The sequence below is a fragment of the Lepisma saccharinum genome, chromosome 19, assembly GCF_977018435.1.
Source record: "Lepisma saccharinum chromosome 19, izLepSacc3.1, whole genome shotgun sequence".
In the NCBI taxonomy this organism is placed as follows: domain Eukaryota; kingdom Metazoa; phylum Arthropoda; class Insecta; order Zygentoma; family Lepismatidae; genus Lepisma; species Lepisma saccharinum.
The window spans coordinates 4,376,711-4,520,889 of record NC_139247.1 but is presented as its reverse complement, the minus strand read 5'-3'; the positions used below and the strand labels follow the sequence as shown (position 1 = coordinate 4,520,889).

Genomic DNA, 144,179 nt, shown 5'->3' with positions numbered 1-144,179 from the left:
TAAAGTTGGGTTGAAAAAGCCTCAGAAAATATAGTAACATAAGGTTTTAATACTTGACAATTACAAAGTATGACAATTGAAAATCGGTGAAAACTCATTGCAAAATGTTTGATTTATTAGTTACCCATTACTAGGGTTACCAGACGTCCGGTTTTTCCCGGACATGTCCTACATTTTAGCCTTATGTTTGGCATCTGGGAGGAATTTGAAAAATATCATAAATATCCTACATTTTGAGCATCACATAATATTAATTAGGATAATACATGTTTTAGTTACACAAGATAAATCATGCAAGTTACAAGTCTATGTACTGCACTTCCAAACCCAATAATGAAATTTATTTTGATTGAATCATTATCCAAAAAGAAATTAAAAGTTCCTGCTAGAACAAAAATGGAAGCAATTAATAAACAAAGTTTTGGGACCACATTCTGATGATGTTACTGTTCAGTGCCTGATTGAAATATCTTGCCTTGGGGTTTATACTGATGGAACAAGGCGTTTCCAATTCTTAAAGCAGGGTGTATAGAGAACAAAACTATTGAACTAAAAACTATCCTAGTTGAAACTTCTGGAACCATTTCAAGTTATGGTAATTAATGAACGTTTGTTTGGCATTCCAGGTCATAATGAGAGAGTACTCTTATTACCAGCAGCATAACGAAGTCTTAAGAGAAATATCTTTTTCAAAAAGTCTGTAAAGTGTGTGGTACTGGGGTTCAGTATAATTTCAGATAGTTTACTGTTCAGTGTCTCATAAATATATTTGGACTAAACCTGAAATTTTAATAAAAATTGGCTTCTTCGAGAAGAGATAAAACATGGTTACAAGTTTGGAAATTTTGCATTTAAGAATTCATTAAGAAATCATTTTTTAAAAATCTGAAGACTGTAAATTTTAAATTACTTTCTAACAGGTTCTGGAAATGTGTATTACTTATTGTGAATGTTTTGTGTCCTACATTTCCTTTATAGTGATCTGGTAACCCTACCCATTACCAGTTGGTATTGTTAGCACCAGTTTCCTATTCATTCTCTTTGTCAAATCAGGCAAATTTCTTTGTTCTTTCACTGAGTTCCTAATTAAATTATCAGAAACCTTCAGTTCATCATATATGTTTTTTTCTCGACCATGTGGTAGCAATGAAACTGATGATTCTGACCTTTTCAACATTAGTTTTCACTAATTTACATTTTTCTTCTTATAATTTCAATTATATGATTGTACTGGCAACGCAAGGGATTGTCACACTGACTTCCTTTTTTTTTAGTTCTAAAACTTTGTGAAAAGCAACTTTTAAAAATGAAAAAATTGTCGTGCAACCACCGTTGGATGTTTTTTTTATGGAAAGTTTCTGAAAGTTATTCAAACGGAAGAACGTCCATATTATCATTCCCCTTTTATTATTAATTCCCAGTATACACACACGAGAATATCCCCTCTGAAAGAGAACAATTCACAATTATCATACAGACAATAAATGGAAAACTCAGGGTGTTGTAAGTTAAGCACTTAAATAGATGAACATAAGTGTATATATGTACTTTTGTGGCTCTATGGTCCAGGATGGGCCTTGGCCTTCCTCAAGGGAGTCTGCCATTCATCTCGTCTGCCGGCAACAACTTTTCATTTATTACACCCAGCTCTTGCAGCATCCTCTTCAACTTGCTCCTCCCATCTCAACTTTGGTCTTCTTTAGGTCTTCTGCCTCCAGGTTCTGACACAAGCACTTTTCTTGCTGGATCTTTTTTATTGAGACTCATAATATGACCTGCCCACCTTAGGCTACTTAATTTTATAAATTTAATAATGCCATCATCTTGGTATAGCTGATAGAGCTCTTGATTTGTTCTTCTTCAGAATTCACTTCTCTGATATAAGAGTCCATAGATTTGACATGGGATTTTTCTCTTAAAGCAGCCTAGCTGTGATTCATCCTGCTTTGTGAGGACCCATGTTTCAGCTCCATATGTGAGCACCAGTATTATAATTGTTTTGTAGAGCATCACCTTCATGTGTCTAGGAAGGAGTTTCGTTTCCATATGCCTCATGAGTCCATAGTAGCTTCTGATGGCTGTGGTTAGACGCTTCTTTACTTCCACTGTTCTGTCATTACTTTTATTAACATTGGAACCCAGATACTTAAAATTATCAACTCTTTGGAAAACATATTTTCCCACAGTCAGATTTTCGGAGAGGTTCTCCTTCCTTCCACTATACATATATACCGTTTTCTCGTGGTTGATTTTTAATCCAATTTCTTGTTCTGCCTTTTCAAACATGGAGGTTTCCTTGAGCCCAGTCATAGTATGTGACATGATGTCAGTGCCATCCGCATATGCCAATATCTCAGTGGTGTTTTAAAATACAGTGCCTCTAGTTTGTATCTGAATCCTGGATTGCTTTCTCAAGAGCTATATTGAATAGGAGACAGGCCAGGGCATCACTCTTTCTCAATCCGTTCCTGGTCTGGAAGGGTTCTGATAAGCTAATCTGTATTCTAACCAAGCACTCAACCTTTGCCATTGTCATTTTGACTATTTTTTATTAACTTCCTCTTCTTCTCATGGCGCCACAGCTCTGAATCAGGCCTTAGCCTCCGTAATCATCTGCATCCAATTCTCTCGATTTGCTGCTGCTGCTTCCAATCTTCTTGTTCCTAATATTATTGCAGCATCTCTATTTACCACCTCCTGCAAGCGATCCCTGGGTCTCCCTACAGGTCTTCTTTCTTCAATTCTTGCTTGCATTATTCTTTTGGGTATGCTTTGATCTTCCACCCGGATTATGTCCTGCCCATTCTAGTATTTTTATTCTAATGGTGGTCGCCAGATCTATTTCATTATATAACCTATAAATTTCTTGATTATATCTTATTCTCCACCTTCCAATTTCATTCACAGGACCTAAAATCCTTCTTAATACTTTTCTTTCGAAGGAGTTGATGGTGTTTGCAGCTTGTATATTTAGGGTCCAGGTTTCACTGCCATACCATATTACTGGTCTTATCATTACTTTATAGAGAGTTATTTTCCTTTTATAATGTATCTCTTTTGATTTTAAAAATGATATCAAGGCATAATATACTTTATTGGCTTGATGGATTTTCTTCCTTATATCTTCCATTTCCTCACTGTTTTCTGTAATGCAGGCCCTTAAATATTTAAATTGTGTGACCACTTCTATTTTTTGAGAATTACTTGTTAGTTCTTTCGGCTTCCTTCTCTGCCTTTTTGTTGTTATCATTGCTTTGGTTTTATTGTTCTTTTCTAATTCTTGGAATATTTCTATTGCTTCTTTTTGTGTTCGACTCATGATGTCCAGGTCGTCTGCATATCCTACTATTGTACCATTTTGTGCTCCAATGTTGTATTTGCATTTACTGATATTTTCCTTATTACGTTCTCCAATACCATGTTGAAGAGAATAGGTGCCAGTCCATCTCCTTGTTTTAGCCCTACTTTAACTGCAAAATCGTCTGTTGTTCCAGGCAATAATTTTACTTGGGCCTTTGTGTGTATCATCGCCATTCTCGTAAGTCTTATGAGCTTTTGTGGTATTTTAAAGTGTGACATGATTTCGTAGATCTTGTTCCTGTATATGCTATCATGTGCTTTCTGAAAGTCAGTGAATATTTGTGTTATTCTCCCAGAAGGCTTCTATTATTTGTCTCACTGTATATATCTGGTCTATTGCAGTTCTTCCTTTCCTGAATCCTCCTTCATATTCTCCCAGTATATTCTCTATAAGTGGGTTTAGTTTGTCTTTTAACTGGCAAGTAAATATCTTGTATACTGTACACAGTAAAGATATTCCTCTATAGTTGTTACATTCCAGTTTACTTCCTTTTTGTGTATGGGTACTATCCAGCTGCTATTCCATTCCTCTGGCATATATTCTTCTTATACCTTTACTATGAGTTTATGTTAACTTCTTGCAAGTTCCTCTCCTCCTTGCTTTATTACTTCATTTGTTATTCTATCCACACCTGGGGCTTTCCCATTTTTTAGTCCCCTTATAACTTCTTTAGTTTCTTCTAGTGTAGGTGTGTCTATATTGATGTTGATATTTTCCTCACTCTCATAGTCATCTACGTCTCTATCATCTTCTTTTCCTTCATTGTCCTCTTTTTTTCCTTTTTCTTCTACGTTCAACATTTCCTCAAAATATTCCTTCCATCTCTTGATTATTCCTTCTTATTTTCTTCCCAGTCTTTTTGTATTTGTGTTATCTTCTCACTCAGGTATTTTCTCTTTTTGTTCCGGCATATTTTATCTGCTCTTCTTCTTGCTTCATCATATTCTGATTTCCTCTGTCTAGTTGGTCTACTAATGTACTGTTTATACTGTTTGTTCCTGTTTTTAATTGCTTGTTAGCGTTGTTCATCAAACCATGGGTTTCTGCTTTCTTTTGGTTTTTCTCCCATTATTTCTGTGACTGCTTCTTGGATTCTGTTTCTTATATACTTCCAGTTTTCTTCAATATCTTCTGTCGCACTATCCTATCCTTGTTCATTCTTCCCCAATTTTTTTATTTTCCTTTTTAATTCTTGATTTATTTGATCTTCTTTTAATTTTCCTAAATTTAGTTTTATGTCTTTCTGTTTCTGAGATTTACTGATCTTCCTTATCTTTGCTCTAAATTTTGTTTTTACTAGGAAATGATCCATCGAGCAACTAGCTCCTCTGTATGCCCTCACATCTATTATACTGGATGCAGCTCTATTTTATATTAATACATGATCTATTTGGTTAACCGTTTTCTTGTCCAGTGACATCCATGTCCCCAAATGTATGTTTTTAGGTGGGAAACATGTTAATACAAATTTCATGTTTTTGCTGGCTGCAAAATCTATCAGTCGGTTTCCATTATCATTCGATTCTTCATGTATGCTCCATTCTCCTATTGTTCCTCCGTACATTTCCTATTTTCCAATTTTTGCATTAGCATCACCTATGACCATTTTGATATCATTTGCATTCTTCTCTTCTGTTGGTGCATGAACGTTAATTATAGATATGTTGAAGAAAGTTGTATTTAGTCTTAGTACACATATACTATTATTTAACGGTTCAAAACCTAATATCTGTTTTAGTTTTTTGTTTACCGACTGCTAGGAGATTGCCTTCACCATGGCTTAAGTGATTCTCCTTCCCTCGCAGTAGGTATCCTCACTGTACATTGGACGCTGCCGTTATTCTATTTGAGATTTCCGCCGCCTACCCAGATGTGAATCCTGCTGCTGATTCACACCATGTTGACAGGTTTGTTCAAGGTTTCCCTTGTACCTGCCATCAGTTTGCTGACCCAGTCTGCCAACGGGATTGGTTACCTCAACCTTGGGCTGGGTTCCTCAGCTTAACAGGGTCCACCAGCTTGAAGGTGAGAGTGGAGTTGGAGTGGAGAGCCTACGTGCTCCCTCTTGTAGGGTAGCATACACTCGCTTCACACTCCCTTGGACCCCTTTGTTAACTTCCTCAGTATGCCAAATTCTTCCAAGCATTGTAAAGTTTTTACGGTTTATATTGCCGTATGCTTTAAAGTCTATGAATAGACTCTATTATCTGATTCAAAGTATATATTTCATTCATGGTTGATTTCCCTGGATGAAAGCCACACTGATGGCTGCCCAGTATGTGTTCTGTAATGCCAAAGAGTCTCTCATACAGTACGCTGGACAGGGTTTTTATAAGCTATGTTAAGATATGTTGTGCTTATTGCAGTTAATGGGTTGCCTTTCTTTAGGATTGGGCATAGTATTCCATGATTCCAGTCTTCTTCCATCTTCTCATCTATCTATATTGTCTGTATGATCTAGGGCCTCCCCGATGGCATAGTGGTAGTGTTGTTGCCTTGTAATCAAGGGGTCCCACGTTCGATAACCGGTGGAGGCACATAGTGGTTTGGATCCCACTTAAACTATAGATCCAGTCCTGATTAGCCTTACTGTGCATAAAGTGGATTTAAAACACCAAATCAATCAATGTTTGTATGATCTGATGTATTCTTGCTTTTAATTCCACTCCTCCATACTTGAACAGTTCAGCTGGAATGCAATCACAGCCTGGTGCTTTATTCTTCACTTTTTTGATGGCCTTATTTATTTCTTCATAGCTGGGAGGTTCTGAATTACCTTCAGTGTGCTGTGCATCCTCGTTCTCCTCACATACCTGCTCTGTATCCTTATTTAGAAGCTCACCAAAATGCTCATTCAATCTTCATAGTATATCCTGTTGGTTAGTTATCAATGTTCCATCTTTATTCTTACATAGTGTAAGCCTTGGTTTAAATCCCTTTCTTGACTGGTTTACTCTTTGATAAAACTTTCTCACTTCTCTAGATGCCTAATAGCTGTTCGTTGCTTCTTCTCACATTGTCTTTTTTTCTTTTGATGTATTTTCTTTTCATACCTCATTTTCTCTTGGTATTTCAGTTATGCTTCTGATGCATCTGCCGATATACTTCATTTTTTTCTTTGAAAATCATACCATGGGTTCCTAGAGTTTCTTTTCCAATTACTTCATCTGATACACTGTGTATTATTTCTTTACAAACTTTCCACTCTTCATCAATTCTGGTAATGGGTGAGATAGTTTCTAATTATAATCTAATTTAATATAATGCATGTTATGTAATAAGAACCTCTCTTTATATGCAAACTGACATGAGAATTCAAGGGTTCTTGGTTTGATCATGTTGTGAGGATTTTCTAAATGCGAAAGTCTGCAAGGAAATACACACCACGCAGCGTTCATTACATCTGTGAGAACTATATGTTTGTTGTTAGTAATGTGTAAAATGTAGATTAACAATGCATACAATTAATGACAGTGTTGTGTCCTCTGCAAATAGCTGTAATTCTTTACGCAGTCTACAGAAAAAGATATGAAGAAAAAGTGAAATTGTTTTGCAACGTAGATCCATGTGAACTGGCCGATAACGTAATGAAAAGGGGTGTAAAACTTTCGCCACCTATTTTTTTAAGTTTGTTTATTTACTTGACCCAACTACCTGGAACCAATTTGTTTTCGTATTTATTAGTGGTTCAGATTCTGCTTGAAATATTAAATCCAGTACAGAAAAACTGTAATTTAGACGCTTCTGCCATTATCATTATTGTTTCCTTTTAACATATGTTGAAGTACTGTAATTTAAAATCTTGAGTTGCTTGAAAGCAGTAATTTCACTCCTCGTTATAACAATTCAGGAAATGATGGCCTCCATCACAGAGTGATTAGTACAGAGAGCTACGATGTCAGGAGTCTTGGGTTCGAAACCCAGCCTGGGTGTGTGTTTTCTTTGTGGGTGTCCCTTCATCAATTTCATCATATCATCTCTCATCCTCATCTTTGCAATTAGCCAAAAGTGGCAGAAAAGTGCATTAAAAAAATAAAATCAATGAATTTGGGATATGTTTTAACCTAGCTTTCGTGTACCGACTGAACATATATGCCAGACCTGGTTATTGAGTGTTGTTTGTCATCAGTCCAGGTTATAGCTTTCATCGTGTACGCCTCAAAGTCATAGCCATCCTTCGTGACGAGGCTTCTTGCATTTATACCATAGTGTAAGTTGTACTAATTCTGTTGTTGTGTTCGTGAATTATACACTTTTGTTTGTGTCCGCAATCATGTCGTATTCTTTACTCCATTTCCTGGTTTACCGAAGAACAGAAAGAACCCAAAACTCAACAGTGGCGACGAGGATGTTGGGAACTTCATTTCATACTTATTTCTCGTAATTCTGCATATTTCTTGTGATTGTTCTTTAACTTGTCTGGGATGTAAGGGGTGATTTTCCACATAGTACACCCAACTGTCAACCTAACTTCCACGTAGTACACCCTGGACTGCATTTTGCACACAAACGAGGCTCTGGCGACTGGCACTATGGCCAGTATAATTTTGTGTGTGTTGTCCTGTTTTTGTCCTTGTGTGTGCTGAGTGCCTCTTTACAGCCTCAGCTTTTAACAGAAGTCAGAAAATTTTAAGATTTTACTTATGCAACGTTAGAGTTGTTCTTTGTAACGGTAAGGGGCTGGACCCCGTATAATGTGACGGGTGCAAAATAGCTAAGTGCTGACGCACCCACAATTTTAAAATCAAATCAAATCAAATTTAACCTGTCTGTTGGAGGTAAGAATTTCTCTACACAATGCAAAAGTTGTCACAATTTTCTGAATTCTGCAGAGAGCAAGAAAGTATTAAACAATACTTCGATAGTCGAAGTATTGTATTCCTCCGTAGTCGAGCGGGTTAAGGCGTTCACTCGTCTTGAGATCGTTCGCTGCGGGACGGCGTAGGTTCGAATCCGGCTCTGGTCGGAATTTATTCGGCCTACGTATAGGGCCGGTGGCAACCCACCATCGTGAGGAAACTGGGAAGCTCCGAGTGAGTGAGCGTAACCCGATCGAGAAGACCTGCAACGGCTGGGGGCTCGTCGGGCTGATCCCCCGACACTCCAATACTGGTCTAAGATCTCCACGCTACAACAGGTGACGGAGGAACAGTGTGGGAGGGAGACCAGCAGTCGGTAGGTAAGCCAAGGCCCTCACGGGCTGTAGAGCTATGGGTTTGGGTTTACTTCGATAGATTCGACCATTTCTGCGAAGTTTCAGACATTCCCGACAATAAGGCTAAACATGTTCTATTAGCAGCAATCGGGCACAGAACGTATGCTGATTTGTATAATCTTATACAGCCTAAATCAAAATCAGAGCTCAGTCTCGCTAAATTCAACAAACATTGATCCGCCATTATGAGCCCAAGAAGAATCTCCTACTTGAAAGGCATAAGTTTTATCTCATTAAACAGAAATGTAATCAAAGCATTCCTGATTTGATTGTGCAAATAAAGAGCAAGCCTCAAAATGTGATTTTGGTGATCGCATTGATTCCATGTGCCGTGACGTATTTATTCTTGGTATGAGAAGTGTGTACGTTAGAAATAGACTATTGTCAGATCCTGAATTGACCTTGAATAATGCAATAGATACGGCCATGTATCTTAACGAGCTAGAATTGAATGAAGGCATTGTTAACCAAAGTTTCTCGAAGAATGCTGTGGAACATTCTGAAACTCCGACTGAGTTCACTTCGCTAGTCCAAAACAGGTACAAGGGCAATCTTCGAATGAACATCAGACAAAATAAAACTGATTCAAGGAATATTGGTAACAAATCAAACAAATATTCTGGTAAACCGTGATTTTCGGATCCGGAACCCTGGGATCTGGATCCAGATCCGAAACTTTCAGACCCAAATCCGCGGATCTGGAACTCTCAGATCCGGAACTTTCGGATCCGGAACTTTCGGATCCGGATCCAGATCCGAAACTTTCATATCTGGATCAGCGGATCCGGAACTCTCGGATCCGGATCCGTTTGGCCATCCCTACATTGGACATCATTTTGCTGTGTGTATGTCGAGGTATGCTTTAGTCTTAAATACGTTTCCACAGAAGTCGCACTGCTGGGGTCTCTCCTTAGTATGTACACACATGGGAGTTACAAGGTAACTTTTGGTAGAGAAGGATTTCCTGCACCTACACATTCATAGGTTGATTTCTTCTCATCATGAGTTTTTTCATGTTCTCTGAGGCAAGGTTTTATCCTGAAGCATTTACCGCACTAGTTGCAAGAATATGTAGTTGTAGCAAAATGATTGTTCATATGCACTCCTAAGTATTGTTTTTTGGAAAAGGTTTTACAACAAACCTCACCCTAGTATATTTTTTGTGAACTTACATGTATTCGCAAATGACTCTTCAGATAAGGTTTATTTCCAAGTTTTTTTTGTTTTTTTTTACAGGGCATTTTCCTTGTGGCATTTTACATACAGCTCCGTTTTGAAAGATTTACCACAGGTGTTACAGCAATGTTTCTTTGATTTCTGTGCACACATTATAGATGTACAAGCATAGAACGATTTTCCATAAAATGTTTTTTACACTTCAAACACTCGTGCAATTTCTCTTCCTGATAATGAATTGTATCTTTATGTATTTTCCTTTCACATCTCTGTGTGAAATGCTACTTACAAAATCTGCATGAATAAGGTATCTCGCGTGTGATAATGCATGTGAATTTCAAGATATGGTTTCCGCTTGTTTTTTTTACAAACATCACAACAGAACTCTCTCATGCACTCATGAACACCTAAATGTTTCTTGAGACCAAATTCTGCTCTAAATTTTCTACTACATATTTTACATTCAAATTTCTTTTCTGCACATAGCAAATGATAGTGAAGATAGCACTTCTTAACAAATGACCTCTTGCATTTATCACATCTGTACTACTTCTCACCTATGTGCCTCCACGTGTTCATCATATGAAATCTTATGTTGAAAAGACTTTTCACACAGAGAACATGAAAAAGGTTTCCATCCAAGTAAATGAGATCGCAATGCAAATTTGTAAAAGAATGTTCGACTGCAGATATCACAAGAAAGTGGCTTCCGATCTGTGTGAATGTCCATATGTCTCTAAAAAGCACGTTCACAAGACAATATATCGTTACAAATTGTGCAAGGAAATGGCTTTCGTTCTGTGTGAATCTCCTTCATATGAGTCTTCCAACTACTTCTAGAACACAAGGTTTTGTTACAGATTGTACAAGAAAATGGCTTCCGATCTGTGTGAATGTCCAGCATATGTTTCTTCAAAGCATTTCTATGAGACAAAGTTTTATTACAAATTGTGCAGGTGAGGGAAGTGTCAGTGGCACCATGCTGAAGTTGGTGAACTGTGGATGTCAATTTCTCCATGTGCATCGCTTCCATTAAATACCTACAATCAGAAAGATAGAAAAATAAGTAACAACTTCTACAATCATAAGCTGCAATATAAGTTTATCATTCCTACATTTGGAAACAAGTTCAAACAAATTAGCGACATTGGAAATTTTATTTCACATACAAACTAATAATTTCCAATTTTTTTATGTATAAACATAGATATTGATTTATATGAAGTGTTCTTACATATTTCAAAAAGTAGATGTCCTCAATATTTCATTATAAAAGTACTTAAGTGAGTTAGTATAGCAACTTATTGAACCAGAGGGTCTAAATCTGAATCTCATGAAGGACATCGATGTTTCACCATTCATCCCTTTCACAAATTTACTCATTGCCATCATTATCCTACATGTTGGAAATTGTTGTAAAGTAATTACAATATAACAATATATACCTAGGTATATCTTACCATTTTTGCAAATTTTTTATGGATTTATTGGAAAGAGAATAAATCTTTATTTTTATATTGTGTCATTTTAGTTGTTTCAGAGAGAGAGAATGATTTCATTCCCTCACAAATAACTAGTTGTAATCTAGATCACCTCATGTTGTATCACCATCTTACACACCAGAGCAATAGTATGTAGATTTTTTTCCATTGTTGAGGAATTCCCTCTGGTGGATTAAATCAACCAGGTTCTTCGTTATTTTTAACTTTTTAGTGGAATATTTAACTTCAGCAATAAAGTAAAGGTTTTGCCATGTGAATATCAATTACTTCTGATTTGTCTCCTGCATGTGCATTTAACAATACATTAAAATAATTTCTCAACCTGTTCAATATATTATTTGGAATATTAAATTTAACATTCTCAGGATGGGTGATATCTATATTTACCATCACAACGTGACAGTAATTATTGTCTGTATTAATTTGTACACACATGAAGGTATGGCATACTTGAATTACAAAACAATATACTTATTGTTACTATATTAACAAGCCCAAATTGAAAATGTCTTTGTTTTCCATATGAACACTAGGGGATAGATCTTATAAAATGGGTTCTAACTCTTCAACAGCAGTTTTTTTTACTAAAAAATTTAGGATTCAAAATATTCAAAATTTTCCTAAAATCACAACTTTCGAAAAAGTTGTGTACAGTACGTGGTTGGAAATTGAATAGTGACAACACTGCTGTATATATGCCATGAAACGGAACAGGTGCTTCTCACGTATACCACATGTTAGTTTGATACCTAAGCTACTCTTCCTTCCTTCCAGCACTAGGTGCATGCACAGTGACGAGAGGAATAGAGTATTATTGGAGTTGGTGGTCTAAAGCATTTAATTGTGATAAGTGAGGGTTGTTGACTTACTCAAGGGTTAAAAAGTACTTCCTGCCACAATATACAATAATATGCAGCGCCACATGAGGCAGATCAGAAATGCTTTTGCTGGGTGTGGTTTCTTCTCTGGAGTCAGCTAAGATTTGGTAGAAAATGTTTTACCACAGTAGTCCCATATAATAGGTTTCTCATATAGTGGTACACACATGTGAATTTCAAGATAAAATTTACTCTTGTGTGACTTTCTACACGTACAACAATTATAGGCACCCTTGCTTTCACCATGATGTGTGTGGGTTTTTTTCACGTTGCTGCAGGACAAACATTCTTGAGGCATTTGCCACAATGATTGCAAGTATATGTGTAGTGGTGGCAACACGGGTGGAAAGATTCTTATTACTTTGTCAATTCTACAATTTACAATAAACTTTTACTGTGATTTTTCCTTTCAAAGTAAATAAAAAAAAAATATTTAGTAAAATCTGCTACAGTATAAATCAGATTTATTTTTTTCAAATGTGTGTATTAACTAACATCGAAATTTAAAGACTTTTAACAAAGTTTCCTTCGATTGTATCTACAACCCTTTGGTTGTGAAAAAATTTGCTCACTGTAAACTGGTATGTCTACATGTTTCTACACATGTAACGCATTATTACATAATTCCAAGACACACACTTGTTACATGATAAAGAAAAATCAACTACATAAATCATTACCAGATATATTGTCACAAAACAATACAGGACACAACATAAAGTAGGATGCCAAATGGTGGTTACAAGTTTTCTTTCCACATAACAGCAAGATACATATTTACCTTTTAAGTTTTGGTAGGGAAATGTGTTGATATCATTTGTCAAATTCCTTCACATAAACTTGCACTTTTTCAAATGCATTATAAGGTTTAATCTATGCAAATAGACAGCCCCACATGAAGCACACTGAAGCTCCTTCTGCTAAGTCTGGATTCTGCTCTGGACCTTCAAGTAACCTTTTTGAAGAAATGCTTTTTTTTTCTTCAGAATTTACACTCGTAAGGTGTCTCATTGAAGTGCACATGCATGTGAGATACAAGGTAATATTTAGACCTAAACAAATGGCCACATATATCACATTTATAGACTTGCTTGTTTTCATCTAGAGTTTTCTCATGTCTCCAGAGGTTAGATTTTCTTGTGAAGCATTTACGGCACTTGACTGCAAGAATATGTAATGGTGGCAAAATGGGTTTTCAGATGAATGGACAAGGAGTCTTTGTTGGAAAGTGTTTTACAACAAACCTCACGTGAGTATTTGTTCCTTGATTTGGTATGTTTTCGCAAATATTTGTAGTGATAACATCTATTTTTAAAAGGTTTATTGCAAATATTACCTGGAAGCTTCAAATTTTCAGCATGGACATCTTCTCTGTGCTGTTGTCTAAGAGTGACTCTGTTGTGAAAGATTTCCCGCACATGCTGCAGTAGTATTTTCTTTCCTCTGCATGTACAGTTTGTAGATGCCTAACCATTTTATGCATATCTGAAAACCTTTTTGCACACTTTAGACATTGGAGCTTTTTCTCATCTTTACAATGGGACTTCTTGTCGTGTGTTCTGAATATGTGTTGCTTGTTACAAATACTGCACGAGTATGGTCTAATGCCAAGATGATATCGCATGTGTATTGAAAGTACTTCTTTCAGTCTGAAAAACTTTCCGCATATAACACCGAAAAAAGAATTTTTTCAGTCCTATGAATGCTTACATGGCTGATTAGACTAACTTTTGTTCTAAATTTTTACCACATGTTTCACAGTTGTATTTCATTTCTGCACATGGAGAATGATGGTGTAGATTCCACCTACTACTAAATGACTTCTTGCATTTATCACAACTGTATTTCTACACACCTGCATGAGTGATTATCAAACCAAACCTTACTTTGAAATGATTTTGCACACAATGAGCAAGTATATGGCTTTACATTCGAGTGCATCACTAAATGCAATTTCAATCCCGAGTTATTAAGAAACTTTTCACTACAGATATCAAAGAAAACAACTTCTGATCTGCGTGAATGTCTATATGTCTCTTCCAAGACATTTTACAAAAGAAGGTTTTATTGCAAATGAGGCAACTATGTACATTATCACTGTTACCATGGTGAAGATGCTTATTTGTGGATGTGGATTTGTTCACATGAATTGGTTTCATGATTCCCCTGGGATAAAAAAGAAATAAAAAATATAAGGAACTACATTTTCCACATAAACTAGAATATAAAAGTTTTATAATCCTGGACTTGTAGCTAAATAACTTCTGCATTTGCAGTAGACTTCAAAGTAGAGTTAGAAGTTAGAATGAATTCAACTTTTATTTCACATAGGATACGTCTTTTCCAATTCTTTCTCTGTAAATACATACTGATTTGAATTAAGTAAGAGCAGCTCCTAGATTTGATTTCAACATAAAGGATGAATGCTTCATTGTGTTTCTTCCTTCATCTCTTTTGTCAATTTATAATTCATTTTTATTAACCTACAGCCTGTCTTGGCTATCTCTGGACCAAGCAAACAAAAACATGTCTTTGCGCAAGTAGTGATGTGAGATGGCTCCAACAATGAACACATGATAGGGCACGGGATTGCATGGAGAGGGAGGCAACTGCAGTTACCAGCCTTCGAGGAGCGTGTACTGCTTTGCTTTGCTCTACCTACTCGATCTGCCTGTCTCTGCCACTACACGTCCTTGCTCCAGAGTGTGCTGGAACAGGGTATAAAGCAGAGCTTGCCAAACTCTCCGATAGATGGAGTTACTTCAAACATTTTGGAAATTTGTGGAGAGCTAGCAATTGCTTGGTTCATGAAATCTTCAAGTTGTAATGAAGTTTTTTTAAAATAGACAAGAGATATAACTGAACTGATTTGAATCAGATTAAACTTGTATTTGAAAGATCTCTAACTTCAAAAACTTTTATCTTCTATTTACTACTTTATGAGATATAGACAAATTACTAAGGAATGGATTCTCATGTGACAAAAAAGAGGAATTTAGGATTCTATGAAATTCAAGTAAGGACTTTTAGGTACTTATAATAAATTAATAGCTACAAATATCCATTAATTATAATTTTATGACATAATTAGTTTTAGATGCAATTTGTGTACAAAAAGGCACCATTCGCAGTGCAATTAATTCTATTTTTTTTTGATTATAACAAGTTACAGTTTGTCCAATACAAAAACTTCATCATATTTTGAAACACTTCATCAACCTATGCTTTTCAATGTTCTCTGTGCTGAATTTTCTCTGGTCATCTTGTAATAAAGGAGTCCTATGTTCGATACCCAGTGCAGGCATATAGTGCTTCGGATTCCACTTTAAACTGAAAGTTCAGTCCTGATTAGTTTATCTGTGCATACAGTGGACTTAACAACTGAAACTCAACTCAAACCGAAGGTAGGTTTGCAATGGTCTTCTCTTCTTAATGAGCAGCCACTACCTAGGTATATTAGGGCAGCTGTAGTTTCTGGTGCAAAACCCTCCCCTATGCATAGACTGTTGTGTCAATGAGGGAAAAGGCGATGTGATTGGTCACTTGCAGGACTGCCTTCCATCACAGCCAATCAGACGAGCGTATTATTGGAATTTCCCTGCGTTCTTACATTTCTGGAGGCCAGGAAAAAAGCCGTGCTCAGTGATTTAACAACTGAATGATATTGTAGCATTCCATCCCAAAACAGCATTCATCTTTTTTTGGTGTTGCATACCTATGGTTCCTTTAATTGCCTGAGAAGTGCGACATTGAACAATGCAGAATGCTACATCCAGTCATTGTCATTCCGCATTTCTCCAGTTTTGTAATACAGACTGGAAGATGGTGGAAATTTGCACAGAGGAGATGCCGACACCCCTTGCAGTTGTGTTGCTTCTTTGCTGCTTGGATTTGTTCAAGGGCCTCAAACTTTTGTGGTGGAAATTAAGGGTCGTTCTGAATAAAAGTTATTTTTAAACGTATGTGAAACGTTTAAAAGGCATTTTTTCAGGTACAAACAGGGCTTTTAGGCATTTATACAAATTGATGATTCATTTAAGAGTCATTCCATATGAAATCAACACAGCCCACAACTTGACCATCTCCAATTTTCATGAAATTTGGGGAGTTGAAACTATGCTTGGAACATATTAACTATGAAAATTTTAGTCTTGTAATTGTAAAATTATTCAAGGTCAAAGATCACAGAAATTGCCCTCTCTGAGCTTGTTTAGCTATACTAAATGAGGTGTAACTCTGCTCCTATATGGCCTAGCAAGCTGAACTAAAGTATTTTTGTGCAGGGAATGGAACAAGCTTTCCAATGATATTTAATATGCCTGTCTTTGTTTGGATAAAAATAAAATATTGTCACGTGACCTTGACCTTGAATATCTCATATCATGTCATCAAAAATCGTGAAAAAATGTATTTTGCACAACATGATATACTCTAAAACATCAAAAATTCAAGCTTGAACTGCAATGAGATTAGAAGATACAATCTCTAATTACAGTGGACTCTTTTTAATTCGAACTCCAAGGTGCTATGAAAAAAATTCGAATTAACCAATATAATAAACAAAAACACCAGTGAAATAACACACTGCATTAAACATAAAAATGCATTAATACTCAAACAGTACACCTTACCTTAAAACTGCTATGTTTTATCCATATCTCCATCCAGGAACAGAACACTTATTGGAATATCCGCATCACGTGATTGATTTTTTTTTTTATTTAAATTCCTCTTTCTACCTCTCTAAGCACTTCAACTTTCTTATCTAATGTTAAGCTACTGTACGCACCACGTTTCAACATTGTGACTCCACTAAAACACACACAAATGACCCCTTCTGTCTGGCTATCCACTCCCCTCTCAACTTATTTCTGATAGGGTGAAGGTCACATTCCTACAAACAAAAGCTCTGGGAATTCCCCCTGCCCTCTCTTATCTGCCGTCGGCACCTCTGTTAACCATAAAAACAACCTTTTCAAAAAGAAAAGGGGGACGAATCATCTGTTGGAATTTCTTATGTAGCAACCACTTTGGTCTTTCTTGGAATGATTTATGTTAAATTATTGGAAACCTGACTTCGAATTATCCAAATTTAACCTTCAAAATTCGAATTAAGTAGATATTTTTAACATTGTTTTAGATAGGGGTTTTAAGGGGAATGTGCTTTTGTTCAAATTATCCAATAATTCGAATTAAAGAGCACTGTATTTACAAAACACAATATTTCTTGTGTTGTTGAAGCCACAGGTCACATACAACTCTTATTTTTTCACATGCTTCTCATCCTTTGGTGAGAGTGGGTAAGATTGGACGGAGCTACTCTAGCTGGGGTTTCCTCCACCTCACCAGTTTCAGGTAGAAACGGCCACCAGAAGGGAAAGGGAAGATTTCTGCCTCTACCTCCCTTGCCCCTTCGCTGCAATGGTTGAAAACTCGTGGTTTATGGTACCCCCGTCCATCTGCTATACGAACAGATAGGGGATTGGTTTCCCTTTGACTCCTTTATAAAAACCATCTCACGAAAATTTCCCCCCAAATTCCTCTGAAGAACTGAGGGGAGAAATTTCTGCAGTACTTATGTTCTCTGTATTTACACCTAAAATTTATACACATTTTATAATATGTATTTATAATGTGGGATGTAAAAATATAGTTTTATTGTTTATGAAATGGGAACGTATTATGTGCAGACAAATACAGTCTGTAACAAAATAACTGCACCACTTAACACAATGGAACGCAAACTGTGTTTTAGGTGATATGTAGACAATTATGCCGCTCATATTTTACTTTAGATTAATTCTGGGCCTTGTTTTATATGTCTGTTAATAATTAAAGCCTGAATATTGAACTTTTGTCTTTTTTTTTATTATTATTGGGGTGGCCACCACAATCAGTTAATACCCATGTCAGAACACCCCTCATTCACTGCACGGGCTCTGTGGCAGGGAGCATTGTCATCCTGGAAGATGAAAAAATCTAAATTCTCATTTGAGAAGTAATCTCTTAACAGTTGGTAACAATCAATTACACAGATTTTCCACCCACTATTCACATGCTTTCCACCAGTAAACACGGCTGCACATCAGGAACAGGCAGCAGCCATTTGCACACAGACGTCAGAGACACCTGTTGGCAGAGAGTGGAATGAAAGACAGCAGTGCAAAAATGACAAAAAGGAATCAAGATGCACCAAGGAACAATCCCAGGTGCAATTTGCCATTGTTTTGCACATTATTACAATGGCAATTTACATTTAAACACATTTCAATATTCCTCTCATTTTTAGCGGTGGTGCAGTTATTTTGTTACAGACTGTATACTTGGAAATGTTATGCTTTCTTTTATTTTTTTCAAATACGGAAGATATAACAAATATTTGCTCACGCTCTCTCTCGTCTTAGTAGTGTTTTATTTAAATATACTAATCTCTTGGCCTCCAATAATAAAAAAAAAAGAGTTAGCTAAAAGGTCATAAATACAGATGCATCTATTTGAGCAAGAGAACACGCGTTCTTATTGTTGGTTTGGTTTATTTTACTTCACTTTTCTGCCACATTTGGTTATCGCGGAAATGAGAATGAGTGATTTCACAAAGAACATCCATGTCCAGGCCGGGATTCGAACCCATGATGAGCGTGAATTCTTGTTCCTATGTGTTGTACTCTGCAGTGAATAATGAAATAATTTAGAATGAAAAATGTATCCCAGAACTTAAGAGACCAAATGAATATTATTGAAGAAACTACAAAAAAGTGTATTTTGTTACCAGTTTATCCCCCTTTTATATATTGAATTTTTGTCACCTCCCATCACTTTATTCTAGCTCTATATATTTAATCGTGATAAGTAACTATTGAGCTTATGGAGGGACAATCGTGAAGAGAGAACTCTGGACTCCTGATTTTGCAGTGCCCTGCACATGCACTGGGAAGAAATTATTTGCATTTTTTTAACGTTGCTCTTCCATAATATAAGTTACACAAACGCTTTATCCAAAATAAAAGAACTGTGAGGGGATCAACATGTAATCCACAAGTATATTTGTCAAATGTCTTTGTCCTTCTCTTCAAGGGTATAAAACTTCACAGACTACATTCAAAAAGCAAATTGTCATCTACAATTACGAACCAGCTTTTAAAGTGTAATAGAAGGCCTTGTTGGTTTGAAGGACAATCAATGTAAGCTATTTAAGATATAAAAACAATAAACAAGTTTGAAACTGATATGCTCCATGGGCGCAACGTAGCCTGCACTGAGAGGTCAATCTGGCATTTAAGTGTTAAACTGTGGTATATACTTTCTTGAAGTCAAGCTTGGTTACTCTTACATTCATTTCCCGAATTTACAAGACTTCCAAATGCTTCTATAAAACTTGCAAAAGTTATTAAACATTCTTAACTTTTATCTCTTGGTGCCTGCCTAAAAAAATCACCACCAACAGGGGATAAAAACTAAAAAGTAAACAAAACAAGAACTCAAATCATTAAAATCATATGAAACTCAATTCAGTGATTCATCCCTCCCCCCCCAAAAAATCCTCAATGTTCTCCTAAAATTTTTCGCAAAGCCACAAGTTGTGGTCATTCTGGCCCTAAACTTTACACTTACACCCATCAGATGTAAAATTCTGGATAAACCCCGTCTCAGTTGAGCAATGAAGAATGGTACCCTTTACTCTCTGTAATCCCCTCCCCTGAAAAATTGGAATATTTCACATGGTTTAGGAAGATTACATTGTTTATGAACATTTTCAGTTGTTTTTAGCCTGAGGATATGTGTTATTGTAAAGTAAACTAAGTCTGTTACTTTACCGTGAAGCAGAACAACCTGAAGGCTTCAAGAAAATGAATATAACACCGAACACGTCATTCCACAACAGCAGCCATGATATTAAGAACCATTAGGTTAGGAGTGTTAGGTTTGAAGGTGACAGCAATTTCCAACATTCTTTCGCTAACTTAGTGTGCATACAAACGGTTTTTACTAATCAAAAGTTTTTGTAAAACATCGAAATTTATCGACTTTCGAAAATTAAATATAATTCAACAGAATTTCAGAGATGACAGCACTAGTCCATTGCTTAGACATCTGATGAATAGACACTTTGTATAAAACAAGCTGGAAGTATATGGCACAAGAAAAATCATAGTGCAAGAAAGATGAAGAATTAGGGTTACCAGACGTCCGGATGTTCCCTGACATGTCCTACATTTTAGCCTTATGTCCGGCATCTGGGAGGAATTTGAAAAATATCATAAAATGTTCTAAATTTTGAGCGTCACATAATATTAGTTAGGAAAGTAGGTAACAGAAAAAAATCATGCAAGTTACAAGTCTATGGACTGCGCTTCCAATTTATTTTGATTCACTCATTGCCCAAAAAGAAAAAAGTTTGTCCTGCTATTAAAAATACGGAAAAACGGAAGCACTTAATGAACAAAGTTTTGGGACCACTTTCTGATAACGTCACTGTTCAATGCCTGAGCAGAATCTCTTGCCTTAGGGATTATACTGATGGAACAAGGTGTTGCCATTCTTATTCAATATAATTTGATTGTAAAGCAGGGGTATAGAGAACAAAATTATTGATGGTGTCTGTCAGTCAAGAAAGTCATGGTAGTCAAGAAAAAGTAAAGAAATTAACAATTAGGTCAAGAAGTCAATAAAAAGGCAATAAATTATTCTTGTGGTCAAGAATTTTTGTTATCATAATAACTGATTGGTTGATTTAAACTTTTTTCTGTCCCTTTGGTTAATCGCGAAAATGATAATGAATGGCGGTAAGGTAAGATGGATAAAGGGAGTCACAAACATATAGGGACAACTGACACAAGCCCCAGATAAGATTATACTGGCTTGAGTCTAGATGCCAAAGCCTTGCTCGTCTGTCAAAGACAGTTCAGGATGCATTAATACGAGAAAGCAGATCTAATTCTCTTCTTAAATTCAGCTTCAGTTTTCATCTTAACTGGCCCTTTGGTAGGTTTTCAATAAATAAATATTTATTTTCTTAATTACTAACTTCCAATTTTACCTAAGTAGGGGAAAAGAAGGGTGCTCAGCCTGAAGGAACGTGCTACAGGGGGAGTTACCAACTAAGTGACAAGCGACAGCCTTGAAGCGGCACTTCAGTCTATTAGCAAGCGTTTGCTGCTAATTGTGCGAACACCAGATTTAGGCGACACGATAAGCCACATGTATCGCTTTGTCGCTTGTGTGTCGCTCAAACTGGGCCATTTCCTCAATAGCTTGCAACGTGTTGCAGTGGTTTGTTGTTCGCGCATGCACGATGCAATGAGTGTCTTGCTTTAGGATATTGCGCACCAAAGCGGCACGCAACACTTATCGCTTGAGGATTTCACCAACCGAACGCTGGCCTGTGCTGCCTGTCATGCCTTTACAATGTGAAATGTTGCTCTTGATTGGCTCGTTTCTAAGCAACATGTGTCGCGTCTTGCTTCGGTATGAAAGTTGCCTTGGACCGAAGGACCCGCGTCGCTTTGTTGTGAAATCCTCGTATCGTTTGTCGCGTGTCGCTTGGTGTAAAATCTCCTTGAGGAAACAGTGCAGTCAGAGCTTGTGTCCCTACGGTTTGAAAGGCTGCATTGATTACGGACTGCTCGCTTTCAAGCGACACTAGTGGTTTGTCGCCTCGGTATGAAATATCTCTCAGGATACTATTTATATTCTAATAACATAGAAAAATAAAACTATAGTACACAATCCAACATCTGACGTCCGGAATCACATTGCAATGTTTCTTCTTGTGTTACACATGCTATTTATTTATTAATTTTATTTTACTTTTCTTTCCAAATTAATGTCATTTCGTGACTGCACATCGCTCCACAAATATAACTGTTTCAATCAATTCACTTACCGCCTTTCTAGACAAACAAATCTACACAATATATTCCAAAAACTAAGCCGCATTACTTTCATAACAAAATTAGCACCTGGTCCGATCCCTCTGCCATCTATGTTTGTCATTCCTCTGGGGAACTAGTTTCTTGGGTCGTTTTCCACACTACGTTATTCAAGGTGCTGTAGTGTAAACATATCAATATTTTAGAACTCTTACCCATACACCGAGGCACCCTTTCATTTTATTCAGTATATGTATTTCGTGTTCTTCTGCCTCGAGTATATTTACACTTGGCTGCTTCAGAACAAAAAACACCTACCTATTTCAACCCAGCCATTATTAAACTTATTCGCAATTAACTTGGTTAACTTGCGCCGCACAAAAATTATACACTTTGTATTAAGAACTTTAAGGTAGCACTAACATCCAGAAATTATAACTTTTGAATGATATGAAAGCAATCCGAAACTTTTCAAATAAATATGAATTTTTGTTTGTAAACAATAGAGTTCAGTGTTGCAACGCTGTAGCAAAAAAAAAAAAAAAAATGTGTCCACTTGCGAGAGTGCGACGAGAAATATTTTAGTTTTCGTCCATTACTTGAAGAGTTCTTTAATATATCAAATACGTTAGCAAGAATGTTCGCTATTCATCAAATTAGTTGTGTGCTTGCTCCTCATATCATCCAATCATATCTATTTTTAATTTATTAGTAGGAAATTTCAAATACGGGTTAATTAAGTTAAACCTTTATTGTCGAAATGTGCAAAAGGTATCAGAAATTATCCCTCGTCGGAAAAGGGCAGAGATTGAGAAAATTATTTTTTATTAGCAGTATTTTTATTTAGCGAGGAGCTTTCACAAAGATCGCTGATACAGATCATATGATCTAGGTCAAATATAATAAAGTTTGAACTGTTGGAACATATGCAGCCCCTTATTTTGCTGCTGTCATTGTGATGGAGGACTAATTGCGAAATTTCAATGAAATCAAGTGGTTCTTTCAGAAGTTATATTCTTCTTTTAACATTTGGTTTTTAGTTTCCTATATTCCAACAACAATGGAAGTTTTAAAATGCATATTTTGCTGTCAGTCTGTCAATTCCAATTCCGGCGTGAATATTAAGAATGCTAATAGAAATGGAACATCAGTTCTTAACAAAATTAAAGGTTGCCTTGGAACTACGGTAAGATATAATTTTTCGTTGATGTATGGTAAATATTCGGACAGATAAGTTGTAGATATTAAGGCTTGTGGAACGACTGAAGATGACCGGACCCCTTTCCGATTTTCTTCATATTTGGCATACTCACTAATTGAGGCCTCCTAATCATGAATCTGTAGTAAAAAGTTGTCGGAAACTTCTAGAAATGGCAAAAGAAGCGAAAATAAGGCGTTAGTTTTCGGAATGGAAACAGTCGATTTTCGCGATTTTTTTTATTTCAAATATTGGAAAGAATTGACAATATAAAGAAAGTCTCCAATTTTGTTAATTTTTGGTATACTAAGTAATTTTGCCCTCCAAATCACGAATCTGTTGTAAAAAACCAGGGGTCACATCTGGAAATTGTACATTTTGATGAAACATTGTTCGTTAACCCCAAAAACCATCCACGGGTAGCCATGGCCGTAGGCAGGAAAAGATTTCGGGGGGGGGGGGTTCACTCATAATTGTTCCCATGCGCATCGCAAGAAATTTGAATAATAGAAATAACAATAATAATTATTAATTAATAATAATTAAAATTTCATTATAAATAACTAATTGATACAAACGTATTATTATTATTATTATTATTATTATTATTATTATTATTACTGTCCTTATATCCTTGAGGAGACTTTTCTACTCTATCCATCAGAAGTGTGAATATGCAGCACAAATGTTTTTATTATTATTTTTACATTTCATGCAGTGTGTACTGAGATGCACAGTTATTATATTTTGTTATTAAGTTTTAGGTACCTCAAGAAAAAGCTTTAGGAACGAGTTTACAATACCGGACCACTCTCCAATTGCTATGAAATTTCGTCTACTCACTAATTGAGACCTCCTAATCACGAATCTGCATGTAATAATTGGCGGTCGAGTATGGAAATCGAGAAAAAAACGAAATAAACTATGTTTTCTTAACGTAACGTAACCCTACCATAAGAACACTAGCTCCACGGAACACGCCATTTCCCCCGAATGGGTGTCCCTTATCGCACAACACTTTAGCAACATTGTGTTCTGACGTCACGGAAGAGAGCTTTTTCAAGTTAGGTAAGGCAAGGTATATTTCTCTTAGCCAAAATATTAATTTTTCTTTGTATTTATGCTAATGAAACCTAACCTAACAGGCCTAACCTAACCTCGTAGGCATTCCTCGTCTGACTTCAATATTCAAGGTTGCAAGATTGTTGTGCGTAAAGGAAGACCATTAAGATGGTACCGAATTGCTGTGTATGGACAACCACCGTGGTAAATCGCAAGGTTATTTTACGAGTTCTATACGTAAATGTACAATTTTAACAAGTGACCGCCAAATATGAACTACAGATACGTCATCAGGACACCAAAATTAGTAAGTAGGCGAAATTTTATAGAAATTGGAGAGTGGTCCGGTATTGTAAACTCATGCCAAGCTTTAAAAGTAAGAGAAATTTTAGTCATAAAGTTCACATAAAACTTAATTTTTGGATTTTTGAAAACTGTGGAACCAGTTATTCTTTGGATTAAATGGTAAAACATAACATGGTACCTGTATTGTAACCAAAATTTTTCGATCTAACATCATTTTTCTTTGGTTATTCTGTTCGAATACTAACTGGACATTATTTTCGTTATTAACAATAAAACTAACAAACGTTCTGCTATTTTGTAACTTGCAATAAACGATGTCAATTCGGGGCGAGGGGGTTCTATGGACCAGTTCGATCCCACTTTCCGACGCCCATATTGTTCCTATATTTACCAAACAACATTATATACAACCACTACACACTATACAAGTATGTCCTTTATAGGACCGCATATAGGTTAAATGTATGTACTATATCGACCGCTGGGTGAAGAGTAGTGAATGTAATGCGCTACGAAGCTGGATATTCTAGGTTTGAACTCTTATAAAGGGTTTTTTAAACCCTTATCGAACAGGGAATTTAAAAGTTAGGACGGGAATTTTGGGACAATCACAAGGGAACTTTCAGTCTGATATAGGAACAGCACTGGAAAGAGGACAACAGAAGTGAAAATGAAGGGGTCGCGGGTGAGCTGCGATTCTGAGAATTAAACCCGTTTCGCTCAAATTGAAGAATTCAAAATGTTTGAAAATTCTAGCTCGATCATTTCAGAATTGTCTCGCTGTTGTATTTTTGTGAAACTGCAAATATTTTTTTGAAAATGTGTCAAATTTTGGTTTCTAAACTTCCATTAATCCAATATGCCAGAAGTTTCGGGGGGGGGGGGGTTTGAACCCTAAAAACCCCCCCTCTAAATACGGCCATGCGGGTAGCCCCACAAACCATTGACGTTAGCCCCAAAAAACCATCCACGGGTAGTCCTACATACCATTAACATTAGCCCCAAAAACCATCCACGGGTAGCCCCACGAACCATTCACATGAGGTTAGGTTAGGTTCCATTAGCACTTATTTCACCCCTAAATTCATCGAAAAAATAGGGCGTATTGGAATTGAACATCATAAATCATTTTCTTGTAAAACAACGGCGTGGTTGGAAACAATGACAGGAGATTACATTTTCGTTCGTAAAACTACGCATATGCAGCTTTATATATAAAAAAAATATATTTTTTTTTTCAAATTTCCAGACATGACCCCTGGTTTTTTACAACAGATTCTTGATTAGGAGGCCAAAATTAGTTAGTATACCGAAAATTAACAAAATTTGACACTTTGTCAATTCCCTCGCAAATATATATATTCCTGATACTACCACGACACCAAATTTTAACTACCTTTGCCGGTACTAATCTGATATTCCCCGGACAGATTTCTTCATTTTTACAGAAGAAACTTCTTACGGTAATAAGTTCCTGTAGCATTGTCTAACATCTGGAAGGTGTTTTGTGTGATGTGGGAATGTTTCATAGTGGAAATTCAACCATTGACGCATAGCCCCACGAACCATTTCCGGTAAGGATAGGTTACGTAGGGTCATGTATAGGTTACAATAGTTAAAAATTGGTTTCGAAAAAAATATGCGTAGCCCCACACACCATTCTCGCATAGCCCCACGAACCATTGACACACAGCCCCACAAACCATTTGCGGAAACGTACATTCTTCAGTTACAAAAACACTTTTTTATTTTTTTAGAAAAAAAAATGCAATTGCTTTCATCAAGAAAACATGAATGCACCTTCAAGAATGTTCCGCGAAGCAGATGGGTAAGTACGAATGTCAAAAATTCACAAAACAAAAAAATTATAAGTGTCTGGGGACTATCAGATTTTTACCATTTTGCAATTTCTAGACGTTTTCGACAAATTTTAACTTCAGATTAGTCATTAACAGGCCTCAATTAGTATGCCAAATATGAAGAAAATCGGAGAGGTGTCCGGTCATCTTCAGTCATACCAGGCTGGTTTCACACATAAGTTATGACTAGAGCCCGGAAGTTTGGCAAAATGCCTCTTTTTATCTACTGCATATATTGATAAAAATTTTCCGGATATACATTTTTTATGTTGTTTCGAATGTTTTAGAAGCATTTTCATTTTGCCTATTTGGGACCCCACTGCCTGTTTTTAATTATAATGCCTTTTTCAATGAAATTTGACCATTTTCTTAAAAAAATATGTTGGCATTTATTTTTCTTCCGTTTATTATGTGAATAATTTTTGCTTTATTTAAGTAATATTGAACTCACGCATGTTTCAACATTGCTGAAGGAGAAAAGTGTGAGAAAAAAGTATTTCATGCTGAGTTAGGATATTGCCTTTCGGTTAACATTTCCTTGTGCATGATTGACTGCTGAAGTGGAGAGGTTGATTTCGAACACAAAGAAGATATTTCTGAAATCTCCCTCTCGAACCCGAAAATTTCAGGAAGTTGCGCCTGAGCTTTGTTTACATCCGCAACCAGTCTTGACGAGATGGGGAACCTGGATATCAGCAGCAATATATTATGCTAACAACCTTGAAAAAATCAGTGAGGTGATCGATGCTCTTCCAGAAAATGAAGCGGCTTCAATTCGTGAAGTGAGAAACTTCTGTGCTATTCAGAACTGAAGAATGAACTTTCGTTTATTTTTGCACATTATTGTGCATTGCCAGAGACAATTACAAAGCTAGAAAAAAGAGGTGAGACTCTTGTAGCATCCATGAAAATCTTCGAGGAATCTATGCAGCAGATGATGGAAGTGCCACGAGAAAAGGGGTCAGCTGTTGCGGAAAGTGCAAACGTGTAGTGAGTGCAAATAAGGACTTGAAACAATTGAAAATAATTTGTGATATTGTAAAAGGTGAAAATGCTGTTACCAAAATGAGTCCAGCTACATTAGCTTGTTATATGTATGCTCCAATAACTTCTGTAGAAGTAGAAAGATCAGTTTCTATTATGAAAAACATTCTCTCTGACAGACGACTATCAATGAATGTTGAGAACTTAAAAAAACAGCTTGTAGTTATGTGTAATCAAGACGGAGAAAATTGAAATGCTCTTCCCAATGTAGATTTTAACATTTTGCCAGAGATTATAGATAAAAGTAAGTGACTTCCAAATGTGCCTTTCTTCGCTTTATTTTGCCTTTTATTTTTATTTTTTCTGCCTATTTTCCACATTATAAATGCCTTTTTGCCTACCTTTTTTAACGAAAATAAATGCCTGAACTTCCGGGCTCTAGTTATGACACATTAAACACCGTGAAGAAAATATTTTTGGTGCCATTAACCCACTGTACACCCTCTTAGAGTTTTTTTTATGTGTCTCTGATATATGAAAGGTGTACTTTTTTTTTGGTACCAGTTTGATATAGGGAAAACACATTTCACTCGTTCATTTCGTCATGTTTTACATTCATACTTATCTATTATGCATTCCGAGACATTCTTTAAGGTGGGATTTATCTTTTTGTTTAACGAAAATAGTTTCATCGAGTATTTATTGTTCGTTCCTCTTTCGCTTGTGTTAACCTTTTGTGTCCACCTTTTGTGTCCCAAGCATTTCGATCGAGATACCCAAATTTAACCCTCACGGTCCGAAGCATCTCGATCGAGACACTGTGTCAAGGTCGTAGTTTTTACGTTATAAGGTTTCTATTTTTGTCTAGAATTTCGATTTTTTTTTAATATTGTTCCTAACACACGTATTTAACAGAAATGTTTTTTAGCATTTTTCTTTGTATTCATGAAAATGGAGGGGGAAAGGCGGGAAAAGGTACTTCTCTTTTGCATCTCTTTTCAAGGTCAAATTTTTGCCGACAAAGGAAGACCGGCTTTGTTGTTCTAAAGCAATGCTTTTCACTCCCTCCTGTTAACTGCATTCGAAGGAAGCTTGTTTATCAGTATCCGATGTCAAAATGGAAGTTGTCCGTGAGGGCGCAAGCAGGGGGAGGGGAAAGACTGGTTGTTGAATCTGCATTGTGAGAATGGAATTTCGAAGCGCGCTAAAGGAAACCTTTGTTTTTTTAGCACAAGTTGCAACAGGGGTTACCCTGCATTGTCTAAAAATAGAATTTCAAGCAGCTGCAAGAATTGGCGCTCATTTTTCACTGCGTTCTAGCTTTTCGTCCCTGAATGTTGTGTGTAGGTGTCGTTTTGTGCCCAAGTGTGAGGACATTTTTTTCGTGAAGTAACAATTTTTTAAAATAATTTTTGGGGTTTTTCTCCCTTCCCCCTCCATATATACGCCAAATTTGCATAAATTTTGCATTTTGACATTTTTCGGGGGGCGGGGGGAAACACCATTTTTTTAAAGAAAAGTATTTTTAGGGGATTTTCCCCCTTTACCCCTCCATATGTACGCCGAATGTGCATAAATTATATATCGTCTGAATCTGTGATTCATTCTGCGTACAACGGTATATCTTTCATATCTCTAGGGCATTTAGTTTCTGAACTATAGTCATTTCAATGTAACTCTGCATTTTGAAGCTTGAATCAGTGGCATGCCGACCATTCCTTTTGGAGGTACAACTCAAGTTACATTGGTCATATGATAATAATGGAAATATTTTTGTGTTCCTTACATGTCAGCGATAATTTCTATGTGCATTTTGAACTTTTTTTCATATTTTTTTTTTTTTGGGGGGGAGAAACCCCATTTTTAAAAAAAGTATTTTCAGGGGATTTCCCCCCTTTCCCCCTCCATATATACGCTGAATGTGCATAAATTATACATCTTCTGAATCTGTGATTCATTCTGCGTAGAACGGTATATCGTTCATATATCCAGGGCAAATAGTCTCTGAGCTAAAGTCATTTCAAGGTACCGCTGCATTTTGAAGCTTGAATCAGTGGCGTGCCGACCATTCCTTTTTGGGGTACAACTCAAGTTACATTGGTCATATGATAATAATGCAAATATTTTTGTGTTCCTTACATGTCAGCGATCATTTCCATGTGCATGTCGACACTGTCACGTACTTTTTTCTTGAGGGGAGGGTGGGGGAACCAAATTTTTTTTCCCGAAATTTTGGAATTTTGAGAGTTAGCCCCCTCCCCCCGCCACATATACGCCGAATTTGCATAAATTTCATATACTCTGAATCTGGTTCATTCCGCGAACAACGGAATATCATTCATCTCTCTAGGGCAATTAGTGTCTGATCTACACTCATTTAATCGAAACTCTGCATTTTGCTCAAAATCGGCTCGGGACAGAGGATTACATGTGAAAATGGCCTTGGGACTCAAAAGGTTAAACACAATATGGCGGGCAGATCTTGACTAGCGTTGTCTATCATCAGTGCATATGCAGTGTTTCCAAGTCTTCACCGAAAAATTCCTACTTTCGTGTTACAGATTTTGTATTTTTTTCCGGGTTCGAAAACCCCACTAACCATGCATGCGTAGCCCCACACACCATTTATGGATAGTCCCACAAACCATTCATAAATAGCCCCACGAATCATGCCCGTCAAGGTTAGGTTAGACAAACATAGTTAAAATTGTCATGTTCTGGCAAAACAATGGCGTGGTTGGAAACACTGACCGGGGGTTACATCATTGAACGCACGGAACATTTGGTTCACGTAGTCGAAGGTAATGGAGGCAAGAGCTTTTGTGCATCGGAGAGACATTAATGTCGAAAAATACATGATTTACCCACCAAATAAATTGAACGAAGGGAGAAAACATTTCCACGACCTTTCCAAAGTCTACAAAAACTCAGTTCCGGAAGTACTTTCTCCTGTAAAATTGAAGAAATGTGTTTTCCCTATATCAAATTGTTACCTTTTTTTAATCGAGAGATTTTTGTGTTTTACGCAGGGGCAGAAAAAGGTAACGGTTCTGATTGTTGTTTTTTTTCTCAAATTCTCCTAGCAGGAAGACTAATTATCGTATAATTTTGGCAATCATTTCACACGAAATTTCAACCTTCCTTAAAGTAATTAGCACTGTTTGGATTTCGAAAAAAGAGTTATTTACGTTGATTGATTTGCTTTATTTTACTTCACTTTACATGTCACTTTTGGCTAATTTGCGAAGATGGGGATGAGTGATGATACTATTAAGAAATGTATGAATGACACTCACAAATTTCCATCCCCAGACCAGGATTCAAACCCGGTAGCCCTGGCATCGTAGCGCGATGTTCGTTTTTACGGTGAAAAATAAAACTTTTTAATTACATTACACAACCATGCGTGCTTCCCACGGACAATGTATATTCCATTAACAAGAGACTATTGTAGACTAGCTAGTGGGAATTAATGTAGAAGTAAATCAGAACCTTAGTAGAATACATTGAGGGACTTTATTTTAGGAGCGAATGCAGAATATAGAGAATGTCTCCAATTTCGTTAATATTTGGTATACTAACTAAATTTGGCCTTCTAATCACGAATCTCTTGTTAAAATGCGGGTGTCACGTGTGGAAATTGGGAAAAAATGCGATAAAAGTTGAATTTTTTTTTTTTTAGAGTTGTATTGCATTGTTTTACGAACAAAATTTTAACAAAGCTTGCCTAAGCTAACCTAACCTTACCGGAAATGTTTCGAGGAGTTATCCGTGAATGGTTTGTGGGGCTACCCGTGCATAAAGTTAAAGGTAACAGTTAGATATAGTGAAAACACATTTCTTCAAATTTACAGTAGAAATGACTGGAAAGAATTTACGGACTGTGGACTTTTGGAAGCTGGGAATAGTGTTTTTTCCATTCGTGCAACTTATTCAGCTGGTAAATAATGTCATTTTCGACATTAATGTATCTCCGTTGCACGATAGCTTGTGCCACCATTACCGTCGACTACGTGAATGAAATGTTCCGTGGATTCGAATATGTAACCCCCTGTGAGTGTAGCAACCACGCATTTGTTTTCCCAGATGACATTTGAGTGGTTTTTTTTCAATTTAGTTTTCTATGTTTGCTTCACCTAACCGAACCTAACCTTCCGTGAATGGTTTTTCGATCAATGTTATCCTAAAAACCATCATTTTTCGGTTAATAAGTGTTAGTGTAGCAACCATACGGTAGTTTTACAAGATGACGTGTGAGCGTTTTTTTTTCCCAATTTAATTTTCTATGTTTGCCTAACCTAACTGAACCTAACCTAACCTTCCGTGAATGGTTCGTGGATCAATTTTCGCTTAAAAACCTTTTGTGAATAGTTCGTGCAGCATTTTTCGGTTCATAAGTTTGGAAACACTGCATATCAGCTGACGATAGACAATGGGAGTCAAGATTTGCCCGCCATATAGCAACGACCAATAAATACTTGTAATTTGAAAAATTTCTTTGCTTGTGTGTACCACAATAACATCATTAATATCGTCAGTAATGAACAATGAAAATATGTAACATCTTCTTTTGTAAGCTCTTTGGTTCTCTGCTATATTCAGTTGCACGAAGCCTTCGAGCTGTTCTGCTTCACAGCAAGTTAACATGCAAAGAGAACAAACATACTTTTTACTTCAGAATAACACATTTCTGCAAGGTAAAAACAACTGAAAACATTCATAACGAACATAATCTTCATAAACCATGCCAAATATTTTTCTTTCAAGAGGGCTAAATACAGTCAGCAGTACCCAATTAAAATTAAAACTTAAGAAGCAATTTAGCTTTTGATTGTGGGTATGTTTCACCCAGTACTTGTCCATATGTCCTAGCGGGAGTGCTTGTCCTACCAGGTTAAAGCTCGTTTCACACATAAATGATTACACACTAGAAACTGTAAACAAAATACTATCTGTTCTGAATGTTTGATGAATTTTCACAAGTTGTACAGGCTAGGGATGGCCAAACGGATCCGGATCCGAAAAATCCGGATCCATTCAGATCCGGATCCGAAAGTTCCGGATCAGGATCCGGATCCGAGATTTCCGGATCTGGATCCGGATCCGAGAATTCCGGATCTGGATCCGGATCCGAGAATTCCGGATCCGAGAATTCCGGATCTGTGGATCCGGATCCGGGTCTGAAAGTTTCTGATCTGGATCCGGATCCAAAAGTTCCGGATCTGGATCCGGATCCGAGATTTCCGGATCTGGATCCGGATCCGAAAATTTTGGATCCGGATTCGGTCCGAAAGATTCGGATCTGGATCCGGATCCGAAAATCCAAATCCGGATCCGAGAGTTTCGTATCTCAATCCCATTATAATATTACCACACCTTAAAAGGTATTATGATATTCGATTACAAAGGAATTTTTCGTTAGTCCTACAAGAATTTTTTTCAAGTGTTGTTCTTAAAATACTTTGCTACACATCGGCTAACACACTCGTGCACACATGTCAGAGGTGCAGTAGCGTACGCAGGATTTCATCAAGGGGGGTGTTATTTCTAAAACTTTTTTCCAAATTCACATTACTACTGTTTTATTATACTTTAATTAAATAATAATAATCACAATTAATTAATAATACTTATAATTATTGGCCGCGGTGGCTCAGTCGGTAACGCGTCTGACTACCATGCTAAAGGTCCCGGGTTCGATCCCCGGCCGGTTCAAATCCGGGAACTTTTCTAACGATGGAAGCGGCCCCGACGCCCACCCAGCGTCGAATAACATGGGTACCTGGGGGAAACCCAGGGGAGTAAAGGCGGTCAGGGGCGTGATGCTGATCACATCACCCCCACTCACGACCGGATCAAGAAAGTGTGGGGCGTTACCCCCACACCCCCTATATGCCTTCATGGCGTGGTGCTAAGCACAGGGGTGCACTTTAATTTTTTTTTACTTTTATAATTAATTAATTAGCTGAATTAATACTAAAATACTACTAATACCACTACTACTACTATTAAGTAGTAGAGATCTACATAAATATAGTATTTATGAAAACAATAGAACGAAATTACTTTCTAGTCATTCGATTTTTATCAAATCCTGGGAGCATTATTTGTTTCTTTGTTACGAAATAATTGTCTGGTCAACGAGGTGAGACATTTCAAGGGTGAAGAAGATCCATAAATACAAGAAAATATATTAAAATAAATTGAAATAATCAAAGTATGGGACTCATCGAAGGAGCTGCGGTGATCTGGTCGGTAGAGCGTCTGACAAGTGACAATCCAGATTCGATTCCCGAAATTGGTTGGAATTTTTCCGGCTTTTTCCCCGCATAAATGTCCCCGATAATTCACATCTAGATTATCTCGCTGTTCTTACCAACAAAACATTCTACAATAGTTAAACTTATTGTCGTTTGAATAATTGTCTAGTCAACAAGGTGAGACATTTTAAAGAGAGACATTCAAACGTGCTGCGGTAAATATAGAATGGGAAGGCGGACTGGTGACTGTATTCTTGTCCGCCTAGCCTTTGTATATACATTTGCCTCTTACAACGTACCATTAACTTTATTTAGTTAATTCTCATTATTCACACAAAACAAAATACATGTTCGCTGAACACTGGCGTACATAGAGGGATGGCCGATGGTGTTCCAGCCCCTACCAAAATTTTGAGAAAATCAGAATTTTCAAATAAAAATCCGTTAAGAACTTTAAAAAATCAAAATGTGTAGATGCGAAACCTCTTTTAAAGTGAATCCCGATTACCATTTTTGTCTTTGAATACAATTTTAATACGAAATATTTTATTATGCATCCTGCCCTCCAAAACGAAGCCATGTGCTATCCACATTTACTATTTCAGCCCCTCCCGAAAAAAAATCCTGCGTACGCCACTGAGATACAAAACAACTTTTTTCTCTTTTAAATCATAGTTACCCTAACCTAACCTCATAAACTCGTGGTTATTTTCAAGGCATCACTCTGAAAGACGCGTGTGTTTGGAATGCTGTGCTTTTCTCCATGCTGCATGGAAATAATAATTCAAATTATTATTATTGTTGTTAGTAGTAGTACTAGTAGAAGTAGTAATAGTAATATTATTGTCCCAGATCTTTGACTGTAAAAAATTGGCCATTTAATTTTTTTTCCACAGCATTTTTCATAATATTTCACAAGCTCAAGGGGGGGTTTAAACCCCGTAACCCCCCCCCCCTTGCGTACGCCACTGCAGAGGTGATTTTGTAAATGCCATTGAAACGAATATGTATTCATTCGAATGTATTGGTAATGAAAACACACATAAATGTGAGACATTCCATTCCAGGATGAAACCTTTAACACATATAACAAGATAGAAATGTTATACAAAAATTATACAATTGTTCTACAGTTACAGTTCTACAAATTAAAATAAAACATTATAATAAATGCAGTGTTAAATAATTACAAAGTGTAAGACTAACAAGGGAGGTTATCTAAGTATCCCCCTCCGATTTCCATGAAACTTGGCAGTATAGTGGGGCCCAAAGGAAGAATTACGTGTTTTTTTTTGTTTCAGCTAAAAAACGGTTTTAGGGGGCAAAACCCCCTCAAATGTCAAGATGAAGACAAATTGAAGTGAGTATATGACCCCTGTGTCCCCCTCACATTTCCATGATACTTGGCAGGTGTATAGTGGGGCCCAATGGAAGAAATACGTGTTTTTTTTGTTTCAGCTAAAAAACAGTTTTAGGGGGCAAAACCCCCTCAAATGTCAAGATGAGGACAAATTTAAGTGAGGATCTGACCCCTGTGTCCCCCTCCGATTTCCATCATACTTGGCAGGTGTATGTATAAACGGGCCCAAATGAAGAAATACGTGTTTTTTTTGTTTCGGCAAAAAAATTGTTCTAGGTGGCAACCTCCTCTCAAATGTCAAGATGATGACAAATTGAAGTGGGGATCTGACCCCTGTGTTACCCTCCGATTTCCATGAAACGTGGCAGGTGTATAGAGGGACCCAAAGGAAGAATTACGTGTTTTTTTGTTTCAGCTAAAAACTGTTTTAGGTTGCAAAATCCCCTCAAATGTCAAGAGGAGGACAAATTGAAGTAAGGATCTGACCCCTGTGTCCCCCTCCGATTCTCATGAAATTTGACAGGTGTATAGAGAGGCCCTATCCTCCCTGTTTCTTCCTATGCCATATTTACGTGGTTTCGGGGTCAGATCCCCACTTCAATTTCTCCTCATCTTGACATTTGAGAGAGGGGGAATGAAAACACACATAAATGTGAGACATTCCATTCCAGGATGAAACCTTTAACACATATAACGAGATAGAAATGTTATACAAAAATTATACTATTGTTCTGCAGTTACAGTTCTACAAATTAAAATAAAAAAGTTCTGGATCTGGATTTCGGATCCGCTAGGATCCGGATCTGGCCATCCCTACTATACACCTGCCACGTTTCATGGAAATCGGAGGGGAACACAGGGGTCACATCCCCACTTCAATTTGTCCTCATCTTGACATTTGAGAGGTGGTTGCCCCCTAGAACAATTTTTTTGCCGAAACAAAAAAACACGTATTTCTTCATTTGGGCCCTGCAAGTTTCATGGAAATCGGAGGGGGAGTGTATTAACTAATTACAAATCGCGCACGCGCGCGTGTGTGTGTGTGTGTGTGTGTGTGTGTGTGTGTGTGTGTGTGTGTGTGTGTGTGTGTGTGTGTGTGTGTGTGTGTGTTTGTGTGTGTGTATGTATATTATATATATACGTATATTAGCAGGTAACAATATGTTATAAGCACATTCTTACTTTCCAAAGAAGCGCATGTGGGATGGCAAAACGGATCAGGATCCGAAAATTCAGGATCCGGATCTGAAAGTTCTGGATCCGGATCCGAAAATTCTGGATCCGGATCCGAAAATTCTGGATCCGGATCCGAAAGTTCTGGATCCGGATCCGAAAGTTCTGGATCCGGATCCGGATCTGAAAATTCCGGATACGCGGATCCGGATCCGAAAAATTTTAGGATCCGGAACCAACCGGATCCGGATTTCGGATCCGCTAGGATCCGGATCTGGCCATCCCTAGTACAGGCATGTTAGAAAGTACTTTAGAATGCTGGAAATGTTTGCGGAAGTAAGGTCAAAGCATGGAGAAACTAATTAGCACTATTAAAGGCTAGTTACTTGAGGGAAAACAAACAATTCCATCATTAATTTCCTAACTCACCTTGTACTCACAATGAACATTACCACGAGATCCAAGACACAGACATGGGTGAAAGAATGTCACCATCCTATGCAAACCTTTTCATGGACAAATTCAAACATAAGTGGATACCCAATCCTAGAACCAGGGTATTCATTTTGCCTGTTTTTTTTTTTTTTAAAGAAACCAACCCAGGTGGTTTTTTTTTTTCAGATAAAACCCAGGCCATACTGAGTTTTATTGGGTTTTTTCATGTTATGTTTATAAATATATATATTTTAAAAATGAAATAATTTTTCCCTGATAGTAATATATTGGAACATTCAATTTGTATTATTTTAGTTCACTGAATCAAAAATTATTTAATATTCTCTGTTAACATACTTAATAATTGACAATCAAGGTCTCACACCTTGAAATGAATAAACTAAAAGCATACATAACCCGTGCCGCAGGCCATTGAAAGCCCAGGCCTACCTACTGACAGTCGGCCGCACTCCCACCTGATCCTACTCTGAGGTGGGAGATCATACAACCAATTACGGGGTGATGTGGGATTAGCAAAGCATGCTGCAATGCCAGAGGTCCTGGGTTCGAATCCTGGTTCAGATGTGGATGTTTGTCCCAATGATAATACAGAGAAAATATAGGAAATTGAGAGAAAAGAGGGGATTCTACTGCTTAGCGGTATTACTTTTATTACGTAAAAAAAGTAGACAGGGTGGCTGACTTTCATGCAGAAGACCTGGGTTCAAATCTTGGGGTGTGTGATCTAAGGTCGAAATTTTTCCGGTCTTGTCCCTGCATAAAGCAGATGTGGAACTCACCCAGCCTCAAATCAATGGGTTCTGGGGGGTAAAGGCAGCTGGAGTTTGGTTGTGATCACATCACCTCCAAAATGACTGAGATCAAGAATATGTCGGGCCATATCCCCATATCCAATGAATGTGCCTTCATGGTGCAGTGCTATATCAGGGTGGCCACTCTAGGACCATGATATAATTCAAGTATAATTCCCAGTTTTCAAGGTGAACTTTCCAAAAATTGAAGGTCACCAGAAGATGTTTTCTCTTTTTCAACCTTATGTATTACAGCTTCTCACTACCCACACACAAATATATTAACAATATAAATGGTCTGGGTGATTCCAGTGTATCGAAAAATTCAAAATCGATTCAAATAAACGGCACGTATGCATATTTCAAATATTAAGTTTAAGGTGCGGAGTTTACATTTGGATTTCACATATTCAGACTCAAAATACATCTATAAGCACAAGTTACTAATGTTACGGGATATACTAATGTATGAAAAATTGTTAATTGTATAAGAATTTTAAGCTGAAATTTACCTATTCAACTGCAGGATATATTATCTTGCAATAATCTTCCATCTATCACATAGATTGTTCTACAAAGGACACAAGAAAATAAACGGATCAAGAGAATTCAATGTTATTTTTCATGTAGCTTTCTTTTCCTTCCTCGATAAAAATAAAATTGATAAGTTAAAAGCTTGCCTCGGAGCATTTATAAATTCAATGGGATATGGTTTGATTGATTGAGTTGGTGTTTTAAGTCCACTTTATGAACAGAAAGGCTAATTAGGACTGGAGCTTCAGTTAAAAGTGGGATCCAAACCACTATGTGGCTCCACCGGTATCGAACTCAGGACCCCTTGATTAAAAGGCGACGATGCTAGCACTGTACCATCGGGGATGCCCTCAGTGGGATATGGATGTGATATTTGATCTAGGAATTAATTTGTGCACCTGGACAAGAGATGGCCTAACAAGTGTGTCGTCCCACAGTTCTGTGTATCCACACATGCGTTGAAAACTCCTGTCAGCGCGCATCGTTCGTAGTATAGGGCAGTTGATTGACGCGTCAACAACAGCATTTTGTAGTCAACTGAACATGGCGCAGTTCGTGCCAGATAAAGTGTTTTTGCGGGGTGTTCTGCTTCATTACTTTAACATGCAGAAAAGTGCTACCGAAAGTCATCGTATTTTGGTGGAAGTGTATGGTGACCATGCGCTAGCTGAGCGAACGTGTCAGAAGTGGTTTGCACAGTTTAGAAGTGGTGATTTCGGCCTGGAAGACCAAGAGCGACCTGGACAGCCAAAAAAAAATTGAAGATGAAGAATTGAGAGCATTGCTCGATCAGGATTCGTGTCAAACGAAGGAAGAACTTGCAGAAGCATTAGGCGTTGATCAAACAACAGTTTCCAAACGCCTCAAGGCCATGGGAATGATTCAAAAGATGTCACATTGGGTTTCACATGCATTGAAAAACAGAGACGTTGAAAGACGAAAAACCATTTGCGAATTGCTGCTTCAAAGACAGAAAAGAAAGGGGTTTTTGCATCGCATTGTTACTGGCGATGAGAAGTGGATCCATTACGAGAACCCGAAACGAAAAAAGGCCTGGGTGAAGCCAGGTGAACCAGGTCCATCGCAACCGAAACAAGATATTCACTGTGCAAAGGTTATGCTGTGGATATGGTGTGATATGAAAGGTGTGGTGTACTATGAGCTGCTGCAACCGTGTGAAACTATTAATGGAGAACGTTATCGACGACAATTAATGCGTTTGAAGCAATCTCTGGCCAGGAAACGACCAGAATGGGAGAACAGACATGATAAACTTATTTTTCAACATGATAACGCTCGCCCACATGCCGCAAAACCTATTTAGAAAATGTCAGATGGGAAGTTTTACCCCACCCGCCGTATTCACCAGACGTTGCTCCTTCGGACTACTACTTGTTCGATTGCATGAATAACGATTTGATTGGACAGCGGTTCACTTCTTCAGAAGATATTGAAAGATGGGTCTCTGTCTGGATCGCTTCAAAGGATGAGGACTTCTTTCGCCACGGAATCCGTAACTTGCCTGACAGATGGGCGAAAGTGGTGGCTCGCGATGGACAATATTTTTCTTAAGGTATTTATGTATTTTGTGTTTGAACTACAGCTTCAATGTGTGCGTAACAACCGCACAAATTAATTCCTAGACCAAATAAATGTTGCAATTTTTCACGTCTACAGAGAAAAAATCACGAAGAATTCATGTACAATTCCCAGAGCCAATTATTCACACATAATTCCCAGAATTCAAGAAATTCCTGGTGAGTAGCCACCTAGGATATGCAAGGGGAACTTTACCTTTACCTGCACACACACTTTTAAATCTGCTTCAATACAGTTTGTTCACAGTTGTGTTTTCCCATTATTTTTGTGGATGTGTCAAGTTTAAATATCTCCTCTATGTATTAACCATGCCGAAATTATAAGGCTGACATATTTAATTGTCTTGACTGATTTAATCCAAATGGAATACCGTATCCATCCTCCAAAATATCTGGTTGCTATGAAACTAACAGTTCCCATGGACAAAACATTAGTGGCCCCCATTTGGATCCCAACATACATATATACACTATATTATTAAATAAATTATTTGTCAAGCCATAGCTTAAGAAATGCCATGGAATATTTAAGTATCTTTTCTTAATGTTCAAAAAGGTAGTTTAGGCAGATATTTGAAAGTGGCATCAGAATTAGGAGCTACCTCAGAATATGAAAAATCAATTTTTCATTCACCATCTTGAAATGCTTTCAACAAATGCAAATGCAAAATAAAATCATTCCCTGGGTGTATCTATTTGTGACATGAATTTCAGCTTAAAAACTATAAAATTGCTAACGATATCGTGGTCTCAAAATTGGTGACCATTCCGAAACCACACACTATATTACAGTTTTTTTTATTAAAAACTTCAAGCTCAAGTAATGTCCTGACATAGCTGAGACTTGGTTTTCTTAATCTACGAAAATCTAACCTCAAATAGTTGCATAACTTAACCTTTTGCTGCCCAAGGCCTTTTTCACAAGTAAACCTCTATTGCCCGAGCCGATTTTGAGTAAAATGCAGAGTTTCAATTAAATGAGTGTAGATCGGAGGCTAATTGCCCTAGAGAGATGAGTGATATACCGTTGTACGCGGAATGAACAAGAGATTCGGACTATAAGAAATTTTTGAAAATTCGGTGTATATGTGGCGGGGGGGGGGGAGGGGGCTAACTCTCAAAATTCCAAAATTTCGGAAAAAAAATTTGGTTCCCCCACCATCCCCCCAAGAAAAAAGTACATGACAGTGTCGACATGCACATGAAAATGATCGCTGACATGTAAGGAACACAAAAATATTTGCATTATTATCATATGACCAATGTAACTTGAGTTGTACCCCCAAAAGGATGATTCAAGCTTCAAAATGCAGCGGTACCTTGAAATGACTATAGCTCAGAAACTAAATGTCCTAGAGATATGAAAGATATACCGTTGTACGCAGAATGAATCACAGATTTAGACGATATATAATTTATGCACATTCGGCGTATATATGGAGGGGTAAAGGGGGGGAAATCCTCTGAAAATACTTTTTTAAAAAATGGGGTTTCGCCCCCCCCCCCCCCAAAAAAAAAGGATATGAAAAGTTCAAAATGCACATAGAAATTATCGCTGGCATGTAAGAAACAGAAAAATATTTGCATCATTGCCGTATGACCAATGTAACTTGAGTTGTACCCCCAAAAGGAATGGCCACTGATTCAAGCTTCAAAATGCAGTGGTACCTTGAAATGACTATAGCTCAGAAACTAAATGCCCTAGAGATATGAAAGATATACCGTTGTACGCAGAATGAATCACAGATTCAAACGATATATAATTTAAGTACCGAAAAGGTGTAAAAAATTAAGTAAAATAGTTTTGTACCCTTTTTTATTTGTAATGCATTTTTCAGACCTTAAACTACTTTTCTATGTAGTTTCCACCATTGTTCAAGCATTTGTCGTAGCATGGCACTAGTTTTTGTATCCCATCATCATAGAATGTTCCCACCTGTGACGAAAGCCATCCATGCATTGCTGCTTCGACGTTGTCATCCTCGTTGAAATGCTGACCAGCGAGAAACTTCTTCTTCAAATGAAGAAAGAGATGGTAGTCACTTGCTGCCAAGTCAGGGCTGTTGGTGGATGAACAAATTGTTCCCAGCCGAATGACTTCATGAAATTGTGAGTTTGTAGGCCCGTATGGGAACGAGCATTGTCGTGAAGCAACACAATGCCTTCACTGAGCATTCCGCGTCTTTTGTGTTGAATTGCACGATGCAGCCGGATTAATGTGTCACAGCAGGCATCTTTGTTGGTGGTCTGTCCTCTAGGCAAGAATTCAACCATTCTTGCATTGAGAAAACAAATCACAGACTGGACATCACAATCGGCTGGCCGATTGATTTTCTTGAACATTTCAAAACTTCAGAAAACTAAGAAGAAAAAGCATGACCTGCTCCCACGTGTGCCTGTGGCTAACTAACGGATGAAGGACGTCAGCGAGAACTTACACGGTCGCGACTGCATCGTTACAGCGGCAATATTTGCAAACTGTACTTACTTTACTAATACGCCTCGTATATGTATGCATTGTATTTAATTGAATAACCCACCTCCCACATATTTAAGATAAAAAGAAATTGTGGTAGATTATGAGAGTGCTCGACTTCTTGTACATAGAGCTCCTAACCACAAATAACATTTATCCTACATGGGCAAGCAACTCATTATGTTCAATCAATGCACTGAACTGGAGGGATGGAATGGTTACTGTCTCGGTGGAAGGCATTGGAAAGATAACAGAACATTTGCACACATACTAAATTTTGAGAAATGAAATGAATCATTTGAAAAATGTTTGGTTTAGTTATACCACAATTAACTTTATTCTACTATCATGACATTTCAATAACATGTACTCAATTCTTCTTTGTAATGTTTTATTCATGGAAAAAATTAATGTAAAAGTTGATCATCACAAGCACACTATGTGGCTTGTGCACATACGAAAGTGACTCATATCTAAAGTGCTACCACATTTCAAAATTATAAGCTTTGTTCGTTCAAATGTTTTATCTAAATATTTCAGTCCCTCTTGATTTTACTTTCTTTGATATATGTTCGTATTATTTCTGTTAAAAGTCTATTTACAGCATGATTTGAGTAAGGTATCCTGGAAAAAACCACTGTGACTTGTACCCCATTAATTATTTTGAGTATTACAAGCTTGGCTAAGCTTTTATTTTACAAGTTTTCTCAAATTGTTGACAATTCTAGAACCTTACAATTATTTAAAGCAATAATTTACAACATTTTCTGAAAAACCCAATTTTTTTTTCAAGGTGGGGTTTTCTGGGAAAAAAACATGTGGGGAAAACTAGGCTGGGTCCACCCAGGCCAACCCTGCCTAGAACCACTCCTCAGGGTCCACTTTCCTGGGCCCACCCCACTAATCAAATGGTAGCATCATTGCCTTGTAATCGAGGGGTCCTGGGTTGGATACCCGTTGGAGGCATATAGTGGTTCGGATCCCACTTTAAACTGTAGGTTCAGTCTCGATTAGCCTTACTGTGCATAAAGTAGACTTAAAACACTAAATCAAATCAAAGCATCATAATTTAGTTTATTCAATTCTGTTAATCTATGCTAACAATTTTTTTTTTCGAGTAGCCTATGCCTTCTATATTTTATCATCGTGAGAATAAAGTGCCGGCTAGAGTTAAGAATACAGAGAATGTCTCCAATTTCATTAATTTTTGGTATACTAACTACATTTGGCCTTCTAATCACAAATCTGTTGTTAAAATGGGGGGTCACATGAAAAAATTTTACACTTATGTATATATATGATGTTGCCACGAACCATGCACAGGTAGCCCCACAAACCATTCACAGATAGCCCCAAAAACCATTCACGGATAGCCCCATGAACCATTTCCGGTAAGGAAATTTAAAGAGGTTAGGCAAGCTTAGTTAAAATTTTGTTCCTAAGACAATGCGAAACAGCTGTAAAAAAATCCACTTATATTGGCTTTTTTCCCTATTTTCACACGTGACCCCCACATTTTAACAACAGATTCGTGATTAGAAGGCCAAATTTAGTTAGTATACCAAAAATTTACGAAATTGGAGACATTTTCTGTATTCTTAACTCGCTCCAAAGTGCCTTTTCTAAGTTTTTTAAACAATTGCTCTCTTGGAAATTCTATAAATAAAAAATTGGTTTACAATATCAATATTCAATATACATCAATGTTAATATTATCGATGTCGATATTTTAACATTTGTTGTTTCTTTTGTGAATTAAGATCACAACAGCTATACCTATAGGCTACATGGTGTGAAAGAATGACGTAGGCACCAAAAAGTCACATTTACGAAACTGTGGTTGTGAGGTAGTGCATATCTGGTGAAAGAAACACAATACCAACAATCAAAGTAAACAAAGTTGAATCTGAAAGACATGAAGGATGTTATCTGGAAAGAAGCTGTTGATGGGAATGGTGTGAATGAAATAAGAAAGAGGATAACAAAATGATGGCTTATTTAAAGAGAGCTGTCGGATTAGAACCACACTAAAATTCGTAAATACGTCATTGGAACAGGGTGTTTTCTTGTTGAGTTAGACTGATCTGCTATGTATTCACTACTGTTCATAAATCGAGATGAGAACAAGCCAAGATTCTTTGAGATGAGACTGTGGTGAGGTAGGCCTCTGTAAAGTCTAGACGAGACCACAACTTTGGTATGAAATTTGAAAATTTTGCCTAAGACAAATTTAGCTTACTATGCTGTTTCTTCAGCCATAGCAAACATATGTCTACCTGAGTATTTGTAGATAAATCTATATTTTGTTTATAGAAATTACGTGAATCCATAGTGACCAATTAAAGCTATGTCTCTTGGATGCACATACGAATTTTCAAGGTATGATTGTGTTCTTCAAGGGTTCCTAGACAGTAGTGAAACCAGAATAATGAGTAAGGAGGCAGAGCGACGGGAATGTTTTCAGGGTAAGATTACATTTATAAAACTTCTAAACACCACACAACAATTCATATTTATGCGAAGAGAAAAATATGTATCTAGTTTTTGGTTTTTGCTTGAAGGAGAGAGACTGGCCAACTGGGGGCATTCACCCCTGTCCTTTTCCGGAGCTGTCACTGGTCATAGCATTAAAACTATGCATCGGACAGAAAATGTGCTGTCACACATTGTATACATAGTTTATACTAAATCAAGGTGAGACCAAGAATGAAACAGTCATTTACAACTCGAGACCGAATCTTTGCCAAATGCTGTCTCGTATTGTAGAGATACCATTCCTATACTTGCAGTGGCGGTTGCTTAACATGTGCTACCGTGCTATAGCACGTCACTCAATTTACTAAAATGAAAACAAAGAAAGGGACACATTTCATAGATTGAAGAAGTTTAATAAAACACTGCAGTGAAATGAAACTTCTCACGTTAAGAGACTCAAAAATTTGCAGCGCACTATGTATTTTCCACATGCTGTTAAGCAACAACGAATACCGTGCTATTGGCTTCATAGCATGTTTTCGCCACCTCGCGGCACGCCGAATCTGGCCGAATGCCCCTCGGTTCTTTGGGAGAGGTAGGGTCGGAGCCAATGAGGTCGCGAAATCCGACTGCTAGCATGCTACACAGATCCACAGCACGGTAAGTGTTGTCATCTCAGTATAAGAAGAAAGTCTGCGGATAGCTTTACAGAATCAGACACAATTTTTTTTTCTTGTGGTTCATGGTCATGCACGTGGCATATGGAGCAGTCATTGTAAAGGACAGTTCTGCACTGTTGTTCCAAGCAGTGGCGTACGTGAGGCTGGGGCTAGGAAATTGAAGGGGGCTACATCCCATCTCCAAATTTTGAGTTTCGGATGAAAGCAGCAAAGAACTTCGAAACAAAAAAACAGTGTTAAATACAAGCACCCCTTAAAATAATCTCCGATTACCATTTTTGTCTTTGAATAACTTTTGAAATGAAGGTTTAAATCGGTGATTGCAAAATATTTTATAGTTTATTCCGGCTGTACTTAGAAAGCAGCTATGTGATACAGACCTTTACAATTCCAGACCCATCAGGAAAAAAGCCCTGTGTATGCTCCAAGTGAGTGTGTAAATGGGTATGTGTTTGGGGGGGAGGGGGATAATTGTAAATGCAAGAAACAACATCTACCTGTAACATGCATCTGTGAAAAGTCACGAGCTGCCGCTGTATACTTGGGTAGAGAAGAGTAATCAGCAAGTTCTATAAAGTAGATGGCTGGCCCCTGTGGGCCATTCAAAGTGTAAAAAAAGAAAAACACAGATGCACATACATAAGTTGTTGGTAATATAAACATTGGCGTATCTCTTACCGACTTTTCAGATCAGTTATTACGTTACTGCTTTGAGAAACTTACTTAAAATGCAAGATTCACTTATCGAACTTTATCATTGTTCTCACTGTTATGAAGAAATTATTTGTACTCATTTGTGAAGAGGATAAAGGATAAAATTCTATCCTTCTTATTAAACTTGAAAATTGCAATATTGTGTGGTGCAATGACTCACAATCTTCAAAGTAGTTGTTAGAAATGGAAATATGAGGCATGCTCGCCACCATGATACCATCCCCCAGCTTCGAAATTTTTGGCATCAAGTTGACCCTTGTTAAAAGGTCCACATTTCCGGTTTGGTACTTAGGTCTGTGGCTGAAAATTACCTAAAATTTAGGTCGGATACCGTAAAAATTCAATGTCTTTCCCTACTTGCAATTTTAATATATCTGGCAATCATTGCTTGACCTGAAAATAATGAGGGTGGTGCTAACCCCATAGTTAAGAAGAATTACATAAACTTACCCCCATTAGGCTAATGCCATAAATACTCCAACCTATTGCATTTTCTCCATGTTGAATTATACAAGCATCCCCCATTTACCTATCCTCAAATTCGATAAAGCACCTCCGCCTCCAACTTGAATTTTCCTCTTTGAGCACTGCTGGCAAGTCTGAGGGCCAGACACAGATTTAGTTGCATAATGGTTCTCTTACATTGTTACTTTTTAAAGCATTATGGGGTGGTTGTTCAATTTATCATCTGTACCATGAAGGTCACTCGGTTATAGCTAATGAACTTGTCCTTGTTTAGAGTGGCCACAATAGAATGATGCCTTCAAGGCCTCTTTAAAAAATGGCGAAGTAAGAAGGTGCACGAAAGCAGGGAGAGTAATTAAAAGGAAGAGAGGAAAAACACATATGGTAGATACCCGGTGGAGGAACAAGTGGTTCGGATCCCACTTTAAACTGTAGGTCCAGTCGCGATTAGCCTTACTGTGCATAAAGTGGACTTAAAACACCAACTCAAACTATCAAGTTTGTCCCATCAGTTTCTCTAAACTTCTAATTCTTGAATGTAACATTACTCATAACATGCGAAATAAAATATAATTGATAGCAGTTGGCTATATAATGCAATTATAGCACTACTTTCATAGGGTTACCAGATCGCTGTAAAGGAAATGTAAGACATTAAGTCAAAATGTAGGACACAAAACATTCTCCATAAATAATACATATTTCTATAGAACACGTTAGAAAATAGTTGAAAAATGGCACTTTTCAGTTTTAAAAAAATGAATTCTTAATGCATTTTTAAATGCAAAATTTCAAAACTTGCAATCATACTAATCAATGCACCTCTTACTACATGATTTAAGTGATACTTCTCAGAGAAGACATTTTTTATCAAAATTTCAGGTTTAGTCAAACTATATTTATGTTAGGGTGGACATTCAAACTCTTTGAAATTATAGGGACCAGTACCAAACAAACATTTTACAGACTTCATGAAAAAATAATTTCTCTCGTGAGTCTGTTGTGCGGATGGTAATGAAAGTACTGTCTCAACGTTTGAATTATGACCTGTAATGGCAAACAAATATTCAACAATTACCGTAATTTAAAATGGTTCCAGAAGTTTCATCTTGGGTAGTTTTTAGTTCAATAACAGTGTCTACCAAAATAACGCATCCAGAATTCTTGACTTCTGAACTTTTCTAGACCTTTTTTTTCATTTTTTTTAATGTTTATTTATTCGACCTCTACTTACATAGGTAAAGTTGGAAATTAGCAATTAAGAAAATAATTTAATTTATTTAACAAAGACCCCTACCAAAGGGCTAGTTAAGATGAAAACTGAAGCTGAATTTAAGAAGAGAATAGATCTGCTTTCTCGTATTACTGCATCCTGAACTGTTTGGCAGATAAGCGAGGCTGTGGCATCTACTCACAGCCAGTATAAACTTATGTGGGGCTTGTGTCGGTTGTCCCTGTATGTTTGTGACTGTCCCTTCATCCATCTTATCTTACCATCATTCATCCTCATCTACGCGATTAGCCAAAGGGACAGAAAAAAGTGAAGTAAAATAAACTAATTTAACCAATCAGTCATTATGATAGCAAAAATTCTTGACCACAAGAATAATTTATTGCCTTTTTATTGACTTCTTGACCTACTTGTTAATTTCTTTACTTTTTCTTGACTACCATGACTTTCTTGACTGGCAGACACCCTGAATAACGTTGTTCACTATACCCCTGCTTTACAATCAAATTATATTGAATAAGAATGGACAACACCTTGTGCCATCAGTATAAACCCTAAGGCAAGAAATTCTGCTCAGGCATTGAACAGTGGCGTTATCAGAAAGTGGTCCCAAATCTTTGTTCATTAAGTGCTTCCGTTTTCCCGTTTGTTTAATAGCAGGACAAACTTTTTTTCTCTTTGGGCAATGACTGAATCAAAATAGATTTCACTATTGAGTTTAGTAGCACAGTACATAGTCTTGTAACTGGCATGATTTTTTTCTGTTATGTATTTTCCTAATTAATATTATGCGACGCTCAAAATTTAGAACATTTTATGATATTTTTCAAATTCCTCCTAGACGCCAGACATAAGGCTTAAATGTAGGACATGTCCGGGAAAAACCAGACGTCTGGTAACCCTATACTTTCATGTAAATTTGCTTGCTTGAATAATAATTACATAATTATATAATCATATACCACATTCATCATAGTTTCTTTACTTAATGTAACTTTCTTTCCTTCCAGGCATCTAGTGGTATAGGTTCTTCAGATTTGATGTGTCCCAAGTGCCTAAAGAATTTTGAAACATTCAATAGTTTCATTCAAACTTGTGTCAAGTCGGAGGCAATTCTGAAAGCAGATTCACAGAACAGGGAATCAGCCACAACCAAACAGGTAAGGAACCATGGAATGAATTAGTACATCCTTAGTACACGTGTTCTTTTCTATGTCTTCACCGTAATAATGTAGTACAACCCTGAAACTGCTTCTTGCAGGCCAACTAGGCTGCCTGGACCACGGCCAGGATAATCCTTTGTGGGTCGTGATGTCCTGTGTTTGTCCTTGTGTGTCCTGATTGTCTCTACACAGCCTCAGCTTTTAACCTAGGTAGGGAGGTTTTAGTCCTCAGACATAGTTTTAGTTCTTGTTTTGCAAGAAAGAACACAGTGCATACAGACATGGCATCAACTCCAATAAAGTAATTAACCCAAGTACCTTTATTTGTGTAGTGTGTAATTGTTGCAGCCCTACTATTACCGGTACTACTATTATTATCACTCCCAGTTTTGTCAGTAGTAATTACTTTATTACAGATCCACCAAGCTTTCTGAAACCTTGGAAAATATGTGAACTACAGGCTTCCCTGTAACTTTAACTAGCGCCACTGCTTCTACGCCAGGGTTTCAGATGGGTTGGTGTATCTATATTAACAGATCAAAATTTAAATACTTCCTTCTTTGAGCCATCTGGAGGATGCGATCAAATTTTACATCAACAGCAGTCAATCTTCTTAGGCAGTGGATGTATATCCTGTACATAGCTGAATAGTTAGCTTTGTTGTGAGCAGCCCTGGGTTTGAACCTTGGTGGGACCTTCAAAATTTCTGTCTTGGCCCAGCATTGTAAGAAAAATTTTAAAGCTACTTCGCGACTCCAGTCACAATAGCCAGGAAATAGCAACTTCCTGAGTCTATACTGTCCATGCATTACCCATTGAAAAGCCACGTGGCAGGCCTTCACCCTCAAAGAGCTATTTTCATGGCCTAGCAAATGAATACACTCATGACTCAGATGAGCTTTGCGTAGTACGTACTTTCATGCTGCCAGAGGTGTAGCGTTAACGTCGCCTTGTAACCAAGAGGTCCCAGGTTCAGTACCTGGTGGAGACACATAGTGGCTCAGAACACAATTTTAAATATAGGCCCAGTTCCGATTAGCCTGTCTGTGCATAAGGTGGACTTAAAACAATAATACAATCAATCTGGCTTTCATGACCAAAGCCCCCAATTTGCCTCCCAGCAGGGTTCGAGCCTGTAACCACTGGCACTAAAGAAAGGAGCTCTAACTACATTGACTACCCAGGAACTATTTTTAGTTACTTCTAAACTATAATTTACTACAATAGGTGCCCACACGCAGAAGATATATACTTAAAAATGTAATTTCTGTTGTAACTAGAGTAAATGCATTGATATTTCCACTCTAATAATATTCTGCAAACAGAGCAAAAGTAAGTTAAAAACTTCAATTTTGCTTTTTTATTGATTGATTTTTATGTTTTTTACATTGCTTTTTTCCCACTTACGGCTAATCACAAAGAAAACAATGAGTGATGATATGATGAAATTGATGAAAAAACATTAAAAAAACACATGCCCAGCCATGGATTCAACCCTGGTACCCTTGGTTGATTGATTGATTTGGTGTTTTAAGTCCACTTTATGCACAGTAAGGATAATTGGGACTGGACCTACAGTTTAAAGTGGGATCCAAACCACTTGTGCCTCCACCGGGTATCGAACCCGGGACCCCTTGATTACAAGGCGACGACACTATCACTGCACCATCGGGGTACCCTTGGGTATTGTTGCATGCAGTGGTAACCACTCTGCCATGAAGGCTGGCAGATTGGATATTGCAGAATGAGTATGAACCATTAGGGTGACCTGCCGTCAATTTCCACAGTGAGTACCAGACTGGGGCTCTCCTAGTCTAAGCAATGGACACCTAGAGATTAAAGTTTGCTGGAACATGATGCAGATCACATCACATCGCCTCCAGTATGATGGTGAGAACAAGAATGTGGCTTTCAACATTTCTACAAATTAGAACTTTTCTAGATAATGAAAGGCTTTATTACAACATTATTAATACAAACATCACTCAGTTTGATATGTACTTGTGTATATATTAGCCTCAAGCCTTTTCAACATTTGCGAGCCAAACAGGAAGAAGAAAATACCTTGACAGGGCATCCTAATTTTAACATACCCTTTTTACCAATTTTTACCTGTTTCATATCATTTAACAAGGTGTCTACCAGTCAAGAAATCAACAGATAGGCCAAGAAAGTCGAGAAATTATGCTTGTGTTCAGGAATTTTTGCAATTCTTTTTACAGTATAGTGAATTTACATTGTTATATACCAGTACTGAGATTTGATAAAATTGAAAATTTGGAAATCTAAAATTGTATTGAGTTGTGGTTAAGATTTGTCCAATTTATTTCTTAAGAATTGCATTCTAGTATATGGGAAGTTTTGTAGAAAATTTTGAAGTAAGTATTGTGGCCATTCCCCATCCAGAATGACGTCTGGTACATTAATACTTAAATCAAGTCTAAATCTCTTCTTAAAGTACAGCTTCCGTTTTCTTCTCAACTAGCCTTGTGAAAGGGATTTTTCATTGAATAAAATATACGAGGGTAAGTCAATTTATAAATTGCAAAATTGAATAGAAAGAAAAGTTGAAATAGTTACCTGATGAAATGTGGTTTATTTTTCAACGTAATCTCCATGAACATTTAGGCACTTGTCCCAATGTTTCATGAGTCCCTCAAAGCCAGCAGCAAAGAAGGTTTGTGATTGGTGTCATAGCCAGCTGGTAACCTCCCGATGGACCTCCTCCACATTCTGGAACCGGTGACCACCCAGGTGATTCTTCAGTGGGCCAAAGAGATGAAAGTCGAATGGTGCCAAATCCAGACTGTAGGCTGGATGTAACAGACGTTCCCAACCTAGGGACCGTATGTGAGCCACTGTGGTATTGGCACTGTGTGGACGAGCGTTGTCATTCAACAGAAGAATTCCATCTCTGGATGACCTGGACGAACGGTGTTACTGATGCTGGTTCGACCACAATTGAAATGTTCCACCCAGTTGTAAATGGCTTTCCTGGATAAACATTTCTTACCATAAACAGGTAACATTTCCTTGTGCACTTGCTCAGCAGATATGCCCTGTGCCCACAGAAATCAAATTATGCCCCTTTGCTCATCACACGTACACTCACCTAACACACCTGCCATCTTACCTACTTGACACTCGAATGACTCACCGCTGCATGAGAACGTGACTACTAGCGCCGTATACAATACACGGTGGTGCTGCCACCTACACCGACACTTGCGGAAAGGATCAGTGCAACGACTGATCTTCATAAAACAATTTCACATTGCAGCAATTCGAAGATATTTCATTTTGAGACTTATATATTGGCTTCTAGTCATATATTTCCTTAATTACAAACTTTACCTAAATTTGAATTAATTTCACATATTGTAACCGAAGAAAGAGGTAAAAAAGAAACATTTGGAGTTCAGTGGAAAAGCAATAAAAATAAATCACAAATAATGTTGAAAAATATTAAATGAAAGTAAATTATAACCACCAATTAAAATAATAAAAGATAATAAGATTAAGACCAATCTAACCAATTGAATAAATGTTCAAGAGAAAGGAAGGAAGGTCAATAAAAAGTCAAGAATTTTGTATTTGTTGTTTTGGTAGACACCCTGTTTAACCAAAAAATGAGCTAAGTTTTAATCTTGTTCATTCCTCCTGGAAAAGCCACATGATGTGGTGAAAGCCTTCATGTTAATAAATACACAGGTACATGTATTCTCTCAAAGTGAGTGAAATTTATAGAACTTCTTTATTTACTTGACATTTCTACTGCCAACCTCAGCAACAGAGTGGTTACAGTTACAGTACATGCTTCAATTTGACTCCCAGTTGCGTAAGTTGTCTGCAACTTATTTGAGGTGGTCCAAGTTCTTAATTTTCCTAGCATACATAATGGAGTTACATGACCCCCCCCCAAAAAAAAAAAAAAACAAGGGTGTTAGGTCTGGTGTCTGTGGTGCCCTTTGAACAGGACCTTGAACAATATCATCTATGGAACGTGACTTGCCTCGCCCACACTGTCACTAAGGAACAAAACACATGATGTTCCCTATAAGACTGCAATTTTATAAACTTCATTATTAATAATCCACCAAAATTTAGCACAACATATCAACACAAAAGCAGATCTTCTGATCTGAAACTAGTTTATCTTTGACCCACAACGAGCTCTAGTTGCCAATTCTTTCCTGACTTACCTGCACCCACATTCATAAACCTCCACTACAGCAACAATCAACAAAATACTGCACTGAAGATGACCCCACAACTAACAGACTTTTGATAGTGATGGATTTGCCCAGTATTGCACAATCTGCCTCACCTGAGAGAGGATATCTTGCTTTGATTGATTGATAGATTGAGTTGGTGTTTTAAGTTCACTTTATGGACATTAAGGCTAATTGGGACTGGACCTACAGTTTAAAGTTGGATCCGAACCACCATGTGCCTCCACTGGGTATCGAACCCGGTGAGATGGTACTTCAGAGGTGAGGGTTACCTGCCACAATCACGTCACGAGAACCCCAACAACCAATCTACTATATCTCAATCTACCACTACATTAACCATGAACCTTTCCAAGATGGCTCTCGAGTGTCCTGCCCGAAACGCTGGTAGCACTGATTGGAGTGTGTTGTTGCAAGGGAAAGTCCAACCACAAAGAGAATAAGCTATTTTATATATATATATATATATATATATATATATATAAATCAAAGAATCGGTACCGATGATGCTATGAAATTAGCGAAAATTTTGAATTTTTCTACTGTCCGGTGAGTGTTTCCTTTTACCTTCTTTGATTTTTACTTAGCCCTTTTGGCCCTCCTTGCTTTTATCTTGCTATATATATATATATATATATATATATATATATATATAGAGAGAGAGAGAGAGAGAGAGAGAGAAACAAAGTGCTAACAGAAAATAGCCAATTAACTAAAATATTAATTTATTTCTGTTTACAAAACTCAGGAGCACCCTATGGATATTTAGAACATCTATCTGTAATACCACAATGCATTCCCATATCCCTCTGGAGTGATATTTTAATTCCAAGCTTGCACCCAATTCTTAATATTCAAACACGCCTTTGTGTATATTCATTTCCCAGAAACACGAATAATTTTGCATGTTCTATTAAACCCAACAGAACGAAATTCTTAATACTGGTAAATGTCAAGGAAGAACACAAAACAGAAATACCTCCTTGTATATTCCCAAACATTTGGTGAGATTGTTTAGTATGTGTGATTATACTGGATACATCAATAGCACACCCAAACTTCCCCCTGCTGAAAGAGAATACACATATGGTAGAACATGGATTCATGCAGAAGTTCTGAATAAATCTCATAGGTAAATTCCGAGTGAAACAGAATTCATAAACTATTGTACTTATTTATTAGTATGATAATTTTACATGACTGTCTCTTATGAGCATTAAGTGACTTCTGATATTTCCTCAAACAAAATACTGTTGCTTATCTCAGCATGAACAGCTGAATGATTTACCTAGAAAGATGCATATACTAACAATATGTATTTGCAGGTAATTAGGCAACACCACCTCAAACTGACATATTACTACCTATTTATTAGTATGTTATTTTACCTAACTATCACTTATGAACATTAAGTGACTACTGATATTTCTTCAAACAAAATACTGTTCCCTATCTCTGCATGAACAGCTGAATGATTTACCTAGAAAGATGCATATACTAACAATATGTATTTGCTGGTAAATTAGGCTACATCCCCTCAAGCTGTCAAATTACTACTTATTAAATGATGGTTGTATCTAAATACACCCATTTTTAAAAGGTTTAACACAACCTATTCATGGATTTTCAAGCAACACAACTGATTCGACATGACGTCTTTGTGTGCTACAAGCATGCCCATATACGGACAAGTGACTTCGAAAATCAAAATAAATGTTGATAATATACTTTGTCAATAATTGTAACCTAGATGCAAACCTTAATAGTTTACATCCAACCTTAGTTCCACCTTTTCTGGAAGGTTTATTTTAGCTTTATGCTAGTTTCACCATAAAATTCAATTTTTAGTGACATTGGCGTCGCCTGCCATTTCCTTTGACCACGAGATTTAGCACGAACGATCTACCATCTTCTTCGCTACACACGCAAGCATGCTTTTAAATATGAACGTATATCAGGCAGATCTACCGATAATGTACGTAGACATGAGCTCATGCATTAAATTATGACGAACATCTGCTTACCTCATTGCAGGTTGGGTGGCGGAACATTAATCACATCCCCTACCTTTTTGTTTTCCATCATACACAATGTCCTATTGACGCATCATGTTTAACATATATGTCCAACTGATCAATCATTCATCCTTAAAAATCAATTTGTCATAGCCCTCCTCTTGCTATGTGAATGAATGCCATAATCACATCATTATTTCTTCCCGCGTTCCTTTTTTCAGCACTTCAACGATCATCCATCAATGTACTACTTTTCCCTCTCGGCCCTCTTCCTTCCGGGGCCCTAACTACCTTTTTACATAGCACGTTTTACCACGTCAACGCAACAATTTTTTCAAATACAATTTTGAGTAATATAAGCATATGTATAGGTGTCAATGATTTTATTGTAATAAACCTTTAATAATCATAATTGTTTTATTTATGCAGAAAAATGGAGAATACCGCGCTGTATGAATTATAACTTAGTAACAAGTGTGCAAATTGCAGGAACCGATAAAATCACCATCTGGTCAAAAGGTCCCTGTTCATAAGCGACACCAAACTTTCCACTGTATTTCTTATGAAAATAAAAGATCTTATAGCATAAGGTCAAAATGCATTACCCAAATGTTTAAATACAACTAAAAATTGAAGTTATCATTATATTGATATCCAAGCAAGATGCAATTCAAGAATTTACGGTTTATTCATAAAATTCCGATTGGTGTCATCATTCACTACCTTCAAGAATTAACATGAGTAAAAATGAATTCTAATGGCAATTATACTCCATTTTTCGTGAATTCTCTAAACATTATATTTTTTGTGTATATGGACGTGAGCTAATAATCTTAAATTATTTATCATGCGCATAGGTATAGTTAATATAACAAGCCATATGACAGTACTGTCATACCGGGACCCCTTGATTACAAGGTGACGACGCTACTACTGTGCCATCGGGGAGGCCACATCATTTAGTTATTATAAAATATAAGATTTAGAAATATCATACAAATACTACAGTTTTTTCTATATCTTCTAAAACATCTTGCCTGGGCTGGGCATGGATGTTTGTGAGTGTCCATTCATCAATTTCATCATGTCATTACTCATCCCCATCTTTACAAATTAGCCGAAAGTGGCAGTAAAATAAAGCAAATCAATCAATCAATCAATCAAAACATCTTGGCCAAAGTGTTGTGATAACAATGCAGTCAGTGACTATTGCATCTATGTGAACACATACACATTTAACTCAGTGGAAATATTAATTTGCCAAAACAACTTATGATCTCACCACCCAGTTCCTGGTTTTGAGTCCTGGTCTGGGTATGAGTGTTTCTTGCCAGTGTTCCTTCATCGATTTCATCTAATCTTGACACTCATCCTCATCACAGCCAAATTTGCCAGAAATGCAATGCTAAATAACAAAAATTCAAATACAAACATTACTTGCCTCCTTGGCAAGCATGGTGAGCACAGCACACTATGAAAACAAGAGGCTCAGATTTGAATCCCAGCCTGGACATCGGTGTTGTTTGTGACTGTTCCTTCATCAGTTTCACATATCATCACTCATCCCGATCTTCATGATTAGCCAAAAGTGGCAGAAAAGAAAAGTAAAGTAAACCCAATCAAACGATGCAAAGCTGATTTGTTGTATACTGTAACACATTGGCACTATTCCATTTCTTGTCTGTCTGGTATAGTCTTAAAGAAGTTCTATCTATGAGAAGTACATTTTTTAAGATATATTTATTTAATGTAAAATTCTTAATTTTAGTCTGCAAATATTTATGTCTGGTATTTGTGTCTATTTTCATTCATAGGTTAAAAAGAAATGTGAAAGTACGTTGGATGACCAAGACTCTGATCATTGTGCAGAGAACAATATTACTGGTGAAGATTCTTCCGCTGGTGAAGTTTCGTCTCGCAGATCTCCTCACAAGAAAGAGAAGACCACAGCAGAAAGGTAGGTGCATTGATTACTGACATATCCAGGGAACAGATTTATTTGTAAATACATATCATTTGAATGTGGATTTTAAGTCCACTTTATGCACAGAACACTAATCAGGACCGGAAGTACAGTTTAAAGTGGGTTCTGAACCACTATTTGCCTCCACTGGGTATTCAACCTGGGACTCCTTGATTACAAGGATACGACATTACCACTACACCATCAGGGAGACAAAATACATGTAGCAAAAATACGATTATATTGACTTATTGACACTTAAAAATGTCAACCGTATAATGCGGTACCCACCGGTATGTTCTAGAGTATGTGCTGGGTGTGGTTACCATCATACTGAACACACTCTTTGAGGCATGAGATCAACTCTGCATGGAAGTGCATGAACATCTGTGGGGGTATTTGATCACAGGACCGCCCACATGTTGCGGTAGCGAAGGTGGTGTGCGTTACAGATTGATTTTCTCTTGATTACACAAGCTGTTTCAAGTAACCCACCCCATAGAAAGAAGTCCAGGGGAGTGATGTGAGTTGATCTTGGTGGCCATTCAACGGGACCATGCTAGCCAATCCAGTGACTGGGGCATTGCAAACCAACCAATGGCGAACCACTCATCCGTAGTGGGGTGCTGCCCCATCTTGCTGGAAACAACAGGGGAAGGTGCCGTGTTTTGTGAAAAGTACAGCAACACTGTATCCTCAAGCAGTTCAAGGTAGGGATGGGCGAGGTGTCTAGGAATATGTGACCAATGATACACATGTCCCATATGCCACATTACACCAACAGCTTTACACCGACAATTCCCTTGGACATGTCGAACCAGTGAAGGTTTGTATTACTCCAGTACCGGTGGTTCTGACGGTTTACATCGCCATTGACATGAAAATACGTCTCATCGGAAAACACTATGCTCTGTGCGAACGAGGGATCTTGTTGGTGTTGGAGCAAGGCCCAGGTACAGAATTCGACCCATCTATCTGGGTTATCCTCTGCTAGTTTCTGATGCATTTCTGTCTTATATGGATGTCACTTGTTAGTGTGCAGAATCCACACAATGGACGGCTAACTGGCATCATGCTCTGCTGATAAATGTCAGGTGCTCATCGTTAGACTTTTTGCTACGTCTGCGAGGACCATTGTAGATGTTACCTCGTCACTCACTGTTTTCGGACGGCCACTGCGGGGCTTGTCTGCCACACTTCCTGTTCCACGAAACTTGGCAATCAAAGATGCGATGCTGCTGTGAGACATTGCAACCCTTTCAGGGTGTCTTGTTGAAGTCAGCAGCTATGACGTGGCTGCTGCGTTCCCCAGCTATCAGGGTCACCTCAATCCTCTCTTGCAGTGTTAGTGCCATCGTTTATTGAACAAATGGAAGATGTGGCAACTTTCATTGTCAATAACTTTTGTACCGTTACAGCTATCACAAAACACATTTCTTGGAAAATTCTAATGTGTTTTGATGATCCACATGGCTGCCTAGCCATTTGAAAAATCTGACCTCGATCCAATATGGTGAACTTCAAACTTCAAGGAGCAGTCATGTCCTGGAAGCACCCTCACTCGTGGGCTCCTTACCCCAATATACCCAGGTGAAGTTGGATCTGCCATTACCGCATTTGTTTCAGAGAAAAAAGGGTATCGTGAGACTTCTGAATTACCCTTTGTAACATGTAGGAATGCAAGTAAAACAGAAAACGGGAAGTCCGACAACTTGAAATTTTGCAGCAATTTGTATTTATATGAAGGAAAGTTGGTTTACCAGCAGTATACCACGTTACATGCAAGAATACGCCACTGATGATTGGTAATTGTCATTTCACCTGAGTGTCTCAAAATTGTTGCCCGTAGAAGATTCAAATTATCCATACGGAACTAACATCGTCAACATAAGTCAGGTTCTGCTTTATTGTGGAGAAGTAGGTACAGGGGAGTCTCTGTTTAAAGAGGCAGAGATGGTGATATGATAATCTTAATGAGCATCTTCCGACAACCATATTTATTGATGTCGTCGCCTTGTAATCAAGGGGTCCAGAGTTCAATATCCGGTGGAGGCACATAGTATTTCGGATCCCACTTTAAACTGTAGGTCCAGTCCCGTTAGCCTTACTGTGCATAAAGTGGACTTAAAATGCCAACTCGATCAATCAATATTTATTGATGACTATATTACATAAGAGATTACTGCTATTGTCACCAGACGAAAAGTTAGTTAATTCCTAATGCCGCAGGATATACCAGTGTCAATAAACTAGGAATATAGTGTTACACAGGGCATGACATAATCATGCAGAAAGAAAAACTTCCATTGCTTCGGCAATAATCAAGTAGGAATTGTAGCTTTTCTGGCGATGTGATTTGACCAAATGTTCTTGGGTTACTAACCAGATTAAATTGGCGTTAGCTTCCAATGATCATGATGATGAGAGCAATGTGAGCGCTCAAAATGTTGGAAGCTAATGCCAATTTAATCTGGCCAGTAACCCAAGAACACTTGTTCGAATGATCAAGTATGTATATAATTGCCTGAATTAGGTCTGTAGGCAATGCTGCAAAGAGGCCACCATCCTTTTCTCCTGTACTTAACACTTTAACTGCCATGGTGGTTTCACCAATTTTACCTCCTGTGCCAAGGGGTTATATAGACTTTATTTCGCAAATTCGAAAGTTTCGCTTTCTTTCCTGTACAAAATAGAACAGTCAAAAAACTTTTAATGTGCACTCAACTCCCATGCCTTGTTGCATCATTGTTATACTCATGCCCGATGGCACTCTAGGAACAACTAAGTCAAGCCATATGTTTCAGTCTTAATTACCAACATGGTGTGATTGGTATGTGACAGTTTTGGTCATTATGGTCGACATGGCATTAACGTGTTAATGCAGCATCAACACTAGTATCAGGACTATATCCAGCAATTTTATGCTAATTAGACATTGATAGCAATACCATCTCGTAATGAACTAATAAAAGGTCCTTGTAAGTAGCTTCCTTGTTTGATGGGCCTAACGATCAGTTTTGTGTGCATTGCGCAAAATGTATAAATAACCTCAGTTACACTTACAGATTTAGATGAATATTATAGCATTCTGCTAATATGTTCAGATATAGTCATATTTGGCTCACCTGGTGAAAATGCCAATGATTGATATTTGAATAGAAGAATCTGGTCATCTCTGTTCTTGGGTGTGAGTCTGGCTTGAGCATAGATATCCTTTATAATATATCTTCATCAATTTTATCTGCGTGTGTTTTTGCAATTCACTAAAACTGACAGACAAAGGACATAACAACAATACAAGAGAAAAATTAATAAAAAGTGTTTGTGTGTGTACTGACTACACCTTTATTACTTGATGTTTCAACACATGTCACATGTGTCTTTGTCAAGAGTTATGAACATTTAATGTCAAGTACAACAAATAACACAGGCCTGCGAAGAAAAAAATACAAGGGAAGTGATAGGTGAACTTTATGTATTTTGTCGTGCTGAGTTCAAAAAAAATAAAGAAAAATGTCTATCACGTCACGTTTTCTTGAAAAATTTAATTGTACTTGGATTTGTATGAACATTTACCATTAATGTGTTGTTTAGGCATGGAATATCTTTCCTCCCTGCCTGACCATCATTCTACCGTGGTGAAACGTTACTCCTCGGTGACTCCCCCCATCAACGTCCCTCCCTCCCTGTCGCAATCGCTCTCGACCAATAGCGTCGTGCAAATCCTTATCTTGGTTCGCCGACTGTGCAGGAACGCTCGCTAAGCCAGCGTAATCGGCAGTCACCTTCCAGTTGTGTCGAGCTTTATCTGGATTGATCCTGAACGTGTTATTCGTAAGACTGAATTCTCGCGACTTGTCTGGAGGCAGCAGAAACGATATAAAACATATGTCCTCATGAGGGGCTCAGTTTATCGCTCTTTAACCCAGCAGATCATGTACTTACCATGTTCATAGTAAGATAAAAGACGTGGAAATTTGTAGGTTCGTCTCAATTTGTCTTTCATGTGTAGTGTCGTGTGTGCGCTGATACAGTGACAAGTGGAAACTGCATCACAAAAACAATTGTAACTGGTGTTTTCCTCTGTGCGTTTCGTGAACCATGGCTTCGAGTTCGAGACGTTGTGAAAATGTGCCAGATGACTTTTGTTACATATGCGGCGAATATAGTGCTCTTAAACATCACATGAGGAGCATTACAAACTATGTATTTTGGCATGAAACTCTGAGACCAGGACAAATCGTGGGCTCCTCATAAAGTGTGTGTGCAGTGTCTCAATGATCTACGCTTATGGCTCAACGGAAAGAAGACTGCTTTACGCTTTGGAATTCCTATGACATGGAGGGAGCCGAGGAACCACTGTGATGACTGTTACTTTTGTGCCTGCCATGTCCGTGGGTATAACCGAAAAAATCACAAGCTAATCTCTTATCCTGAGAACATTCTATCGGCCATACGCCCCGTTCCTCATGGACCTGATGTGCCAGTGCCTTTGCCTCCAACTGAATTACCAGTCATCTCTTCAGAGTCTTCAGACTCGGAACATCCAGACGCCCAAGGCTCCGATACCGAATATAAGCCCTCTGGAGGTGATTCACCTCAGCCCTTCTCTCAGGTTGAACTTAATGATCTGACTAGAGATCTGGGTCTTTCGAAAGAGGCAGCTGAATTGTTGGGCTCCAGATTGAAAGAAAAACATTTATTGGCCAAAGGAACCACGTTTTATTGGTACAGGAATCGAGAAAAGGACTTTGTTCAGTACTTTGAGGAAGCGGAGAACCTGGTCTATTGTTCTGATGTTCCCGGATTGATGAGTAAATTTAATATCACCTACGATAAAGATCAATGGAGGCTGTTTATAGATTCATCGACAAGGAGCCTGAAAGCTGTCCTTCTTCATCACGGAAGCCAGTATACATCTGTACCAGTTGCACACTTGGTACATTTACAAGAACGCTATGAAAACCTGGCTCTCGTCCTCAACAAAATAAAATATGCCGACCACGGTTGGACCATTTGCGGTGATTTGAAAGTTATCTCCATGCTTCTTGGTCAACAAGGTGGATATACAAAGTTCCCATGCTTCATTTGTGAGTGGGACAGCCATGCAAAGACTCAACATTGGGTCAAGAAAGAATGGGCTAAAAGACAAAATCTTGAACCAGGCACGAAGAATGTGATTCGGAACAGCTTAGTTGACCCAAAAAAAGTATTGTTACCCCCGTTGCATATCAAATTAGGTGTAATGAAGCAATTTGTCAAGGCTATTCCAAAAGATGGCAATTGTTTCAAATACCTGTGCAAAAAGTTTCCAGGTTTATCCACAGCCAAGTTGACAGAGGGAATCTTTGTTGGTTCAGATATCCGCAAGCTCATGAAGGATAAAGACTTTGAGACTAGCATGACAACAAAGGAGAGAGAAGCTTGGGTTGCCTTCAAAGATGTGGTCAGTAAATTTCTGGGGAATTACAAGGATCCTGACTATAAAGCAATTGTTTTGAATATGCTGGACAAATTTCAAGCATTGGGTTGCTCCATGAGTGTCAAACTACATTTCCTTCACTCACATGTGGACTATTTCCCCGAAAATTTAGGAGCAGTCAGCGAAGAACAGGGTAAAAGGTTCCACCAAGATATTAAAGATATGGAGCGCAAATATCAAGGATGATGGGACAAGAACATGCTCGCCGACTACTGTTGGATGTTAACACGAGAGAGGCCTGAGATTGCATATAAAAGAAGAACGTCAAAAAGAAGTTTCAAAGGCAAAAGGGTACGTATGTAAATATAAACTTTGTTTGTGTTTGGTTTTGTTGTTTGTTCAGTTTACAATTTGTGTCAAACATTCATGTACACATACATTGCTCCTCGTGGTCAATCGTGTATTTTATGTACGTTACCTTAATAAACACAAATGAACATAATACGTTGGTGCTTTTTTTCTAGAAACTTCACCATAATGGGATGTAAAAAGTGTAAATGCAAGGGAAGTTTGTGTTTTTCTCTCGACCAGAGGTGGCTCGTGCGATCTGGCAACAGTGGTTTTCTTCCATTTAAACCTATAAAAAATAAAATCAATTGCCAATAAATCAATTTGCATCACCAAGCATCGATTTTACATAGATGTAAATAGATCAAAACCACTGTTGCCAGATAGTGCATGCAAAATTGTTCGCGAAAATTCCTTTTCACATAGGATTTTAGCAAAAATATTGATATTGATTTTACAAAAAATCCTGACGTGATGGAAAAAAATGGAGGCCATTTTCAAAATCAGCACACCCAATAACATAAAACTCAGCGAACACGTCTCTTGTATTTTTCAACAACTTCAATTTCGCAGGCCTGTGTAATCAATCAATTTATTAAACAATTGAATACAAAACAGTTACATTTTTACTAGGGATGGGACCGATTAATCGGTACTCTATCGGTATCGGCCGATATAGGCATATCGGTGTATCGGTAAAATTACCGATTATTTTACCGATCTGATATATCGATAAATATCTGATAGTTTAGTACAAAATTCTGCCATTTTTGTTGTAATTTTTATGGATGATCTCCATGCCCTACTTTTTTTAAAAAGTAAATGTCTAAATATGCAATATCTCTTGCACTGCAGTCACTTTGAAACACACATTTTTTTAAGGTCAATGAACCTTTCAGGTTCTTCCGGGACCATTTGTAATTTTATATCGGATCGGTAGAATATCGGTTATCGATATCGGTAAATTTTATATCTGTACTTTATCGGTATCGGCCAAAATTTCATATCGCCCCATCCCTAATTTTTACAATCTAACAGTTACAGTGAATCCTTCACCTTTGAATCTACTTGTATTGAATTACACTAGCCAATGCACTTTTGGTAGAAATTTGGGCAATGGCTGATTCTTATTGTGTTACAAGCCCTGATGCTTGAATATAGTGGAAACCATTTTATGAATATGCACAATTTTATTTTTATTACTAAAAAATGCTACCCTTTTATGTAGCATACGCAAGCATATTGCATGTTTTTTTCTTTTTGTTTGTTTTTTGTTTTTTTTACAAGTAAGCTGTTCAAAGAAATGCATTGTCTCCAGGAATTCTGTCTGAATTATTGACTCTGGGAATTCTGCATGAATTTTTCTCCATAGACATGAAAAATTGCAAATTTTGATTCTTATTTTTATCGAAGAAGGAAAAGAAAGCTGCGTGGAAAATAAAACAGAATTCTCTAAATCTGTTCACTTTGTTAGTCTCCCCTGCAGAACAGTCTATCTGATAGACGGATGATTATTGCGTAAGATATTGTGAAGTTGATTAGTTAAATGTGAGTTTGAAATTCTTATACAGTTAACAATATTTTGTAGATTTGTATGTCCCGTATCATTTTTGACTTCTGTTTGTAGATGCATTTTGAAGTCTTGAGTGTGCGAAATGTAAATGTAAACTACACACCTTTAAGTGAATATTTTACACCGTTTAATAGAATTGAATTAGAAATTTTGGATACATTGGATACAATTGGCACACAGACCCTTTATATTGTTAATATATTTGTGTGTGTGTATGTGTGGCTTGAAATAGAGAAAACTTCTGCTTGTACCCTTGGTACGTTCACCTTGAAAACTGGGAATTATACTTGAATTTTATCATGGTCCTAGAGTAGCCACCCTGGTGTACCTTCTACTTTAGTTTCCTTTATATTTATTTATTCAATTTGACCATTACTCAAATGAGATTGTTATGGTCAAATACTTACGGTTTCATATGTTCGGGAACATAATGTTGAAAATGGGAGAGCGTGTGAATACTTGAAGTGCTTCAGCATATAATAATTTTGTAGAAATCTTCATAATGTGTAAAGTTATTTTCTGCAGAACTTTTGGTAATTTCATTGGTCCCTTTGGTCAATTTTGTACAACTTCTAAGGTCAATGAGCTGCCTTTTGTTATCAAAACCATTCTTGACTAAGGGTCCTGGGTTTGAATCCCAGCCTGGGCACGGATGATCTTAGTGAGCATTTGTTCATCAATTGCATTTTCATTACTCGTCACGATTAGCTAAGAGTGACAGAAAAGTGATGTAATTTAATCAAAATCCAATGTAGAGGTTTGACTTTACATGACTTGAGATTTCGGCATATCAAGTCTCAACAATCAATGTGCTTGTCTCTTTCCCACAACAATTGGCAGTGGACAATGAAGGCTCTTATCGTTAAAGGCGATCATTTGGTGTCTGTTGTATTTAAATTTTGAAACACAGAGAGATGGAAAGAAACAGAGAATTATTGCTTTTTCTGTAAACTTTCCCAAATTTTCATTTATACATATTGTAATTAACAGCAGTATTAAAATTATCAGTATGCAAACCGATAATTCACAAAAGCAACCAAGGTTGGCATTTTGCCCAGGTTTTCTCAAAAAAAACAACAACTTGGATGTTTTGGGGTGGTTTCAGATAAAACCCAGTAAAACCTGGGCAAAACTGGGTTTTATTGTTTTTTTTCAGGTTATGTTTAATAATATGTATTTTAAAAATTAAATACATGTTCCCCCTAGTAGTAATGTATCGTAACATTCAATTTGTATTGCTTTATACCCTGTCCCAACTATCTCTGGAGCAGGCAAACAAAAACAAGTCTTTGCACAAGTAGCGATGCGAAAGAGCTCCATCAATGAACACATGAGGGGAAATGTATTTTGTGAAGGGGGGGATAAGCAACTTGCAGTTACCAGCCTTTGCAGCAGCTTGTACTGCTTCGTTCTGCCCACTCGATTTCCTCCCCTTCTCTGACATTATGCATTGCCTTGCTCCAGAGATAACTGAGAGAGGGAATACTTGACTGAATCAAAAGCTATTTAACATATTCTGTTCCAAAATATTTCTCCAACAGTTTGATCCTGATCTTCCTGAAGGGTGTAAAAGTTAATACTGTTGCTTTGTGATCGGTTTTCAGGGTTGCATTCCCTGAGGAGGCTCATACTTTGATGTGTCCAACAATCAGATGGGGAGGGGGTGTGCAATATTGCAGAAGAGTGCAATAAAGGAAGGTGGGGCAAGTGCCACTAGCATTGTTTTTTTTAAAACAATATTGATATCTTAAGTTCATTATTTTCAATGCCTTTATACACCTCGGAATGGAATTTATCTACTTTTAACATATTTACATCTGCAGACTTTTCAATTCCCCCATTTCCGTCGTATTGGCTGCGAACAGAGCAGCTTGCAGCCTTCACGAGGCTCGGCAACGCAGCACAGCTGATCCGCGTTAGAAGTAAGAGGACTGCTCATCTTTCTCCCCACTTATAGAGTGACTTATGCAATTCTTGCATGGTCACTGTCCTTTCTCCTTCATGAAAAAAAAGCTCAACGGCAAGCGACCCCCAGCCCGCTTCATCTTTGGCAAGGGTGTTCGAAACACCTCATCCACGCTGGTCACAAGTGTTGCTAACTTCCAGAATTTTCTATTCATCCATAGCACCACCTAACTTGGTACAATTATTCATGTGTGAAACTTAATAGTAATGAGCAAGTTAGTCAATGAGTACCGGTCGTATGGTTTTATTAGAAACAAAATCACAAGTCAATACTTGGACATATCTGTCATGTGGTCAGTAACTCCGAAATATAGAGGGTATGTAAACAGGGTGAGGAAGAGGGAGCATTTGGAAGCATGGGAGTTGCGGTAGACAAACCATCGATTTGGAGTGGTGCAGGTAAGGACTCAATTAGGGATCTTCTTTCATTCAGTTGAAGAACTTCTACCAAAAAGTTGGAGATGGTAAATTATGAGAGACCGTGTCCTGAACAATGCATAACCAAAAGAAGTAAGGAAAACGGGAAAGTTTTCATTAAGCAGTTAAAAGTGTCTCAGCAAAAAACATGTTTGAATTTGTTTGAGTACACTTTATGCACAGAAAGGCTAATTGGGACTTGACTTTTTAAAGTAGGATCTGAACCACTCGACCGAGTATCGAATCTGGGGCCCCTTCATTACAAGGCAACAATGTTACGTATTGTGTGGTTATGCAGTAGCAATGTTATTAATAAATAATTTTGTTCGAACATGGAACGATGCAGGCCACAATGACTTCAGTAATTTCCATAGTGCAATGGAAAGACGTGAACATTTCCAAAATCACAATCGTGCAGTGATGTACAAAAGGAGGGATTGATGGGGCTCATAATCCTTCTCTTGGCATAGTATTCATAAAAAAGGGGCTGAAGGCAGGGAAAATATGACAAAGGGCTGGGTTAGTTGGGGGAGCAAGAACCCACTTTACAATTCCAGCCCCTCCTGTGTGTATACCAGTGATTTATCCACACACAGCCAACAACTCTCCCTCCCCAAATTTCCTCAACACCCTTCTAAAAGTTTTCACCAACGCCATATTTTTGGTAATTTTGGCTCCAAATTTACCCTTACACCCTCCTATATTACATTTGAAAATGTAATTGGTGGAAAAGAAAAACTGACCCATTGCTTGCCTATCACGAAAATTCACAGCACACCCCTAAATATATGCTATAACCAGTGCTTTTTTTTTTCTGGCAGTCTAAATCAGTACTCCATATATTATAGGTGAGGACTAATAACAATTTATGCTAACAAGAGAAATGTCTATGGTGCCAGAGGTCCTGGGTTCGAATCCTGGCCTGGGCATGGCATTCCTTGTATGTCCCTTCATCAATTTCATCATATCATAACTCATTCTCACCTTCGCAATTAGCCAAATTTGGCAGAAAGGAGAAGTAAAATAAACCAAATCAATCAATGAAACAAACAAGAGAAATGCATTCGCTCGTGTGTGTGTGTGTGTGTGTGTGTGTGTGTATATATATATATATATATATATATATATATATATATATGTGTGTGTGTGTGTGTGTATATATATGTGTGTGTGTGTGTGTATATATATATATATATATATATATATATATATATATATATATATATATACAGTAGAGCGTCGATTATCCGAACGTCGGTCAACCGAACGACCGCTTAACCGAACTGTGTACTCGCTCGCACCTGTTACTCTCCCACCCTACCGTCCATCATCCCCCTCACTCCCAAAAAAAGTTTCCCACAGTAGTCGCCGCACTGAGCCACCGCTGGTGGAACATTGCTTCTAATGGGGCCTTCATAAGGCGCTGCTGACCGGCCAAGCCGTCAGTCGCTGTGTTTCAACAATCAGCACACTTCTGTCGGTTTGGCACTGGCTGTAGAAGTAGCGGCAGTATCAAAGCTGTTCACAGCAACAGCTGCGCCAGCTTAGAGTTGAGGCGTGCCGCTCCGCGCAGTTTGAAGGATTGCGCGCCCCCAAGAAGAGCTTCTCACGGTGCAAACAGTAACCTTCTGTTCTCTGTTCATGAACGTCTTCTTCATCACATTTATTTTTGTTTAATAAACTGTACCACATACTATATATTCCTACTAAAGTTGCCTTTGTACGTTACTTTGTAATACTTAAAGAGATGCCTCTTTTTATGAATAAATTTACTGTACAGTACTTCTTTTTGGCAAATAAACATGTACAGTTCGATTATCCGAACAAACCAGTTTTCCGAACACCCATGTCCCCCAATTACTTCGGATAATCGACGCTCTACTGTATATATATATATATATATATATACATATATATATATACACACACTTGGATGCATCATAGTTTATGAACATAACACAATTTTCAGTAGTTGTTATGATGAACACATTAACAAGCAACACAGAAACATAAGAAATCAAATTGAATAGTGCCCGGAACCATTCTTTCCAGGAAAAAAAATAATAACTGTAACTTTTTACAGTGAGACTTCTAATTTTATCAATCAGGTTTGTTACTTTCTTCCCCCTGCAACGATACTCACATTTAAGCATGTTAAAGTATATGTTTTTCAAGATGCAGTACATTTTTAGTAAATACTATTAGTGAATATTTCATTCTCAACTTCAATTTATGAAACAAATTATATTATGAATGCAGTGCTGTGCCTATGTTGGAATGAATTATGGTACAAACACATTTTTTATCTCATTTATTTCATATGTCATAAACCATTAAGTAATCCAAAAATACTATGCAACACAAGGTTTTAAATCTGCTTCAATATAGTTTGTCCACAGTTTATCACAGTTGTGTTTTCCCATTATTTTTCTGGATGTTTCAAGCATAAATACCTCCTCCGTGTATAAACCATGCCAAATTATATACCTTATCCCCTATACACCTTCATGGCATGGTGCATAGCACAGGGGTGCACTTTACCTGATTTTATCTTATAAGGAATACTTTATACATCCTGCAAAATATCTGCCTGTTACGAAAATGGCGATTCCCATGGTCAAAACATTGGTGACCCTCAATTTTGTCCCCAACCCTCCCCAAACATGCACTATAATTCAAAACATTTTATTCTTAAAATAGTGTATTTTCCTAATCTTCAAAAATGTAGTTTAGGCATTTCAAAGTGTCATCAGAATTTGGAATCTACCTCAGCATATGAAAAATCCATTCTTTTTATCTACAATCTTGAAATCCATTGAACAAATGCAAATGAAAAACAGAATCATTCCCGAGGTGTATCTTTTTGTGATTAATTTAAGCTAAAAATCTCTACATTTGCTGCAGTTATCATGGTCTTAAAATTGGTGACTTACCTCCAACCTTCCTGAAACACACACTATATTACAGAGTTTATATTAAAAACTTAAAACTCAACTGATGCCATAACAATGCTGAGAGTTGTGTTTTTTCTACAAAAATATAACCTAGTCTTATATGAGCATAATTTAAATTCTCGCAAGAGATGTTAAACAGGTCTGTCGTCTACTATCTTTAAACATGTTGACCATTTTTTCTCAAATACAATGTGAGACGAATCCTTCAAGTTGTCTTGCAACTATAAAAATTGCAATTCAAATGCTTTGCATTTATGGCAGATATCATACATATAACGTTTTGATTTTACCACCACTCCTCTCCTAAGCTATGAAATATTACTTTAAAACTTTAACTGCAAATTTGCAGACCAATCAAATCTCTAAAATGACTCGGTTTAATTCCTTATGCTCTGAAAATGTATTCTAGATTATTTTGAAAAAGTAAAAAAAAACATTGTAGAGCATAGCATAGACACATGGGGAAAATCAGTATTTCATTTACCAACTTGAAACAAATTATCCAATTTTTCTCACAAGATTTTCGAGCTGCAGAAATAATTTTACCTAAATGATTCTAAATTTACAGCAGTTATCATGGTCAGTAAATATGACTCATCCCTCTCTGCCCATCCACCCTAACTCATGCTCCTTCTAAATTATGCACCATATTTTGATAATTTTATTGTTAAATTATAGTGCAAGTACATAATACTGCTGAAAGTTTCATGCACAAAGCTGGCATTGTAGTAATTATGGAGATGTATGACTTTTATGGGTACAGAGCTCCTAACCATACATAAATAACATTTTACTGCAAGTAATGCATTAGGATGAGAAATGAGAAAAATCATTTAAAGAATGTTCTGATTTAATTATGCCACAATTAACAACATTTCAATAAAATGTACTAAATTCTCCCTTGTAATTCTTAAATATGGAAATATTTCTTGTATCAATTGATCATCACAGTTGAAACTATGATGTACCGGTATGGTTTTCCCCACATAAGGAAGTGACTAATAACCAAAGTGCTACCACATTTCAAAATTATGAGCTTTGTTCAAGTATGCTGCATCAATTAATTCAAGTGTATTATCTCAAAATTTCTGATGCATTCTTTTTTCTTCTTGGATATGTAATCTTTTTATTTGTGTTAAAAGTCCATTTCTAGCATGATTTGAGGAAAATAGCCGGAAAAAACCCACTGACTTGTACTACATTCATTATTTTTAGTATTATTACTGTCACAACATTATCCCTTAACCATGTCTCGGTTAATATCAAGCAGTCATATTAGTTCACCTGCAAATGAAGCACATTCAGCAAGTTTATTCTTAATGCTCTGTGCATTTTGGTAATACACAGAAATTTGTCAATGTTTTCACAGGTCCCGGATTCACTTGTATGTCCCCATACATCAAGGCCATGCAGAGGTGAAAATACCGGACCGGGGTCCCCTTACCTGTCGAGCGCTGCTCCCTGCTGCTGGGCGAAACCATGGTGGACACATGCACACCTGTTGCCGCGAGTGCCAAAAACGAAAATCTTCTCTAAGCACATCTCCACCGCAATAGTTCATCAGATTCCTTTGGCACAGCAGATGAAACACTACACTGGAGACACGAATATACCAATACTTAACACAGACTGAGAAATACCAATGAAAAATCACACCGATCAGAGCCACTTCTACAACTTGCCGCCATCTTGAACGTGGCTATTTAAGCTTTATGTGCATAATTTATTTTGCAGGGATGTTTGCATCATACACATACGTACATCTATGTGCGCCCACTGTGATATTTTTTATAAATTGTTTTGCTGTGGCCCAGCAACACGAAGTTCCCACAGGAGCTTTGAGGTGTCTCGAAAAATGGGACAAATACCTCATAACCAAGTACTTGTACGGTCTACTGTAATTAATGTAATTAAACTCTTTGGCCTCTGTGGTTAAAATTAAAGCTTCCCTTGTTAAATAATTAGTCTGACTAGTAGAACGCTACAAAGGAAGTAAACTCAGTCATTGTAGATAATTCGTCGGCCCGCAATTTTGCAGTAAAACTCTTAAAATTATATTTCATAGTTTAGGAGAGGAGTGGTGGTAATATCGCAAACATACATTTTGCCATAAATGTAAAGCTTTTGGGTTGCAATTTTTAGAGTTACAAGATAACTTAAAGGATTGGTGTCATATTGTATTTGAGAAAAAAATTGCCACTATGTTTAAAGATGGTGGACAACAGACTGATTTAATATGCCTTGCGAGAGCTTTAAGTTATGCAAATGTATGAGGTTAGATTTTCGTAGATTAAAAAAACCCAATCTCAGCTACGTTAGGACATTACTTGAGCTTGAAGTTTGTAATAAAAACTCTGTAATATAGTGATCTGTGTCCTCCATTTCCATGTCCTTTTCTTCTTCCTCACTATTTCCCATATTCTCATTCTCTTGTTCATTATCATCTCCATTCAACAGTTCACTAAAATATTCTGCCCATCTATTTAGTATATCTTCCTTATCTACTATCAGGTTGCCCTCTTTATCTTTGCAGAAGGCATATCACTACCCAGTGTGAAACTTAAAAACTTTCAGTGGATATTATTCTCAGAATTCATAAACCATGCACACAGAGAAAATTGTTCTATAACTGTTACATCATGTGTCTCATCGGGAAGTATTATGAATCAATCATAATATTTTCAAAATTTTGATTCCTCTGGACCCCCTAGATACACCCTTGGCCAAGGTCATGCACTATGTTGTGCGATTCATAAATACTAGAATCTGAGTGATAATAATCAAGAGACCTGCACAAGACCTGGAGCAGACCCGTTCGCGAGACATCACTCCTAATATGTCATGCAATCTGCATAACACCCTCGCTTGAGCAGCCTGTCTGACCACCTGCCCCAGATCATTCCTGGCAGGTATTGTAAACCCACCAGGTACCTGCAGTCCTACTATACGTAGTAGGTCTCAGTGCGTTCTTTCAATCAACTGCACGCCCCTCCCTCTGCATGACGTAGTTGCTTCGAGTAGAAACTGCACCAGTCACACACCTCTGCAGTGTTGCAACTGCATTAGATTCCCACTACTTAGAAAGGGAACTCAAAGATTCGTAAGCCACATCACCAATGAATGAGATTTAAGAATGTTGCTACTTTCCCCACGCACACATTGAAATAGGTTTTCTGTGGTATAGGCTCCATAAGAATATGTTGTAATCAACCAATAATTCAGGACACTACTGGAACATGTCACGTTCGATGAGGAGGTCGCGAGTAGAGCAACACACTGTTTTACTGCAAACACCAGAACCGTAGGTAGCCAGGCAGGGGCATTGCCGTTACCCTCTCCCCTTTTCTGAAGTTTGGTAAACTACTTTGTAAAATTTGTTTGCAGTGACGAGTGAAAATGTAGACTGCAGATATTATTTTACTCAAAACTTGATAAAGGTTAAATTCACAGAATACAAAGAACAGATAGTCATTAAATTATTTAATCTGATTTACGAGCCGAAGTCAAAGTAGCAGAAAGTAATTAGAATATTTTCTCTCGGCTTCAGCTATAAGTGGGAAGACATTGAAAATGTACTGTAAGTATTTGAATGATATTTCTAGATTTTCTGTGTCCTATATTAACTTAATGATTACACACACACACACATATTTACTTTCATATAATACTATTAAACCTTTGAAAATGGACTAGGTTTATGAAGCCCTCCCTGATAACACATGAGCACCCCCCCCCACCTCCCTTTCCGGCCTATTAATTCTGGCTATGGGTCTTCAGAGGCGCAACCACGAATTTTCGTTTGGAGGGCAAGTACTTAGATAATAGTAATAAAGTAACATGAAAGGCATTATTATTCTCATAAATCATGCAAAATGGGCGTGGGTAGAAGTTGGTTCTAACGGGTTTGTGTTGAAACAAAGGATTTGAAATATTTTTTCAACATGTTAATTTCACATTAGCTAATAATGGAAAACAAGCACATGGACTGTTTTTGAAAGAAAGAAAGTGCATGATAAATGCATTCCGAATGTACATATGGCATGTAAAATTGCAACATGGAGCGACGTAAAATAAGAAAATACATATGCAACATGTTAACACTAAATTGTGTACATATTCAGAGTTTCTTTAATGCATATTTAAATACAGGGTCCGGCAGAGGAGTTAGACGGTTTTGAAATGTGAGTAACACACTTAATTTTCAAAGGTACATTTATTACTACAGAAATACAGGTTATTGTATGCCATTTTTATTTACCACGATAGTTCATGCAAAAAAAAAAATAAAAAAAAAATGATGCTTTCAATTTACTTCTATACACATTCGAAGGCCTTTTTCCTTTCCTTTTAAATGACCTACGTAAGATCTTGAGTCAGCGCTTTGTTCGTTTGAACAATTGAAATAAATTCAAATCAACAATCGGCGATCCGGTGAGAAGTTGGTGGCCTGCTTAACTGTTTGTCAGCCCAGTAAGCATGTGCTCCTGCGGGTTTTCGTTTGACCAATATCTAAAGTTTTGCTTGTTTACAGATCCATTTAAATGGAAATGTGCCTCGTCACTCATAAGAATAATCGTTTCCTCGGACATTTGGAGCATCCGTTCAGCAAATCTTTTACGATTGACGAAGTCATCATCATGCAGCTCCTGCACAAGCATAATCTTGTAAGGGTGAAATTTTAGATCCAGATGTAACATTCGTCGTACAGAGTGATCTGAAATCCCCAACGCTACAGCATGCTGGCTGGCAGAACATCTTGGGCCCTTAACGATAGCTTCCCTTACTCGTCCTATGTTTTCTGGTGTTCTTACGGTTTGAATACGGCCTATTCATAGCTGATGCTGTCAATCTGAAGTTCTGCACCCACCTGAGGATAATGTTGCGGCTTGGTACATGCTCATGGCATGCCACATGAAAATGATGTCGAAAAAGATGCTGCGTTTTCAATACAGATTCTCCAGTCTTGAAGAATCAATCCATAACAAACGCTCGATGTTGCACATTCCAAGGCTTCATGCTTACTGGGCTGACAAACAGTTAAGCAGGAAGTAATTGAAGGCATCATTTTTTTATTACACGAACTGTCATGGTAAATAAAAATGGCTTACAATAACCTGTATTTCTGTAGTAATACATTTCTGTACCTTTGAAAATTAAGTGTGTTATTCACATTTCAAAACCATCTAACTCCTCTGCCAGACCCTGTACATTATATAATAAATTCATCAATCTCATAACAAACCAACATTGATAGCAATGTTGGCATGGGCCGTCATTGCATTCTCGGTTTTAAAACGTTTTTCATTTAGATCGTTCGGCTCCCAGGGCCGATTCCCGCTACCCCCTAGCTATGGCATTGAACTTGATGAGACTGTATAATATATTATAATATATTTCTACTTTCATAAAATTTGAAATCAAGGGGTTGTAATTGCCCCTCCATTCCCACTCTGGAGGTGCCCTTGGCCGTCTGGAAGGAAAATACAAGAAAAATATGAAAACTAATTCCATCTTGAGAATCCTTTAACCCTGCTACTCTTAAATTCTGCTAGCCTGGTTTTTCTTGTACTTTAATGTTTGCCCTTCCTTGTCCACCCCACTAGACTTCACTTCCGTCCAAGGTCAATGAGCAATGCCCCCTGCTCCCCTGTGGTTGCACCACTGCATGCCTGGTTAAGACACCATGCAATGAAAAACAATTAGTTTTCGATGAGGAGTTTTTCCTGTTTGTCCGATCATTCATTTAAATAAATGAAGCTGTAATATTGCATGTATTTCCTGGCAATATAAAAACTGCTTACACTGAAATAGCTAAGTATATAAATTCTTCTTGGAATTTGAAGTTCTAGGACTTTGTAGGATTTGGAGCTACGTAAGTAGGCAACACTGGCTGCAGCTGTCCACGTGGTGAAGAAACACCTGGAGCAACACGCTGCCGGAGTGCTGTTTCCTTCCAGCAGGTTTTGCAGGTCTTGTTGAATGCCGAGTTACCTTGTAAGCTCAGAGCTCCTTGAAGATGAGGAACCAGGGTAAAGATGCAAGTCGACTCGTTGCCATGCACCAGGGAGCAGGTAAACCTGTTCTCGTGGGGCAAGAAGCACGGGTAGGCAAAAGCCCGACTTTTCAGTGCTCTGATAATAAATTTCACGGTACTGTAAACGCATGTCCATGCTAACTCAAGAAAATAAAATATTCTGAGTTTGTTTATCATACAGTTCTGTCCAAGTCGGATGAGAAGTTCTGAAAAATTGGGAGAGCAATTCCTACCAAAAATACAAAATTTCAGGTTGCTAACATTTTTCACTATAATATTACAAACCTGATAGAAAATCCAAATTATTAGGAATTACAGCGAAGAAGAGACTGAAGAAAGGTGCCATTCCTACATTGATATTGATGATAACAGTGTGAAGTAGGGATGGTCAAATCTGGATTATTTTTTCTACGGAGTATATGATCGTAAAATAAGGAAGACAATAAATCCTACCCGAAAAATGGAAAAATTGTTAAATTGTTAAATGGTGCCTGAGTTGTGTGCTGTCGCTTTGTGTTTGTAATTGTCTTTTCATCAATTTCATCTCATGACCATTCATCATCTTCGCTATTAGCCGAACTTGGTAGATAGCAAAGTAAAAAGATACAATTTGCCCAATTCAAGAATTTGATCTTATTTTGAAGAACTGCACCACCATATGTTTTTCAATGTTCTCTGTGGTGAATTCCTTCCAATCGTCTGTGAGTAGGAACTTGTACATGGAGAAACTTGTCTCAATGACCAGGAAGTTATTGGTGCAAGCTTCATAATTCGACTGTTGATGGTTTCGAAGGCAATTTCATAGTGGTGTTCTTTCCTCAATGCACAGCCACCACTATACCAGGGTCCTCGTTGCTTCTGGTGTGAACTGTTCAGTTTCACCTAGGCTGTTGTGTCACTGGGGGAAGTAAGCAACGTGATTGTTCACTTTCAGGGTTGTCTCTCATACGAGTCACAGCAGGCACTCGAAACAGCCAATCAGATGAGCGTGTTCTTGGAATCTTCCCATGCTTGTATGCCGTTGGATGCAAGGAATAACACTGCCCGTGCTTTAACAACTGAATAATTTTATAGCTCGGATACCATCCAAAAACAGCCTGCATCTTGGCTTGGATGCTATACCTACAACAGTCACTTTAATTGCCTGGGCAGTACAGCTTTCTACAACAGAGATGATCTCATTTAGTGTTGTTCCATATTTTTGAAGTTTCGTTATCCAAGCTGGAAGATGGCAGAAATGTGCACAGAGGAAGGCCAAAGATGCTGACATCCCTTGCTGTAGCAATGCTTTTTTTTTGCCACTCAGATTCCTTCTAGGTCTCAAGGTTCAAGGATCACAAACCTTTGTGGTGGAAATTCGATGTTGTTCTTAATAAAAGTTATTTTTTTAACTTATACAAAGGTTTAAAATGCATTTTTCAGGTACAAACGGGCCTTTTAGGCATTTACTGGAAATTATGGCTCATTTACACATTTTAAGGTCCTGTAGAATTTCACTGCAGGAGTGCTTTTGTATGAAATGCAAAGATATCTAAATAGCATACATCTAGGATATATCAAAAGAAAGGGGTGGAGGAACTAGAGATCCTTTCTCTAATAATAAGGTAAAGCTTTTTGCTTAAATAACTGATATGAGAAGCATATCATAGTTACATACCAAGTATGACAAGAATGCATATTTTCTAACTTGACTAGGACTGACGCAGTGGTAGCGTCGTCACCTTGTTATCAAGGGATCCCAGGTTCGATACCCGGTGGAGACACATAGTGGTTTGGATCCCACTTTAAGCTGTAGGTCCAGTCCCAATTAGCCTTAGTGTACATAAAGTGGACTTAAAACACTAACTCAATCATTGACTAGGACTGAGCCAACACTGATGCTCGGCATTGAACATTAGTTTCCCTGTGCTTGGATTCTTCATGGGTCCACAAAAATGGCATTTTTTGCAGAGTCCAATTATCCTGAAAGTTATGCAAAATTTGAGGTTTCTAAAAGTTTTGCCCCAGTATGTGATAAAACTGTATTTGGTTATTACCTAACAAGTATTTTAATATTCTCATGTAATTTTTGAATATTTGAAAGCAAAACTCTGGTAAATTAATATTTATAATTGGAGTCGAGAACTCACCCTGATAATATTAATCAATATTTTGTACAACTTTTAATTCTTACGATTTTCAAGCATCGGTGTCAGTGGGGATAAGAGTATTGGTATCGGTTCAAAGCAAGGTCCGTTAACTTGTTTCCCTCTTGCTTTGGATGATCCATTCATAACGCCCCTTTTGAGCAAGCCGAGGTGGTTGTAAAACTCTGTTGTCATAGGGATGAAAGATCGCTGGCGAAAGTTTGGTATCCTCTCATTTTAGGAAGGGGAAACTGATTTCTCTGTTCTTTCGTTGCTCTTGTAGTCGTGTATTTCCAGTTATTTTTTTAATGTGATTCATATTTTAGTGTCTTGAGTGACAATAAATAATGTCTCACTGTGCTGCAAGCTCATGAATATCTCAAGAAAATGAAAAATCCTGATATTGTTTACCATATATTTCTGTCCGATGAGAAGTTCTGAAAGATCAAATGCCATTAAACAGATAAATTTCAGGTTGCTATTTTTCTTTTTATACCAGAATGTTATGAATGTGATTTAAAATCCGAATTAGTAGGAATTATACCAAAGAAGAGTGTGAAGAGGTGCCTCCGATGGCGCAGTAGCATCGTTGGCTTGTAATCAAGGTGTCCCGGGTTCAATTCCTACTGGAGGCACATGGTAGTTCGGATCTCACTTTAAACTTTAGGTCCAGTCCCGATTAGCCTTACTGTGCATAAAGTGGACTTCAAACATCAACTCCATCACTCAATCAAGAGCGTGAAGAAAGGTGCGATTCCTACAATGATAATCCCAGTTACACTAGCGTAGTGATGATAACAAGTGTTCTTGCAAGACGTGTGAAGTTGGAATTACCAAATGCAGATTTTTTTGAAGGAGTATACGGTCTGACCGCCCTGTGAGAGACCCAGATTCTATCCCTGTAGGGGGAATACCGGGATTTTTTCCGCCTGTTCAAGCAGCTCCAGCACCCACCCAGTGTCTTACAAAGTGAGTACCTGGAGGAAACTTTGGGGGTAAAGGCAGCCAAGAGCATGGTGCTGATCACACCACCCCCACCTTCGGCCATGATCAAGATAGTGTGGGGCCCTAACTCCAGATCCCCTGTATGCCTTCATGGCATTGTGCAAAGCACAGGGGAGCACTTTACTTTTACTTAGAGAGTATATGATCGTGAAATGAGGAAGGTGATTCTTAAAATACAGAACATTGAGAGCTTTGTTAATAAATTTGACCTGAAAAATGAAAAATGGAAGATGGTTATAAACCTCTATCCTCGAAATTCGGATTATGCCTCCGAAATTTAGATAGTAAAATTTCCGAATCGAGATTATAAATTTTCTGGAATCCGGATATTTTTGGCCAACCTTAGTGTGAAGACAAGATGTGCTAGGAATAATGTTCTGAGTAAGTGTGTCTGTCATCTCAATAACAACATTCTTGTTCGGTCTTATCATTCGCTTGTTCACAAAATGTAAAAATCGTAAAACCAAAACATCAAAAAGTACTTTGTGTTTTGTCAAGAAACATTTTTTTTTTTTTCGAATTCGACATTTGAACTGCAGGATCCAAAAAATTAAAAGTACAAATACCATGAAGCAAAAACAATGCTCTTTTTCCAATTCTTTCCAGCACTAACCGTGGGTAAATTTGTGTTTTTGCATACTTATATATATATTTTTTTTTTGTGCACCATCACATTCATGTATTCTGTGTAAGTTGTGTTGTGATGCTCTTCAATGTTTTTGTTTTTTTCTTAAAAACAAGAGCGTTGTATGCTTTACAGTGCTGGGAATAACAGACACTTGGAGAAGTTTCATCCTGATGACATCACAGAAACCCTGCCGGGGTTGTAAACATGGGGCCTGGAAAAAAGGCGAGTTATGACCAGACCTTCAAGAATGGGGGAAACTAGCAGTCTACGGACCTTGAGTTCAAAGTGGTATCGGTTCAGCCATACTCCAGATTCCAAGTCCTTTTTTAGCCAAATTATGCTTGAAACCTCAGCTCTTTTAGGCTTCCAAATTGTAGAGAATTTTTATATGCAATTTTTGTAAGAATCAGATAAAATTGGCACAGATATGGTCCAATGTATTGCACTGTTTTTTGTTTCTAGTTTGGAGTTCAGCAATAATTTTTATTGTTTTTTCTCTTGTTGTAGGGTCATGAAAGATAGTCAGAGTGAGGAGTTTAATAAAATACTTAATCTCAACAATAATGCTGGTGAAGAGAAGAGGTATGAAGTGGTATCAGAATTTCTATCTGTGTATGGAACGCAAGAGATTGATTCAAGTACTTTAGGAAACCTCACATTGCGAGCTGTAGAAAACTCTGAATCAAATGATTGTGTTTGCTTGATTTGTGCCAAAGTACTTTCTACGAGACATACACTGAAGAGGCATATGCTCATTCACACGGGCCAGAAGCCATATCCATGCACCAAGTGTGATAGGCAGTTCAGGTACAAATTTGCATTGGAGGATCACCTGTTATACCATGAAGATGTTAAACCATTTCTCTGCAAATTGTGTGGAAAAGGATTTAGGATGAAAGTGAGCCTTGCTAACCATATGTGGAGGCACACCGGCATAAAAGAGTTCACTTGCTCAGTGTGTATGAGGTCATTTGCGTCAAAGAGTAGCTTGAAGTCTCATTCTCCATGCATTAACAAAAAGAGTTTCCAGTGTGAGATCTGTGGAAAGGCTTTGAAGGGGGGAGATTATTGCAGAAAACAACACACAACCATTCACACTGGTGTTAAACCATTTTCTTGTGACGTATGCCAAAATACTTTCAGAACAAGGTCAACCCTTGTACTTCACATGAGATGTCATACTGGGATCAAACCTTACAGATGTAGGTTTTGCAACAAATGCTTCACACAGTGTTCTGACAGAAAGAGACACGAGAATAGAGTTCACTGCAAGGGAGAAAAAGTGCTCAAATGTTCACAGTGTGACAAAGTCTTTGCTGAGAAGAAGAACCTCTTGTCACATCAACTTGTGCACACTGATGTACGAATCTTTGAGTGCAAAATTTGTAGATATCATTTCAAATCAAGTGGCATGGTGCGAACACACATAAAACTGGTACATAAAGCAGTGAAGAGAGAGATGTGCAGCATTTGTGGAAAATATATTAAATATGACATGGCTGCACATTTAAGTAGGCACTCTAGTTCAAGGGAGATGTATTCTTGTAATATATGTGGTAAAAGCTTTCTCTGTAAAGATTATTTGCCCTATCATTTGAACACACACACAAGGAATGTGGAATATCCATGCAGCATATGTGGAAGAGCATTTACAAGGAAGTTTACCCTGCAGCAGCATGAAGAACGACACGGTGAAAGATTGAAATTAATAGAATGCTCTGTATGTGGTAATTCATTTCATACAAAACATGGCCTTCAATGTCACTTGAAAGTTCATACCGGTGAGAAGAATTACGACTGCAAATTCTGTGGAAAGAAATTTACAACAAGTGGTTACCTAACTATACACACAAGAATCCATACAAAGGAAACCCCATATTCTTGTGCCATTTGTGACCAATCGTTTTATCGTAAACTCCTCCTTGTGCAACATTTGAAGATGGCCAAGTGTACAAGTTGAGAATACCATCACAAGGCAAATTTGAAACTGTCTTTCGTACTACATTATACTAGGTGCCTTTAAGCAGGGTTTTTTGAACTGGCCTGGTTACAAAATGCTTTTGTTATCTGTTGCATTCATAGTTGTGTAAAATTCCAAGATAAAAAAGCATGCATAACTGTGAATCAATCACATGCACCCCATGTTTTACCATGATTGCAAACAGAAACTTCATATTTACTTTCCATTTGAGACGATTGCTCAGTCAGTTTTCCCACTCACCAGAAAAGTTTTGTCAGTTTTGAAAAATTGGGGAAATCAACCCAGGGTAGTCATGAAAACAGTCATGGGCTTTTGTAAAAAATATTCAAAAACTGGGTGAAGTCAAGGAAAGTTAACATGTAGCAGATGTGTTGCACTAGTGATGTTTTGTGTTTCTGCATTGCGAATTGAATTGTTTTTTCTTGTTTGTTTGTTTTTGGTTGTTTTTTGTTTTTTTCGATTAATTTCGATGGACCACACTGCCTTCATTAACTGAGGTTACGGCATCTGAGACTTAGAAGGTAATGTGTCTCTGCTTTATTTGTTTCCTGGTGATGGTAGTTCTATTTTCTCCCATGTGGTGGTGCTGGTGGGTGTTTCTTGAATTTATACTGCATAACTATATTAACATATTTAACCTGTACCTAAATGCCAATAGCTTCCATCACAAAGCACAGTGCCTTGCCGTTCTGAACACTCTAGCCCACAGGACAGTAACCGTTTCTGACTAGGAGAATCTACATCAGAATTCACTCACCTCAGAACCAGTCTACAGCAAAATAGATACATCATCAGAGATATCAACAAGGCAGCTTCATTTCAGCAGAGACCAAGCACGGATAACAGTGTGGCCCTTAGAAGGGCCGATTCTTCACTGCCCTGTGAAGCTGAGCGTGAGGACGAGGCCCTTACAAGGACCAATACTGCACCGCACAGCCCCTCTACCAGTAGCAGGACAGGAATGCCCAACTGTAACAGTTTTACCATTCATTGGACACACCTTCGGGAAGTTAAGCAGAATTCTAGCCAGGCACAGGCCACCACTGAAAACCAAGGCCCTACTCCGCTCAGTCAAAGATGACCTGGAACTCTGCATTCCAGGAATATACCAAATACCTTGCGAGTGTGGAACACCATACATAGGCCAAACAGGATGCACCATTGAGCAGCGACGGAATGAACATCAACGTAATATCCGATTATTATAACCGGAAATGTCAGGACTTGCGGAACACAGCATCACCGAGGAACACAGAATTTTTTTTCCAATAGCCAAATGTTACTGGGACTGACGGGTAAAGGAAGCTGTATCCATTTCACGGGAAAGCACCAATCCCAACAGAGACGTGGGACTCCAGCTCAGTTACGCCAGGAATCCACTCCTCCGTAAAATCAAGACACCAGCCAATGAGAACACCAAGATCCAGATCAAGCCAATAGGAAGACAGAGTCCAAACTCCGCCACATTATAGCCATGTATATTAACCTACTCTGGTCTCCATTTGTACATTCCCTGAAGATGAGAGCAATGTATGCCCTCGAAATGCTGGAAGCTAACTCCAATTCCATCTGGCTGCTAACCTGAGAACATTTGTTTGTATTTTAGCCTATATGTAATGTTAATTCACACATGAAGGCACAGTCTAAGCATTAGTCCTCTTTTCTTTTCATGATTCCGATGACATGTGGCATAAAGTCCAAACTTTTTGTAATATAAGTCAAATAAGCAAAGACTTAATTTAAATAGCAGTATTTCAGTTTTATAACAGGTGTTAGCACATCTAATATCATATGTAAACAAATAGAATAAAATTATACATATTTTCCATGTATTAATAACTTGGTCATCTAATAATGGTGCTAAGTAGTACCAAAAAGTATTCACATCATATTAAATTCTCTTCTACTCTATTCATTTCATTACATAAAAATAATTGATTAATTTGTATTTTGGCTGTATTGTTCATTGGTCATAAGGAAAATATTACTATCCTTGACAAACCAAAATCAATCACTTCTTCACAGTCGATATTTGAATTAAATATCAAAACTATTCATTGACGTTTCCATAGATATCAGGCATTCTTTTTGTAAGTGTAAAATATGTATATGACAAGTAGTATTTCACGAAGATTCAAACAGCATTTAACCACAGAATTGTTACTTTCTGCAAAATCAAAATTTCAAGATTGCAACATGTCATTCAACATATGTTCCCTGTTGCCGGCCCCTGTGGCAGAGTGGTTAGCACATCATGCTACGATGCCAGGGGTCCCAGGTTTAAATCCCAGCCTGGGCATGTATGTTTGTGAGTGTCCATTCATCAATTTCATCATATCATCACTCATCCCCAACTTGGCAAATAAGCCAAAAGTGGCACAGAAAGTGAAGTAAAATAAAGCAAATCAATAACAATGGGTGCTTTCCGATAGTCTTAATGAAACGAACAAATTCAACAATAATAACGGCTCGTGAACCTGGTGGAACCAGTACTTTTACAGACTTATGGGGTGCTCTAGGCGAAGGTGCAGGCACAGCATTTTGTTTAGAGAAAGTTTCTGCATGGCATCCAGCAGAAGGCATGTCCTTCTGGCAAAAACAAACACTACTGCGGACACTGTTACTCATTTAAATCACATTGTAAGAACAGTTGAGGCAAATTCATCTTGGGCATGTTGTTTCATAACGCTCTCTGTTAAACTTATAATGCAATTCCCGAACTACTGCAGTTTGAAGCCATCATGCACGTGAGTTGTCTGCAAGCATCAGACGATTGTCACCGAACAAACCAGCTGGGGATAGAGCTAATTTGTTTGAATTTTGCAGTCCTCGTTTTCAATGTGATTCACATAGTCTTCCAAACTTTTACTTCATACTAAAGTGTGTTGGTGTTCCATACAAGTTTTTATATTTACAAATGAATGATATTTTGTGATGTTATTCATTATTGGTCCTTTAATTGTATTACACATACAGAGGCAGGCATTGTCCTTTGTCCTTATACATGTGTTTCTGATTACTATTTCTCATCATTATTTCGTTTTTGATGAAAACACGAAATTTGAAATAACACATCGTAATGTTAATTTTTCATGTTTCTGAAAGGTGTGAGGTGCATTTTCCTACCTTGTCTTGTCACAAAATTATGCGAAATGAACTGCAAACTGTGACAAAGTTTGAATTACCCTGTGAGTTATGCAATTCACAGAAAATTTATTAATTCTGCTGTAAATATTCGAGAAGCAAAAATGGACTCTTTTATACAGGAATAAACTTAATGTACTCTGCTAACTACACAAATGTGAAATCAGAGAGGATATGTTTATTTTGTGTAATAAGTGCTGTTTTTAAATAAAATTTAGAATTATATTCACAATTTCAAAACCAAAAAGTCATTTTATATACCATTTTGATCTGATTTTTCCCAGTTATTGTACCAAAATTTTGATTTTTTATTTACCAAAAATATATGGTAAAGTGTATTTCAAGTTGAAACTTATTTCCTTATCTTCTTTCTTATAATGAAAATTCCTCCTCCCCAGAAATTTTTAGTGGAATGATTTTTTAGGACAAGACTGTTGGTGAGGGTAAATTCCTCCCGTCTCTTCGTATCTCGTTTTCCTAGTTTTCAATCATTTTCTTTTTGAGACTGCTAACGCATCTGACTACCATGCTCAAGGTCCCAGGTTCAATCCCCGGTCGGTTCAAATCCGGGAACTTTTCTACATTGGAAGCGGCCCCGGCGCCCACCCAGCGTCGAATGACATGGGTACCTGGGGGAAACCCTGGGGGGAAAGGCAGTCAGGGGCGTGATGCTGATCACATCACCCCCACTCATGACCGGATCAAGAAAGTGTGGGGTGTTACCCCCACACCCCCTATACGCCTTCATGGCATGGTGCTAAGCACAGGGGAGCACTTTACCTTTACCTTTGATCTCTCCATAATGTACCTTTACACATTCATGCCTATATAAATTGATGTTTCTTTGTGTAAGAATCCTTGTCAATTCAATTTATATCTGATTGAATAATGTTCCTCATACTTGTCAGTGTTAATGTTAAGTACAGTAGAATCCTGGTTTTACATTCCTGGAGTTAGCGTTTATGTGCGTTATGCATTCAGTTTTCATGGTACCAAAATAGCAAAATATATAAAATACACCCAAATTTTACATTTTCCTATATTTTAAGATTTTCATGTTGGCTTCCAGATAAACATTAAATCGAGGTGCTACTGGGTCATTCCATGTCAAATCATCCAGAATTTTGTGAAAATGTCACCCACCATCCCCGATTTTGATGAAATTCGGTATACTTATAGAACTTTTAATGCTGATTACAAAAATGACAACTTTTTTTAAATTGGTCAAGGGGTTCAAAAGTTACGAGCTTTTTAAGAACTCCGTGTACACCACATGCAGCTCCACTTTGAATGACACGCATTAGGTTATAAACGATCGTATCTTCCCTCGGGTTTGCCGTAGAAACTTCGAGTTTGTTTTATTTTGTTCAGAATAGTATAAGCTTTCATTTAAATTACGTTCCAGATGAATGCATCAATAAACATGTATTTTATATATAGTTTTATGTATTTTTTTAGAAAAATAAATGACTAACTTCAAGAGCAAATTTCATGCAATGCCCCCCCTTCAATTTCCCCCGAATTTTATATGTAGGTAGCTCAGAGTGTGTACTAATGCCCGATGGATAAATTGGGATGGGCGGTTCAGAGACAGGGTGATAAAAAAATCATTTGCATAAAATGACATTAAAAGTAAATCTTATTAAAAATGCTTATGTATTTAGCACAAAGCCTGAAGTACATTATGTTTCAAGCTACAATATTCAAAATTTATGTTCACTATGTGTGAATGTAAGCATAGGCGTAACCTGGCGGGGGCAAAGGGAAGCACTTGCCCTATCCCAAATTTATATATTAATTAAAATTTGCAAGTTAAATATATTTTGTGATCCTCCTGGCACTTGAGGATCAAACGAATATAGAGTAATATTTGTGATTTTTGAAATGTATTTATCAAATAATCCTGGACACTATTTTTATGCGATGGAAAACTTTGTGATTATCCCAACCCGAAGATAGTTTCCAAGTGACACCCATTAAGATAGCACCTAAAAATTGTACTCTATGCCTTGCCAAAATTTCATGTACTATAAATTGTGCCGTTCACATTTTAGATGGATATTTTGACCATTTTAAACACACTAAAGTATTTGACATCACTAAGTACATATGTCCATCCATTTGTGTTGTTAATGTCCACTGGACAAAGCATACTTTTTGGCCAGTAGTAGGAAGTTGATGGACCAAGTGCATGCAAGAATTTAATAGTTGCATCTTCACATTCACGTGGACTTTTCAAGCAATCCTACAATCAAGTTTGAGTCACGCACACACATGCTACTACATAACTGTTTAAAGTTCGAATTCGGAAAGCCACTTCTTCACAAAAGTCAAACCATATAGTTATACAAAACATATTACATCAGCACTTACTATTTTTGCTCTGACTGTTAAACAACTAGTGTTTCAAAGTAAGTAGTTACAAAGTTACAAGTACAGTTATTTTTTATTTAGGAATTCTAACTGTAACTAGCTACTTTTAAAAGTAAGTACTTGTAACGTTAACAACGGTAACAGAGTTACTTTTTGCAGTAGGGAAATAGCTAAATTGGACAATTCTGTTCCAGACTATAAAAATAAAATATGTACCTTCTCCGGATGCTACGTGAAAGGATTGTCTTGGAATTGCTGGCAAGGAAGCTATGCTTTGTTGCATGCTAAATTTAGAACATCCACGCTTTACTGTAATTCATTTCTAATTGTATGTGAAAACTCCATTGTTTTTGGTAGACTGCTGCATTCGTTTGAAATGTGGTTGTCCAGCTAGGAAAAAGTCATTGTCGAGGGAGTGGATCTTTGGATCTTGTTGAACTTGGAATGGAGGAGAAAGAAATAGGTGCAAGTGGAATCAATGACACCATATTCAAAATACCGTGGTCAGCATACAAATGATTTCTTAATTATAATTGTTCAAGCAAAGCTGACTGTGTTTTCCATCATTTATTAGCAGTAATAATGTAAATATATGAATGCATATTATGTTCTAGAAACATAAGTAAAACACGGAAGTTACACAAAATTAATGATCATTAACAGTACGTTACTGTTACAGTAACTGTAAAAGAAACTCAGTTACTTTCAAAGTACCAGTAACAATAACTGAGTACAGTTACTTTCAAAGTACCAGTAACAATAACTGAGTAACTTTTTTAATGATTGACTGTAACTCAGTTACTTGTAAAAAGTAACTTATGGAACCTGTAAATTTAAAGTAGTGCATAATTCCTGGTACTGTTGTAGTACTTTGCAATCGCTGACACATTGTACTGTGGGTTGTTGTCATTTCACCTCACCCTAGATGATTACTAAGAAAAATATGCCTTGAATACTATTTCTACGGAATTGGTACATAATTGCCATACTTGTTGCTTTATACTATAGAAGTCTATACAAGTATTTTTACTGTTCCAACCATCCCGTCACAAGGATATTTTCTGTGGTATGTGGCGAGAAAGCTCTATTTGAAAAACTTCCATCAGCACAAATGTGTAGTATTAATTCTTACTTCATATTAAGTATCCCCATGAAGAGTAGCCAAAAAAGAACTTCCATATTGAGATAAAATGTCCAAAAGAATGTTCTCGAAGATAAATTTTCTAAACTTGGGAATGTTAATAATGATTATATATATAATTATATAACCTATATTTTTTTTAAAAAAATGAAGACTGTTGAAACTAACTTAGATACAGTGGAACCTCGATTTTACGTTATCCAGGAGACCAGGCTGAAAAACTTAATCTTAACTTAAAAAATGTAAAATCTTGGAAAATTTCTGAACAATTTGCTATGTTGGGACCACCAAGATTGAATGCAAAATGAAGGAAAATGTAAAATCGAGGAACTTAAATCGGGGTTCCACTGTAATTATTACTTGCAAATTTTAATTAATATATAAATTTGGGATAGGGCAAGTGCTTCCCTTTGCCCCCGCCAGGTTACGCCTATGCTTACATTCACACATAGTGAACATAAATTTTGAATATTGTAGCTTGAAACATAATGTACTTCAGGCTTTGTGCTAAATACATAAGCATTTTTAATAAGATTTACTTTTAATGTCATTTTATGCAAATGATTTTTTTATCACCCTGTCTCTGAATCGCCCATCCCAATTTTTCCATCGGGCATTAGTACACACTCTGAGCTACCTACATATAAAATTCGGGGGAAATTGAAGGGGGGGCATTGCATGAAATTTGCTCTTGAAGTTAGTCATTTATTTTTCTAAAAAAATACATAAAACTATATATAAAATACATGTTTATTGATGCATTCATCTGGAACGTAATTTAAATGAAAGCTTATACTATTCTGAACAAAATAAAACAAACTCGAAGTTTCTACGGCAAACCCGAGGGAAGATACGATCGTTTATAACCTAATGCGTGTCATTCAAAGTGGAGCTGCATGTGGTGTACACGGAGTTCTTAAAAAGCTCGTAACTTTTGAACCCCTTGACCAATTTAAAAAAAGTTGTCATTTTTGTAATCAGCATTAAAAGTTCTATAAGTATACCGAATTTCATCAAAATCGGGGATGGTGGGTGACATGGCCTGGTCGAATTGACGTGGAATGACCCTACTGCATTACAACAAATATATCGAAGTTTCAGATGGATCTGTTTGGAATTTTTTTGATAACTTGAGTTGCAGTACAATATTTGAAAGAATGTGCTATCTAAATGAGCTGCTTATCTCATTCAAAATTTTTGTTTATTATTCGGTGTGAATTTTTGTTTTTCTTCATGTTAAATTTATTAGTTTGTGTATGACCTACATGGCAAGATTTAGAAATAATAAATATAAAAAGTATAATGGTTTTTGTATTTTACAAAGAAATATAGTATGAGAACCTTATTCTATCTGTAATGTTGGGCAACTTGTGCATTCCGTGAACATACAATTGTGGAAATATAACAGTTTAATAATTTTTAGAAACTTAGGAATGTTATCATCCATTAAGCATCTTGTTTGAAAAGTAGTGTTATCGTAAGAGAAGTATATTTACTCCCTCCACATAATCCTAGCAACAGTGCACTGCATTGTAGCATGGCATGACAGAACATAGGGAATTTGAAATTGACGCTTCACTCATTTGCATTTAGGTGCTGTAATCTGGCCAAAGTCGCCTGCTTAATATGGTTGAACCACAGAACTGCTTGTGCAGCCACAATGAATGGATAACTCTTCAAATCACTTTACTCCAGGACTAACTCTTAAATGCTGTGGCATGACATATGTGTCACATTTAAATGAGCTTGCTAATGTGAGATGTGACACATATGTCACTTTTTTTCATTTTTGGAACATATTGTGAAATGTCTGGAGATACATGTTTTGAGTGCTAAGTGAGCCATATGGCATTAATTAGTAAAGTTTAATTTGATTCTGGCTACATTTGAGAATGGGGAGGGACTTCCTGATGAAAAGAGCACGGCTTTTACATTGGAATTGGAAAAACACAAGCTGGGATCTTGAACTTTTCATGTCTCCTGGACGTGTCATCCCTCTCATGAAATGCTTCACCGCAAAAGATCTCAAAGTTTCACGAGTGCCTGTTTGAACCATTCCTGTGGAGTGACACCACTCCAGACAACGGCATGCAAGGCCTCTGCAATCTGAAACACCCTGCCCCACAGTAGCTTTTTCATGGTGTCAAAGAGTGCACAGTCTGAAGAGGCTAAATCTGGTGAAAATGGAGGGTGTTTTAAAACTGTGAATCTCAGTTCCTGCAGTGTTGTCATTGTCTGAGCAGAAGCATGAGGTCTGGCTTTGTTGTGTAAGAGAGACACTTTTATCGACCATTTCCCTGGTCATCATTTCTGAATTATGCATCACACTCAGCGGAGATGTTCATAGTATGTGCCACTGTTCACCCTGAAATGTTGTGGCAGCCAGTTCAAAAGCAGAATGCCATCTGCATCCCAAAACACAGATGCTAGATGCTTCCCACATGAAAGTAACAGTCTTCCTTTCTTGGACATGGACCTCCATGATGTTTCCATTCCATTGATTGCTGCCTTTTCTGTGGTGTTTTGTATCTGAAGAATGAATCATCTTCAGCCACTAAGAGAGCGAAAAAGTTATCAGGATTTTCATCATGGCGGTCCCTGCAACAGTTCACATGCACAGTTTTTTGTTCAAGGGTGAGTTCTTGAGGAGCCCACTGCGAACACGCCTTCTTCATCTTAAGGCCCTTGGTTAGTATGGCATAGATTGTCGCCCTTCCAAGATCAGTTGCATGCTGTAGAGCCTCCACAGTTACATGGCTGTTGTTCATTACTATGTCAGACACCTGCTGAATCATGCCAGGAGTTCGAGATGAGCGATGACATCCAGGGCTCATTCCTTTCTTGGCACTTGCTCTTCCGGCTGTGAAACTTGCCAACAAACTAAACACAGTTGCATGACTTGGAGTGAATTCACCACACGTTATATACATAGGATATCCCAACTTATGCAATTCTAGATTCAGATACAGGTATGCTGTGGAAAGTCATGTGTTATCTAATTTGAATATCAAACCATATTCGTGTTCTGTGTGTGAAACATGTGAAAGTGTTCAAAGGTCTTCAGTGAAAACCTTGTCATGGATGTGTGGAGGGTTTAACTTTAGAAGGTTCCCCTGTTCCTTTCTTTCAAATTTTTCCTGGCCTCTTCATATGAAAACTAATCCAGGACTTCTTGCCCAGATTTCAATTAATGTCATGACAGAATATGAATTGACTTTTGTGCCTTGGTAACTATCTCTACTTTAGATGACACACAATAAGGTATGAACTTTTGTATTGTACTGTTAATATTTGGTGTCTGCAATAAAATTTATCTGCTGCTGTGAGCAAACTAGTAATGAAGGTATTGGCCAGCGAGTATGTTAGTTTTCTATTCATTTTCAGTTTGCCTCCTTCCCAAGATTTTTTTTTAATATTAATGAAGCATGCTAATATTTTTTATGGTTTGAGGAAATATATTAATTTATTTTTCTTCACTGTATGGTCTCAATGAACTTTGTAACTGTATTGCAAATCACTGATAGACCTAATATTTTAGTAAAGGCATTCTCTTTTGGTTTTATTTATGTATTCATTGTGCAGCCAGTAGTCATTTTAACAATAAATCAATACATGCATTGTACTTTTTCAGAGATTTTACATTGCATTTGATGAAATGTGTTTTGATGAAATACCCATTCAGTTATTTTATTTGTTAGTGATTTATGCATCAGTTCTGTCAAACATGAAGTTATGTTGTATCTAGAGGTTATTGAAATGTATTTCAAGTTTCGTTTTGGTATTTAATGTTCTTTTGTTGAGGCAAAAAATGTCAGCTTCTTTTTTAGCTGTGGGGCCTTGTTATGGTATATGAGTATACTTTGGATAGAAGTGATAAATTGGTCCTCTGTCAGTATGCCTATTGATTTATCTATAAAATTGCTGATGTTTTTATCGATCCAGTAAATAATGCATAATTATGTGAAAAATTCTGATATTTTATTATTATTTACATGGCTCTAAACATATAATTGGTATATGCCATAGTTTTGTAAATTAATTGTCTGAATATGCAGTTTTGTATTCACTTGAAAAATGCATTGTTATTGCCTTGTTACATGGATTAATTAGGAAAGAACCATTTGTCTTCTATGTCAGGTCTGTATAATGTTAGTTATCCATATCAGTAAATAGGAAAACGTCAAAATAAGAAATTAAATCAAGAAAAGTTTGTAATATACAGGGTGGCTCGTAAGTCCCTACCCATGCACATATTTTATGTGTCCAGTGTATCTGTATGCTGTCCTTCATTCTCGCTGCATAAAATTATGCGACGCCATGTTCTGTGAGACATTTCTCGCAACATAGCAGGGGTTATTGTTCCAAATACTGCTGTTACAGCTGCCCTCAACTCATCATTGGAGTTATAATGTTGTTTCGACAACATTAAAAGTTCTTTATGTATCCCCCGAGAGAGTTATCACATGTTTTCAAGTCCGGATTTCTTGCGGACCATTGCATAGGCACCGGGGATAATATTATGTGCAACAGCACACAGGAAACTCTATACACTAGATACATAAGATATATGAAGAGGTAGGGACTTACAGGCCACCCTGTATGTTTCAATAGAAGATCAGGGAATAAAATGACATTTACAAATATCATGTATGTTTCATAATTATTTATCAATGACTTCATGTCTTTCTCCTCATTTGACCATGCAGGTAATATTCATGTATTACCTTGTTGTATAAGTTGGGATATCCTCCGTGGTGTCACGTGTGGTTCACATACGAGTGTTCACAATAATGTTTTTGTACTGAATGCAGATTTACTTCTCTCCCTTGTAACTTCATCTTAACTGAAAAAGTGAGAATAGCAGTTCAATTTATTTTCAACACTTTTTCCCCAAATTCACGCTATATTTGAAGTAATACAAGAAGGACCTAGGGGAAATTGTCCCTCTCCCCCTTAAAATCTGCCAGGTTTAGCTGTCAGCTCTATGCAACACGCATAGCAATTGTGTTCAACGCCCTTCGTGGAACACCGTGGGAGTCAGTGTTACCAGCTATCTAGAGGGGTTATCAACGTGAAGAAAGTTGTGTCAGAGTAAATTGTGTGTACTTCAAACATCGAATAAATATACGTATGTGTGTGTGTGTGTGCATTTAATATGTACATAATTTAAGACATATACATGGGTGTTCATGTGCTCATGCGAACATTATCAGGCGATGTGCCTGGATATCCTCAGTTATGATCTTTAATTGTTTTCATTCTAGTATGTTTCCAGTCATTAAAAAAGTCTACAAAAATATATTTTTGTACCAGCCTAGGCATGGGTGTTCTTTGTGAGTGTCTTTTCGTCAATTTCATCACATCATCACTCATCTTCATAGTCGCTATTTGTCAAAAGAGATAGTGAAGCAACATAAAAGAACATAATTCAATGAATTGAAATTGTTATAGAAATGGTAAAATGTGAAAGAATCCCCTGTGCACAAGTTAGATACGAGTCATTTCTCTACAACAGCAAATTTTCATTATTCTGCAGCCAATACTTTTTGCATGATAAGGAGAGAATTCACTGTGATGTGCTACATGGGGCAAATAGTCTGAATCTGAATAATGTGCTACATGGAGCAAATATTCTGAATCTGAATAATGTGCTACGTGGAGCAAATATTCTGAATCTGAATAATGCAAATTTGATATCTGAAACTACTTTTTATACAAGTAATTATTTTATTTCCCTTGCAAACAACTACTCGCACTTCTGCATGAGATTGTTTTCACATGAGAATCGTAACAAACATTTTTTTCTTAGCAATTCTCTTGCTAAAACTCTTGGAAACAATTTCATTTATTGACAGTTATTAACATAGGCGACGACTTGAATCAAGAAGGGACTTTCTGCCCCCGAATTCCTAAAGAAGTGTATGGTTGATAAAAATGATGATTTTTTAATATAATCATTTTTTTTTAAAACATGCTTAAAATTACTTGTGTGGTTTTTGCAACCAGGAACATAGATATAGTTGTTGTTTTTTTTTTATATAGAAAGGCTTTATCTAGTCAAACGGCCCTGTAAAATATTTGAGCAATTTGATTAAAGCAAATTAAAAATATAAGTGAACATAGATTTTTCTGTTCCTGATACTGTAACTACTATGGAAATGTTTGTTGAGTGTGTTAATGAAACTAATCAGAGGCGAGGCATCCGGTCATCGGGAGATGCGGCGATGACAAAGCAAAATAATAAAAATATTGCATTTTAAATATTTTAGGAAAGAAGAAAAAATAATCATAATATTCGCGTATTTGTGCGAAATTAGTCAAGTAACACCATTAAACAGCTAGAAATACACAAGAGATTCGCTAAGTTTAGCGCATCGAAAGGAGAGCCCAGTTCTACACCCCCATCCCCCAGTGCCAACCATTCTGCCACGTTTCCGTTGAGTGCAATGGGGTCAGGCGGGCCAGCTCATCGCAACAGGTCTGCGAATCCAAGGTCCTTCGACTGCTTTTCCCCCGCTTTTGAAGGTCTGGTCATGAGAGACCTTTTTTTCAGCCTCCTTGTTTACAAACACGGCAGGGTTTCTGTGACATTAAGATGAAACTTCTCAGAATGTCCAGCACTATAAATCATGCAACGCTCTGTTTTTTTAATAGAAAATAAAAACATATTGAAGAGCATCGCAACGCAACTTACGCAGAATGCATGATGAAAGTAATGGTGCATAGAAAGAAATATAAGTAAGCAAAAGCATAAATTTCCCCACAGTTAGTGTTAGAAAGAACTGAAAAAAAAAAGCAGTTCTCGTTCCATTCTATTTTCTTCGTAGTATTTCTTATTTTAATTTTTTTTGGATCCTGCAGTTCAAATATCGATTTTTTTGGGGGAAAAATGTTCTTAGTTTACAAAACATGAAGTACTTCCTGCTGTTTTGTGTTTACTATGCTTACAAATGACAAGATTGATAAAGATTTTTGTTCTAGAGGTGACAGAACCTTTTCCCTAACATATCTTACTTTCAAACCAGGGATTGCCAAAAATATCAGGATTCCCAAAAATTAAAAATCTCGATTCAAAAATTTTACTACCCGTATTTCGGAAGCAATCCGAATTTCGGAGAGAGAAGTTTAACAATTTTTTAATTTTCTTTTTAAGAATAGATTTTGCCATCTCTACTTCACACGTCATGGACGAACACTGTTATCATATCATTATCAATGTAGGAATGCCCCCTTCCCCTTCCCAGGTTGAAAGATTGACCCTGACGTTTGGCAAGTCTTGCGATGATTACTTAAAAATGTCACGCTTTGCCACTGAAACTAATAATAATTTCAGTAACTTTTCTTCCAGTGAAACCAAAACATTCTGGATGTACTCTATAATTGTAACTTAAAATATTAACTTAAATATTTTAATAGTCTTTGTACCTGAACTTTGGAGATTTTTTTATGATAGTTTGAAAAATATCAGCTGCCATGTTTATTTACAGTTTAATGATATTGACACTATTTATGATTTAACATGATTAGTATCTTGTATATTTTTCTACACAAAATGTTTGCTATTTTTGCCCATAAAATTATTGAATTTTAAATCGAGAGAAATCCTGTGTTTATATTTTGGCTCGTATGAGTTTAACACCATCAGTACATATATTTTATTTTATTTACTTTCCTATCTTAGAACCTAATAATCATCTTTAAATGATTGCAAGATTAATGTACTTTCACCAAAAGTGTTTCTGATATCTACAAAATCCTTATGTACATTATTCTATAAATTATTTATTTAGATTGATTTAACCTTTTGAGTCCCAAGGACATTTTCACAAGTAAGCTTCACGGTCCCGAGCCGATTTTGAGAAAAATGCAGAGTTTCAATTAAATGAGTGTAGATCGGAGACTAATTGCCCTAGAGAGATGAGTGATATACCGTTGTACGTGGAATGAACCAGAGATTCAGACTATATGGAATTTATGCAAATTCGGCGTATATATGGAGGGGGAAAGGAGGGAAATCCCCTGAAAATACTTTTTTTTTTAAAAAAATGGGGTTTCGCCCCCTCCCGCCCCCCGAAAAAAAGTACATGACAGTGTCGACATGCACATGGAAATGATCGCTGACATGTAAGGAACACAAAAATATTTGCATTATTATCATATGACTAATGTAACTTGAGTTGTACCCCCCAAAAGGAATGGTGGGCATGCCACTGATTCAAGCTTCAAAATGCAGCGGTACCTTGAAATGACTTTAGCTCAGAGACTATTTGCCCTGGAGATATGAACTATATACCGTTGTACGCAGAATGAATCACAGATTCAGATGATATATAATTTATGCACATTCGGCATATATATGGAGGGGGAAAGGGGGGAAATCCCCTGAAAATACTTTTTTTTTAAAAAATGGGGTTTCGCCCCCCGCCGTACAAATTATGTAACCTTCTCCACTCACCAGTCTCCTCATCCCTTTTAGGTCCAAATATTTTCCTAAGGATCTTATTTTCAAATACTCTCAATTTATGTTCCTCTTTCAATGTAAGGGACCAAATTTCACACCAATTTAATACTACAGGCAAAATTACTGTTTTGTATATTTTAACTTTTAGTTTCTTAGATATTAAACGAGAAGACAAAAGTTTATGAAGAGAGAAGTAACATGCATTTCCTGAATTAAGCCTACTTTTTATTTCCTCTTTAATATCATTTTCATTTGTTAATATTACTCCTAAGTATTTGAATTTGGAAACTGGTTCAAACGAGTTGTTATCAATAATTAGATTTTGTTTATTACCTAACACTTGGTTTCGGCCTGTAAGCATATATTTAGTTTTCTCTTGGTTAACTTCCAAACCTATCTCTTTAGCAGTTTTGAAAAATATTTTAGCATTATTCTTAATTGTATTCACATCATCCCCCAGTAAGTCTACATCATCTGCATATGCTAACAACTGAGTCACACCATTTAATTTTAGTCCTCCTTTAGTTTCTTTTACCTTCCTAACAGCATATTCTAAGGCAAAATTAAAGAGCAATGGAGATAATGCATCTCCTTGTTTTAACCCATCATGAATTGTAAATTTGTCAATATTAATACCCACACGAATTTTACTTTCTGTTTCACTGGTGCATATTTTTATCATACTAACAAGCTTCTTAGGTATTCCAAACTTTACTACACTGCTCCACAAAACTTAAGCAACTCTGTACAACGTGGGATAGGTGAGATGTGGTGCCCATTCAACACTTGTATGAGACATGTACAAACATAAAGAAGCACAGGCAGTGCGAGTGCCCTCTATAATGCGTCAGCAGCACCTTATAAACCAAGATTAACAGCTTGTGCCTGCCAGCGCAAACCACAGCCTAGTATTGTCCCAGTCCTCAAGCAGTGAAGTGGTGGTTCGTGAGTGGGATATCAAGTGTACACACCTTGAAATGAATCGTAGACATCATTTGAGTGAAGTTGACCGAGGTTGAATAATTGGACGACTGGAAATGGGTCGGACCCAAGTGGAAGTGGCACGTGAATTCAATGTGAATAAAAGTGTCGTGTCAGGTTGTGGATTTGCTTCCAAAATGGTCCTACTCTCAGCAGACGTCATGAAGGAGGCCATCCGAGGACGACATCAGCAGCTGATGACCGATTCCTCACAATCACTGCCAGACGTAACCTCCAAGAGTCCTGCTCGCAAATGGCAAATGATTTGTTTCAAGCTACGGGACGACGTGTTAGTCGTGAAACTGTTCGTAGGCGGCTGAATAAAGCAGGACTGTATGCCAGGAGGCCTGTGCTGTGTGTTCCATTGTAACGGGAGCACAAACGTGTGCAATACACACGGTGTCAGGAACATTTGAAATGGGGAGAAGACCAGTGGGCACTACTAATGTTCTCTGATGAGTCTCGATGTAGCCTATCGTCTGATTCTGGTCCGATATTCGGGTGGAGAGAGCCAGGAACACGATATCACTCTAAGTTCATTGTTGAAGGCCGTCCTTTGGAGGTGGTTTCATCATGGTGTGGGGTGGTATCATGCTGGATCGGAAAACTGACCTCCATATTGTGGAACATGGAACTTCGAAAGCACAACGTTATCGGGATGAAATTCTCCATTCACGTGTTCGCAACATCCATGGAGCATTTGGTCCGAACTTACTTTTTATGGATGACAATGCACGCCAAGACCGTGCATATATTGTGTCCGATTATCTGGAGACAGAAGACATTGCCCGTATTGAATGTCCTGCATACTCGCTGTACCTTAATCCAATCGAGTATGTTTGGGATGCTCTTGGGCGAAGAATACTGCAGTGCAATCCACCACCAGAAGAATTCCTGAACTGCAGACAGCCCGCTTAGAGGAATGGCCCCGTCTTCCTCAAGACTTGATAACCACTCTGATCCACAGAATGGAGGCTAGATGTCATGCCTGTGTGTCTGTTCGAGGTGGTTACACACCGTATTGACGGCCTGTGCCCTCTCAGATGCAAGCTTTTCATGTAGGGTTATAGTGGAGTTGAACTTTCTGGCCACCCTGTACACCATATCTGCATTGTTGGTGTCCATTTGTGTTGAATTGTGCATCTGTACCTTCCTTATGTTCATTAAACTTGATGAATTGACATTTTCTTTTCATTTAGTTCTACTTCGTTCGAGTTGCTTAAGTTTTGTGGAGCAGTGTAATATATTATATAATTTATCTCTTTTGACCGAATCATATGCTTCTTTGAAATCAATGAATAGCTGATGGACATTTTGATTATATTCCCACTTTTGTTCAAGTGTCTGATGTGAAAAATTTGATCTGTAGTTGATCTGTTACGTTTAAATCCACATTGATAATCACCTATAATTTCATTAGCATATGGGGTTAGTCTTGTTAAAAGAATGTTAGATAATATCTTATATGTTGTTGAGAGTAGAGAAATTCCACGGTAATTATTGCAGTTCATTTTATCACCTTTTTTAAACACAGGAACAATTATGGATTCTTTCCACTGTCGAGGGATTTCTTCTTTATTCCATATTAAACAAATTAATTTATGAATTTGACATATTAACGAATTCCCACCATATTTAATTAACTCAGCTGGTATTAAATCAATGCCAGGTGCTTTGTTATTCTTTAGCCTTTTAATAGCATCTTTAACTTCAGTCAAGTTAGGTTCTGGAACTAAAGGTTCTGCTGTGTGTACTTCATTTACTTCTGATTTATCTCCTACATGGACATTTAAAAGGTCATTAAAGTAGTTCTTCCATCTATTTAGAATATCGCTTGGGTCAGCTAGAAAATCACCGTCTTTATCTTTTATCAAGTTTACTTTAGGTTGCCACCCCTTTCTAAACTCATTTACACCTTTATATAAATCTATGATATTTTTATTTTTGCTGTTTGTTTCAATTTCGTTAATTTTGCTTTTCAAGTAATCTCTTTGTTTACTTCTAAACGTGCGGTTAACTTCTCGCTTTATTCTCTTATAATTGCTTAGATTTGTATCATCAGAGTTATTTAACCACCTAAGTCTAGCCTGATTTCTTATTTCTATTAGATTATGATATTCATTATCAAACCATGGCTTACTTTTTCTCGGTTTATGGTATCCTATACTTTCTTTAGCTGCTGATTCTATTGCATTACGTATGTGCTCCCAATTCTTATTTACGTCTGTTTCATTTATATTTTCATCATCATTTAAATCCTGCAAAACATCAAATCTATTTGACAGTTTAATTTGGTAATCTTTCTTAATTCTTTCATCAGTAAACTTTCCTGTATCAAATTTTATAACTTTTAGATTTTGTTGCTTATGATTTATCACTGAGAGTCTTTCTCTTAATTTAGCAATTACTAAATAATGGTCACTGGCACAGTCAGCACCTCTATGTGTACGAACGTCAATTATACTAGTATGCCTTCTCTTATCAATGAGAATATGATCTATCTGATTATGAGTTTTACCATCTGGAGAAGACCAGGTATATTTATGGATATCTTTATGTTTAAAAGTGGTACTTTTCACAATTAAATTCTTTGAGGTTGCAAAAGTAATCAATCTTATACCATTATCATTACTTAATTCATGAAGACTTTCTTTACCAATCGTGGGTTTAAATGTCTCTTCTTTGCCAATCTGTACATTACAGTCACCTAACAGAATTTTCATATCATACTGAGAAAATTTATCAAAGACCTGTTCTAACTCTGTATAAAAATCATCTTTAGTATTATCATGTAATACTAAAGATGCATGTATGTTTATTAAAATAATTTTACACCACCTACCCTGTAAAACTGCATATGATATCCTATCATTAATAAATTCTACTGTTTTAAGAGCCGAGACAATTCTATTATTTATGAAAAAGCCTGATCCAAAATTATGATTTTCAGTACCACCATAGAAAAAAGTATAATTTTTAGTTTTACAATTCCCTTCTCCTGGCCACCTAACTTCCTGGACAGCTACTACATCTAATTTATACTTAACTATCTCATTAACTGTATACTGAAATGCCCCAGGCCGGTAAAGGCTCAGAACATTCCAGGTGCCTAATTTAATATCCTTATTCCTAATGTAGATCTTATCCTTAGTCCAGGGATCTCCCAAAGTAGTCCCCACCCAGAGATCCGAACGGGGGACTATTTTTCCTCCGGAATATTTTACCTTGGGTACATCCATGACCTTATATTGCTGTTTCTTGACATTTTTTTTTTTACAGTGCAGAGTTGTCAGCTCTACGCCTAACCCCAATATGAATGGAGGAACTACTACACAAGACAAACACAAACACATTAGACAGCACAATTACTACACAAGATGAACACAAACACATTAGACAGCACAACTACTACACAAGACATACAAACACACCACAACTACTACACAATATAAACATAAACAAACTACACACCACAACTACTACACAAGACAAACACAAACAAATTAGACAGCACAACTACTACGCAAGACAAAACAAACATACTAGACAGCACAACTACTACACAAACATACTAGACAGCACAATTACAACACAAGACACATACATACACACCACTGATACTACACAAGTTAAACAGAAACACATTAAACAAATAGATGGCCTAACTTTGAGGGAGCATAATTAAATGGACATCCTATACCATACAACTTTATCAATTACATTGAAAACAGCTACAAGCATTACATAATCATGGCCGACATAAATATCTATAGTCGACCACAAGCCGAAAAGTGTCAACTTCACCAAACTACAGACAGCTGCCAAAATTGCCATTTCCACCAACTTCCGAAACCATCTAGACAGTCAGCAGTACTTCTCCAGATGTTGTACTTACATCGACTTCCGTCCTTACAAATAGCAACGTGGATGTACATGAACCCATTGGTAGCAATCACGCACCTATAATCTTATATAGTCAAAAAAAAAGAACACATTGAAAATTTTCATTCCAGATATTCACCAACCAGAATCCCGTTCGGGTTCGCTCCATGCCATTTCGAGCCCTGAGTCCTGTGTTTCAAATTTCAAATGAGACATAAAATTGACAGGTATTATTGATCAAAATATTTTATAACAATTTTCCTGAACTTACTGATTAAACTAATGTAAATTCAAAAACAACAAAACTTCTTATATAATAATATAGAAAAATTTGTGAGCCTTTCTGCTCGGAGTCAATACAAGAATAGCTATACTTTTTTTATTTTTTTATTATTAAAGCACTCGTATATTTCTAATCACTTATGTCTTGAATTTGTTCAGGTGGGCAGAGGAATAAACACCATGAAACACTTTTCATTCCAAGGCATTTCCACCAATAAGGCTTGTTTATCTTTTGTGATTCGTGTTTTATGTGGCCAAGAATTGTAATTGGTTGTCTCATGATGTGGGACTCAACTCCACAACCCAAGAGGTAGAATAATGATATTGCATTTTACATATTTGATTGCATGTCAAGGAATTCAGTGTGTATAGGGTCGAGTCAAATGAAAGTGAACCAAGCCATGTTTTATGAGGGAACATACATATTGTAGTGTAGGAGCATAGATTTATTCTTGTTCAGTACAGAAAGAATAGTTAGACATCTCAACACACCACCCTGTTACCCCTTTGGAGCACTCTGTACACAATGGACTGGTGTTTAACACACACCAATTCCAGAGTCTTGCCATCAGAATGAAAGTTCAGAGGCCACTGAACCCTTTCCACCTAATGACACGGGACTGGACAATACAATTCACTCCAGGGGAAGGTTGGGTAACTTTCAGTTGACTTGGCCTTACATTTAAACAATGCCCGTTTAAACTCCAAAAATATATGAGTGTAAATATGTATGAGTACTTTTCAGAAATTCTCAAACATTTATGTTTTGCATTGGAGACATTGTCATTTTTCTTTTCCTCTAAAATTTTAGAAATTTGATGAATGGAAATGAAGATTTGAAGAATGACTTTGGTCTCAGCAACAAGGATGATTTGAAATGTCTTCTGTCCAATTTCATGTCTTGTTCAAATGATGAGAACTTTGCACCAGAATCCCACTCTCTGTATCAGGAAATAACCAACTCCACCAGCGACCCTCTCAGATGCAGCTTGTGTGATAGAACTTTCAGCACTAAATCAACATGCAGAAGACACATGATGATTCACACAGATGAGAAGCCCTTTTCGTGTACCATATGCAACAATAAATTCAGATACAAGTTTGGTCTAAAAAGTCACTTATTAACTCATTTAAATATCAAACCATATTCGTGCTCTGTGTGTGGAAAATTATTCACGACAAGGAGTTTGTGTGATAAGCACCAATGGAGGCACACTGGCGTGAAGAAATACAGTTGCCCCTTATGCCTGAAGTCATTTGTTACAAAGAGCAAATTGAAACATCATCCACCTTGCTTTATGCATAGCCCTTGTACATGTGACATTTGTGGGAAAACATACATGGGCAAAAGTGCACTGAAGTCGCATCTTATTTTGCACTCAAGTGACATGCCATTTCACTGTGGTGTGTGCCAAAAGGCATTCAGAAAAAAGACATGTCTGTTGATCCACATGCGCTATCACACGAAAGTGAAGCCTTATTCATGTTCCCTTTGCAATAAATGGTTCTTCCTACCTTGTGACAGAAAACGACACATGGATAGAGTTCATTTTAAAAAAGTAGGTACGTACAAATGCACTGAGTGCAACAAATTATTCTTAGAAAATTGTGAGCTCAACAGCCATAAAAATATTGTGCATCACGCAAGAGATTATTCTTGTGATATATGTGCCACTGCTTTCAAAACTTCTGGAACCTTAAAGTGTCACCGACAAAATGTGCACGGTACAATTGCTGTTTGTTGTAATGTTTGTGGTAGAAGTTTCCGCAGTAAGAGTTCGCTTTTCAGTCATTTAAAAGTACATTCTGATACACGGGAAAGATATTCCTGTGAGATTTGTGGAGCAAGCTTTGGTTCCAAGGGTTATTTACCTGTTCATATGAACACACACACAGGCAGTGTGCTGTACCCTTGGAATATATGTGGAAGAAATTTTACAAGGAAGTTTGTATTGCAACAACATGAAAAGACGCATGTTGAAAAAACTGATTTTTATAAATGCATGTGTGGAAAGTCATTTCGTACAGAGTCATGCCTAAAAAATCACATGAAAACTCACACAGGTGAAAAACGTTGTGTGTGTGTGTAGAATGTGGAAAGACATTTAGTAATAAAGAATATCTAAAGATTCATAAAAGGGTTCACACGAAAGAAAGACCATTTGCATGTAACTCATGTAATACAACATTTAGTCGTAAATCCTGTCTTCAAAATCACCTATATATATGCAAGTGTGCAAACAAAATTATTGAGAAGCCTTTTGAATGTGAAACATGTGGTATGAAGTTTCCTATTAAATATTATTTGACAAATCATACACGTGTTCATGTGAAGAGTAGGCCTGAAATAGAGAAGCCTTTTGGTTGTGCCACATGTAATAAAGCATACGTTAGTAAACGTGGTCTCGCACGACATGCCAGATTGTGCCAAGGGGCTTCAATAAAAACTTGGTCATAGATATACGTAAGCAATGTTCCACTCATTATTAAAAAAAGTTCTGCTTCTTTTCCAAAATTCAGTGAAAGTCATTGCAAAATTTGAACAGATTTTGTTGTTTGTCATTTACCCTGGTATGATTCTCTAATTTAGAGGCTGCACAACAAGATTTGAATATTGTGTCAGGAGTTTCAAGATGTCACCATTCATGTTTAGTAATGCCTCATTTGGAAACACCAATGCACTCTTCATATTGAAAATTTGCACATTACTGTGAACAATTTTTTGCAAGAAGGTATCCAAGTGAAATAATTATTGAAGCTTTCCTAGATGTGAGTAATGAGGAGATTCTGTTGGGTGTTGAGCCAGGACCTGATATGCTTTTCAGGTTGTGAGCAATATCTTCAGGGGTTGAATGCTCAGAAGCATATGAGGAACTGACCTCGCTGATATGCCGAGAACAAAACATCTCATCAGTATTCAAGTGATTTACCATTCAGGATTTTCCTTAAGTCAACCTTGAGGAAAATATATTTTTGTAGTTGAGTAATATTTTTTTTTATAATTTGGAAAATATATTATTTGTCTTTAATATGTAATCGCAAAGACTTAAGTAACTGTATTGCATATGTCTAAGAAATCTAATGTTGTGGTAAGGAATATTCCTTCTTATGTTTATTTCTGTACTCATTGTACAAGGTGAATTATCATAATTTTGCAGTAAGAAATGATGCACAAATTAACAAAATACAAATGTTATTTGTTCTAATCTTGGTTAGTTGACTTACTTTATGTTTAATTTTGAATGACATTTTACATTACATTGGATGAAACCAACTTTTTTTGTTGATGTGTTGCCATTTGTCTGTTTCATTTGTTATTGATTTATGTAAAACATGAAGCTGTGTTATTGTTATATCTGAGGGGTTATTCAAATGTTATAGTTCATTGTTTCATTTAGAAGTCATTTAGAGTTCGAAGCCTGTCTATTATTACTTGTGTACCAAAGTGGATAAGTGCAGAATGTATTTCTGTAGATATTTAGATGCATATGCTGGTTAACTATTTTTTCCCTTTGCAGAACCTTCTAAACTTATGAAGGATGTATTGAAGTAGTTGATTTCAATGTTAGTCTTAATCTTCCAAGTTAAGAAAGAAGTTAATTTTTTTTTGTTTTGCTGTGATGAACTATTTCTTTTGTTTGTATTGAAAGCACAAATAAATAATGAATGTGCATAGAAACATTTTCTCATCATTTGTATCATACCATAATAAATATACTGGTTGAGTCATATTTCTTCACAGTCTAATAATTTTGAAATGGATATTGATTTCAATGTCATATTACTAATGTGCATGGGATGAGTCAATAGTCGACATTTTGAACATATATGGTTCTCCACGAACAGAGCTCATTTTTTTTTTTTTTAATAATGAGGTCCAATGGCACCTTATTTGATATTTATCGTAATATCATGGACTTTTGTAATTTTTTTTGTTTCCAGTTTTTTAATATGCACTTAAAACCTCTGGGAAACTTTGAAAGTTAAATTGGGAAAAAATAAAACTTTCAAAAAAGTGCATTATTTGAAAAAGGAATTTTGGGCTGAGAATTACTTCAAGTTGATCAGCTTGTGAAACACTTTCATTCCACAAGTACATATTATTAGGAAGAGAGATACAGAGAGAAAGTAACTGTTTTCATTGTCTCTGGTGTGTGGCAAACACGAACAGGCCAATTTTTAAAACTTATAAAAAATGTATTTGTAAAATATCCAACAAATTAGTATTTCCTCCAAGAATGATATTTTGAGGTACTAACATTCAGGTGCTAGCATGGGTGCTAATGTGCCTTTTGTTGGATCGAGAAATAAAAGACTCGCTGATAATATCCTTTTGACTATATTCTCAAGAACATGTGCACAACACAGTAAGAAACATGACAACCTTCATACTTTTTCTGCCTGGGATGACAGTAATACGACGAGGGTCACTATTTATATTTTGAGCCTAACAATGAAAAAACAGGAATTTGGCATTGAAAACTGCTTTATTGTTTTTCAAAGTATTCTCCTTTATGGTCAATACACTTTTGCATTCATTTGAACCATTTGTCAAAGCAGTTTTTCCAATCTTCTTGAGACACCTCCATAATATGGTTTTTGAACACATCAACGGCATCTTCTGCCGACGAAAATCGTTGTCCACGCAATTTATTCTTGACATTCGGGAACAACAAGAAGTCATTGGGTGCCAAATCAGGACTGTACGGCAGATGACCCATCTATTCGATTTTTTGACTGTTCATAAAGTCGGTTGTTAGACGAGATGTGTGACAGCTGGCATTGTCTTGATGAAGAATGATCCAACAGCGTTTGTTTGTTTTCCGTATTTGATCGAAGACCTCTGGCAAACAAATTGTTGTGTACCATTCAGAGTTGACCGTTCTACGTTCCTCTAAAGGCACAGCTGCCACATGACCAGTGTTCCCGAAAAAAACAGGCGACCATTTGTTTCGATGTGCTTCGAGCGCGAACAACTTTTGTTGGATTGGGTTCATCTTGAAACACCCATACTGTCGACTGCTGTTTACGGTCTGGCTCATATGCATATATCCATGATTCGTCACCTGTTACAATCTTATATACGTCTTTTGAAGCACCACGATTGTATTTATTGACCATTTGTTTGCACCAATTGACACGAGCGTCTTTTTGAGTTTTTGTCAAATTGTGAGGGATCCAACGAGAACATACCTTTCTCACAGCTAAATGATCATGTAGTATTTTATATATGCTGGTGGAACTAATGCCTATAGTTGCCTCAATGTCACAGTATGTCACATGACGATCTTGCAGTATTAGGTTTTGCACAGCATCAATGTTTTCTTGAACAACAACTGATTTTGGACGACCTTCGCGAATCTCGTCGGTGAGCGAATGGCGGCCACGATTAAATTCGTTATACCAGCGTTTCACAGTGGCAAAGGATGGGGCTTCATCGCCAAATGTGGAAGTAAGTTGATCGATGCACTTTTATCTTGATAATCCACGTCGAAAATCATAAAAAATCATTGCACGAAAATGTTCACGAGTTAATTCCATTTTATTGTTGTTGCGCAATCTCCAAGGCAACATAAACAACATAAATGAAGCTATTGACAAAACATTTGAAGTACGTTATGGTCAATAATGCCAGACGATTCCGTGCAAACGTCAAATCACGGCTAACTTCAATCAGTGTTGCCAAGGCTCAAAATACAAATAGTGACCCTCGTATAACACAGCATAGAACAAACAAAGTACTGCACAGGCTATTGCCCAGAATATAGAGTAAACAATATTGCCAGGTGCCAATGCACATAATATCTAACAAGTGGTAATCACTATTGTCTTTTATTCATGTATCCCGGACTATAGATTTCTGGCGGTTGGTGTCAAAATCTCACTTGAAAGTTATGGGCCCAGTCCCGATTAGCTGTTCTGATCATAAAGTGGACTTGGCTTTTTCTTTCTGTCAAGATAAAATTTTAATCGCCAATTTTCAGCAATTATTTAAAATATGTTTTGTTCAAAACTTTTTTGTTTTTAAAGTTAAGTGACATAAAAGGAAGTGTGGAGTGACCTCATTTACCATTTAAATTTGTCAAGATGCCCCACAACCCCTCACCCCCTCTGGAAATATCTTAAATACCACACTGGATGCAACTAATGGTGCACATATCATAGTGTATTAGGGGTGTAAGAAAACATTTTTGAGTAACTCTATAGGTAGAAGAAAACTACGGAAATATCTTAATAAACTTAAAAGTTATTAATTTTTCTTTTATTATACTTTGCATATATACATAAATATATAATGTTCTCCATTGTAGTCATTTAGTAATTTTCCTTTTCTTTTCAAATTTTAGGAACTTGATGAGTGGGAATGAAGATTTGAAAAATAAACTTCTGCTCAGCAACAAAGATGATTTGAAAAGTTTTCAGTCAAATTACATTTCTTGTTCAAATAAAGATGAAAATTTGGCACCAGAATCCCACTCTCTGTATCAGGAAATAACCCACTCCAGTAGGAACCCTCTGAGATGCAGCTTGTGTGATAGAATTTTCAGTAGTAAAACAGCATGCAGAAGACACATGCTGATTCACACAGATGAGAAGCCCTTTTCGTCGACCATATGCAACAATAAATTCAGAGATAGGTCTAATCTCCAAAGTCACTCATTAACTTATTTGAATATCAAACTACATTCGTGCTCTGTGTGTGGTAGATCATTCAAGAGAAAGAAGTTGTGTGATAATCACCAATGGAGGCACACTGGCATAAAGAAATACAAATGCTCAGTTTGTCTGAAGTCATTTGCATACCGGGAATCGTTGAAACATCATCTACCATGTAATATGCCTAAATCTTGCACATGCAACATTTGTGGCAAGACATTTCAGGGCAAAAGTTCCGTGAGTTACCATCTTATTTTACACTCAAACAACAGGCCATTTCACTGTGGTTTGTGCCAAATGGCATTCAGAATAAAAAGACATCTGAAGATCCACATGCGCCGTCACACGAAAGAGAAACCTTATTCCTGTTCACTTTGTGATAAATCATTCATCCAGTCTAGTGACAGGAAACGACACATGGATAGAATTCATTTTAAAAAAGAAGGATCATACAAATGTACTGAGTGTAGCAAATCATTTTTACAAAATTGTGAGCTCAACAATCATAAAAATAATGTGCATGCTCGTACAGGATATTTTGCTTGTGATAAATGTGCTGCTGCTTTCAAAACTTCTGCATCCTTAAAGAGACACTGTGGTATTGAGCATGGTACAAGTACTGTTTTTTGTAATATTTGTGGGAAAAGTTTGAGCTGTAAGATGTCACTTTCAAGTCATTTAAAAATACATTCTGATTCACGGGAAAGATATTCCTGTGATATTTGTGGATCAAACTTCTCAAGCAAGTCCTATTTGCCTGTTCATATGAACACACACACAGGCAATGTACTGTACACTTGCAATGTATGTGGAAAAACTTTTAGAAGGAAGTATGTGTTGCAACAACATGAGAAGACACATAGTGAAGAAAGAAAATTATACAAATGTGTATGTGGAATGTCATTTGTTAGAAAGTGGTACCTAACAAATCATATGAAAATTCACACAGAGACCTTGTGTGTGTAAAGAATGTGAAAAGACATTTTGTAGTAAAAACTCTTGAAATGATTCACACTAAAAGCCTTTTGCATGGTACTCGTGTAGTAAAACATTCAATCATAAAAAGTCTCTTCAAGAACACTTAAAGATATGCAAGCATGCACACAAAATTGTTGAAAAGCCTTTTGAATGTGAAGCATGTGGTAATAATTTTTCTACTAAATCTTATCTGAACAGTACTGTTCATGTTGATGGTAGATTTGAGAGTGAAAGGTCTTTCTGCTGTGCTATGTGTACAAGAAATATTTTTTGTAGGAGGGGCTCAGACGACATAGCAAAATGTACAAGGGACTTGAATAAAAAATCTATTACAGATATTCGCTGAATACATACTTGAAAGATTTCATACCAGATTTTGAGAACTTTTCCTAACCTCTGTAGAGTAAGAATAGTATCATCTCTTATTTTTTCGTGAATGTATTTCATTGTTTTCACATTTTCCTAAGTATAATTAACTCTAACAAGATTTAATTAGAGTTATTTGAGATATTTTCATGATTTGTAAGATAACACTTATTATTTGAAGGGCTCGAGTGTAAAACATGGTAACTGACATTTTGGCCATTTTGGAGTTACAAAGTGCATCATCTAGTCCATCGTAAATGGAGTTGAAGTGTTTTGTTTCATCAACAGATGACAGAGCTAGATGTGTTGGAAGTTATGGTTTCCACCAGTTGTTTCATGTAAAGTATGGTAAGTATCAAAGATGGCATCGAAATGGCAGTTACTGAATTGCAAAGTGTCTCATAAATTTCCCGAGTATTTAGGCCACAGCAAAGATGAAAACGAGTTAGAAAGTGTATATGATTCACATAAAGACTCGGAATATATACCACCGAAAAAGAACGAGGAGAATGAAAAGGTTACCTATGCAGATACGAGTAAAACTGTGCATAGCCACGTATATTCTATTTCATGTAATACGTGGTATCTACTGTAGATAGCATGATATGATGATGGCAGTTTCGAAATAAAGTTTACTCTCGTACCTGGATGTGAACTGCGCTCTAGTAGAGAAGTATATACTATTCTTCTACTAGATATAAATAACTGTAGTCACATAGAAATTTGTTTCATTTTCAATTGGGTATGTGCATTTAAGGCTATTTAAGATACCATGCTTTACACTTGAGAAATATGTGATATGATTTGAATCATATCAATTATTAGAAACTGTTTAGTTCTTTTATCAATTATTTTTCATAAATCTGTAATGCGCATTTTAAAAATTATGACATTTTTACAGTGGACATAATTACCTATTTGTAATTTACTCCCTCTGTCCTATAATCAGGGGCGGCGCCAGAAATTTTCGACCGGGTGGGCAACAGCTGTAAATATCCCCTTCTCTCACACTCCCGATTTCGCTTCACTTCTTTTCCCGTTTTACTCCCTAATGCCTTCTTATATCTTTCTCAGCTAGTTACCTCTCTCTCCATTCTTCAAATGTTTCTCTTAACTGCCATGCACATACAAATCACATGTATATGTGTGTGTTAGGGGTCTTTCCTCTTTATTTTCTAATCTATTCTTGCATCTTGTTCCACATCTTTGTCTCCGATGGACACAATTATTTGAAGGAAGTGTTTGTGTGTGCGCAGCCATACATTCTAATCACATTCTTTCTTTCCTTCATGTCAATGTAGTGAAATAAATGTGAATTGGTTGCGTCACATTTTGTCCTACAAGTGCAAAAATACAAGGCACATACCTACTCCACTTTATATATTAGGCGACAGTGATAGAAATTGTGATGGTAGGCAATGGTGAAGGATTAAATTACTTTTTCGTAATTTAAATCCATGTTCCTGATCATATTTTCATCATATGAGTTGTTTGACTGAAACTTGGGGGTTAATGATCACTTTTCTTGGCTTACAAAGCTTATCACAACTGACAAATGGATCTGAATGTTTGCAGTAACGGCTATTGGGTGCCAAAACTTGGGGGCAAGGACAGTTTACTTTTTTGGTAGAAAAGTCTTAGCATTAAGAGGCCATAGTGGGGGTGCAACAAGTGGCAAAATGTAGCGGGGGAACTCCCCCCCCTCCCCCATCGCTCCTCCTAATCGCCACCACTGGATATTTGGATTAAAATTAATGTCTTATTGGGAATGTAAACACACACACACGGAAAAAACAATTCTTTGTTCATTATGAATAAAGTATCCCCAGCTTATGAAAGGCTATTTTGACAAAATATCGCCCAAAGGAATAATCAAGTAACATTGAAAAATCTGTTAGCTAAGCTGTTATTCGTTTCCTGAAGTAAGTCTTCGTTACTCATGCGGAAGAAGTGATACACGTATGGTTAGATAAACACATGCACTGAGGTAACAAATAATTTACATTTTGTAGGAGACAAGGAATTCATCGAAATTCATCACTATACCCGGTAAGTCATCTCTTTTTCACAGACGACTTGGGTTGTATGGCGTGACCTTTTCGAAAGCGCTCAAATGTCAACCTCTATCCTGCGCAGTATACCTGGAAACTTTAGCCTTACAGGCGAACGAGTCTCTGGCACCTGGAACCACAGTCAAAATAATAATTTGGGGGTAGGGGGTTTGTATATTCAATGTCTGCATGTATTTGTTTTCCTCCCTTCGTCACTTTCATCTTATCACCATTGGACCTCATTGTCGTCATTAGCCAAAATTAGCAGAAAAGTGACTTCACATAGAACAAATAAGTCGAATCAGCAACAACTTACTCTTCCAAAAGTGGAGTTTCATTAGTTCATACCACTTCGAAAGTTGAGGTGGTAGTTTCAATTTTACAGTGTTTCATTGTTGGATCAAGGCAGCTAACTCCGTGAACAATAACGTTGGTTTCCGAAAGTCTCAAATATTTGTCTCTGGCAATATACCCTCTTAAATGAACACATCTTTTATGGTGATAATATAACACGTTCCCCGTGAGTTCTTTCTGTATATTTTTTTTCTCCAATGTCATAAATTGTCGCCTTATATTGAAGAGGTTCGGTTTCTACTGCCCTCTCCCCTGGTGGAAGCACAATGTACACTGTAGGTTTAGTTCCGATCTGAGCATAAAATTCGACTTAAAAGCAAATAAACAAAATTTTCTTATGGATAATTCGCAACATACCTTTCCTTCTTTACTTCATCAGCATCTACAGATTCTGTTGACCTTTTCGGCTAAACCTCTGATGCTTCTAATGTTTAAACCATCCTCATCGTGATTGATTAATTCTCTGAAGCCCTCAAAAGAAAGCTTTCCTTCCACCCCTTCTTCTTTTACGAATAATTCTACGTAAGTTAATCACAAGAAAAAATCGCAAGATTACTTAACTGATAGGCAAAATTATGTGTTTAACTGGGATTTCTAAATAGAATAAGCCACCCATTATCAATTCAATAACTCTGCTGCTTTTTCCAAACCCACATAACTGTTACATCAAAATTGACATACACCGGTATTGTAGTGGTTATTTGGATTGCTTCTTATTAGTATTTATTAGTACAACAAATACAAAGTTGTTATTTTGTATACCATGTAGATATTTGAAAATGACAGCCTATATAAAATACAAGAATTGTAATGAAATAAAGAAAGCGACACTTCTGGAATTTCAATGTAGACCTAATTAAAAAAATCGAAATAATGTATTCTGTTGCTGGAGGAAACAACGCTGAGGTTTTTATTTGTTTATTTAGAGATTATTTTAATCATACGCAGGCCGGGACTTATATATGTGAAGACCCGGAGCTTACAACACCACTCCAATTCCCTCCACACTTTTATAACTTTTCGCCAAGCTACATGAGGTGGTTAGTTATGCGTATTTCTACATTTTTCATCACTTCCGAAGTACTTATTTTTTTCTTTATGTGGTACTTTTCAAAGCAGTTTTTTCCCCAGTGAAGGCCCGGAGCTGCAGCCCTCAAGCTCACCCTAAATCCTGATCTCATTTTGACCATACCCTGCATAATTTTGCGCCTCCTAAGCCCACTAGCTGCTTTTAATCATAGAAGTATTCAATTGGTCACAGTTTTCTTGTTTCAAGATCTCTAGTAATTCATTTTGCTTACTAATGACAAATTTACATAATAAGCTTTTTATGGAATAATGACATGAGAACATTTCTATTACAGATAATATTCATTATTAGTAAAATATACTTGTAATGAACACCAGAATACACTGATTTATTGCAATATTCACATATCTCTAAGTATATGTACTTAGTGAATTTAATTGGGTGGGCACGAATTTTTGGGTGGGTGCTTACCCACCCATGCCCACCCCTGTCGCCGTCCCTGCCCATAATTATAGTCCGGTATGCCCAAATGGTAGTACAGGAATGACAGACGAAGAGGCAGATGGAAAGCGCAGTTTGTACTGATCCTTGAGTAATAAAGTTGTATGACTCATTCCCGTGTTTCATGTTCTTCTTCTGTATACACCAAAGTCACAGTTTGAATATCGGGCAAATATTATGAGACAACCAACAAAGGTGTACCGGACAATAATTATGGGACAGGGGGAGTAATTAGCTTTTGTATTTATGATATTTGTGACTTTGGTGAAAGCAAATTATTTTGATGTTGATATGAATTTATTCGTTCTTGGATCGAAATTATAATTATTTTAATCCATAAGAGCTACATTTCAGTAAAAATATAAGCCCTTTGAAATCATTCTTTACAAATATGTCAACTTAAAGATAAATATAACAGAAAGCTACAAGGGCATAATTATCCCGATTGATTTGCTTTATTTTACTTTGCTTTTTTTTTTTTTTTTTTTTGCCACTTTTGGCTAATTTGCAAAGATGGGGATCAGTGATGATATGATGAAATTGATGAATAAGCACTCACAAACATTGATACCCAGGCTGGGATTCGAACCTGGGACTCCTGGTGTTTTAGAACAATGTGCTAACAACTCCGCCACGGGGGCCGGCAATTGTTGTCTTGAAGTTAGAGATTTAAACCTTATGTATACTTTGCTTATTGAATCACAAAAATCTAATGTTGCCATTGTATGCAATTTGCATAGTCTACATAGCACAACTCTGTATGAAGAGAGGCTTGTGAATTGCATTCTGCTTGGCATGCTGTGTGTGTGAGGTAGATATGTGAAGCTGAAATACCGTTCATATAAAAACATTTTTTTACGAATATTGATCTCCATATAGAGGTAAGGAAGTTATTTTTAATCACAACCATTCAGAACATATTTTATTAAATACTAACATAATAAAACAAAGATATATATATATATACTTTTCTAATGGTGTTCATTTGTGTCATAGACATAGGAAAACAAAAACTTGTTGCTGCAAGTAGTTCAGGTTCTTGTTTATTTAATAAAATTATTATTATTAAAGGCTTTTATTTTTGTACTACAAATTGTTATGGTTGCTATAAAATGTCTAACGTCAAAATATTAATGAACTGACATCGTAAGTCACCTTGAATAAATTTTGTAGAATTGAATTTATTACAAATGGCATTTGTCCAGTAACTTTATGAATATAAAAATTGTATTCTAAGTATTCAGTTAATCTAAAATTGAAATTACAACTTCTAACAAACATTACCCAATATTACAATATATATAATACATTTGTTTGATTCGGGAACATTTTTAAGACTGGTAATTAGTACAGAATTCATTTGAAAAAAGAAGGATCGTACAAGTGCTGTGAGTGTAACAAATCATTCTTAGAAAGGCATTTGCTCAACAGGCATAAAAATGAAGTGCATGCTCGAACAAGAGATTATGTATGTGATATATGTACCACTGCTTTAAAAACTTCTGCTTCCTTAAAGGTACATCGTGAAATTGTTCATGGTACAATTACTTTGGTTGTGTTTATGGGAAAAGTTTCAGCAGTAAGAGTATGCTCTCCAGACATTTGAAAATCCATTCTGATTCACGGGAAAGGTATTCCTGTGATATTTGTGGAGCAAGCTTTTTAAATAAAGACTATTTGCCTATTCATATGAACACACACACAAATAATGTACTGTACCCATGCAATGTATGTGGAAGAAATTTTACAAGGAAGTTGGTGTTACAGCAACATGAGGGGACACATAAAAAGAACAGAATTGTACAAATGTGTATGTGGCAAATCTTTTTCTATGAAATCAAGACTAAAATGGCATATGAAAGGTTGCACAGGTGTGAAGAATGTTGAAAGACATTTTGTAGTAAAACCTCTCTGGAGACGGATGAAAGAATACACAGAAATGCCGTTTACATGTGACTCTTGTGATAGGGCATTCAGCCGTAAAGACTCTCTTCGAGAACACTTAAGATGTGCAACAATGCCCATTGAATGTGATGTGAGGTTTTCTATTAAATCTTTATGTGAGCAAGTATAGACATACTGTTCATGTGGAGGATAATCCTCAAAAAGAAAATACTTTTGGCTGTGTTAAATGCAATGGAAAATATGGTAGTAGGTGGGGGCTTATAGAACTTGTGAGAATGTGCAAAGACCTTCAATAAATACCTTTCTTCATTCATGATGAAAGTTGTGCGAATTACTCACAATTTTAATATAAATATATTAATAACTTACGTTTAGCGAGTATCTATGTAACTTCTGCAACGTTTCGGGACGCAACTGCTCCCTTCCTCAGGCTGCTCACGTTTCGGTTATGTATAAACCATACCCACGTCGACCTCTCCCTAGGTACAGGATATAGGATTGGTAAAAGGTGTGCGGTTAAAAAACAATAAAAATCTAAAACCCATTACAGGTGCACGTCATACTACCATGCTGTTTCCCCGATTAGAAACTGCTCCTTGGACTGTTAAAACTTTAAAACTGTGAATAGCCACGGCCCGTGGCCCGTGAACATTTCCGGTTTTCTGGGCACTGACACTGCTACACTACAGCCACGTTACTCAAACCTGCAACATATAAACTTGGTTATTTATATTAAATACCTTTCTACAGATGTATGGAGGGTACAACTTTTTAAGGTTCCCTTTTTGATTTCTATTAAATCTTTCCTGACCTGTTGATAAGAAAACTAACCCCAGATTTCCGTTAGTGTCATGACAAAAGATGAATTGACTTTTGTGCCTTGGTAACTATCTCTACCTTAGATGACACTCAACAAAGTATGAACTCTGTGTTTGAAGTCTAAAAATGTGACTGTTCATCTTTGGTGTCTGTCTGTAACAAAATTCAGCTACTGCTGTGGTAGTCAAGTAATTGGCTATCAACTATGTTCTTCATTTTGTATTTATTAGAAGTTTGGCTCCACCTTAAGACAAATGTACCGGGTGTCCCAGAAGTCTTTCCCTGATTACAAACTTTATTCATATCCCCTATATGCAATGTAGAAATGTGAAAGTGGTGCCAAAATGTTGGAAAACTAACCAAGTTTATTTGTTGCAGGTTTCAGTAATGTGGCTGTAGTGTAGCAGTGTCAGTGCCAAGGAATAAGGAATTAATGCTCTTGACATCGGGTGGCATCTTTCCATACAATGTTCCTTGCACTTGACAGGATTTGGGAATGAAGATAAATTCCATTTTTTAAATACCAAATTATTGATGGCAGATATTCTAGACGAAAGAATTCTGTACATTTGAAAGTTCCTCTGCACTGTTATTGGTGACCGGGTCTCGTGATACCAGAGGACATGCTGAGCTTTTTCCTGATTTGTGAACATTTCCGGTTTTCTGGGCACTGACACTGCTACACTACAGCCACGTTACTCAAACCTGCAACAAACTTGGTTAGTTTTCCAACATTTTGGCACCACTTTCACATCTCTACCTTGCATATAGTGGATATAAATAAAGTTTGTAATCAGGGAAAGACTTCTGGGACACCCTGTATTTTAGTATTTATGAAGCACATTAATATTTTTCATGATTTGGACAAGATATAAGTTTATTCTTCTTTAATATATAATCTCTCAGAAATGTGTAACTGTACTAAAAATCTTTCATGTACCAAATATTGCAGTAAAAACATTGTTTTATATCTTCTGTTTATTGATATGATCATTGCAATACCAATAGTAATTGTTACAATAAATCAATACGCCTGTATGCCTATATTGACAAGTACTAATTGAGTATTCCTTATTGTTCTGATCTTAATATATTAAATGTGTGTGTGTGTGTGTGTTAAACATCTACATTAGGCAACTATGCATGAAATTAATCATTGCATGAACATATGTTCTAGACTGTGGGTGAAGGTCGAAATCCATAGACTAAAATACACAACAAAATATATTTGAAAAATGTGCATAAAATTGTTTCTTTCAATAAAATGATTGTGCTTCATAGTTGGAAATCTGGTTTCTTAGGAATAGATAACCTGTTCTGCCTTCTGATGGGAGTACAAAGGATCATGGGTCCCATATTGGCCAGGGCCACCTAGCATGCAGATATTTGGATGGTTTGTCACCTCCTTTCTCTGAAACATCAAGAGCAGAGCAAGAGTATGTACAACACCCATAGCTAGTTGCCAAATTAAATAGAGAGAGAGAGGCTTTTTCTACAGTTCAGAAAGTGCATGTAGCACAGATTATATAGGCTGAAACCCTTGATTGTTGCATATAATAGGTGTTAAATGTCTACTTCCTTAAGTTTGGGGACAGGTAGGAAGGTGCTTGTATGGTTCAACATGGAGATAAATGGAACAGGCTAGTAGGATACTTTATGATAATCTTCTTCACTAGCAATTATTATCAACATCACCCATTACCAAGATAAGCAAAGACGTTTAGGAACAGTTTTGCACAGAGAGTAGGCTACATTTTCCTCATTGATGCCTTCTAAGTGAATAGAATTGAACTAGATGTCTCACCTGCAAATAAGAGATGGGACAAGACCCGGGTACTTTTCTCTTACATTTGTTCCTTTCCACTCATCATAACCATCCTTCGGCCAGTCAATATGTATTGTCCCTGTCCCTTTGCAGCTAATAAATAGGGACGTGAAGTTTTTGTTTTATATTTCCATAAATTTCGATGTTATTTTTTATTGCAATTTGGTGCTGTTTTCATGGTTTAGGGCAAAATTCAGTGTTATTTTTACATGTGCCTTTACTGTTTCTGTTATGCTTAAGATTTTTACATTGCTGTAGTTCTGGAAAATTGAGACAAAGTGTAGATTTAATGGCAAAAAAAGAAATTTCACTTTGTGAGAAGTGACCAATTTTTGTGCATTTGGAAAAACATTTCATCTCGTGGGCCACTAAATATACAATAAACACTAAATCGCCAAACTACAATAAATGAGGTGTGACAATCTTTTTTAAAGCAAACTTTCACCAGCCGGGTTAGAAACACAGAACTCATAGCGCTTGAGGCACTTTCTTTGAACAGAAGAAGCATATCCCCAGTTTATATTGCATATTTCGTGGCATTTTTTGCATTAAAGTGCAAAATTCGGTTTATTCTGAAAAATGACATAATTCACATTATTTTGTGGTTCCGAAATAACAAAAATTTGACTACTCAACCTACCCAAATACAAATACACTTTATTGTGCTTTCTTCAACTTTTTGATGTTATCTATAAAATGAAAACTTATCGTCCCTAGCTATAAACCAAGAAGGTTAGGAAGACCAAATTCCAGAAGACTAAAAAATCCTATGCCAAACTTGGAATTGCAATATGAAAAAAAGCATTTACTTTTCCATGGTAATTCATAGAGACATGCCTATTTCGTTTTTGGTGGAAACTGTAATGTTCATTTTTCATGTGTTTGAAAGTGTGAGGTACATTTTGCTACTATATTCCTTTCCCGGATTCTCTGGAGTAAGAGAACGCGTTCGTGTTCTCGGCGCATGTTGAAGGGTGTGCGCCTCGTCCAATGACCGCGCGGAGGGGAGGGGCATCCACGGGAGGGTGCGACTCGACTGCTCATTCTTGGTACAGAAGTTCCGTAGTAAACATGTCAGCTCGGAAGTCTATGGGAACTCTGCATTCAGGAGAGCGCCGCATAGTGTTGAATGTGTTCGAGAACCTATTTGAACGAGGTGGTAAAACAGTACATGAAAGTGTTTTGGAGACAGCTGCCCTAACGGGAATTGGGAAATCCACCATCTATAATATCCGGAAGGAAGCAAAACAATCGCGAGGAAAGGATGGAACATCCCTGTTGGAAACGCCGGGCAAGAAGCATCCGAAACGAGCTCAACGATTTGCAGACTTCGATGAGTTTGCGCTAGAGGCATTACGAACGCTCATTCACAGGGAATTTTTCGCCAAGCAGCTGCCACCGTCATTGAAGGAGGTTAGTTTTAAACGTTTATTTCATTATATAAATATATTTAACGTAATAATGTAATGTAATCTGGGTTGGCATGTTTAAAACAAAAGTGTTTTAAACAACTTGTTTTAAAAATTTAAAACACATGGCTTTGTTCTTTACAAATGTTTAAAACGTTTAAAAGAAATTGCTTTAAGCATGTTTTTCAGACTTGTTTAAAACACATTTTGATACATGATGTTTCATAGCTTGTAGTTATTTGCATGTTTTTTTGAAAATGTATGTTTAAATTTGTTTTAATTTTTTTCTGTTCTTGTTTAAAACATAAGAAACATGTTTAAAACAAAAAAAAGTTTGTTTTGTTCTTCTATAATAAAACACAAATTTTGCCAACCCTGAATGTAATGTACAAATGAAATAATGTCCAGTTTTTCATGTGCGTGAACACCTTGAGATAAGAATAATAATTGTTGCCAATATTTCAGATTCTAAACATCGTACGATCAGATGACACATTTCCAAAAGTTGCCATGACCACGCTGTACAGAATCCTGACCCAGAAACTGGGTTTCAGTTTCCAAAGGAGGGGAAGAAACAGTCTCATGATCGAAGACAATAGAATCGTCGCGTGGCGTCACAGATTTCTGAGGAAGATCAGACGATTTCGTGAAGAAGGACGGAAAGTGTTTTATCTTGACGAATCTTGGGTCAACAGCGGGCACACTGTTTCACGGGTGTGGGCAGATACCACCACTGCAAGCAGCGAGGATGCCTGGAGACGCGGCCTAACAACGGGTATGCGGGAGCCAAAGGGAATGGGGGAGAGAGTGATATTCCTCCACGTTAGAAGTGAAGATGGTTTTATACCCGGCTGCCTTTTGGCCTTCCGTGGGAGAAAAACAGGTACGTTAATAACAATAATAATAGTTTATTTAAAGTACTGAGAACAGTTAAAAAGAAACTTTATACAGCACTATGTCACAAAGAGTAATATCAAAGGATTAACTCATAATGTTTTTACAGCAAATCACATTTTATACCTAAATATAATATTTTAAGGGAAGTCATAATTAAAATCATCGATTAATATTTTTATAAACTCACCACCATTTTTCAATTTTACAGACAATAATGATTTCTTTCTTGTTTTATATTTTGGAACATTATATACTATTGTATTTATTGGTACATATTAATCATCTATTAACATTATCGACCTGTAAATATCAAGTAGATACAGTCCCTATTAGCCTATTTATGTTAAACTTATACAATATTCCAAATTCTTTGGCAATCTGGAAAGGTCATTATCGAAATATTGCTATTTGATGTTGTTTTTGTTTGTTTGTTTGTTGCAGTTTCTGTTACTTATCTCTTTTGGGGGAGGGGGCAAGTGCCTCTGCGTACCCTGCTATATCTGCCAATGCGACACAATATATTAAAGCCCCCTCTAGGATTGACTTCGCCTCCCCCTACAAAGAATTTTTGGCTACGGGCCTGACTGACCATTGTTGAGAATAAGAGAAGAAATTGGCAGCAGAAAGCCTTTAGCTTCACGGCCCTTATACCACGCAGCACTTCGTTGCTTTCATCCCGCACCCTTCCCCACCCAGTCTGGCCCCGCCCACAACCTTACCCCTCTGCGCGTCGCTACTCCAGAGAATCTGGAAAAGCAGTATAGATTTTGTCATGCAATCAATGATGCCAAATTAACTCTTAAACATGAAATTTAGAATTTAGTTACTGACAATACTTTCAGGGGGTCTGAATTGTTCTGTAAGTTAGGCAAAATCACAGAAAATTGATTACTTCTGCTGTAAAAATTTGAGAAGTAAAAATGGACTCTTTTACACAGGAATAGCCTTAATACATTGATAACTACATAAATGTGCTACAAGAAAGGAAATATTAATCTTGTGTAAAGTTTGGAAATCAAATTTTAGATTATATTTGCCATTTTAACACCAAAATGCTATTGTATACACAACTTTTGATCCTAACATGTGCCCAATTTTTATGTTGAAATCTTGATCTTTTATTCACTAAAAATATATGACCATTATAATGCAACTTACTTCCTCTTCATATTGAATGCAAACAAATTTAAAAATTCCAACTTAATTGCTGCCTGTCACAAGCTCACATGTTGCTATGTGCAAGTAGCTTTCTGAAACACTAAGAGAAAAATGTTACATACATTGTCAAAAATTCAAGGAAAATTTGATGATACAAGACTAACACATATTTTAGGTTCAGTTTTTTTTTTAAATTTAAGTACTGTTCTTTCTTTAATGTGACTAGAAACTAGAAACAATTAAAACAAACCATAATGTAAATTGTCAATTTTGAAAATAATATACTCTATGTGATCAAAAATATCCGGACACTCACTGGAATTAGGGCGTGAAGTTCGAAGCATCCTCCATGGGATGCACAGGCAATCAATACCGTGTGGGGCCACCCTTGGCCTTGATGACAGCCTCCACTCTCGCAGGCATACTGGCAATCACGTGGCGAAAGGTATTTTGGGGAATGGCAGCCCATTCTTCGGATAGTGCCGAGATGAGAAGAGCAGTGGATGTTGGTTGGCATGGTCTGGCACGAAGTCGGCATTCCAAAACATCCCAGAGATGTTTAATGGGATTCAAATCGGGGCTTTGCGGAAGCCAGGCCATAAGTGGGACGTTGTTCTCGTGAAACCACTGTCCCACACAGCCCACAGTGTGGACGGGTGCATTATCGTGTTGAAACACACTATCATCATCCGCGAACTGTTCTTCGATGGTAGGCAGCATGAACGTTTGTAAAATGTCACGCCGCTCCCTAAGGAGTAGTTTGGATCCCACTTGAAACTAAATATTAAGATTTCACCAGATTTCTGACTGTGATGCACCGCAAAGTCATAAGTCCTATAGGCTGGAATGTCAGTTAATGAATGAATGCTTCCTTAGTTAATGTTACCAATGTCAAGTCACTGTTCAAATTAAAGGGGATTCCAGGAAAGTGTCTCCTGTCTCATTTTTCCCAGCCTCTACATCTTCCAAACAGTAACATAAATTTTCCCCTTCGTAAATTTTCTGTTATTTTTGTATAATTTGTCTTTTAATTTTTAGGTTCATTTAACGCCGACACGTCAGTCAAAATTGTCAATTTTTACATAATCTTACATTAATTTTTGTATTAAGTCCTATGTTACGCACAGATAGGCTAATTGGGATTGGACCTACAGTTTAAAGTGGGACCCTAACCCGTGAACCCTTGATTACAAGGCGATGACGTTACCACTATGTGATTGGGTAGATCATTAATTTCAGATGAAATTCATGGTTTGGAAATAAATTTATTAAAATTTTGTTACTCCACACCAAACTCACACAGAGCATTGTCGTCCTATTAAATTTTGCGCTTTATACATTTCATAATAATAATAATACACATGATGATCATAATAATAATACTATGATGAACGTTAATTTAAATTCTTATTTTATTATTTACTTTGAGCCTCAATAAATTAACATAAATCAGTTCTTGGGACCAGTTTTGGATCAGACTTTTAAACCGACGTAATTTGTGTAAATTAAGTGACTGTCTGTCTTGTATTTTGAAAGTAGCCACCCACTGAAGGAATGAATGCACTTCCCTGAGTTTCCAAGGTCTTTGCGAGGACAAAACATAAACCAGATGTCAAAGCAAAATAAGTTTACAAATTGCAGTGTGAAACCCTCCCCACCCCTTCCCCCCTCCTCCGCTCCGAGCGGCACATGACCGGTGCTGCAGATGGGAGAATACACATTCAGAGAGTTGCTTGCCCAGAAGCGACAGCAGCGCCATAAGCGGAAAATCCTCGAACTTTCAAAAGGCGTGGGAACTAAATACTTGTCTTTTTTGTAATAAAATTATGTAATTTCTGTTGAAGATATTGTGCAAATGCTTGGAATTATCTATATAAATTCACGACACTAAGATGCACAATATTGAACCTAAATGGTAAAATGGTTTAAAACTCTTCAAACGCCCCATTTAAGCTGCTTTCACATCCAATGGACATTTCCACTCAATTTTTTTTACAACAATTTTAAAAACTACACCCTGGAAAAATGACTCCTGCAAGTTCTCGCATTTCTCTGCATCCAGTTTAAGGCAGAAATGAGAGTTCCAATGTTGCAAGGCTCGAAAACTGAATATTACCCTGCTTATATATGCAAACCAAACCGCAGATTCAGAATTTCCAGGAATGAACTGGCGTTGTAATTGTTATACACAAAATTCATGATGTATCTGAGGAAGTCGCATGTTCCAGGTTTGACTCTCGACCTGGGCATGACTGTTCCCTTGTGAGTGACATTTCATTGAACTGGGAATTGTTACATGGGAGGATGTTTGCTAGAGACTTTGGGAACACCTAGGGGGATGCTTCTATTGTTAATGTTAGTGTTGCTCATGAGACGAGACATTTTCCGTCTCGTCTCATAAAAGGGACAAGAACTAGTGAATGTTTTCAAAATGAGATGGGACAGAAGAAATAGTTCGTCTCGTATCGTGGCAGGTTGGGTGATACTTAGGTTGTGCTTGTTGGTGGTGGTAGTGTGTGTGTGTGGGGGGGGATGTCCTCCTGCACCCCAACTTCGAATACTGCTTGTAGTCATTCATCTTCATTGTAGCGATTAGCCAAAAGTGGGATGAAATGTGATGTTAGAGAAGATACTAAATTAACCATGCGTTCTCATCGTTGCGGTTAAACAAAGTGACGGAAAAGTAGGCTAAATACAAATATTTGCAATATATATATTAACTGAAGAAAACTCATTTACTGAAGGAAATTTAAAAACTCCCCGTACCTTTTTATACCGTATCACCTCTTATATTGCAGAAATTGGCGTGTAAACCAGTGTGTTCTAAACGTATTATCTTAAAATTTGCGAAGAAAATATTATGACGAAAATAATTGTAATTCCAGAAAAGGCATTCCTATAACATAAAGTTCTTGCCAATCAGAAGCAACCTATGTATTCGTAATGAACAAGGCTGTTCACGTGTTCAGCCATTGACTGTTACAAGTTTTGCCTTGTCCCCCTAATGGGAAAACCCTCTACCGAGTGGCTGAATTATAGTAAATACTGCTATACTGCTAAGGCATAATGGATAACAGATTTTTGCACTTGAAGTTACAAGATATTTGTTTTACATAGTAACAAGTGACCTTGCTCTTGCTTCCGCGGCTCATGCTAAGTTGACGGGACGAGCAGAAGGCATGCCTGCACGCATTTGTAAGGGATGACGTCTCCTGTCTGTGGAGAGGAAGTTTTCAAATCCGTGACGTAGGAGATGAATTTCAGCGGTGTTTGAAGGCGTGTTTCTCGAGAACCAAAACAAGTATCGCCGAGATATTTTGCACATCTCATGTTTGTGTCATTATCTGTAAAATGAATGGATTTAAAACGTTTTTCATGTCAAAGTAGAAATGTCCATTAATGCTGCATTTCCAATTTTTTGTATGCCAAACTAGAATCCCAACTCGATTTTTTATTTGTTACATCACTTCATGTATTCTTCTAGAAAAGACTTGCAGAGTATCATCGAAATTGGAGGCATGTGTTAGATTTTGTCTATAGAAGGAGAAGCAGTTTTCAGCTGTTGAGAGAAACATCCAGCCGAGGCTGTAAGCCTTGTTGTGTTGTGTGATTTCTGATTTATACATGCACAAGACATACAAAATACGTAGGTTCAAATTAAACAATATAACTTTAATACATGGAAGCCATTCACGTACATCTTACACACTGTTACTATAACAACCAATCAATAACATGCTATAGAATACAAATTCTTCTTCTTCCTCTTGTCATGCGTCTATCATGTTATTAAACAGAGTAACCGTAGATCCAGTATCTACTTCACGTATTCTTCTAGAAAAGACTTGCAGAGTATCATCGAAATTGGAGGCATATGTTAGATTTTGTCTATAGAAGGAGAAGCAGTTTTCAGCTGTTGAGAGAAACATCCAGCCGAGGCTTAACAGGAACTCTATAGAGAAAGCCGGAGCGGAGGCGGGGCCACGGTAGGTCAATTACCCCAGGGGCAGAGCCCGGAATCGGTGGGAAATTTGGACTCAAAAATTTCAAACGAAAATATTTTTTTAGTTTAAATTTCCCACCGATTCTGGGACGGATAGACCCAAAAATCATCCACGGAAAGCACCACCAAACATTGCAATTTTCTTCGTAAAACAATGCGAAAAAGTTTTTTTTTTAAAAAAAAAAAAAATCAGATGAGCTTTGTTCCAGTTTGTTTGTTTGGGTTCCTAACGTTGAAACACTGCATAACGAATGAAAATCGACAAAACACAAGCACGACGTGCGATTATGTAGGAAGGTGTATGCCCCATATTGTGTCTCAGGCAAGCGAAAAGACTACGAGAAAGAAGTACTTATAATGTGAAAATTTGCAATTACTTTCATCAAAAAAACGTGAATACACCTTTAAGAATGTTCCGCGAAGCAGATAGGGGTAGCATTATAGTATACGGGAAACGGATTTCTTCAAATTTATGGGAGAAAGTACTTACGGAAATCATTTTCTGTAGGGTTGTGGAAGTTCGTGAATCTAGTTTTGATCCATATTTCAGCGAAAATCTCTGTCCGAAATGCTGTTTCTGCTGCCGCCATTTGCTTTCTGCATGAGAGTACAATGTTCCGTGTGTTAAGATCATGCAACCCCATAGTCAGTGTTTCAGCCTCGCCGTGTTTGCACTAGAATATGACGTGTCGAGTACTTTTAATTTTTTTTTTTTTAACTATGCTTGCCTAACCTAACCTTACGGAAAATGTTTTTTGGGGCTAACGTCAATGGTTTGTGAGGCTAACGTCAATGGTTTGCGACGTATTAGCATAATTTCAAATCCGGGCACAAAAGTAGGTATTTTCCGGTGAACGAGATTGCAACACTGCATAAATCGACAAAACAGTCGCAATCGAAATAACATTAAAATTTCAGTAACCAACAAACGTCTCTAATTCCCTTATTTTCGTATTTTTCACATTGATACTTACGTATTCTGCATTCCTAAGGGTTCTTCAAGTTCGCGTTTCGTTTTTTGCACGCAAATAATCTCAATTTTCGAAATATCGAGTATTTTTATTTTCTTCGCTTTCGCTTGCGTTACACGCGATATGGCGGAGAAATCTTGACTAGCGTAGTCCATGATCAGTGGTTATGCAGTGTTGCAACCTTCTTCATAGAAAAATATCTACTTTCGTGTTACTGATTTTGTATTTTTTCCAGGTTCGAAAACTCCACGAACCATGCACGGATAGACCCACGAACCATTCATAAATAGCCCCACGAACCATCCACGGCAAGGTTAGGTTCTGTTAGGTTAGGAAACACAGTTAAATTTGTTTTTCAAAATTAGAAATTTTTTTTCGGGTTCGAAAACCCTACGAACCATTCGTAAATTGCCCCACGAACCATTCATAAATAGCCCCACGAACCATTCACGGATAGCCCCACGAACCATTCATAAATAACCCCATGAACAATTCACGGATAGCCCCACGAACCATTCACGGATAGCCCCACGAACCATTCACGGATAGCCCCACGAACCATTCACGGATAGCCCCACGAACCATTCACGGATAGCCCCACGAACCATTCACATATAGCCCCACGAACCATTCATAAATAGCCTCACAAACCATTGACGGATAGCCCCACAAACCATTCATGGATAGCCCCACGAACCATTCATAAATAGCCTTAGAGATATACTGGGCGAAAGGGGGGGTATAACCCCCATCGACCTCACATTGAGCACGCCACTGATCCTGTTCACGTCATGTTGTCGCAAGTTCGTAATCAGGAATGATGAACAGTAACTCACGTTTATTTACGTTCTAGAACTGTTACACAGTTACAAATCCGCGTATTTGGAAACACTGACCGATTGTTACGTCATGAAACGCTCGCAAATATTTGGTTCACGTAGTAGACGGGCATCAAGGGAACAGCTTTCGTGCATCGGAGCGACATTAATGTCGAAAATTACATGATTTACCGGCAAAAAAATTTCAACGAGGTGAAGATAAACTTCCAAGACCTTCCTAAAGTATAAATAAACCCATTTCGGTAAGTACTTTCTCCTGTAAAATTGAAGAAATACGATTTGGGGATACGAAAATTTTACCGAAATTTTTTTGCCGGTATATCATGTAATTTACGACATTAAGCCTCGGCTGGATGTTTCTCTCCAAGGTACCTTTATAAGGTATGCCATTCCCGAGGTTCCGAGATTTATTCCCATGATGCTGTGCGCGCTATGACGTCATTAAGCGGACAGAATGGAACTTACTTCGTTATCGTATACGGAAGCTTGAGATAAATGGGTCTATTATTTACTTATACACACTTTTTCTTGAATGCCGGTAGAATGAGAACAAATCATCCTGTTTGTGCTCTTGCCACGTGCAATAATAATAGAAGAAAATCGCCTGGAATAAAGTGATCATCGCTTCCCAAAAAGTTGCTGTAGCAGGATTGATTCAATTTGTTCCTCCAAATTTCGGACTTACTCAGTGGTGCAACCACAGGGGAGGGCAGGGACATTGTCCCCCAACCTTCGACGGAAGTCAATTCTAGGGGGGGGGGGAACATTGATGGCCAAAGGCACCTGCAGGGGGCACAGAGGAGAAATTGCCACCTTCTATTTCAAATTTTATACAAATAAAAATACATTTCGTAAAAATTTCTTGCTCGCTTTGCTTGCAGTGCCAGCTTTTCTCAGTCTCGTCAAGTTCAGAGACGTAGCTAGGGGGCGTCGGGAGTCGGCCATGGGCGCCAAATAATCTAATTTTAAAAAAAATGTGAAAGAGAGAATGCCTTAGCGCCATGTGATATTATTTGTCCCTTATTAAATCAATATTGTTTTAAATTGCAAAAATTGGATCAAAAAATTTTCTTTCTCGCTTCGCTCGTAATATAATTGTTTTTTGTAATGTGATGTATGTAAATAATATGTTTTGTATATAATATATGTAATGAAAAAACTTTGAATACGTACATAATTTAGTGTTAGAATCTTGCATATGTATTTTCTTATTTTATGTCGCTCCATGTTGCATATGTGTAAAACATATGAAAGTTATACATGTTATATGTACAAACAAATATCTTCGGCATGCATTTATCATTCATTTTCTGCCATTCAAAAATACAGTTTGTGTGCTTGTTTTCAATTATTAGCTAATGTAAAATTCCTGGTGTTGAAAAAATATTTCAAATCGTTTGTTCCAAATAAATGCTTTAGCACAGACATCTACCTCCCTTTTGCGTAATTTATGAGGATAATAACGTATTTGATACTACTACTACTACTACCGCTAGTAATAATAATGCCATTATTAATGTCATTATTATTACTATTATTATTATTGGTACGTTTATCCTGGTACTTTCTCCCTCCAGATAAAAATTCGTGGTTGCGCCTCTGGCCTTACTTCCACACTCGCCTTCCGTATCATCACGTATGCAACTTTCAAAAACCTTTACACAATCGAAACTCAGTTTCTAAGTATTGCTTCATTGAATATTGAGTGCAAGATAAGATTTCTTAGCTTTGAAGTTGAAACATCGTCCGCGAAAATAATACTTTGAACATCTCGTAGGTAGCGAACACTAATTAACAATTGCACTGTTACTTTACTTTATGTGCGTTTGTTGAGAAATTGTGCTGAAAATATAATGTACGACTTACAGGACAGGCGTTTCTTCCCTGCACATCCTTTCAATCTTCTCGTCAATCAATGAGAGGAGCTGTCATGTAAATAATGACCAAAGAAGCTATTCAATCAGGCCCGTAGCCAGGAATTCTTTGTAGGGGGGGGGGGGGGGGGAGCGAAGTCAATCCTAGAGGGGGCAAATTTTTAACATATTGTGTCGCATTGGCACATATTATGGTAGGGTACACAGAGGTACTTGCCCCCCTCCCCCAAAAGCTATAAGTAACAGAAAAGGGATAGTATCTTGAAACTGCAACGAACCAAAAAAAAAAATCTTCGAGCAACATCAAATAGCAATATTTCGATAATGACCTTTCCAGGTTGCCAAAGAATATAAAGTTTAACATAAATAGGCTAATAGGGACTGTACCTACTTGATATCGTAATTGATTGATTTGGTGTTTTAAGTCCACTTTGTGCACACTAAGGCTAATTGGGACTGGACCTACAGTTTAAAGTGGGATCCGAACCATTATGTGCCTTCACCCTACTTGATATTTACAGGTCGATAATGTTAATTGATGACTAACAACAGCTTTGGGCCTCTCTGCAGAACTGATTAAGGGAGCCCTTTATAAATCATGCTTCATAATGATTCCCTCTAGTTTCCAGTATGCAAGATTTTTTACGCACAAAGGAATCTATCGACAATCCAACAACACCATTGTGTTGTGTTGTACAAGCAAAATCGGATTAATTACATAATAATTGTTAGGATCTGCACTTTGATGAATTGTGGAAAAAATTGTAATACTTTTTTTGACCTTGCTAAAGCATTAAACCATGGGTTCCTTAGTCCACCACGGACTCTATTTCCTTCAAAGGGGAGACTCTTGTATCACTACAGACAATGTTTGCCTACTGGTTACGTTAACCATTTTGCAAAATATTGTGTGAATTGTATTATATTATAGTTGAAATACATGTTTCGACAACTGAAAAAAATAGGAATCCCTTGATTGACCAATGACTTCTTGGATTACAGTGTCATCATTAATATTTGATATTAAGTTTCATAGAAAGAAATTGTTTTAATAGGGCACAAATAATTTTACGGGGGCTCCCAGCGCCGACTCCCGCCGCCCCATATAGCTATGGCTCTCAACTTGGACTATAAGAATAGGAGAAATTGTGAGCGAAGCAAGCAAGCAAGATAATTTTACGAAATGTGTTTTTATTTGTATAAAATTTTAAATCGAAGGGTGCAATTGCCCCTCTGTGGCCCTTGCAAGTACCCTTGGCCGTCTCGAAGAAAAATGCAAAAAACACGTCCTCTCCGATGGCGCAGTGGTAACGTCATCGCCTTGAAATCAAGGGGTCCCGGGTTCGATACCCGGTGGAGGCACAAAGTGGTTCGGATCCCACTTTAAACTGTGGGTCCAGTCCCAATTAGCCTTACTGTGCATAAAGTGGACTTAAAATATCAAATCAATCCAAGGGAACACGTAAAAACTAATCCCATCATGAGTATCCAATTGTCCCGCTATTCTTAGATTCTCCTAGTCTTGTTTCTTTACTTCAATGTTTGCTTCCCCTAGAATGAACTTCCGTCGAAGGTCGGGAGGGGGGGGGGTATATGGCCCCTGCCCCCTGTGGTTTCAGCACTGTCTGTGAGTGTCTCTTCATCAATTTCACGTCATCATTCATTATTGCGATTATCTAGTAGTGGCAGAAAAGCAACGCTAAGTAACAAAAATCAAATATCCATTCCACTCCCTCCCTCTACCACATGAATCACTATTACCAAAAGGTAGACTTTTGAAACAAAAATTTAAGCAGTTCCAAGTTCATAGCAACACATCCAAGAAAAAACATGGGACCACATTCGGCACCATTAATACAAGACTACTCAAAATGTCACAACTGTTCTAGATACTGAAAATTGAGAAATCATTTCCCGAAGTCTGGATCTGGAAGAGAAATTAACCCCCCCCCCCCCCCCACCCAATCTTGCTAGAGTAACACATGATATAATTTTAAACATTAGTGAGGATTTCAGGTAGGGATGTGTTCTGTATTTTTCACAGGGGGCAAAGGAGGCTCTCAGGGGGGGCAATTGCCCCCCTCTAGCTACGGGCCTGTATTCAATGTAAAGCATACTTATCAAAGCAAGGACAATTTTATCAATGATTTTTGTATTATCAATATAATATGTTGTATACACATCTATTATATTATAATTTAAAGATATTGTACAAATATAATACTACTTTGCTGGCTTTAATTTATTTTATATCTGCTTTAAAAAGCCTCGTTGGTTCAGTCGGTAAATAATCTGACTGTCACGCTGAAGGCAAGGATTCTGTCCCCAGCGTGGTTGGTCTCGAGGGGGATTTTCTCAGCAACGTCCTTGCATGAAAACTGCTTTGAGGTTCACCAGGGGTCTAAAAAAATAGTATTTTGGGGGCCGGAACGTGATGCTAACACCACCTTCATAAATGACCGGGATTGTTATTCCAAATTATTCAGAACGTGAAATCGGAACATTTTTTACCACTCAACTCCTCTGTTTCCATGCATTAACATTGTGTGCCGGAACCATCTCAGTATGTGTGTTTGCCCATTTCTTATCATCAGACATCAAAACATCTATGGCGTCTTCGAGTGTTTTTTACGAAGCTGTTACACACGCACGGGATGGACAATCCACTCGACAACGCGAGACTCAAACTGTGGGCTGAGAACTGGACGCAGAAATTTCTCGAATATTTCTCTCTGATTCGAGCCTGAACACCACTACTGTGTCTTGTCCTCCCATGTTTACAGTTCTTATAAAAGCTGAAACCCACCAAATTATTCATATTGAGGCCTAAGCACTCGCAAGTGTTCACAATTGTCTGTCACAACTTCCGCAGTCTTGTCGTATATTGGCACAAAACAGAGTAAGTCTTCTCGAATACAGTTCGAAACAATTAATTCACAATGAAAACCCTTCCGATCCCAACACATCTAGTGTTTCTTCTCCCAATATGATTAAATGCTTACTCATTTATCTCCAGTGACGTGCCCAAGGGAAGGTTGGTGAGGTCATAACCAAATTTGACCAAGTATTCCTTAAAATAAAGAACTTCAAAGAGAGGAAAAGATGGCAAAATGAGGACTGACCACCAAAAATAGTATGCATAACCCTCCTCTTCTAAAATTCTGGGAAAATTTGGTCCGGGCACAACTAACTCATCACTCAAAACTTTGATTTTCAGTTGATCTGTGCAGCTTATTTCTTTTTTAATTAACCGCTCCAATACCCGTTACTGATTAAATATTCACTTTAGAGAGAGACCTTCGATCTCTTCAGCCCTCGACCCGAACTAGCACTACACTGAGGCTCCGGAAATTCCGCTGTCGTTAATGTCTTCTGGTTTGGACCCGAACTGGAACTAGTAGTAGACTTCGTTACTTTACGGTATTTAGTCCTTTTCATCTTCGAATCACTAGATCTTATAAAGCCACCAATGGACACTGACTGTACACTAATCGACAGTATGAACTGTCATACTTACCTTTGAATACTCATTAACCGATTCTGTTGTACAGATCAACCTGGAAATTGAAGCCGCGTATTTTAACCTCATTATATTCTAGAACGTTCCACAGATAAAACGATTCGTTAATGTTGCCAGTAGTTCGACTCCTTCTCTTATTCAAGAACGTTCCCTCTCGCGCTTTCCAGAGATTAAAAAATTATAATGAATCGTCCTACGTGTGGCGCTACGTTTACAGCTTCCAAATGCTGACAAGTCTTTGCATAGTGTTGCGACAACACCGAAAGCGCAAGAAAAGTTTTAATGCAATATTATCAACAACAGGGTTATAGAACATTCTCCGTGTTGCCTTGGTAAGTATTTCTCTCCTTATATATTATTGGCACACTATTGTAGAAAACAAGAACCTAATTTTGCCGGACCCTGTGGCTGAGTGGTTAGCACATCGCGCTGCGACGCCAAGGGTCCCGGGTTCGAATCCCACTCGGCCATGGTTGTGTGTGAATGTCCATTTATCATTTTCATCATTTCATCACTCATTCCCATCTTCGTAAATTAGCTAAGAGAAACAAAACGCGAAGTAAAATAAAATAAATCAAATCCAAAAAAAAATAAAAAAAAATTATGTAGTGTAAACTGAAAAAATTAAGGGGGGCTCCAGCCCCCTGATCCCACCTTGGGTGCGCACTATTAACAATAACAGGGTTCTAGAACATTCTGTGTCTTGGCTCGAAAATTATTTATCTCAAATTATCATCACATTATTTAAGAAGCCATGAACGTAATTTTATGTAGCGTAATTTCCTGAATGGGGTGCTGGAGACCCCTGATTCCCACCTTGGATACGTGCTTGACTCGATAATTATTCCTCTCCTTAAATTATCGTCACATTATTTTATTTCCCACCACAAGAAACCAAATACCTCATTTTATCTATTGTAAACAGAAAACTTTTTGGGGGGTTCGAGCCCCCTAAGCTCCCCCTTGGATACGTGCCTGCTACGAGTGTCCCTTCATCAATTTAAACTAATCATCACTCATCCTGTTCGTCGCGATTAGCCAAAAGTGGAAGAAGACGATAAATAACAAAAACAAATTTATCCTCATCGTGGCGATCAACTGGAGAATCTTAAAAGTAGCGTAAAAATATTAAAGGGAAATTCCAGGACATTCAGTAAAAAGACATATCAGAATATGCCCGGACAAGAACTTTCCTTAGAATGAGACATTTAAAATAAATGCAATAGGTTAGCTGGAAAGAAAAGCCGGCAGTGGACTACAGCCTGCAGGGACAAGATATCACGCAAAAAATAAACATTGTTTTGGAATAAATGTATTCTTCTATCGCGTATTTGATCTCTTGCTGTCAAATCAAATTAACAGCTTTGGTGTATAATATCAAAAGATGCATGAAAACACAGCGTTTCATGGGCCATCTGCTACATTCTACGCATAGCTTTCAACCGCTCGTGTCCGCTTGGTGACGTCACAAGCTCTAGCCAATAACGTGCAAGTCGCGGAGTGGCCCCCCCTGGTTTCTCTCAATAGCTGAAAACTGCTTCTCCTTCTATTGACAAAATCTCCTAACATATGCTTCCAATTTCGATGATACTCTGCAAGGTTTTTCTAGAAGGATACACGGAGTGATGTAATGAATAAATAATCAATTTGGGATTCTAGTTTGGCGTACAAAAAATTGGAAATTCAGCATTAATTGGATCTGAAAGCACCTTTAAATGGGGCGTTTGAAAAGTTTTAAACCATCTTAGCATTTAAGTTCAATATTGTGCATCTTAGTGTCGTGAATTTATATAGATAATTCCAAGCGTTTGCACAATATCTTCAACAGAAATTACATAATTTTATTTAAAAAAAGACAAGCATTTAGTTCCCACGCCTTCTGCAAGTTCGAGGGTTTTCCGCTTATGGCGCTGCTGTCGCTTCTGGGCAAGCAACCCTCTGAATGTGTATGCTCCCATCTGCGGCACCGGTCATGTGCCGCTCGGAGCAGAGGAGGGGGAGGGTTTCACACCGCAATTTGTAAACTTATCTTGCTTTGACATCTGGTTTATGTTTTGTCCGCGCAAAGACCTTGGAAACTCAGGGAAGTGCATTCATTCCTTCAGTGGATGGCTACTTTCAAAATACAAGACAGACAGTCTTGGAAGTCGAGGAAGTGAATCGCCATCACTTAGTTTACACAAATTACGTCGGTTCGTACAAGTCTGATCCGAAACAAGAAAGCCAGTTACTTCGATGACTTATTCTGTGATGCTCTCCGATTTTTTTTTTACATATCTAGGTTATATGCATCATAATGGGAATTGAAGAAAATGTAGGATGGAAGAGGGTGGTTCAGAGATTCCCATTTTCGCATTTTGACTTTTGTTTTTACCTAATACAATAATTATACTTATACTAAATCTTTTGTTCCGCGCTGAGACCCAAGAGCTGACTTATTTTAATTTATTGAGGCTAAAAGTAAATAATAAAATAAACATTTAAATTAACGTTCACCATCATCATATTATTATTATAAAACGTAAAGCGCAAAATTTAATAGGACGACAATGCTCTGTGTGAGTTTGGTGTGGAGTAACAAAATTGTAATAAATTTATTTCCAAACCATGAATTTCATCTGAAATTAATGATCTCCCTGATCGCATAGTGGTAACGTTATCACCTTGTCTTGTAATCAAGGGTTCACGGGTTAGGGTCCCACTTTAAACTGTAGGTCCAATCCCAATTAGCCTATCTGTGCGTAACATAGGACTTAATACAAAAATTAATGTAAGATTATGTAAAAATTGACAATTTTGACTGACGTGTCGGCGTTAAATGAACCTAAAAATTAAAAGACAAATTATACAAAAATAACAGAAAATTTACGAAGGGGAAAATTTATGTTACTGTTTGGAAGATGTAGAGGCTGGGAAAAATGAGACAGGAGACACTTTCCTGGAATCCCCTTTAATTTGAACAGTGACTTGACATTGGTAACATTAACTAAGGAAGCATTCATTCATTAACTGACATTCCAGCCTATAGGACTTATGACTTTGCGGTGCATCACAGTCAGAAATCTGGTGAAATCTTAATATTTAGTTTCAAGTGGGATCCAAACCACTCCTTCGGGAGCGACGTGCCTTCACCGGCTATTGAACCCGGGGCCCTCTGATTACAAGGTGTTACTTTTAAGCCACCTGGGAGGCCCTCCTTAGTAATGCATAATATTTGAATACAATTGAATTGTGTTCCTTTTCCAGCAGTTTAGCGAGTAAAATTTTAAAATTTCGCTTACACTCGAAACTATGGGCGACTTTTTTTTGGCCTCATTTGAGCTGGAATGAGACTTGGGAGAGTCTAGAACTTGTAATACAGAAAACTAACTTTTATTTATAACTCTTTTATCTCTCTGTGTGTGTAAAACCATAGTATCTTTTTCACGATTAGGTCTTGTTCCATTTTCCCTCCTGCGTTCTTTGCTTTCTCTCCCTGGCTCTTCAGATATAGAGCTTCCTTCATTTCTTGCCCTTCTCTTTCACTCTCTCCCTCCACTTGCTCGTTCTCTATTTCGCTTTCTACCTTTTGCTTCTGTTTCTCATTCTCTCTTTCTATAGTTTTTTCTGTATGCCTATCTTTTTGTTTCTCTTCCTTCCTTTATCTCTTTATCGTTCTGTACTGTTTCTTTTCTTTGTTCCTTTTCTCACTCCATCGTGAGAAATGTTTATCTTCATTTCTTTCAATCCACCCCTCACACTGTTATTATAGTCTGTTTTGGTTGGTTTTCCTCTTCCTCTTTATTTCCACTGGAGGCACATGGCACAGTGGTTCGGATCCCACTTTAAACTGTAGATCCACTCCCGATTAGCTTTTCTGTGCATAAAGTGGACTTAAAACCACAAATCAATCAATCAATCTTTATTTTCACTTTCATTCTCTATCCTTTGGTTTTTAAGCATCACGCTCCAGCCTCCTTTAGCCTCCCCCGCCCCTTGGGGTGTCGTCCTTCAATGGTACCTATTTATTTGAGAATGGGTGAACCCCAGAGCCGCTTTATGAAGAGAGAAGGCCGCAAAAATCCGACCTCACAAAACACGCCCAGGAACCTAATCTTAGTTTCCAGCAGGCCACTGAGACGCCCACCCGACTTTACAAAGGAAAAACTTCCCTGTTATTGTCCTTCAATTCTTCTTCTTCTTCTTCTTTTTTGGAAATCAACTTTAATTTCTATTTTTTCATTCCAAAAAGAATAGTTTCGGAGAATTAGAGATTATAAAAAGGAATTCACCTTGGCTTTTCTGTCACTTTTGAGCCGAGGACTATTTAGGGGAGGGAGATCCAGAGGGCACTGCCTTACGCTGAGGGGGTGCTAAAGGAGCTACAGCCCCCACCCCGAAATTTTTAGAAAATAAAAAAATTAAATGAAGGTAGTAATAAAGTCGAAAAAACTCAAAATGACCCCCAATAACCATTTATGTGTTTGAATTACTTTTAAAACGAAGGATTAAAATGGTAATTTGAGCTCATACCAAATGAAAATAAAACACCAGCACTGAAATTGATTTACGGCAATGTATTCTTTGATTCAACCAAATATTTAATCTGCCTCTGTTCAGTAAAGGTTAGATTCATGACACGGAACCCGCATCCACATTCAGTTGTAGATATTGGTACAATTTCAATTGAATTCACATAATCCTTGACCTTGAGTGAGGTGAAAATGTGTCTTGGCTGAAATGATTCCATAAAACACACGTTCTTAATCGTCTAAATGCCATGTGTGTGTGCATTTAATAGGACCATATTCATATTCAATAAATATTCGATCCTTGATCTATTTGACATTCATTTCTCATTTCATTTTTTTGTGATATTAACTACACCTAAGCTAGATAAAGAATATGTGTTGTTATATCCCTGTTCTTACACCGTCTTTTTGCCTATTCAAGTAATAATAATAATACATTATTAATTAATTTACATATGTAATTAATGTCATTAATCTAATGTGAATACTTTAATTTCATCATTTATATTATTATTATTTCTGAGACTTGGTTCGGACTCTCCCCCCCGAAATATATTTCTTGATACGTGCCTGCTTTTGACTAATCTTGATTGATTGGTTGATTTGTTGTTTGAAGTCCACTTTATGCACAGGAAGTCTAATCGGGACTGGACCTACAGTTGAAAGTGGGATCCGAACCACTGTGCCATTTGCCTACACCGGGTATCGGACAGACTAATCTTGAGTAATAGAGGTCCCGAGTTCGGTGGTTATGTACAGAATGGTATTTGAAAGGGAAGGGGAAGTCCTCCATCTGCTTGCTAATATTTGGTTATTGTGGGGAGACTATATATGTACAATTTATAATATATCGATGCTTCAAGAGTAGTTGCCAAAACTTTTGCAAATACCTCACTCTTTACGTGCATCTATCCATTTTGGACACTTATCAATATCTCCAACTATTTGAGCACAGCCAATTATGATTGTGAACTGATAGCAAAAAGTTTGTTTGTTAAACTTGTTTTAAGACCAATTTATGCACAGAAAGGCAAATCGGGACTGGACGTATAGTTTAAAGTGGGATCCGAGCCACTCAGTGGGGTAGCGCAGATCTTTGGCTCCATCTTGCAAGTAAAATATTGAGGGGCCCCCTTAGTGTTAAAAAAAAATTATGATGCCAGAGTGGGACGGAGGTGCAATAGTTAGATAGTTATCTGCCCTCCCCCCTTCGTTGTACAAGAAATTAACTTTTACCTCAAATATTATGCCTTCCCATTTTTTTGTTATCGACTTATATCACTGTGGTACCTTCTTGAAACTAAATCAGGATGGTCTGAATCTCTGAAAAATAACTGGAATAAGAATCTGGAAATATTTTCTCTTCTTCAACGCAGGGACACAGCCAGGAATCACTTTTGGAGGAGGGGGAAGCTTCCCGCTGCCAAATATTTTGTTCCTGATGCTTTGTATTTTTGCTTGAAATATTTTTTTTAATGAAGTTACATATATTACACAGATATTAAAAAATACTGTTTTGGTGGAATTGTAAAAAGATAGTAAACACTCCTCTTTTGGACTTTGAGGTGGATGTGCCTTCAGCCCCTAAGCCATCCCCTGGTTCCTCCAGGCCAAGATTCAACGTAAGTGTCGCTCATATTAGCCTTCTAATACTGAGTGAGTAATATACTCAAGCAACAAACTTATCCTCCAGTAAAGGGGGTTGAACCGGATATCTAGATTGTCGGTAGTAACCTATCACAAGGTAAATTTCAATCTGCTACGAAGAAATAACTGCGGACTCTAGTCTTGAGTGATAGATAATAAAGCTGCGAAGGAACTCTATTCACTGAAAATTTGTCACTCCATGAAATGCAGCTTGGAAGGACTGAACCCCCCCCCCAACAAAATAAAAGAAGGTTGCCACAGGTTAGTAGACCTCAACATCATTATTCATAATTTTAATGCTGCCATTCTTTTTTCGATAGACCAGTGATCATACTTTCTTAAATACTTTTTCATGAAACAAGAACCTTTTTATTAATAGACCATCAGTGCTCGAATTTGCATAATCATTCTCCTTCACCTACTGCATTATCTTCAAGTTGTTCCACACAAGGATCCTTGCTTCTATCCCCAACGCGAACAAGGAAATTTGCAGCGAGGAATTTTCCCTTCGAACACTGCAGATCAAAAAATCGTAACACATTGGAAAATAAGAACTAGTTCGACAGAAATGTCCACAAAATGCCAAATTGTAAGAAAAATGAACTTACAAAATTACACAAAATAATGGTCACATTTAACTCATACGTTGTATACCCTGCGTGGCAGTGAATGGGATAATTGTCTTTACAGCAAAGGGATAATTTACTATGGGTCCCACCTTTAACTGAGGTTTTCGTCCCCTTTGAAGTAAAACGTAACAAGTGTAGACAATATGGAAAATTCATTTCAGCTCTTATTTCAATATGAAAAGAATTGGGATCCCCCTTGAAAATATTAGGTGGGAAGTTACATTTTAAATATCACGTGTAAAACTAAAAGGTTACGAATTAACAATTTTGATGTTTATTGTAAAATAAGGATAGACTGGTTGAGCAACTGAATATTTCTACTGGATTCATATCTGTAGACAATTGACACGCTACACTACGTTTACGACAAACTGCATAGATACAAAGGTATGAGATGAGGGATATTTTCCTATCGATGGACATCTGCGAGCAAGTAAGTTAATTCTGTATTTCGGAGGGGGACCCATATGACAAGTTACTGGGGCCCCTCTGGCTGAGATAATACGTCACTGCTTGTTATCGCAGACGTCGTATATGATGTTACTGGGAACCAGATTTCTGTTTCGTAAATCGATTTTTTTATAAGCGACACTATATGTGGAATTTCTGCGATTATATAAAAAATTCAAGAGCGCATTGTGGGGCTCCTACACCTCGCCCCCCCCTCCCCGCATTGCGGGGATTGCGGGGGTGGCTGCTACGCCACTGGAGCTACTACGTCTCCACCGAGTATTGAATCCGGGGTCCCTTGATTACAAGGCGACGACGTCACCACTACGCCATCGGAGAGGCCCTGATAACACAAAGTGTGTAGCTTCTTGTACGAGAACAGTAACAACAGAATCCTGATTCCAAAGCGGAGAATTTATATTTTAGGTATTTTACTACATAATCTATCTTAGTTGGCCATTTTACTGTAACGAAATGAATGTACCGACGGAAACAAAAAGAAACATGCAGCTTCACAGTGCATAGGCTGGTAATCTCAAAGGACGATGTGTAAGGTTTTCTTCAACTAAGGAAAGGAAAACAGTTGTTCTTCAGAGTTTCGGCACATCTGTCAATGGCCAGTGGGAACGACCATTCATTCTCCCCCTCTCCCTGCCAGATCGTAAAAGCAGCGAGCATATATGCCAATCCCACTCAGTTCAGCATAGGCGATTTGATTCTCCTCTCCGATTGGCTGATTTTGCGGATGTGACGTCACACCAACACAAAAAACAATTGAATGGATAATGTGAATTGATAAACAACGAACATGCGTAAGTGTGTGCATTAAAAATATATTATATAATTAATGTAACAACGGTGGAAATTGTGTGTAGTGTGTGCAAAAAAAGTCACTTTCGTACGGTAAACAGGAGATATAATTAACTATAGTGCTAGTTGAGTTAAGAGAAATCAAAGGATATCTGTATGTATTAAAAAAAATCAACACAAGCGAAAACTTAGACATTTGAATTGAACCATGATATTCTTTATCACCTGCTAAATTTTAGTTTCGTACAGCAGAGAAATATTGTAATGTGCAGAAAATAAAAACACGTTAAGTACGAAGCAGTATTCTTGATAACTTTAATTTTATCCTTTAAATATTTCCTTCGTGCTATTTTTACACTAAAATGCGTCCAAGTTTTGACTGTGTAATCATTTTAACAATTTATATAGAAGGGTGGAAAATGCATTTCCATAGGTCGCGACTATTTTCACCAGGCGGTGAGAATAGTATATGAGGCTACTGTCACCAGGTTGTGAGGATAGCATGTGGAGCTATTTTCACCAGTTTCTGAGACTAACATATGGGACAGTGGAAAGTGCTTACAGAAGTATTTTTAACGTTAATAACTCTAAACATGACCTGTCTAACCTAACAACAAAAGCATTTGGGAATGTGTTAAGTACACGTTCGTACCTATGTCAAGTGACATATTAGCAGTAGCAGTGAATGTTGGAACACCTTGTGGTAATTTTTCCAAACCCATGGTGTGCAGAAGTAGAAGTACTTGTCACCCAAACAAAAATAAATGCAAACTGACGTAAGCTTGATGCATGCTAACAACTAAAGAGTACACTTATGCATATAACAGGCCAGCTTAGGTGGATTATGCACATGTGCAGCTTAGAAACCTGGTCACTTCATTTAGAATATTGGAAATGTGTGCAGAAGGGTACTACTTTACTATACCTGAGACACCTGGGAATAATTTCTTTCGCACTTTTTTACATTGCTAACGTACTATTCTACATTCCGGAAGACTTATTTAGGTGAAATAATTGAATTTGTTAGGAAAGTAATGTATTTTTCTTACATTTATGAGTACTTACTGTTCTTGTTTATTTCCACACACAACATGGTGATAGCTTACCGTTGATCGTTCCTTGAGCCAGAAAAACCATTGACGTTAGCCCAAAAATTCACGATAGCCCCACAAACCATCACGGGGACAAGGTATGCCTACTAGGTTAGGTTAGGCCTGTTAGGTTTGGTTCCATTAGCACTCCTTTCGTTCAATTTAGCATATATGGACAATACGAGATCGTATTGTGCTCTCATGCAGGAAGCAAATGGCGGCAGCAGCAATAGCGCGTCGGAAATAGATTTTCGTACAAAACCACATGCATTCGCATTAAAATGAATCAAAATTACATTCCCGAACATCAACAACGCTACAGAAAATGATTTGCGTAAGTACTTTCTCCTGTAAATTTGAAGAAATCTGTCTCAGGTATAGTAAAGTGTTACCAAATAAACATCACTGTTGTGTTTTGATGTGAAATAATTGTACATGGAAAGTTCTTCTGATACACAGTGTAGCACACTATGTAGAAGTGTAGAATGGCTAGCCATGTGTGTGTGTTTCATAAATTTTGATGTAAGCTTGAAAACATTCAAGGAAGCTAGATGAAACATTGCAGGAAAAATAAAAACCACTAAAAAATTGAATTGTACATGGAAAGTTCTTCTGATGCGCAGTGTAGCACACTATGTAGAAGTGTAGAATGGCTAGCCATGTGTATGTGTTTATTTAATTTTGATGTTAGCTTGAAAAAGTTGTGGGAAACCAGACGAAACATTGCAGGAAAAATAAAAACCACTAAAAAACGTTATATTTTTATGCCTAGACAATGCCCATTCATGTTGTGTGCATGTCTACTATGTGAAACACCATGAAATGGTGCATAATAAGAGTTTAAGTTTAATGGTGCACTACCAAATCACATTAGGCGAGTTGTTTCTTCCACTGTGGGCTCTGAAGCCAGGAATTCTTCCTTACAATTCTCAACAAATATAAGACATGATTGTTTCTTAATATGTGTTCATTGTATATTTCAGTATTTGACATTTATTGGTCACAGTCACAATACAGATAGGGAACATAAATGCATTGTAGTTTTATTTTTCTCACTTGACAATGATTTTCTGTCGCTTTTGGCTAATAGTGGTGATGAAGATGAAATGTTGATCACATGAAATAGATTAAGGAATACAAAGTAACTTCCATCTGCAGGCTAGATCTCGAGCAAGGGAAGTTTGGTAGCGAGGCTGTGGTTTGACTGCTCACCATGCATAGCCACCTAGGTGGTAGGAAATATATAGTACAAAGTATAAAATAGAATTAAGGTTTAAACAGCATTCCATTCATGTTACCATAGCCATAGATAAACTGCCGCAAAGGATATATTTATTCTATCCATTATCTGTTTTAACAGTGTGGTATTCAAGTCTGGTTTCAATTTCTAAATTAGGCATGCTCTTAATTTTGAATATTATGGTTAAATATATCATACCAAACTAACATTAGAACAAGAATGGTATTTTGTTTACAAACAATGTCATAAATTGTGCTAATAAAAAAGCAGTCATTGGAAAAACTAATCTATTTCCAAATATATATAAACTACATTTGACAGATCTCATTAAATCCAGTTAATATTTTTAAATTAACAAAGACAAGAACTTTAATTTTCAATGAACTTCTGATTTTTTTTCTGATTTCATTTGGTATGCATTTTTCAAGTGAAGAAATTCGTTATTGCAAACCAAACAATTAAACTTCACAATATGTTATAACAGGTATGTATTTCCAGGAGTTTGTTTTTGTGTCATGCATATGTGTTTGTGAAGATCCCTTCATCGCTCTCATATTATCATCATTCATCTCCATCTTCGTGATTAGCCAAAGTTGCGGATAAAAGTGTCATAAAAGAAACAAAGTGAAACCAAATCAAGAAATAAAGATAAACTACAGGAGGTCATGTATGCAAAGTCCAATAAACCAGTTAAAGGGTTCCGTCTTGTGTTCTTTGGGTGTGTTAATTAGGATGGTCATTTGTCAAGGGGTGGATAAAATGTTAACATTTCAGCTGCTTTGGTGATTGTGTCTATGTCTGTTAGAATTTTAGTATAAATGTATATATAACTTAAAATGCTAATTTTTGTCACCTTGAAATTTCTTACATTCGCACTTTGATAAATAGAACCCAATAAAATAATTAATTCCCCATACCCTTATTCCAATTT

General features: G+C 37.2%; 1 protein-coding gene across 3 annotated transcripts; it reads left to right on the top strand.

Annotated features, from left to right (window-relative positions):
• The first annotated feature begins 23,003 nt into the window (after positions 1-23,003).
• Positions 23,004-109,382, top strand: LOC146002790 (uncharacterized). Of its 3 annotated transcripts, none has more exons than XM_083140731.1 (4): positions 23,004-23,187; positions 48,634-48,783; positions 56,848-56,990; positions 108,061-109,382. In XM_083140731.1, exons 1-4 carry the CDS (start codon positions 23,062-23,064, stop codon positions 109,334-109,336), a joined length of 1,695 nt encoding a protein of 564 aa, XP_082996857.1. In that variant the 5' UTR covers positions 23,004-23,061; the 3' UTR covers positions 109,337-109,382. The 3 variants fall into 3 exon arrangements, with proteins under 3 accessions (XP_082996857.1, XP_082996856.1, XP_082996855.1); XM_083140730.1 differs by lacking the exon at positions 108,061-109,382 and adding an exon at positions 102,525-105,225; XM_083140729.1 differs by lacking the exon at positions 108,061-109,382 and adding an exon at positions 79,976-81,648.
• Positions 109,383-144,179: the final 34,797 nt, after the last annotated feature.

Excerpts from the sequence above, each read along its gene's own strand:
- LOC146002790 (XM_083140729.1), top strand. The coding sequence starts at position 23,062 with ATGGAAGTTTTAAAATGCATATTTTGCTGTCAGTCTGTCAATTCCAAT. Across the intron at positions 48,784-56,847 it reads AATCAGCCACAACCAAACAG|GTTAAAAAGAAATGTGAAAG; the intron begins GTAAGGAACCAT and ends TTTCATTCATAG. Across the intron at positions 56,991-79,975 it reads GAGAAGACCACAGCAGAAAG|GGTCATGAAAGATAGTCAGA; the intron begins GTAGGTGCATTG and ends CTCTTGTTGTAG.